This window comes from Archocentrus centrarchus, chromosome 4 (assembly GCF_007364275.1).
Source record: "Archocentrus centrarchus isolate MPI-CPG fArcCen1 chromosome 4, fArcCen1, whole genome shotgun sequence".
In the NCBI taxonomy this organism is placed as follows: Eukaryota; Metazoa; Chordata; class Actinopteri; order Cichliformes; family Cichlidae; genus Archocentrus; species Archocentrus centrarchus.
The window spans coordinates 5,879,675-6,023,853 of NC_044349.1; the positions used below are offsets into that span (position 1 = coordinate 5,879,675).

The window sequence follows — 144,179 nt, forward strand, 5'->3', positions numbered from 1 at the left end:
TACACTCATCATTGGTAAGTAAGAGTTTTTATATCACAACTTTATATCACACTTTTAGTTTAAAAAGTGCGATAAAAATTAGAAATAACATGAAGATCCATGTCAGAATATTTTGTGTGCAACGTGGAGATCCGCAAGCTCAGCCAGAAAAGGATTCTGCTCTTCATGTGCTGTAGTCCTGGAAGCATTGATGCCTGAAAAACTCTTTAAACACAAGGGTCCAGCGCATACCTGTCAGCAGATGAAAAGAATGAAGTGTCATATTGTGCCATGATGTCCTGTTTTGGTCCCCAGTTCACGCATGCACTGGTGACCTAATGATGGCATCTTTACAGTAACTGACTCAATAAAGTCATTGGAGACAAAGAGAATTTTGTAGCTGTATTCTGGTGGGCACTGTTAGGCTGCATAGCGGAGCTCGGGGGGTCTATAAAAGTGTTCACACACTGAATAAAAACACTTCTCAAAAATTGCATTAGACTTGTTGCATTGCTCAGGTGTTCTTGCTATTGTGTCCACTCTATTTACTCTTAAATAGATGTCCATTACCAATTAACAGAAGAAGACTTGCTTTACAAAAAAAAAAAAAAATAGAAGAAGAAGAAACACTGGTACAGTGAGTGCAGAGGAAGTGGACCTGTCACTGTGTTGACATCCTTGCTATTAGAGGAACATTCTCAGGTGCAGTGGCTGGCAGTCTCAAGTGTTTACCGGGGAGCATCATTAGCCTGGCGTCTCACAGCCTTAAAATGTCATATATCCACAGTAATGAACTGTGAGAGCACGCACTATTCCCAGACTTCCCCCTCTACAGCACCCACATTAATCCAAATACTCAAACTCTGCAACTTGAGTCCCTCCACTCATTAACAGTGGCAGATATCAAGATAGGAATAATGAGGAAGTGCCCGCAAGTCAGGACATATATTAAAGAAATAGAAAGTGCAGGAGAGAGAGAAAGACAGAGAGAGAGAGGGAAAAAAAACCCTGTCATAAATGGGAAAATACCCTGGAGAAATGGCTCGGGCTTGGATGATAAACAGCATGCATTCATATTGTTTGGAGATGGTGACAGCATTTTCTTCCAGTGCCAGAAACATAATCATAAGAATGTATACAACCCATGTGTAGTCTAACAAAATGCACAATTTTAACAATGTTCATAACATTCAGCTGTGGGTACACCAGCAGTTCTTGGATTAGTTAGAGAGAAAAAAAGATTTTAGAAAATAGCATTTTCCAGCATGTTGTGGTATAATAATATTGTTTATGCTGTAAATCAAAATTCAGGAATTCAGCTCCACACATACAATAGATTTAGAGTTATTTCACCACTACAGTACTTCTGGTAACATATTTTCTTATGTATTATTATTTAAGATTATTTTTATTTATTCTATATGTTCATTTCTTTTGAAAAAAGTCCTGCGGCTATCGAGGACACAAATACAGTGCAGTGCTGTGTCCCTAGAATGAACCCAGTGCAGAAGAATATTATTTCTAATGTCTAATATTGTAATTAATGAGGTCTATGTGAGAAACTGTAAACATGCCTCAAGCCTATTCCAATGTATGTAAAACCTTTAATGGAAATTGGGGCTTTATTTGTTAAGAACTAATTGTGTTCTGTGCCTCTTTTTAAACTAAGACTCAGTAAATTCTTTAACTTTTACATTTAATGTTCCTAAGATTCCAAAAACTCTTTCCTGATCACTAACTGTTGAAACTTAGGGCCAACTTTAGCTGAATGGAAATACTCTGAGAGTTGAGTTCTATTATCTGCTTTTCTTGAACATGTTATGCCTTCTGATAGAAGATTCTGCTTCTCAGAACTCGGCTGTTTTATTTTCACATCACACATTGTGTTGTATTGCTGTTAAGCTCTACTTCCACTCTAAGTTTCTGTAGGTTTTGTGTTATACCTAATTAACCTTCCAGCACAGTATGTACTCCCCTTAGATCGTCTTTATACAGCTAGTTGAGAACTCCAGCTTTTTCCTTGTTTCTTGTTTATGACTCCTGGTATTTTTTTTTTTTTTTTTTCGACCACAGCTTTTGTTTGTTTGTTTTTTTGACTATATATATAGTCTTTTTGTCTATGACACCTGCATTAAAACAAGTATTTCAGACTTTAATCCTGAGTTCTGTCTGATTCCTGTATCTGAGTCTGGCCTTAGTTCAAGCCTGTTATAAAATTCATAAATATTTATGTATTAAGATGGTTGCATTGTTTTTATCTTGAATCTCTTGTGTATATCTATGTGTCCTCATGGCAAAATGTGATCCTGAAAACACGTAGAGCAGAAAATACTGCAAGGATGCAAATAAGTTTTGACCACTTTGCGTTTGCTTGTTTGTCTGTGGGCACATTTACACCAGTTTACACTCGCGGCACACAGTGTGTGTTTGGTTTTACTTTTAGACATATTTTTTTATCTGGAATATTAACATGTTTTCCATGATGATGTCGTCCAAGAACATCTTAACCCCACTGCAAGAAGTCTCCATGCTTTTGTAACTCTGCACATGATGCATCATCATTTGGTGGACAAACCTGCTTTAAAATATTTACTGATACTATCTGGTGTGGCCCATATTGTTTACCACAACAATTTGTCCTTCTTCATGTTCCAGATATTCCCTTTTGATTCAAGAAAATACTAAAAAAAATATATTTCCATGTTTACTCAGTACCTAGAAACACAGGATTTCTTTCTGTGTACATAAATGAGGCCTTTGAAAATCCTGAACTATTACAGTTCATGGTGATATTTGCTGGAGATCAAGTGGTCAATGAAATGTATGTACAATATATATTTGATAATCATGTATCATGCATAGGTGTATATTTTACTGCTCACTGACACCACTGGGTCTTTAAATTTTTTAATAAGATGGTCATGTGCTATGGCTCCATATACACTGTGGACACACTGAAGAATGAAGCTGGAAGAGGTTATTCGGTGAGCTGGCTGGGGTCTGAGGTTACCAGAGCGGTACGGTGGACAGTGGGCAGGCAGCTGAGTATCCATGAGAGGCTGGCTGTGAGAGGGAAGCTGCAGACTGAAAGTTTACACAGGATTTGGTTGAGATCTTAGAGTTCCACAGAGCGAGACAGGATAGTTCTCCAGGTGAGTAGTTAGTGATGAACAGGCAGGTGACAGAATTGTTGAATGTGGGACTGGGGGCAGAACAAGAGGCAGGAATTACTAGCAGGTCGACACAAAGAACAATGAGCAACAAAGCAAGCTAATTTAGCACCACAAAGGTTGGGACCAGCAGAGAACCACAGTCACAGCCAAGCCTAAGTACACAGCCATCAAACGAGCAGATGAATCACAGGTGTGTAAGGGCAGCCCAGGGAGCATGGCTCCGCCCAAAGGTGGGGATGAAGCATGGCCTGCCCACCAGTTCACCTGAAAGAACTAGAAATAGACAAACTACCCCAGCCAGCCCGCGCCCTGACACAGATGCTGAATTTTAGGTATAATAAAAAACATGTAGATTTCACTACAACAATTTATGCACTTTTTTTTCCCTCCAATCGTCTAAATCTGCTTTAAGGAGTCCAACAGAATCCAGGCGTCCAGTTCAATTACACGTCTGTGTGAATATATTGAATGACTGCATGAGTAATTATCTCTGAATTCCAAAGTGTCATCAGTTCCACAGACTAGTTCTTATTACACATCCATCCATCACAGGAGGAGATCATATCAATATGAAAACTTACCAAACCATTAATATGCAGGTATTGACTGAATATTGTTTTCAGTTTTACAGCATCACAGTATATTGCAGCTCACTACGCCTATCCAACATTTCATGCCGCTCATTGTCTGACAAACACAAAATCCAAATGGCTTTGATTCAAACAGTCTGCTATATGAAAGAAATGTAACTGTGCTGAGTTAAATTTCACTTGTCACTTTGTCGCCTTTTACAGATCTTTCAAATCCAATTTTGACTGAGAAGAATGGTACTTTAAATGGAAGTTTCCTCCACCTAACTGTAGCAGAGTTCTGAGAAGAATAAATATCCTTTTTATAGAATCAGTTAAAGAATTTGAATAGATTAAAAAAGAAATTGCTATGCAGTAAGCCATTTATTGCATATATTCTAATAGATGGAAATTTCAGAATTAATGGCAATATTGATATTACAATACCAATCACACACACACACACACATATAAATATATGAGAAAAAAGGAGAGTACTCTGACTAATTGGCACATATTGGTACATCTAAGCATCTGCATTTACACAACTTGAGGGAACACGACATTTTTGCTCAAGTTGAAAACTTTACAGCACAGGTTTACACGACCATTGTGCCAGCAGTATCTAATCGTCTCCTTCCATTGAAAGCTATTGGTTTTGTACTTACGAAAAAAATTATTTTCTGTTCACAGTCACAAAAGGTCTCCTCCCTTATGCATTTACTTATGTGCAGAGATGAATGCTCTGACATTTTTTCATTTTTCAGTAAAAAAAACATAAACTTGTGTGAAACTTTGATGTTGATGAATTGTGTTGTTTACAGGAAATGAAGTGCAAATTATCTATGATTCAGCAGGAAATGACTGAGCTCCATTCAGGTATTATCAACGCATGAGAGAGCTCAGCGTCGGTGCAGCAACCATAAATATAATACCAGTGAACCCAGTAACTGCAACTTAGTTTGATTAATGTCTACAACTGCTGGTGGTGGTGGTTATTGGAGGCTGGTAAGTCAGGCTGGATTTAGATCACATGGAGGTTTGTCAGAGTGTAAGTCAGAGCAGTCTTTAAATATGTGAGTTTGAGGACTGAGCTGGTACCAATCCAGGTAACTGGCACAATCCTACCCTGGGGCAACATGTATATCTAGGTTCCTTGAAATCAAGTTGGGAGGCTTGCCATCTGCTGGAACAGCTGAACCTTCTTCACTGGATCTTCTCCTATTAAAGTGAAAGACCTGCCCTGCATTTATAAACAGGTTTATAGGCTTCATTTGGCTACAGTATATATTATATTTCATCTTTCTCTTACAGTATGTTGTACCACATTACACTCGATTTTCACATCAAAGCCTGAATGTAAATACCTATTTGGTACTTCAGCTCCATTTAAAAATTCTCTACATTATTGCAAATTATATACTTGGCATATTGACAAAATAAATATGAGACATTAAAATAGATAGCCTATTAATGAAGCAATAAAACACATGTAAGATGTTCTAATTAAAAATTGAGCTTATGCACCTTATTTTTTCAGCAAATGCAAAACTGTTTTTTTCATCCATCCATCCATCCATCTTTTTTATCCTTTTCAGGGTTGTGGGGGGGCTGGAGCCTATCCCAGCTGTTTGATCAGATAACCATAATAATTTGACATTATTTGGCTCTTTTTCGTTTTAAATTTTTTTATTTTATAAAATGCTGCCTCACAAAACAATTAATCACGCACTGTTAAAAAAGTGACTGTAGAATTTACAGTAAACTACTGGCAGCAGGGTTGCCAGCCAGAATGTCAAAATGTCAACTTGCAACTTAATTTACCAAACTCTCAATAAGTGTTATCAATTTTTCTAATTTCAAGCAAATAAAAAAACAATATATTTTAAAACATGACATGCTTTGCAAAGGCAACATTTGCTTTTTACATACAAGTCAAAAAGTATAGAAACCAAAGTGTAAAAATACACTGACATGAATTGACCAAAAAACATTATGAACTGATACATTTATAAATGCATAACCCCCATGGTAATATTACATTATATACAACAAGTTAAATAACCTTTAAAATAAAAGTTCCAAAGGGTCAAAATCTCTAAAAAAACAAAACAAAAAAAAAAAACAAAACTGTCAAACAACCGCATAACAATGTTTTACAAGTTTTTCATGTAAAACCTCCAGTATCACTGGAGTAAATAAAATGCCCTGTCCTCTGGGTGCTGACCTGCCATCTCTTTTTCTTATCATACTAAAGCATCCTTGTGTCTTTTTTGCTCACCAACTTTCCCGCACATAACACAGCTACTGTAGGATATTGGAGAGAGAGCACTTCTAGCAGTAAAGGTGGTTATGGAAGAATGGAGGCACTGGCTAGACAGAGTGAAGCATCCATTCATAGTTTGGACAAACCACAAAATCCTTGCCAAATCCTTCAGTCAGCCAAGCAGTTCAACTTACATTAAGCTCAATGGGTCTTATTCTTCTGAAGATTCAGGCTTACAATTACTTACTGGCCAGAAATCCGAAAATGCAAAACCTGCTTTTTCCCAACAACTCTCTTCCATAGATGCCACCAGCAACCCAGATGCATACTTCCACCTACCTGTATTGTTGGCAGCCTTACTTGGGAGACTGAATCTGCAGTTCATCATGCCCAGCTGGATGAGTCAGATCCAAGAAATTTTCCCCAAATTCACCTTTCATCTGCATTCTTATGTATTAGCACTTTCAGTCTGTGCCCAAAACAAAGCCTCACTCTCTGCTCCCACTGTCCTGTTAAGAACTTTACCCATTCCCAGCCAGCCATGGTCACACATAGCTTTGGACTGCTTCTTACCTACCCATCTTCAGTGGGAATTCAGTCATACTCACCATTTTGGACCCTGTTCTACAGACGGCTGGAATTACAGTATGTTTAATCATTTTCAGCATACTTTTGAGCAATCACTTTTGAGTCCTGAGAAGAATTCAGAATCAGATTATAGACATACTGAAAGAGCTTTGAAATACACAGGCACAGTACTAGTTATTGCACAGTATAATGAATGAGTCAGATACAGTTAAAGCCTTACATTTTGCTTCATTGAGGTATTAGCCCTGTGCTAATAAATATGATGATGATGATGATGATGATGATGATGATGATGATGATGATGATGATGATGATAATGATGATGGTGATGATAATGATACTTTATTGATCCCACAATGGGGAAATTACAGTTAACAGAACATCCATCCAAGAAGACAAACAGAACAAACATGGGGAGATAGGTGAACTGAGGCCATGCTGCCCCCCTTCTGGAGGCGCTGCCATTAAAAAGACAGAAACAATAGTGAAAACATATAGGGATGAGTGAGGAAAAAAAATCATCTTATACTTTGTATACATACACACATACACAGTATAAGGTTACAAAAACCTCTGCGATAGAGCAGAAACATATAGCATGGGAGCACTAGGGTGGGGAGGAATTGAAATATTTGTCAAACAAAACCAGTTTGAATCCTACTCCATACTTTTCGATCTTAATTATGTTTAGCATTATAGGGAGTGAGTGCTTGAGAATACACATAAAAAGGAATTTCTTTGTTTCCCCAATATTAATATAGTAGACAAGACTATTTGTAAGAATGCATGCTTGTGTGCACTATGTAAAGATGTAAGTACGCAATTTAAGTTGAGATATTTACACATATTTATAATGTGTGGTTTGTATCCAGTGTGTGAAACACCATCAAAAGTGATGAAACTAGCAATTAAAAAACAAAAAAAGAAATAAAATAGTTTGAGGTAATAATTCGATACCCAGCTGGGCAATAAAGTTTAACATTAACTATGATTCTTAGTATGACTACGATTCTGACTCCCCATATTGTTAATGTAATACTTTAATAAGCACAGGATATAAATGTGAAGAAAAGTATTCGCTCTAGGGGCTGTTGAGGCACTGCTATAGGAGATAACGATGGGAAATAGGGTGTATTTTATCTTCTCTGATCCTCTGTGGGCAGTGGATAAATACCAAAAGTGCAACATGGCAGATTTTATTTTTTTAACTGCCTAACAATAAAATGTCTTGTTTTGTGTGTCCATACATGATCCTCATCTTACAAGAACTACTCTCTGAGACAGTATTAATTTGTGGAGTGTTTTTCAAAACACCATCGTCCGCATTTTGATTGTAAAGAAAAAATGTGTCAATGTTTGCAGCAATGTGCCGCCGTGATGTTTTCTTAATGATTTTTAGATAACAGTGAAGCAGAGAAATAAGCTAAATTAGACTTTGGACACAGCTAAAAAGATAAATTCATTATTGTTCATTGTCTTTTCATGGGATTTGTTGATAATTATAAAAAATAGCCATTTTTTTAAGTGTGTGTGTGTTTTATCCATATTCATTAGGCTCAGTGTCTGATCATCATTATTGTACCGGAAATGACTGCCAGTCTCAGAATCTGTTTTTGTGAAGTCAGGATTACAGATATTTACAGGATAACAGATATTATTAAAATACAAAGTCAGTGGGATTTGTGGAAGTTAAATCTGAAATGAGCAAAATTTTAATTTGCTTGCCAAAGATAATGATAATTATATTATTCATGCTTTAGCTAGCAAGACCTCTGGTCTCTAATGTGGCTGTCAGGACTGGATGCCATGTTCAACGCCTCAGGTCCACAAGGCTTTTGTAGGGGTGGTGTGTGTGTGTCTGTGTGTGTGTGTGTGGGGGGGGGGACTTTTGGGTCTCTGTTCATGAAGTTGAACTGATTGTAAATGACGTGAGCTACTTATGCAGACCATTTTTGACACACTATCTAGACTCCAATCAGTTTATCTCGCAGCTGTTCCTCACACTGACAACTTGTTCTCTTATCTCCTCAGTACTCAGTCTCCTGTGCCTCATGTGGCTGGAGCAAAAAAGATTAACATTAATTTACATCCAGGACAATGTTGATCAGTTAACTTGTTGTGATCACTGAGCTGGATTATTGTGATTAGCAGGAATAACACATCCCTGAAGTGGATTTTTTTTTTTTTTCAGATTTGCTGACGTGTCTTTGATGCTCTTCCTCTGGATATTTCTGTATATTTGATTTTGTGCAGACAGAAACTGTCTGTCTGAAAATTGGACGCATTGTTGGAATATGCTTTTTTTTTTCTCTCTTAATGTGTGTAAGTTAATCAGTCAGTGCTTAATTAATTTATAAGACCACCTGTCATTAAAACAAGAAAATGCAAATATTTACAAATCTTTCAAAAACTTGTTTTAAACTGAAAAAATGATATTGTTAAATTGTTGAAAATAAACTGAATTAACTTTTTTTTGATACCCAAATTTGAGATGGCACACTGGGCTTCTCTGAGAATTCAGAAATTATTCAAACATAACATTCAACCACTGAAACACATTTTTCTGTTAGGCGTCTTAATCAAAAAAAGATTACTTTGCTTTTTTGTAAAAAAGTAAATCTGAAAATTCATGGATAATAACAATAATTATATTTTAGCATTAAAAGTATTTTAATTAAAGCGCTTGTGCATACTGGTGGATTAATCATTACAGAAACATAAAAAAAATTATTTTGGTAATTACCAATGCTGTTAATTTAGGGCGGCTGAGGCATACACCTTACGTTGGGTGGTGGTTTAATACATTTATTAAGCACTGTATGTCTATGTAGGTTCTGAGTCATCCAGCTCATGGTAGTCTTGAGTGCTTGAGAAGAATGTAAATGGGCATCGTTGTGGTTTATAAAGGTGTTTTGCATCTCATCTAACCAACAGAGAGTTCCAGGTGTTTAACCTTTAGTGGTGGCTGTCCCCTTAGAGGTGGTCCTGAGGGTTGACCCACTATTAATCATGTGAGTAGCCACATGAGCCAAGGTGTGGTTCAAACGCATGGTTCATTACCAACATTGGGGCCAAAGTGTGAAATCTCTGTAAGTCATTGCCCCACTTCACCATCACATGAGCTATTGAGGTCACTTGAGGCAAGGAGTGAGTGGGAGCTGAAACACCTGGAAAGGGATTTTAAGAGTTCATTGTAGGTAACAGCTAGTGTTATAACCCACCACCTCTTGTCCACAGTGGACATGGATGGCCTTCTCTACTCCTCTCTCAAACCATCAGTCTTCTCAGCAAGAGTGTCCTTTCTCCTTTACCTGCAGGAGTATAGAGAACTCTTGTCCTGTTGCAGGGGGCTCTCCTGTGTGCTATGCTATGACATGCTTGTGTTCCAGTGGGTGGTGGGAGTCCAAGAGTAGGTACAGGTCTGTGTGTCGGTGTCTGGCAAAATTTCAGTGTTGAGACTTCTGTCCACCTCAATGAGTAACCTATTTTCCCTGGTATCCTCCCTTATTTCTATCCACTTAGTTGATGTTTTTGCTGAAAGCCTCTACTTTTTGGGTTGGTTTTGACCCAGGTGTTATCTATGAACCTGAGCTAGTGACTCAGTGCTGTCCCTCTAAAAGAGCCTAGAGCTTTACTTCCCATTTAAAGGTCAACAACAGTGGGGGCCACTGGTGAACCAATGACACATCCATGCTTTTGTCTGTATATCCCCATTACATTTGAAATATATGGTGGGAAGGCAGAGCCTGGAAATCTGATCAGGGATGAAGCTGGTTCTGCTGCGTCAGGAGATTCTTCCTCTCATTTTCTGACAGCCTCCATTGCCTCTGTTGTAAGTATTCAAGTTTTAGACACAAGTTTACAGACCTTGTTGGTGATGTCAGAGGAGTTTTTGATGTAATGAGGAGTGTTCCTCACAAGCAGAGTAAAGATAATGACAAGGTGTTTAGCAATTTTCTATTTAGCTGAGTTTAGTCTGCAAACAATGGGTATGAGTGGGACACCTCTGTGGATCTTTGGAAGCCCATATATGTATGGTGTAGCATCCCAGAATATAGGTGGTAGTGTGCAGGGCAGTCAGTGTTTTTTTTTTTTCCCCTTTAAAGTTGTAGTAGGCAGTTAATGACTTTCTTTTGTAACTGGTTCTGGAGTCTCATCTCAAGAGTTCATAAGTGTTACTGTCAGTGTGGTAATTTTGGAGTGATAATCAGTTGAGTTGCCTGGTAGTATGGTGATGCTTTGGGCATTAATCAGGGATGTGATGGCCTTCTTTTCGTGACTGGTGAGATCAGAAGGGAGTATTTTTGCACTTGGCAGGGCCGCTGATAGCTTCATACTGATTTGTTCTACTTTAGACTACTTTTGTTTATTACTCCCTATCATTGTTTCTGTGGCTGTGATGAGGTCCACAATGGGCATGTTGTGAAGATATGGCAAAACTGAACCCTTTAGCTGGAACCTCCCTTTCTGGTTTGGTTAGGTTCCTATCTGATAAGTTTTTCAGTCCTGGAGTGCACCTATAGTGAAACAGATCTGTCTTAGCCATCCACTCGGGAGCTGGTTTTGTGCTTTCCATACAATCTGTTCAGCTCTATGTCCCTTGAATGTGGACCTAAGGTGCAAAGTCTTGGGAACCAGTCCAGACTGTACCTTTGGTTAAAATGGAGGCGGTTCCTATAGTTCCTTAGCTTCCTTCATGCCTTTTCATACTCTCAAATCTATTGATATCTGAGTAGGGTTTCAGTCATCCAGGGCATGAGAGTCTTGAATGCTTGAAAAGAAGATAACTGAAATTCTCTTTGGTTAGTGAAGGTGTTTCACCTCTTTAAGTTGACCATTAGCTACTTTTTATGAGACATTATGGGATTCTTTGAGTTCATGCCATATTTGGAAAATGTACAATGGCAACTAAATAAACAAAAAATAAAAGTGTGTGGCAAAGTATTGAGTCAATTTAACAATTTGTATTTTAACTATTCTCAGTGTGATAATACACCAAACAATTTCATCAGAAAATTCAAAGAATTTGAAGGAATGCATGTGTACAAGATGCAAGGCATAAAACCTCAAACAAGCAGCAGGCAGAAGTGGCAGGCATCACAACAGCATGAATAAGGCTTCCTGTCGTGTTGTTGCCTAGCCACATCAGTAGCAGCAATAGAAGCCGAGAGCTAACAGTGGGTTTTCAAGAAATTGATTCCTCATTAGAAAGCTAGAGGAGTGGGTCTGTCTTAAGTCAGTTTCTCAGCTAAGGGGCTGACTGCTTCGTGGGTTTGATCATTTCATTTTTTTTTCCTGCTTGCTGATTAGTTTTGTTTTCACGCCCTTTTTAGTTTCACTTTCACTGTGTGATTAGTTAGGTTTAGGCACCAAAACTACTTGGTTAGGTTGATGCAGAAAACAGTGCTGACTTCTTAGGGACTGAGCTCATTTAAGATGGTCTGAGGCAAAGTGGATAACGGTCCTGTGGTCTGAGAAATCAAAGAAGCAAGCATGCAATTCAACTTCAAAACGACACTGCTCGGTCTCCTCAGTTCCCAACCACTTCCAGCGAGTTGTTCAAAGAATAAGCGAAGAAACAAAGACAAATGAAACAAAACAAAAACATGCCATGTGGGTGCTATCAAATTAAAAATGAGCATGGTTCTCAAAGCGATAAAATTTCTCAATCTCATTATTGATTAGCTCTTGCTTTTTATTTTGGATAACTGTCTTAATTGAGTTGAATTTTTGCAGTGTAAGAAAATCTAACTTCCAGCTCATTGTCATTTCCTTCTAATCTTTCATCCGAGACAGTGGAGTAATTGAAATTGTGTTTTTCTTTGAGCATTTTGAGCTTCTCAGAGTTAAGCGGTTAGGCGGGGCATCAGCTTTGATTGCTTCTCGGCCTGGAGTGGAGCTGCAGATCCCCACCCAAGCTTGCAGTGGGCAGGTGCAGGAAAAGGCCCTGATAATTGGCTGGCTAGTGTGGCTAGGCCTCCGGTGGGGCTGGGCTGTGACTCCTGAGGAAGACACACAAAATGAGCTACTGCATCAAAAATTGAGGTTGGCAACCTCCATGCACGTCCGGGCGATTTTTCAAATGAACATTTCTCAGCCCCAGAGGAAACCATGGTGCTCCTGCTATCATAAGCAATTTGAATAGAAATGGACACAAAATAATTTTTTTCCTGACATGCATTAGTAGGTTGGGCAAGAGGGCAAGCTGTGATATTCAAAGAGTTGTGGATAAGAGAGCAGGAACAAAAAGAGACATGTTTTATTTTCTAAAGAAATGAGGTTAGCATATTTTCGTGACTGTAGCATCTCTTTTAAGCTTCACGTTTCCCTTTTTCCTCTCCTTTAAAGAATGAAAGGAGATCAGAGAAATAGGCTTTGAGTCCTAATAAGAACTATAAGGGCTGTGTGGAGCATTTTGCTGGCACTGACAGAGCTTTGAAAGCCCAGAGCAGAAATAGCTCAGTTTTCACATCAGAGGTTCTAAACCTCTTATTAAAGTTTGATAAATGTTGCGCTAGACATGTGTGTTTTCAGCTTTCTTTAATCCAAAGCTGCTATAATAACACAAAAGGTTTGCATTGTTTTTCTACAGTTGAATATTTAAAGACAGAGTGAAATGGCAATTTAATAACTGAATACATTTCAGGTGGGATATCATCAAATTCTTCAGAGATCTGATTTAATCCCTCAATAGTGGGTGTGTTTCAGCTGACATGGAGTCTATGGAGAACCACACTTATACCCCACACAGTCATGACACTGGAAAAGCGGGCTGAAGAAGAGAAAGCCACAGTGCTTTATTATCAAGGACAAAATAGTTTTGTAAAAATAAAGTTTTTGCCCTAATTTGAATAAATACTGTGTCCTAGAAATAATGTTTCTGAATAACTAAATAACAAAAGCGAAAACATTTGAAAAAAAAATCATTTTGGTCCACTTAGGGCAACTCAGAAATATATCAATTCTGGATGCATGAGTTTTAAATTCAATTATATATTCCTTCATTCCAGCAAAAATCACTTTCAATACACCAGCCACTTGGAGTGTAGTAAGAACAGAATTAATTCATTCTGACTAAATGATTCTTCAAAACTTTGGGCAGACTGTGGCCTACATTCAAACAAATACCACATTTCCTGACTAAGCCTGATCCCACAGCGTTCCCTAGCATCTAGAACACATCTAGAAAGCTTTCTGTGGTCTGGAGTCCAACTCAATCACCTCTTGCTCGCTTGATGTGACGCTTGATTGATTAAACCAATATCTTTCCCAACAAGTAATCAAATGGGGAAAAACAGGCGGTAGATAATCAGATATGTAATAGTAATACCATCATTAGACTCTGGGTGGAGTTAACACATCAGCTTGATTTGATTGGCTTGTATATTTCTTAAAATTTAACCTGAGGCATCAAAATTACTGCATCCACAGTGATAGGAAAACGAGTTAATTACGCTCAGGCTGCTCAGTGTTGCGTGCTTTCTAGATATTCTCTAGCTGACATGCAAAAGTTGATGAAGCAAAGAAGTCTACTAAGAGTTATAACTAGACACTGGAGGGTGGAATTCATTCCAATGTGTTACTGTAATCATATTAGATTTTTTTGTAATGCAGTAATGTGGGACATTCCAGTGCTACAGTGCAGACTTTTTCACTAGAAAACTCACAGTGACCTGAACCAAGCATCCCAAGCTTGATTTTCAGATAACAAAAGTACAGATGAGCAGTCAGGCTTGTAGCATTGTGGACTCCATTTCTATCTATATCTGTTTCTATGGTAGAATTGCTTTGGCTACAACATTTTCTCTGTGAAGTGCTCTTTGGGCTGGGTCTCAACTTTGCTATCAGCCTTGTGTTGACACTCAAACACTACAAGTAATGTGCAATGCACAAGTATTTGCATTAACAAGCCCAACTGCTGAAGCGTAATTTAAACTTGGAGAGCATATTTTCTTCAGTGAGGCTTTTCCAGTATTAATGTTCTTTTGGACAACAGAGAAAAATCAGTGCATCATGTGAGCTTGTCAAGTTATATAACATGTTGGAATTTTACACGTGGAATAAACACTGAGCAGCATTTATTTTGATTCATTCGGGTTACATAGGATGGATTTTTTTTTTTTTGAATCAGAAGGCAGTAGCCTGAAACAAAGCTAATGATAATGCTGGGAGTAAACCAAACACAATGACTGTTAGATCCCTTTAGGTGATAGTTTTTATTAACTTTATCCTATGCTAATTTTGTACTGGATTTATTTAGTACTAGATTGTTGATATGAAAGTGTGTGTGACAAAACACAACAATACAAATCAATGAGCTAAAAGAGGTTAAAAAAAAAAAAATCCATAGATGAGGTGATTGACAGTCCTCTGTGGGTCCATACAAGCAAAAACTTCCGCACTGATGCAATGTCTATGAGGCAGAACAAATACAACTACAGTTTCTCAAAGCTGAAAATTTAATCTTTCTACCCCATTATCCAAAATATTCTATTCTCCTCCAGGCTACCCTCAAATCTGATGATTTTGAGGAAAAAGTTTGCCTCCGATCCAATTTGCATGTCATGGCTGGACAGAACTTGGCAGAGCTGATTGAGGAACCCATTTGCATTTGGCCGACCAAATCACTATTTTTATAGACCTCTTTCACAATTACATATTCTCTGTGTTAATGTTACTTTCAGAAGGAATTAGTTCTTTATGTGCTTCGATGCTTGTAGTCCATTAATTTAGTTTTATTGCCGCTAAATTAGATTCACTTACTCCCTCTGGCAAGGAAGCGGAATGTGCATAAAAATAACTTATACCCCTAAACATTTGTTCTCAAAATATTCAGCTCAAGTGCGCTGTAGGTAGGCCACCTGCATGTCAATAACCTTCAAAACTCCTTCATGTTTTTGACGTTTATTATATGAACTGAATTACTTTCCTTTTTTTTTTTCTTTTTCATTTGCATCTTTAAAAAAGTCACAGGCTGCCTCTGCCAAGCTAGGACATCATGTCTCACCACCCACTCAACTTTCTGAGGGAATGTTTCCTCTAAGGATCTGGCATCAAGATAATGATAATATTGTCACCTTCACCCGCCACAGTCGGTGCAGATGGTGCTCTTTCCTTTTCATCCTTTAACATTATGCTTTAGTGCCACTATTAAGGCATTATGAGTTTGCAGCAGTGTTTTCTTTCTGCTAGAGAAAGGTCTGTGACTCTCAGGGTCACTTTGGGAATTGTTTCTGATTGCAGTTTGTGTGGTGAACTATGAAGTACATTTTCAAAGAGCAATGCGGATTGTTCTGCAGCCAGAAGTATGCCGAGGAGAAACTACATGACAGTGAACAACAAGCAAAGCAGAACAAGCTGATGAGAACATTCGGAGTCTTGAAATCACAGAACACCTGCCTCCTGAGAAGGGAAATGCTGCTATTTGAAAGCTGTATCAGGCAAAGAACTCATCTGAAACCCTTGAGTATTTAATATGCAACAAACAAAGCTGCGGACCACAGTTTTTGGAAACAAAAGATTATTAGAATCTAAATTACCTGAAGGAATAATAATGACTAATAATATCAGTAATAAGATGTAGCTACTAGCCTACACTAAGGCCAGAAAAGCTTAGGTTAGACTTCATTCTTATACCTCTTTTATCATCTGTGCGTAATCCAAACGCATATGTGCAATACAAATTATGAATAAAATAGATATTTTTCTTTGTCCAAACCTGTACATTAAAGGAAAGCAGTATGTAATGCCATTAAACAGACTATAAATATTGGTGTTCAAGGTTTTTGCCAGAAAAGTTGTTAAGCCAGACGGCTACAAAAACCACCTGCGATAACACAAACTGTGCAGTCCAGATGGAGGAGCAGTATTACGTAGGTGCATCTCTTGTTACTTTTGTGCAGACACAGTGGGTGTAAAAACATAAAGACACTAGGGGCTTCATTTCCTACTTCCACTGGCATGAAGAAAATGTAATGCAGGGTACGTCAGCAAAAGAACACTGAATAACACTTAACATACAGCAATAAGTAATCTAATTAGTGGATTTACATTAAATCTCTGGAGCTTGAAAAAGGCGACTGGACTTCTTTTTGTTTCTTGAAGACGTTTCACCTCTCATCCGAAAGGCTTCTTCAGTTCTCAACCAAAAGGTGGAGAGACCCAGGTATTTAAACCCCTGTGGGCGTAGTCCCCTGGAGGTGGTTATGACCCTCTATTGATCATGTGCGTGAACATGTGCCCAGGTGTGAAGGGGGCACATGAGAGGTGAAACGTCTTCAAGAAACAAAAAGAAGTCCAGTCGCCTTTTTCAAGCTCCAGAGACTACTATGACCTGGATGACTGAGAATCTACACAGACATTTACATTAAATGAACAGCTATTTATACATTAATAAAAACTAAACTAAAACTAAACTGAAAGGACTCCAGTTTTTGCATAAAAACCTAATCTCCAGTGCTAAGGAGCATCAGGCCACTGAGTGTGCAGTGCACTAGCAGAAATCTTTTTTTTTTTTTTTTTTTGAGGAGGAGGGGGGGGGGGGGGGTGTCTTGCAGTATGGTTGTTTTATGGACATAACCAACCACAAACTATCCCCAGCCAGTAAAAAAAAAGAAAAAAAAAAAGCTTGATAGTTAATTTTCTCAAACTAATGTCACTGAACATAGTGTTATCAAATTGGATATAATGGCCTTACTTGGGCGGCTGTGGAGGAGGTAACGTGGGCTCAATCCCTGGCTATTCTAGTCTGCATATTAAAGTATCCTTGGGCAATGTACTGAACTCCGGGGTTGCTGTGTGAGTGTGTATGTGCGCAAATATTTGACAAGGCGCTTAGGTATAAAGAAAAAAAACAAGTGCTTCTGTGAATGTGTGTGTGTGTGATTGGGTGAATGAGGCTTTGAGTGCTGTTATATAAATACCAGGCTACTTAGGGTTTCCTTAGAGGTGCTGTAAAGTTTTCATAACTGGTCAAGCGTTTTGTTTGTGTCTTGAAAGATGCACGAATAATGGTCTAGCAAAGATAAATAAGTGGAAGACTGTTACACATTTAAGCACATTTAACACGCTCTTCACAAAGAAGCATAAATGTAGCTTTTGTTACTTTACATGAAAAAATGATCTAAGTGAACTTTTGCTTGAGCCTTTTTTTAAACTGTTGATCACGAAAATAAAAGCAAAGCAGGCTTCATTAAAAAAAGCTGCTGCCTGCTAATGTCATTTTTTCTTCTGCATATAAGCACCTTTTCCTGACATTTTTAACATCCCCCACATGCAAGTGGTTTTTATGAAACTTTAAACATTCATTAAAAGAATCTTGTGCCCAGCTCATTTCATCCAACCTTCTATTCAAGAAGCTTGTAAAGTTATTTTCTTTGAGGACTTTTAAAATGGAGCTTTCAGGGCTCTTAAGGTGTGAGTTCACTGAAACTGACAAACTGCAGCCTAAATGCTGGAGTTTTTCTTATTGAATACCATTGCGGCTCTGTTAGACTCACATAGTTCAGCTGTGGTGGAGCGTCAACTTATTGCTCTCGGAGCCTGGAGGGGAGAGCACCTGAGAATTTCAAACAACATGGGCATCAGTTTTCTATGAGGTTATATGTGAAAATTTCTTAGTTGATGTCTTATTTTATTGTTAAAAGTTACAATGCAATATTTTTACACAGGTTTCATGTACTACACTTTTCATAGTTGTGAAAAATAGCGAAAAAATATTAAGAATTTTTTCACATCAATGCTTCCTTAATGAGTATTAACTCTGAATGAAATCTCCGTGGATATCAGTGTGTGAGATGACTGTGTGCACTGGCTAAGTGGTTCTGATTCCCGTTTTTGTCTCAAGACCAAGACTCTTGTCAGCACAGACAGAAACCGCGTATCATCATGTCTCAGGTATCAAAGGGCTGCTATCAGTAGTCTCCATCCATCCGTCCATTTGCTCCTGTTTGAATATCTCACGATCAGGTTGGAGAGAGTCCTTATCATCAAAACAGATTAAAAAATTTAATTTGAAAGTTTCTTTTAGTTCTTTGTGGTGCAAAACACATCACAACAAACACTTTATGATAAATGATAAATACACTCTAGTCTAATACTGTATGAGAAATCTGCACACACTCAAAATCAGTTGACCTGCCCTCAGCTCCAAGTTCCTTACAGCTAATCTTTTCCAGTGGTTTTGCCTTTTCTTTCTATTTCCTTGCATCAAGTGGCAGAGAAGGATGCTTAACAGACCTGACTTACCCAAACATATAGAGAGGGCGAGCTGTGAGCATCTGACAGAGCTTCAACAGAATTCTGAGGGAGGGGGGGGGCATGGGCTGCCATTTATTAACAGCGTGTACACACAAGTTTGTGTGCAAATTGTACATTGTTACCTTTCACATACATATACATATACATACATATTTTTGTATCTGAATTTGTTTGTAAAAAAAAAAATAAAAAAATATTAAAAAAAAAAAAATAAATAAATAAAACTTTCATAAAAAAAACTTCTGCCATTTCTGGGTGTCATCACTTACATTATAATTTCTTGGCACTATCTTACAGATGGTGGAGAATCTCTGTTTTATTTTTTCATGTCAACTTTAATCAAAAACTTTCTTCCTTTTTTTTTTTTTTTACTTGAGCCACAGTCAGTCTCTCATCGGAAATGGCATTCAGCACGCCTGCTATTTTTGCATACATTTTTAGGTTATTTATAAGTTATTTATTTTTTATAAAATTGTTGTCACTTCAGTGGAAACACTTTGGAAAGCCGTGCCTTTTCTAGCTTCTTCCTCGCACCTTGGACACTATTATTTAAGTTTCTCCGGTCTGACTTTCTCCTTCTTTGTTGCCTTAGTGGTGCAGGCTTCTCTCTTACAACATTGTCACCACTCTCTCTCCACTTTACCTCCAGGTAAACTTAATTAAGTATATAGAAAAATGGGGGTGTGGCTGTATGCAAAAAAATGACTGGTGATTATGTATCGTAAATCTGAATTTTTTGCACAGGGTAAGAATATTTCCATCCACATGTTAGTAAACATGTAGGTGCTTTATCGTGTAAAGCATGTTGAATGACATTAGTGTTCAAATGGTGCCATATATATATAAATAAACTTGCCTTTGCCTAAATGAGGGCTACTGAGCCCACTCACTCTGAATTCCTTAAAGCTCTGGATATTGTAGGGCTGTTTTGGTTAACACTCCTCTGCAGCATCACATGAAAGCTGGGGAGAGTGCCATTAGATTGGCAGACCGAGGTGGTGGTCCCCCTTTTCAAGAAGGGGGATTGGAGGGTGTGCTCCAATTGCAGAGGGATCACACTCCTCAGTTTCTCCAGGACGGTCTATGTCAGGGTGCTGGTGAGAAGAGTTGGACCTCGAAATCAGGAAGAGCAATGCAGGTTCCATCCTGACTGTGGAACACTGGATCAGCTCTTTAACTTCTCAAGTTTGTGTGATGTTCATGCTCCAATCTGCATGTGTTATGTCGACTTGGAGACATCATTGGACTGCATCCCTTGGGGGTATCCTATGGGGGTGTTTTAGGAGTACGGGGTGACTGTTATGGGTCCCTCAATCTACATACAACCATAGTGAGTTTGCATTGCTGACAGTAAGTCAGACCAGTTCCTGGTAAGAGCTGGACTCTGCCAGGGCTGGCCTTTTTCACTGATTCTGTTTTGGACAGAGGGCGTCAGGTGGGAGGCACCAACTGATTTTTTTCATGGGATGAAACAGGTGTGTTTCAAAAATTGGCAATCAGATCTTAGTTTCTTCAAGTATTTTGAGGGTATCACTATAATAATCACTATAGCTTCTTGAATTATTTGCCAATAAAGAAAGTGCTGCAAAAGTAGGAGGCTGTTGTGAATTTTGGGTGATCAAAGTCAGAGTGGAGCTAAACAGGGCACTAGCCGAAGGTTTTGTCTTCACAGATATGGATATAATCAAAAATAAATAAATAAATAAATTATGAGGTGAGCTTCATGAAGTTAGTGTAAATTATATTTAAACATTTAACCAACAAATTAAACATACATCAATATGTTTCTATTATCAAATAAAACCTCAGCTTTATAGATTGCTCATAAATTGCAGTGCCATCTGCAGCTGCCAATAACATTAATGATGTCGCTGTTTTATTCAAGTGGCCTTTTAAGCAAAGGAAATGAGTCAGCCTACATAAGTGAGTCATATTTTAATGTTCTCAGGCTTTATTTTTTGAACGATTTACTTACATATTAATGTTTTTTTTTTTTATGTTCTTGAGAAAAATTCATTTGGAAATATACTTGCATTTATAAAATGCTTTTCTAGTCTCAAAGACAGTACAAAGCATTTTAGAACACAAACCACTTTAATCATACATTCATACGGTGCTTTATTCTGTACACTTCATGCTCTCTATGGCTAGTTTAGAATCACCGGTTAACCTAAAATGCATGTTCCTGAAATGAGGGAGCAAATCACACGACATTTATGATAAATGCTAAAGGCATAATTCTAAACACTCAAAAGCAGTTCTTTTACTCACCACCTGTCGTCACCTGCTGTTAACACTCAAAGTTCCTTAAACTTAATCCTTTCCACTGGTTTTGACTTTATTTTCCTTTGTCTTGATAGAAGCGTTAAAATGATTGTGTGACGCATGATGAAATTAGATTTATGCTTTCTCATTCATTCATTCCCTGTTGTCACTTAGACCTGCTGTTTTTTAAAAATATATAATTTTTATGTTAAAATAAATAGAAGGGAGCATTACACACAGGGGTTACTTTGATTGTTGTAATGCATGGATAATTTCAAGCCAAATAACTACGCTGAAAAATAATGAAAATACAAAATATAAGACAGTCTGGTGCATGTTGGGGCTTACACTATGTTCTATTAAATGTTGGAAGAGATAAATTCCCTGCTGCTGTCATATAATTGCAGTATTAGTATGTTACAGGAGTTTAGCTCAGATATGAGAAAACAAATGCATGAAGCATTTATGCTTGTGAGATTTCATTTAACTAGCAAATATGTATGCTTTCCATGGAAGTGCTGTTACTGTGTGTTAGTGTTATAACGCAGTGTTTTTGCAAAACTTCCAACTTGATCTATTCTTTATACCTGTGCAGTCCATCACATGAGTATATCAATGCTAAAATCCATATATTGAGTAAATTAGCAAACATAGAGCTAATATTATTGTATTATTTTTAATATTTTAAGCTGCCTTATGCTTAAAAAGCATTTTTAAGTGATGCGAGAGTTTATACACTTTAAAAAATTGTGTCTGAAAATTCTTTCATATTTAGTTCTAATTTTTTTTACTTAGACCATACTTTTGCTGTTTGAGCAGAAAGAAGCAGCTTACAATTTTCTGACACCTCTAGCCTCAAAGCATCACTCCCATCTGCACGTGTGATAGGGAAGATTCAGGCTTTCATCTTATGAAGTAGTTAAACATGAGAGACGCAAGGCAATTGCTGTGTGTGCATGCGTGCGTCTGTGTGTGTGTGTGTGTGTGTGTAGTGGGGTCAGAGCTGCAAACTATACTTAGTACAAAGCACCTAAAGGATCTGGAGTGTGAGGCTTTTATTTCATGGCTTGGAGTAAGCCATAAACCTCTGCAAATTACAACAGACTACAAACCACTGGGAGACACACCTGAGATAACGAGCTTTGATGCTGTGTCTTCCCCACTGCCTCGAACATCAATACATGAGACCAAATCTAAAGCTCAGAAGAGATCTTAAACCCAGAAATTCTCTTATCACTACTGACTGCTGCAGCATTTCTAAAATAAACTAAACAGTAAGGAGTGACTCATGCATACAGATAAAAGAATGCTGGACACTGGCTGCTTTTTCTTTCATTTTTCAGTCCAGTCCTTGTATCTGATGATTTAGTTTTGTTTGTTAAGACACTGACCTATGGCTCATTCAAGCATAAAAAAGACACCTAACTCAAGTGCTTAGTGTTGTGTCTACACTTTATAGAAAACTTACCAATGAACCAATTTTAAATTGTATGTATAATACAGTTTGTCAGGCATGAAAGTTTTTGCATCAGCAAGATGATTCCAAAAGAACCATGAGCTGAAAACTTGCCATATCTTTAAAAAAAAAACTGGAGGAAAGTGAAGGACAAAAGAATAAGTGTCAGGTCTAAAAACTATGTGGATGATGAACATTAACAAATAGGAATAGCTTCATCAGAAATGGTGTCAGAGAGAGAGTGACTGTCAAGAAGTCATTTTTAAAGCGAAAAGGCTGGACTGCACTGAAAATCAGTGGCAACAGGTCTTGTGGAGTGATGAAGTTGTCAGTATGTATGAAGAGGATCAGAACAACAACATCGAGTGTCTACAGCCATCTGTAAACACAGTGGAGGTTCTGTCATGGTTTGAGGCTAAATTTCAACCAGTGGCGTTGAGGATCTTGTCAAAATTATTAGAATTTGGCAGTAGATTCATTTTTCAGCATGCCAATGATCTCAAACAAAATGGAACACTGTCAGTCATGGATTGGCCTCCCCAGAGCCCAGACCCCAATATTACTGAAACAGTGTGAAATCATAGTGACAGAGAATAGAATAAAAAGCAACCAAAATCCAAAGAAGAGCTTTTAATGTCTTCTATAGCCCAAAATAATTCTATTAGAATTCTGAAATAAAGGAGAAATCTGATCTCAATCTAAACACATAAACATAGCTAGTTTCAATTTAAAGATTACAATCAGCTCTTTTAACTGTCCATATAGTTTAAGATTTGCATGTTTCATCATCTATTTCTCATGATCTCGTTCTTATCTCTATCTCATCATCTCTTTTTACTCTTCTTCTTCATCTGCCTCCATCACTACTGCTCTCTTCTCCTTCATTTCCACCTCATCCTCTTCTAACTCACCTTAAACCTCATGTCTTGAACTCAAGACAGGGCTCTAGCACATGAAAACATGCATAAACATGTTTATTTATTCATAATATTGTTGCAGTTACTGATTTTCAGTAGATCAGATTTCTGACCTTCCAGTCTCTCAACAGCTAACAAGAGCCAGCTAAACAACAACAGCTGGTTATAAGCTCACAGTATGCCAGCTAATGTTAGCCTCAAGTATCCTAAAAATCACACTTTCCCTCTGATAAACAGTTTGATTATTCTCACATTGATAGAGATTTTATTCGCTAAGTGTCCAAGTCTGACAATGTTAGATCCACTTTAAAGAAAGTTTCAGTAACACCAGCTAACAGCGGCTAACAGCAGCCAAAACAGCAACGCTTACTGATGGAAAAGTTATGGAAACCCTCAACAACTCCCTCAGTATCACTGTCATCAGAAAGAAGTGAGTTTCATTGGCTCATCAACTCATATCGGACTCCTTTGACAAAGTTTTACAATCTTCTCCAGAGGAAATAGTTGTGCACCCTTCACACCCAGCATTTTGAGATAAAAAGTGATCTGTCAGCCAACACTGACTAGTTGAACGCCTGCTAGAGTGTTTGAGGTGACATTGAGGAAAAACATAAAATATCCCAAAATATATATCCTGTTCTTTTTTTTTTTTCTTTAATTCCAGATTTGTATCGATAATATGTTAGATGTTTTTCAGCCTGGAAGATTTCATGATGCTATCACTTATACTTGTGTAAGCGCTCTGAAATTCTGGAAAAAAAAAATAACACAAATTAACAAGTGCAACATTCTGAACCACAAAATTTGTTGAGGTTTGTAACTTGCCAATAAATAAATAATAATTATTATTTCACTGTGACATTTTGCATGCCTTTATTAAATGTATGTAGGTTGTTGTGGACCAATGCACATCATTCTGAATGGGTCAGGTGGGAGGTGCTGGGTTCCATTCTATATCTATCTGTCTATCTATCTATCTATGGGGTGTGTCCAAATGTTTCAAGTATATTCTGAGAGTATTACTGTACTCTAGATGCTTGTATGTTAATTTGCCAAAAGAAGGGCTGCAGGAGATTGGTATGGATTATGATTGATCAAAGTCTTTATAACTGCACTAGCATTTATAAAATATTATAAAATAAACTTCATAAATTGTGTCGTCAAAATATTCAAGCAAACTAAACTTGTATCATCATGTTTCTACATTTCAAATCAAAAAGTTTGCTATGTTGTTATTGATTGCTCGTAAATTGCAGTCCCAAGAGCAGCTGTCAGTAACATTAATGATGTCCCTGCTCTATTCAGGTGGCCCTTTAACCAAACAAAATGAGTGAACATACATAAAATGAAAAAGTCATATCGTAACATTCTGTGGCTTTATTTTTGAACACCTTATTTACATGTGTGTCTCACTTTGGAATGATTCTTGAAAAAAATTGGAAATTTACTTGCATTTATTTAGCACTTTTCTCGTCTCACTGACCACTCAGACCACTTTAGAACACAAGTCACATTTAACTACAAATTCATACAATGCTTTATTCTATACACTTCCAGCACTTTATCCACCTGACATCCACGGCCACTTTAAAATCACCAGTTAATCTGACCTGCATGTTTTTGGATTGTGTGAGGAAGCCAAAGTACCTGTAGAGAACCCACACAGGCACAGGCAGAACATGCAAAACCCACACAGAGAGACCCAAAAACATTTTTTAAATTATTTAGTGACAGCACAAAATCATTTCTGTATTATACAATCTAGGAAATGCAGTCATTTGTGCCAGAAAAAGATAGAAAGTTTAGTGTTTGCTGTCACCTGTGAATAAACCTGTGCACTTCTAAGTTTGGATACTCGGTTGTTGCTCCAGCAAGTCAAACTCCTTATTTTTTAAGCCAGTGTTGCAGAAGAACCTAAATGTGTCAAAACATCATTAATCAGATTGTTTTCTGACAGTATGACATTTGACATGTCATAACAGAAAAGTATGTTAATAACCCCTTATAAAGGCTTAATAAATGTTATAGACTCATTATAAATGGTACTATATTAGTTATTGCAGTACCACTTAGAAAGCCAAGAAAACATCTATGTACACAACTACACCGTGTATAGACCACACATAAAAATGTATTTTATTTAGTGTATTAACAAATTGTATTATACATTTTATAGACAGTGTTTTTTGTAACTTTTGTTTCACAAACAACAGCATTATAAAAATAAAAGCACATGTAACATATATTGTGACCATGATACATTTTTTTTTTTTGTCAGCAAATCCAGAGTAATACAGCATCTATTTATTCACTTTGTTTATGTCAATGATTCTTTTCTTACAAAAATGTGTAGTAGAGCTTAAAAAATGAGTGATTTTTATCATGATATGAAAGCTAAAAAGAATGAGGTGCCCATCATATTCCAGGCAAAGAGGGAGGACTGTAATATTAAAACAATTACTTATGTTGATTTTTGCACTGGAAAGTAAACGCAGCGTGGAACATGCTGGTGCTGAAATGAAATGTGTGAGATGACTACATTGCTCGGGTAATATTTTATCAGCAAAAGCGTTTGTTTACGGATATGAGCGATTCAGATTTGTGCAATCTACAAACATCAGCACATTGGCAAAATATCAGTGATGGCAGATTTTTAAATTTGTATTAATAACTGTTAAAGTTATTTTTTCATCAGGAGAAAAAGGAAAAAAACAATGAGGCAAGTATGGTGAAATCCTCCTTATTTCTAAGACGTAATACAAATTTATACCAAAAGCTGACATAAGAATCTCAAATACACTCTTGAGATCCGTGACAACAAATAACAAGTCCCTCAAATGTCCCTTACTCTGCTCTAGAATTGCTCTTAACTACCATCAGACTTGTGTGATGACTGCTCTTCCATCTGTGCACCTGGCCACCTGCCCACTTCTTAGCTACATAATTTGGTTGTTTCGTATTCCATCGAGTTTGGCTGCTTGGCACTGAAAGTCTGGAGCGCTGCCTGTATCCTGGCAACGTCTGTAGTGGACAGTTTGAGCCGGTGCCGCAGCAGACAGGAGAAGAGGTCCAGCGGCTGAGCTCCTGGTGGGGAAAGCCTGTTGACCCGATCCCGGATCTCCAGCAGCTGCAGCAGGGCCGAGTCCTGCGATCCCTGAGTATATGGGTAGTCCAGCTGTAAAATCAAGTCCTGGATCGCTTCCGGGTCAAAGTGCATACTATAGCCATATACCTGGATGCTGTTGATCTTCATGTAGCCTAGATTTCGCCCCGGTTCCAGGTACTCCAAGGGTTCATAATAAACAGTTCCATTCCCATTACTTGAGGGGCCCCTGATCCGGCTCCGCAGATAAAAGTGGACTGTCTCAAAAAATGTTTTCCACTTGTTGCCTAAAGTCAAAGTCCAATTATAACAGTCATAGGGAAGGTCTAATTTAGTCCTCTCCCAGTCTGGGTAGTTGTTCTGGTCAATGGGCATGATCCAGCTTTCTGAGTGACTCCCGCCAAATGGATTGATATAAACAGACAGCATGGGGTCCAGAGTGCTGTTCTTGGTAAGGCAGATCTGTAGAGACATCCCCAGGAGCATGTGGACATGGTTTGACTTGTATTTGTTACTTTTCAGTGTCAGCAGCATTCTCTTTCTCCACGACGGGTCAAACCAATTATTCAGCCTGACATCATTGCTTACGAAGATCCCGTGGATACTGATGCGGTTGTCACGTTTCTGGAGAAGATAGCGCAACTCCATGTCCTGTAGGTCAGTCTCAAAGCCTATATAATGGTCAGTGGAATCTGGCACTTCGTTGCGGCACACACCCTGGCTCAGCATGTAACCCTGGTTGCAGGTGGCGCAGCGGGAGCGATTCTCATAGGAGCATGATGCACAGGAGGTGCCCTCCCCAACTGTGCAAGGGATCAAGCCCTGGCAGGGAGGATGCTCATAGGGGCAGGAGCAGCTCCGAGTTTCCTCCAGGTAAGAGCCGATGTGATTGTTTTCGCTGCAGTACATGATGGAAAGGATGTAGTTCAGCCAGTAGCTAAAGGGCCTGCAACAGAAACAGAGCAGTGTGTAAGCTTCATTGTTGATACACAGTAACAGAAGTGAGGATCATATGATGTTAAACTCTAAACTGAACAATAAAAAATAATATTTTCTTGACAAACTCAGTGCTCCTCTGCAACGAGCACACTGGTGTTGTGCAGACTTTTGAAGTCTGAGGATTTCCACTAATACTGATATTCCACTGATACTTAGTTGGATATTGATCATCTGATTTGCTTTTCATCAATGTGAAGTCTCACAGTCACATTTATTTTCTTGCTCACATCGCTTTTCCATTTGGAGCGTTGATGCTGACACAGATTCAAAACTGAGAAAACTATGGTGTTTCCAGGAAATTTTTATAACTATGTTCATGAAGTTAATCAAACTGCTTTGCTGCCCCCCAGTCCACCCAGCAGGTTGGCAACATTAAAAGTGGTTGAGTAGTTAGAAGTCTAAATGATAAAATTTAAGGAACTATATTTTTATTTTCCCTCCTTGTGTTAGCTGTTGTTACATCATAACATCTCTGAGATATAAACATATTAGAAAAACAAAGAAACAAAAAAACATTTGCATATATTTCTGGGGCATTTTTACCTATGAATAACAGAGGCAGTGGATATACGCAGGAAGTGGAAGAAGAAGGATATGGGTATGAAATATAAGTATGGTCATGGATATTGCACTTATGCTTTAGATGCCTTCACAATTAGGCTATTTTATAAAAATCATAGCGTGTAAATGTCAAAATCCCGCTGTCGCCTCCTACTCTAAAATATGATTAGTTAATGACACATCAAAATATTAAATGTAATTTAGAGCAACCAGCTCTCGCACTGTAAACATTAAAATGGAGTAATTATTTTAGCTAACAGATTGAAACTATGGGTTTGATATGCATGGTTAAGTGCTTCTCTGATGGGAGATGGATTGTGAGGGAAGATCAACAATCCTCCCTTGCTCTGTATCGCTTCATAATCTCCAGACACCAGTGCCTGCTAAGCAAGGCCCATGTTTGAGTGATGCATTCAAATCCCTTAACATTTTCATCAAATCCCTGTAGAAATGATTTCCTATCTGCGTATCCAGTCAAAAATGCATCCCCTTACAGAAGCTTATGATGGCTCAAATATAGAAATATGGTCAGTCAAAAATAAATAAGTAATATTCATTTACAAAAGCAGCCATTTGATATTTAGCGCTTAAAAAAATGAGCTAATTGGGTGACTAGCAGAAAAGTCTCCCTTAGTAAAATGAGCTAAGTTGTTTTGTTTGATCAGACCTGGAAATACTAAAAAAAGTTGTTTTTTTTTCCCCCAATTACACTCTTGTTAAAAGCATAAAAAAGAGGAGAAACCAAAAATACAAATACATAAATGTCTCCTGTGAAATAAATACATAGCTTCAACTTTGGCAAAATATACTTTCCTATAAATTTAAATGACGTTTAGTAAGAAGCTGAGAAAGAGCACATTTTGCCAGGTTCTTTAAGGACATACATCATTTAGTATAGAGCAAAGACATAGAGTCTAATCATATGTACGCCTATGTATCTAGAACTATACATATTACATATAATTTGCAAAATGCTTTATTTATTCCAAGCCACAAACTATACCAAAATTCCCGTAATTGTTTCTGAATGAAAGAGCAGATGGACTGTATGACAAGAATATAATGTGGTAAATTAGTCTTTCACTTGCTATGTTCCACATCTGTCAGAATTTTTAATCCACTTTTGTTCTTTAGCAGAGTGGCAATTCCACTGCTGTAGCCGTGCACAGCTGGTAAATTAATTTAAGGGAAACAAAAGTGCACGTATAAGTAATTTACATAAAAAAAAACATATTTTTGAAGGGAAAAATACCATTTGTTCAAACAGTTGTTTGACAAAAGAAGTTAAGCTGCAGTGTTTGTGCCAGGGTGTGTGAGCGTGTGTGTCACTGATAATTTGAAGTAATGATAAACCTTAGATACGAGTCCTTCATAGTCCACAAACTAAGTTTAGTACAGATTTGTGAAGCATATCCCAGCATTTCAAAGTGTCTAGCATATTCACTGGAAAAGTGTTTTATATATTTCTTTAGACAGAAATACTAAGATAGTGATAAAATACAATGAATGGAAATTACATGTAGATGTACCCAGCACAACCTCAAAGGTAGAACCGAAAAATGCAATTTGCACTAAACATATACAATTTTGATGGGCATATTTTTATTTGGGATATTTTGATTTTAAAATAAGCTACAAATACATGCCATATTCTACTGAGTCTATTTTTAAGCCAGCTATCAAAGTGGATACAACTCTTTCTCAACTCAACTTTATGTATAATGTTTAAATCAAAGGTGATTGCCCAAAGTGTAGGAAATGTTTGGCCAATGGCTTCAAAGGACAGCATACGCGGATATTAAAATCACCAATTATTAAAACCCCGGGCATAGTTCGGCCTTATTCCTGCCAAGAAATCAGCAAAATCACCAATAAAGTCTTTGTTATATTTGCGTGGTCTGTGTACAACAGCACACAACAGCGGGAGGGCAGAGCAAAGTTCAAATAAGTTCATTTCAAAACTGGAATAAGATGTTGTCGGTGTGACCTGTGCCTCCTCCGCGTCCTGACGTCCTCAGAGAGTTTAACTGAGTGCAATCGGTGGGAAAAGTTCACTAGACTCACCAACAGTCAGCCGTGTTTCAGTAACACAGAGAAAGTTCAATCCGTGGGATTTATCCTCCAGGATAAAGGTTTCGCTGGCTAGTGATCTAGCTTTTACTAGGGCCAACCTGACAGGAGCCGGAGCATTAACCGTCTGTTGAGCCCGAGCGAGAGGCCACAGATTGTGTAACTTATGCAACATATTTAAATGGACTTCTTTCACATAGTTCTGCGTCTGCAGATTTTAGCTGGACTTGAGCGAAGTGGCGATCAGAGTGAAAATGTCTCCTAGACATACAAAGTAACATACGCGAGGCTGCTGCACAGTATATGAGAAAATTTGGAAACATAACTGAATGAGTTCCTTGATACTCAAATGCTTTTTATTCCAGTTTAATCAAGAAAACATAAAAAAAGAAAGCCAAGGCACCTGTAAAAATAACTAAATATATAAACCTGTGATTGTGTTTTATTTTACTTCATTTTTCTTTTCCAGCATTATATGTTGTTCCCTCCAGTGTACTGTACTTTTACTTATTAAAATGATCATTAGTGAATAAAAATACATGCTTAGGATAATATCTTAAGCATGAAAAAATAATTATCATGCAGATAGAAGGTTTCAATCGAAGGCTTCTGGTGTTTCTTAGTTTCAAGTCCATTTTTTTGTTCTTGTTTTGAAAGTGCTTTGAAGCAGCAAGCCCCTCTAGTGTTCCAGCATCACAGTGAGTGCAGTCAGCGTGATGCTGGAGAGAAAGGAGCAAAAGACTTTTCCCCTTTTCCTCAAAATCAAATTTTAAATCTGGTGACATTTTGTCAAAAGACAGTCGATGTAATGTGATAACAGTCTTAACAGCACCCAGCTTATCTGAAACTCATCAGCGAGAGTCAGTTGTGCATATCTCACCTCCAGAGTGGAGTCTGTGCACAGCACGAGAGAGGAAGCTGTCTCGCCATCATAAGCACATTTTGTCAGCAGGACATGTAAACTGTCACGGAGACGCAGTGTGGAGTATGGGCAAAAGAGAAGCTGGGTGTTCACTTTGCAATCTGTTCATTGTCTGTCAGTTCATTTCACACAGATCAATGCCACACACGAACTTTCTCCTTCTGCCACAGAGTACATTTTGACTAGTGAAGAAAACTTTTTTTTTCCCCCTCCACAGAAGATACACTTCATTTTTTCCATTACAAGCCACATTTATTTACTTGGTGAACCACAGAAAAACAGCCTATCAGCTCTTTTTTTTTTTTTTTGAGCGGCTCCATCACGGCTGCCCTGACACCTCTTGTATTCTCGGAAAAAAAGGGGAAAAAAAAAAAGGCTGTACATATTTCCAAAGACTGCACTAGAAAGTTACAATAGAAACTCCAAAATGGATTCACAGCGTAACAGCCTACATTATTTTTTATGTTTGCTTTGTCTTCCTCTCACAAAGACCATGAAGCTTTGGAACATGAATAATGGCTACAGAGATGTACAAATATTCCATATGAAAAACAAATCCTCCCTGATCTAGGTCGTTATTGTACATGGAGAGATGAGACGCTGATGTGGGGTAGATAAAAGAAAATCTTTGTCTGTTCTTGCTATTGAATTAAAGAAGTGCATTAGTACGTAATATCTGCTCAGGTAGCAACAACACTGATAAAATGTATAAAGAGTGAAAACCACTATTAAAATGAGAAAGTGGATATATTCTTCAGTGCTTGGCTTTGAACACATTGAAATTAACCACTGGATTTTTTTCCTCAGAGCACCAGCAAGATCCAAAACATGCACTTTAACTATTTACTTTCATCGCTCCAATTCAGTCTCATTACTGAATTTAATGCTGCCCAGCTCAGGTTTGGAGACATCTTGCCCATTAGATTCAGTGTACACTGCTCTACAAATGCAGATCAGCCTTGTTTGAAGATTCATCTCAGCTGAAAATACTGCGAGTCGCTTATTTCATCGTTGTAATTTAGCTCTTCGCAAGCTTTTAGACACAGATAGGAACATTTACTGAACCTGTCACCATTTTCCATCAGGGATGAACATTTTGCATCTCTGCAATTTTTTTGCATAGCACAAATATTACTAAGACGATAGCTGTAAATGACCTCAGTTGCACCTAATTTACATAAAGTGCTACTAAGGAATATCTGATTCTGCAGCATTATGATGCTATTTGAGGAAGTACTGCACAGGACTGGAGCTGAAAGCCATTAAAAATCAAGTTAATATGATATGAGGGACCATCTGGAGACAGAAATGTAAAATCATGTGGAAAAGATAACAGCTTGTTGTTGCATTGCTTTTTTTTTTTTGTCATATGATGAGTGCAGAACTGAGAGCTCAACCAAAGAGATTTTGATGCATCTTTTAATCTGCATTTATCGCTCGCATCCACTGCCCTTTAAATATCAGAACTACAGTTTCCTCTGTAGCAGCAGTCAGTTTATGATATATAAGCTTTACCAACTATCAATATATAAGCAAACAAACTTGAGCTTGTAGCAGCTCTGAATTTAACACTACATATACGTACAGTGCTGTGAAAAAGTATTTGCCCTCTTAGTTTTCTTAGTATTTTCATCAAACAAATTTTAACATTAGACAACGATAACCCGAGTAAATACAAAATGCAATTTTTAAATTCATTTGTTAGGGGGAAAAAGCTATCCAAACCTGCCTGGCCCTGTGTGAAAAAGTAACTGCCCCCTAAATCTAATGACCGGTTGTTCCACCCTTGGCAGCAAGAACTGCTTTTGCGATAACGTGCTATGAGTCCTTCACATCACTGTGGAGGAATTCTGGCCCATTTTTCTTTGCAGAATTGTTTTAATTCAGCCACCTTGGAGGGTTTTCGAGCATGAACAGCCTGTTTAAGGTCGTGCCAAAGTTTCTCGATCTGATTTAAGTCCAGACTTTGACTAAGCCACTCCAAAACCTTTATTAGTTTTATTTTTTATCTACTACATAACCCAAGTGCACTTGAGCTTCAGGGCATGAACTGGTCGGACATTCTCCTTCAGGATTTTCTGGTAGAGAGCAGAATTCATGGTTCCATCAATTATGGAAAGTTGTCCAGGTCCTGAAGGAGCAAAGCAACCCCTGACCGTCACACTACCACCACGTTTAACTGTTGGTATGATCTTCTTTTCATGAAATGCTGTGTTAGTAACAGATGCAACTTTGGTCTCATCAGTCCACAGAATATTTTCTCAGAAGTCTTGGGGATCATCAAATGTAAGACGAACCTTTCTGTTCTCTGGTCAGCAGTGGTTTTCTCCTTGGAGCTCTCCCATGTATGCAGTTTTTGCCAAGTCTCTTTCTTATTGTTCAATCCTGAACTCTGACCTTAACTGAGGAAAGTGAGGCCTGCAGTTCTTTAGATGCTGTTCTGGGTTCTTTTGTGACCTCCTGGATGTTTCATTGATGCACTCTTGGAGTAATTTTGATAAGCCGGCCACTCCAGGGAAGGTTCACCACTGTTCCAGGTTTTCTTCTTTTGTGGATAATGGCTTTCACTGTGGCTCACTGAGGTCTCAAAGCCTTAGAAATGGCTTTGTAACCCCTGTCACTGACTTTGTTTCCCAGCTGTTACTTTAGTTTGTGGCATGTTGTGTTACTTTTTGAGATCTTTTAGCCGGCTTCACTTTGACAGACAGTTTCTGTTTAAGTGATTTCTTGATTCAGTATGTGTGGCAGTAATGAAGCCTGGGTGTGGCTAGTGAAATTGAACTCAGCTTTCCAGAAAAATGTGGTTAATAACAGTTACGTAATGATTTAACAAGGTGGGACAATTACATTTTCACACAGAGTTAGGCAGGTTTGGATAGCTTTTTTCCCCTTAATAAATGAAACCATCATTTAAAAACTGCATTTTTGAAATTGTCTTTTTTTTTAATGATGGTTGTTTTTACACAGGCTATCGTTCACTAATTTTAACTTTCTGCTTGATGATCGTAAGCATCTAAATGTGACAAATATGCAAAACTAAGAAATTAGGAAGGGAGGGGGCAAATACTTTTTCACTGCCCTGTATGCCATCATAGATTTTATAGGTGAATAAGTACAGTTTGAATGAACAGAGCTATATTCCCTTATTTTAGAGGAAATGAAGATGGGGATGATTGGAGACTCAAGCTGTAGCTTTAAAAAAGAAATCACACTGCAGAGGATGAATATTTGGTTTCTCACCTGAAATAGCTCCTAAAATAAACCTGGGTGCTTCAGCTGCACTGACATAATCACATTTCTTTTTCATAAGCTTTTGTTGCAGACTATATCACTGAACTTTGTGGAGAAAAACACAGAAATAGATGGAATGATCAACTGAAGATCCACAGCAGATTTTCTTTTGTATATGATTTCACTGCAGTCAAGTTAACCAACAGTAAAAATGGCCCAAACTTTGCATATTCCTTTGAAACACTGCAAACTTTAATTTCACAGGAGGATAGCTTTGATTTCCTGAATGTAAGGAGACTTGGGCTGGGAGTGCAGCCAAGTCATCAGGTGTGACACTATAGCTCACTTCAGTGAGACCTCAGTTGAATATCAAAGTGCTAATGTATTGTGTGTATTATTAGCATAATGCCTAGTTCAGGGGATAATAAAGCACCGTGCACTGAGGGGGCTGAAGAAAATAAATGAGCACTGCCGTTCACAATGTGCTTGAAAGGAATTGTGATGTGGCTGCAGGCTTTGGAATTTTTTTTGCTTATTTTCTCACACTCCTGCACACAAACACACAACTAACACATCTGTAGCCACAAAAAGGTCAGCAGGAATACTCATATTTCTCACCTCTCTCTCAGCATAATAATTTTGGGCTGAGTTTGACACCTTTTGCTGAGGGTGAAGAGCTTGTTGATGATGCGCCGTGCTTTGCTCAGAAGCTGCTGGGTGCTGAGCTCCAGCAGTTTGTAGCGCTGGAGAATGGTCGGCTCCATCTTCCAGAAATACTGAATGGCCGATGTGTTCAGGGCATAAAATGTAGGAAGCCTTCGAACAAAGTTCTGGAACTCTTCTGAAAGACAGGGGAATGGACAAAGTCAGAGAGGAACCGTGCACTTCTTCTCAAACACAGGCTAAACTAACTCTCTTACTTCCTTAAAACTATATGAGAAAATCAGTTTGGGCTGAAGAGCTGCAGGGCAAAACTGGAGTGATATTGTTTGAAGCTTATGCTAATAGAAAAAGGCAGAGCTGAATACAATGATGGGGTAAGATTCACAAATGATTTTCCACAGCAAGTCTGTCAGCGAGAGAACAGGATGGACGTGGAGCACAGAGGATAACATCTGTCAGCCCTTCAGAACTGCTGTTTGCCTCGTGTGCAAACAAATTACATTTCAATAACAATATCATCACAATCAAGATTGGTTGCATGGAAAATCGAAAACATACTCACTTCCGATTAGAAAATGACCGTGCTTGTTTTGCTTGATAATAAAGGATCAATTTAGGAAACCAATTAAGCCTCAATGCCATCGCTAGTGATTATGCAAGATGCGAGACATCTTCCTGTGAAGTTAATAAGTTGATTAAACAAGTTAACAAAATATATTAAGGGGTATAAGAGGGGCCTTTCTATTACCTACATTTTTAAAATTGCAGGTTGTTCCAAAGAGAAGAGAAATCACACGGTGCAACCTCCACTTTTTTTTCATGTAATCACACATTTTTAGCAGATTTATCTCATTATCTAAAATTAGTTAAAAAGATAAGCCCATTATTGGTGTCCAATGAGATCCCATAATCCAAAAATCAGTCTGTCTTTTAAAACATCCGATGTTTGTCTTCATCGTAATCAACATCAAATGAGATTTACATTCTGAACAATGATGGAAGTCTGACTCAAAGATGAATACGATATATCCAGCCATGGATACATGCACTTGAGGTGACTGTTTGCTGTGATTTGGTGATATATAGATAAAACTGAATTGAATGTACAGCTATCATTTTCTTTATGCGCTTGAGTTATTGAAACATCAGAGCTCTTGACGTGCATTAAAAAAAAAGAAAAAAAGAAAGAGGAAAAGCTCAGTAGATATATGCAAATCTGACAAACCCAAGCATGTATTAGTGACGCTGTCTGTTAAAGGAAACATATAAAATGCAAATGCGTTATACATTTTTGTACATTAAACAAAATGCATAAAACTGGCTAATATCAGCAAAAAGAAATAGGATATTAGATCATAGTGCAGCTAAAGAAGATAAGAAATCAATAACAGTGGTATAACAAAATGCTTTTAATTGACAAGAATGTTTTTTATTTCATATTTCAGTATGTGTGAAATCTATATAAGATTAATATAGACTGACTGTGCGCACACTGTACAGAATGATTTCGGAGGACTTTGTGAATGCAATCTGTGAATCTAATTTAAATTGCACCTAAGATAGTTAATGAGCAGATGGAATACAGAAAATTGGAACAATCTACCCAGAAAATATTTCAGTATCAACTGAAACCACAGCATCATTTATTTTTTTTCAATAAATCTAACCTTTCCTGAAAAAAGTAAAGTTTAAGCAATATCATTTATTATTATTTATTGCTGATGGACGACAGTTATATTTTCATGTCATGAGTAATTTTAATAGCCACATGTTTAGGGTACTTATGCCTCTAGCATCGAGTGGCTGCACCTTTGCTGCATCTTTTTCAGCGTGACTCTTTCTGCTGTGTAATAAAATGCCCCAAAATGATGAAAAAAGGAGCAGTAAATTGCTGCTCTTTCAAGGGTTACTCTCCACTCACCACATTATCAACATTATGGCTGTGGACAATGCAGCAGGAGCTGGAAAATTCCTGTGATTTGTCCCTACCAGCCAACCAAAGTCTTGCCCTTCCAACAGAGTTAATATTACTCACTTTTATAAGGACTTAGCCTTTTCTTCTTCTTCTTTTTTTCTTTTTTTTAACCTGTGTTGTAGTAGCAAAATTTTGAAAAGGAAAATTGTAAGGATACAGTCCAGACTAATCAATACTTAATGACAATCATGCTTTTATTTTCTGTCAGGGTGGATGGATTGATATCTGCCCATTACTTTTTGAACTGACTTCAACATTTTATTCCTCTAGATCAGGGGTGTCCAAACTTGCGGCCCGCGGGCCACATCCGGCCACGCCCACTTCCGGTCCGCGAATTGATGTCAAAAATAACATACAACTTGGCCCTTTAAGTTACTTTTTTGACATTTTGCTTAACCCTCTTAATTGGAGGGGAAGGCGAAATGTCAAAAATGTAACTTAAAGGGCCAAATTGTATGTTATTTTTGACATCAATTCGCGGACCGGAAGTGGGCGTGGCCGGATGTGGCCCGCGGGCCGCAAGTTTGGACACCCCTGCTCTAGATTATACAGATATGCAAACAACCCCCTATGTTTGCTCATAGGGGGTCGTTTTGACTGTTGAGTTTTCTCTGTATAATTGTGGGGTTTTTAGCTACAATTTAAAGCTCCTTAACCTGTTAACTGGCAAGGGCCCGCCCCCGGGCCCTCTGTAGCGATTTCCGACTTTGAAGCCTCATAGCGTCACAGTAACGCTGCCGTTCGCCCTCACGATGCTTTTATATGACAGACTAGACCCTCAGAATTCGATTGACACCTCATTTAGCCAATCATGTTATGAAATGGATTTTCCAGAGCCAATAATATCCAGAGAGCGTCATGTGACATTTAAGGACATGCCCCCAAATGTTCTCCAATCGTTCTTATTGGTCAACTCTAACCTGAAATCTAAAACCACAGATGGATAGCCAATAAAATTCCCGACACGTGGGTATATGGCACTATGGGGTGTGTTTTCACATGAAGGCATAAACTCCCTGCGTATTCAGTGCGTATTTGCTGCGTCCTCCATGCGTAAACCAAACAGGAAGTAGGAGTCTATGCGCTGACGTGCATAAACAGTATTTACAATGTTTTCTCTCGGCAATGGATTGTCAGAATGCATCAAAAACAGACTACATTTATTCAACGAATAAGGTGGATTATTTTGTATTAGAGAATGTCGTCGCTGATTTGACCAGTTTTATCGCTGCAAATGAACACCTGTTACTCAGAAGGCAGAAGGTAAGTTTTTATTCTCAGCTCGTCCTCGTATTATATGCCGTTCTGATGTAAATATGTATGTAATTCTGAGCTTGGCATGCACCATTACACAGAAAATATAACCGTGCGCCGCTGTGGCGCCACTTATATTGTGTGTTTGCGTGGGCGCTGTATAGTGGTGTGATTTACGTATTGAAATGTGCCAGGTGTTTGGGGGTAGGGAAAGGTGTACTGTAAGTATCGATTGGGGGTTTCGCGGGCTTCTCTATTACGTCAGCATCACCCGATAAAAGGGCAAGGTGAGGTGGACAACGTCTCAGAGCTTCATTTGAGATTCGTCGTGATCGCATCGTTGTTTTGGAGTTTTGCGAAATGGCACAGCGGGCCGCCGGCAAGACCAAGTTCAGCGCTCAGGAGGTTGTGGAATTGCTCACACGGAGAGAGAGCGACATTTCAGCATCAGACTTTTTGGGTTCAACTGATGATCCAACATCAGAAGAAGATTTGTTTTCCGATGGAGATGACCAGTAAGTGTCTAAAGTTTTACAAGTTGGGGGTGGGGGTTATTGTATGGGAGGAGGTTGTACATTTTGTATCAGACAAGGACTACTGGGAGGATTGTGTGGTTTTTATTTATGTGTGTATGCACTGTCTGCATTTACTGTAACTTTTTTTGATATACAATGTATTTATTTGTGTGTGTAAGGGAATCACTGAAAAATGACTGGGTTTTTGGTGCATGAAGGCCTGACATTTTCCTTCTTTTACAAATTAGGGGAACCTCTGATCATGAGTGGCAGCCAGCCAAAGAGAAGATGGTGGAAGAGGCTTCTTCATCTGATGAAGAGGATCTAATGCCTGTTACAGCACAGGCCAGAAGGGCCAGTGCACCACATGTGACAAGCCATTGTGCTTTGTCCCAAACAGAGACTGCTATAACCAGTGGCACATTGAAAATTCCATGTGAGGGGGGGTGGGGGTAGAGCAGAATAATTGTAAATAGTTGCAGTTTGCTGTGCTGTGTTTTTTTTTTTACATTACTCTGAAAAATAAAATAGCATTTACAGAAATGGTGATTTGTTTTGTGACTATTTCTTTTTTTTACAATGTACAATAGTGTCATTCATATTTTATTGGATTAATATGGCTTTATTTATGATTTATTCAGTAATTTTGTGTGTAGTACAGGATTCCTCAGGACAGTATCTTTGATTAGAGCCCTCATTGATGACTGTATGTTGAAGCATTGAGGAGTTACAGCCCTTTAAAATTTGCATGTCAAAGGGGGCTTAGATGCGGCACTTGGACTATCCAAATGGCACATGAGAGAGCACGCCAGGGCATCAATGCACAAAAACCTTTACAAAACAATAGGCTTTTGTGCTATCTTGATGAAATTCGAAATGCACGACAAAAAGACTTCATTCTACAGCTCCAATGTATTTTCCAGTCGTTACCTTCTATATTCAGTGTGTAGTTACTTGATAACAATCAGGAAAAATCTAGGCGAGGCAAAAATTGTCTACTTTTTCTGTGTTCCAAACTTAATAGCTACAAACTCATTACAGTTACAGTGCTTTTGACTACATAAATGAAAAATATAGGTTGTCTGCTTCGCAAAGACACTAAACTTTTGTGTGTACTCCAAAGAGTTCAGGAACAGCAGCTGATTTAATTTGGGTATGCTTTTTCAGGCGTTTTTTGTTTTTTTTAGCCGCCAGTTAAGTGGTTAAGGTAACTGTTTGCTATGATTTGACACTATATAAATAAAATTGAATTGAAAAGTATTGAGCCACTCCTCATTTCTTTACATCTGGCTAGGAAAATGGGAAGTAGGTGCAGCGATTTATTGAAACAGTCATGAATTAACTGTGATTAACCACACCCAGGCCTGATTACTGCCAGACATGCTGAATCAAGAAACCACTTAAATAGAATCTACAGTAACTGACAAGGTGAGGTAGGTTAAAAGATCTCCAAAAGCAACACAGCATGCCACAATCAGGTGAGAAGTCACTGACATCTATCTGGAAAGGGTTATAAAATAATTTCTAAGGCATTTGGGGTGCCAGTAAACCCCAGTGAGAGCCATTATCCACAAATGAAGAAAACTTGGAACCGTCCCAGGATTGGCCAGCTACCAAAATTACTCCGAGGGCGCATCGATGTTTCATCCAGGAGATCACAAAAGAGTCTAGAACAACATCCAAAGAACTGCAGGCCTCACTTGACTCAGATCTCATGAATCAACAACAAGAAAGCAACTGAGCAAAAGTGGCATCCATGGGAGAGTTCCAAGGTGAAAACCACTGCTGCCCCCCCCCAAAAAAAAGAACATAAAGGCACTTCTCATATTTGCCAAAAAACATCTTGATGCTCAAAAAGACTTTTGGGAAAATATTCTGTGGACTGACGAGACAAAAGTCAAACTTTCTGGTGTAACATCTGGAGTAAAACTAACACAGCATTTCATTGAACATGGTGGCACTGTGATAGTCTGGGGCTGCTTTGCTGACAAGACAACTGAGCATTTGCTATTCTGGCTCCTCGGTTGTGGAATGACCTGGCTGAGGAAATCTAGCTGGCTTCATCAGTGTATTCTTTTAAATCACTGTTAAAGACAAACGTACGTTGTAATGGTGGTTTTTGAACATTTTAATATAGTTTTTATAGCTTTGACATTATCAGCTTACTTCCACCTTATTACTTCAACATTTATATTTTTCCATTAATTTGTATTTATTCTTTACAGTGGAATCCCACTGTATTATTTTCTTATTGTGACATTGCACTTGAGTCTTGCATGGCCTATTTTAATTGATATGGAAGTTGTTTTTATGACTTCTTTCTAGTTTGTTTGTTTACTCCGTTTATAGGAAGAGAGGCAGACTAGGTTCATGCTGAAAAATGGGCAAAAAACAATAACTGGCACAGCCAGTCATTATTATTAACAATTTTATACTGTCATTAAAAAAAATGTTACTGATTAATTAAATATAGTTAGCAACATATTGAAATCACAATGTTAAATACCCTGAAAAAGGTGGGAACGGCAAGTCACTGCTCAACTACACCATTATTTTATCACCAAGACAACATTACCTCATCCCTGGAAACTTGCTCTCTAATGACCATTATTATCTTGTCAGCTGCTAAACCCAGGAAGGTAACAGCATTTTCCTTTTGTACAATTTTAATAATAGAAGACACTGTCAGATTTTCAGGAACACAAGTACAGACGCAGTGTGGGTCTTATTAAAAGCAACATAAGAAGAATGGAGGGTAATGATGCGTATAAGGAGGAGTATTTGAGAGAGTTTTCTTAAATTACTTAATTATGAGGTTAGAATTAATAAGTTATGTGTCTTAGTAGCCTGGTAACTTTAAGTATGTATTTGACTTACTGCAGCACATTGCAAATTTTGATGACGGCTACTTGGATCTCTCTTGGATATGAAGTGTACTCTCTTATTTATGCTCCTTTGAGTCTAGTTTTTCATACTCTTTCATTATACTGCTACAACTATTGTTTGGCTTAGTCAAACTGAGATAGGATACTGATCCAGGTATAAAAGATATGATGTCTTAATTATTAAATAGTTACCACTCAGTGGGTGGTGGGAGTTAAAACACATCATGTCCACCATCCTCTGTAGGGTAGAAACCTCATTTAACAATAAGAGTTATGATTATTAATCTCTCTGCTACTGGTGCGAGTTGTCCTCTATTAGATTGACTATACAAGTAGATCCTCAGGGGTTTCAAGGAAACTTATTTTTCATTATTTAATACAGCAGTGTAACTGCAGTTCTCTGGGCACCTTGCTGCTTAAGTCATTGCCAACTGTGCACTAATCAAGTTGCCCTTAGTACAGGCGCATGTAGCTGGTAATAACACTCAACCAGCAAGGTGCACCGAAAACAGCTTAAGGCAGGAGCTGGAAATGAGTGAAACAGCAAGATGCCCTCAGACCCTGCGGATGCAGCTCAGTTTTAATAATGATAGGGGAACGCAGAAGCAGAGCTATGCTGGAATATATAGTAAAATTCATGACTGAGGTAGCTGCATTTGACATAATAATCAACAGGTACATCAGTCTTTCAAAAAAAAACATGCAAAAAAGCTAGAAATTGCTGAAGTGAACATTGTTACTGTTTTAATAAGGTTAAATTTAATCAGGCTAATAAAATGCCAACCTCATTGCTAATAATAACACACAGCTCAGCTATTCAAATATATGCTGCTAACAGATTACAGCAGATTTCAGCGGTATGACAGCCTCTACCAAAGTCAAAAGCTTTATTTGGAATGAATCACTGTTGACCCAGTGAAACTGCTGTAATCGCTCCTCTTTCATGTACTGGACGTTGTAAATCATCCATGCCTTTTTGACAGGTTGCAAATGCAGAACAGAGGTATTTAATTGGATGCTCGGAAAGAGGTGCGGATGTTTTGTTAATCTTCACCAGAAAATTTTTATTTATTTATTTATTTTGCTATTTCTACTATGTCAGCTACTCATTTAGCATCTCTGGCTCTATTAGGCCGCTAAGGGAAGTGTTGCCAATCAATAAGCAGTGCTGCTTTATGGCAGGATTTGATTTGCAGGATGTTTGCATCAGTGTGATGAAGTACCTTAATTTGTTAAGCATTTAATTTAGCTGATATTTATAGATAAAATGTTTGCCCTAAAAATATTTCCAGACAGTTTAAGAATACCTGATTACAGCATCATGTTTTATAGGAACCAAAAATCTTTTTCAAGGGTTGTTAAGAATATTAATGATCTTCATACTTTATAAGATACCAAAAATATTTGTGCATGTCACAGAAAATTGAACATAGCATTAAATCATGCAGGCCATGAAGTCAAGCTCATCTGTAATCCAGGAAGATCAGCTGTTCTCAAGGGTAGTCCACATCAGATGATGGATTAGCTGATACCCTTTTACATCCGTCTGGCAAATGTAGAGATTGCCATTTTTGTGCCCATGTTTGTGCACAGAAGAGCAGGGAGGTCCCAGCCATGCTGCTAGATAAATATTCCTGGGCATGGAAATAATCTTCTTTTGACTATAGGGGTCCCTACTGAACATAAAATAAAGCCAATCAATGTAAATCATTGCATGCAAGGATGTTATTATAGTTTATACTCTAGCTCTCTTCCATCAAAAAGCTAAAAACAATGACATTTAGATAGGTATAACATGTCCTTATATCAAATATATTTGTAGTTCAGAAACAGATATTACATGTGCACAACTGTGAGAAAATCCATCAAGTCATTCGAATGAATAGGGCTTCTCAGTTGTTTTGATAGTATGGATTCATTCATAATCATGTATGCTTGCTCTAAAAAAAATGTTCTGCTCTGTAGTGTCGAATTCCATTACACAGGTTGGATGTAATAGTCCATTTTTCACAGTCAGTTTGTTCTTTCTATCAGCACCTCCAACACTAGGGTGTTTTTTTGCAGTGAGTGGGTGGGTCACTTAAAATGGAAAAAAAAAAAAAAAAAGAAAGAAAGAAAGAAAGAAAAGAACGTACTGACCTGACCCCTCAAATTCTTGGTTAGCCACATTCCAGGAATCTCGGATTTGCAGCAAACTAGCTTCCATAGCCCTCAGATCCACCTCAGGGCAATTACACTGTGGATAGTCGACAGCACACTGGCACCAGCAGTCGTTGTCTCGGCACACAAACTGGCCCTCCTCATTACAGCCAATGTAGCTAAGAGCTGCCTGCACAAACCTGGCCCTCAGATACTCTGGCAGAATGGCCTGGAGGCCTAAGGCAAGGACAAAAACAGGGCACAAACATGTCACATGGATGAATGAAGTGGGAGCTGTAAGTACTTCAGGTAGTGCACAAACTGTGTTTCAATAACTTTTCTATGGTCGATCTTTAAATCACAGAAAGCTGGCTCTCATTTTCTTTTTCTTTTTTTTTTTTTTTTCCCATGCTTGACATATACTTGGCATCAAATACAATATGCTAAGATTCACTTTAAGTTTTATTTTTACTATGTAATTCTGCTGCTTTTGTTCTGAATCATTACTGCCCGGGATTCACTTCAGAACTCTGAAAGCAATGCATGGAGAAAAAAAAAAGAAGCAAAAGAGTGATTGAAGCTAAATTCATTCTGACACTCTCGTGCTGCAGTTTTAGGCCTGCCAGAGAACAGACACTGTGACAATTCCATCAGAAATTGGGGGAGTTCAATTATGGATGGCCAACCTTGCAAATGAATCTTGTTTTCAGGGCTCTGAACCAAAACGGAGCTGACAGAGTCGAGGTTGTCATAGTTACTGCATCCAAGAGGACCTGTCCTTGTTTCGGTCACCTAAAGGGAGGAAAACAGAGGGGCATAACAACAATCCACACTGTGAAAGTAAGTCTCTAATGGCATTAAATATACAGAGAAACACATAAAGAGAGTGATCCACGACAAAGGAAACTGGAAGCAAACACGTGACTAAATGTCATCCAGAATAAGATTACCAGTCATTCCCCCTACATCTCCTCTTCTGAGAAGCACTAAATATATTACAGATTATTTAGACTTCTCCATTGAGCAAATCATATTTAGGATAATGACTTTGTGAGCTAGTGAGCTGGAAATTGAGTTGTGATCAGGGTCCACTGCGTAAAGCGTAATGAGTAAGTTGTGGTGTCATCTGTCAAATTCATCTCTACATTGTGTTTACCCATTATAATACCCACTGACACCAATAACATGCTAAAATGCATTGTAAGCCTGTGTAAGCATGTCATCTTCAATTATACACCTGAGGATTCTTGTAATTGCTTGGTTCAAACTTCTACGTGTGGCACGCAATGCTGTTACAAGACCATGTAGGTTGAAATATGATGAGAGGATTGGAAACATACTCATCACAGCAAACAAGGGAGTCGTTCTTCAGACTTTGATGATGAGAGATGTTAATATTTCACTACAAAATGAGGGCTACAAATAAACATTAGCTCAGAAGCAGTTGGAGGAATGATTTGGCAATCCTATAAATCCTCATAACAGTTCTATTTTTAACAAGGCTAACAGCCACAGGCTCTGTGCATCTGTAGGCACAGCAGTGCTTTGAACTGGATGCAAATATCATGCCGATATTCGGCGTGTTTGTGCTAACATGCTAGGCAGGCCTAATGTTTACCTTTTTCAGTTTTAGTATGCTAATAGTTGCTAATCAGCACTAAGTACAAAAGATCATTAGCTTTGCAGATATTTGCTCATAGTGTGAAAATGGTGCTAAATGAAAACACATCTGGAATCAAAATGTTTGTTTTTTTTAATGTGCATTTCATCATGTACATGAACATTTTTATCTGGTATTTTAAAGAACCAAGTGGCAGAATGTCTGAAATTAGAATACTTAAAGCCCTCCATTCATAGCTAAAAATAATGACACATGACAAAATGATGAGGCAATTAGAGCTAAGAGTAAGTGTTTGTAAATGAATATACAATACGCAAGTTTTCAATGTGCAATTTAAAGCTCTGCTGGCTCTGACTTCTCCATTCATTTTACACCGGCTCTGATGAACAATCACCAGCTACAGCTTACTATAATCTAAGTTATGTTCTATATGAATAATTTTCATTATGTCCCAGTAGGTGAGAGAATCATAGTTCTAAACAAATTTAAGTCAATAATCCTATTTGTGACATACACATCGGTGACATTTTAAAGGTAAAACTAAGTATCTCAATAAGGAGCTGGGCAACTGTGTGCTGGGAAAAAAGCTTCAGCCTGCCTTAGCATTGGATTTGCACGACTTTGGAAATCTATCAGAGGTGGGAACCATCATCTTTCCCAAAGATATTTCTGCTTGCTGTGTTTGCCAGGGTGTATTTCAGTTTTTTCATTAATTCTGGCATTTTCCTGTATCTAAAATGTTATCTGTGATTACCACTAGCTTTTGAGCTGCATGGTGCTTATAAATGCGACAGTTTTTTTTTTCTAATAGTGGCCAAAATAGTTTAAAAAGTGTAAAAAGAGGCAAGCAGATAACTTAAAGAAGAAACAGAAATGCGAAAAATATATTTAACTCAGACATCACATAAGCTAGTTTTCTGTTTCTTTTAAAATCATTTTTCTGTTTCTTTTAAAATCAGTGACACGCACAACGACACTCTGTCAAAAGTGCATAATGTGAGATTAAAATGGTCTAACAAGCTGATTTCTTTAGTAACTTTTAGTACACCTGCAGAGGCGCTGAAAACACAACTATAATTTTGTCAGTGGGTGTGTTTGATTCAGTCATGACCAATCAAGAACCCCTTTTTTTCATTCTCTTGAAACAAGCGCAGTTGGCTGTGATGGTAGAGAAGAGAGTGGGGCAGGTTTCTCAACAACCAAAGAAAAGAAAAAAGAAAAACAGTTTACCCAGAGGAAATTGATGTGGCTGTGTGGGAGGTGTAAAGTCTTGATGAAAGAATAAATTACAACTCGAGCAGGCTACTGACAGTTTGAGGAGATTACATTACTGCAGCTTGAGGGGAGTAACAGACTTGGTTAGCACAAGTTCCTCTTTCCCTGAGGGAACTCTTAGATAAGTCATGGAAACAGTTCAGTGACATGAAGCGAGATGCCAAACAAGTTGGCAGAAGTTGTTGGTTTGGCAGTGACAGCAGGTCATTTACCAGTTAGTCTATGGAGGAAATGGTGGCCCTACCCACATGCCGTGCTTCATTATGTTATTTCTGTATATCTAGCAATCTGTTATGTTATTTTTGTATATCTGACAATGTCGCACAACCACAATTATTACTAAAAACTTCCCAATGTGAGAAATCCTACTTAAGTTCATATTAAAGAGCTATAGCAGACCAGCATCATTGGAAACAAGACATGTTCATGAATTGTGTGGAGTGTAGGAAGCACCAGCTGGAAGAGTTTGTTTTACACACCTGTTCCAAGTCAGGTTAATTGACTCAACAGAACAGGTTCAAGCATGTGGGAGTAGGAAAGAAAAATATATCACAAGTGACGCACATGGAGACAGTTGTGTGCATCCTTGTCCTGGAGAATTGAATGTTTATTTGGGGAAAGATGTGTACATATGAAAAAAAAAATGTGCAATGTTAAGCAGTGAGTCCTGTGTTCAAGGATCGTCCAGATTGTCAGAAATCTTCTGCCTGAATAAATAATCTGTGTCATAATCATCGCTGCACCCTTTAGTCTGTGGAGCGACCTTGCGGTTTGCTCCGTAAATTCATGAAAACGACACCTGTTATTTGTGCTCTGTGCTTTTCGCTGCACTCACGCCAAAATCAGCAGTATAGAAAAAAGAAAAAAAAAAAAAAGCTAAGCTGATTTTATAACAGATGTGAAACTGATGAACTTGCGACGCTAATGCAGCATTTAGGAAAATAAGAACCAAGAAATAAATGACAGCAAATTTAGCCGAGTGTAGAAGATTAGATAATGTTTCTTGTGCTGCATCTGTTGCTTGCTTGTATGAACGAGTTGAGCGAACCTGTCGTTGCCCTATTTTTTCTTTTTTTTTTCCATTAATCTCCTCCTGTGTGTCAGGAGGAAATGATTCTCTGGGACAAATGAAGCTTTTGAAGTCATTTAGGCAGATAACTGATCCACAGCTCCACTCGAGCTGAATGTGTTTATTTCTATTACCGTTTGGGTGATCTATTAAAGCTCACTGCTTATTCGCTGCTTTACAACAAACTCTGCATTTCTTTTTACTCTAAATTAAAATGTTGTAATTTAATTAACGCATCACTGAATTTCATAAGAAAAAGAAAGCACAAGAAAAGGTGAACAATTTTTACAGAGACTGCTTCAAGTTTGTAGCACCATTCGGCCATTCCATGCTGTTAATCATAAGCTGATGCATTAAGGTGCATTGCAGAGAAACTGATTTTTAAAACACAGCAACTGAGTGCAAGAATGTGTGGCAGACTGATTATACTAATAGTATTCCTTTTTGTGCACTGAACAGGGTGACCCTCTAGCCAAACATTTTGAGCTAGTGAAGTCTCAAAATGGAGTCGCTATTCGTTATCCGGGATAATGTTTTAATGACATTTGGGTTTAAAAACTTTGCTGTCCATTGGGAAAAAAAAGGTTATTTTAAAAAATTGTTTTGACTCAGTTATTCACTCGATTTGTAACAAACCATTCCACAGTTGGAAAGTAAAACATTTCATAGGCTCATTTCTTATGCACTCAGTCCACTCAGGCTTGCCCACTCACAGCAGTGCGTGAGTGCACCTAATATCTCAATATAAGAACATGAAAACATTCATAAGAGAAAAAGTAGGAGAGAAAGGGCTTTTTTTTTTTTTTTAAAGCTGATGCTGCAGGTTTTTATTATACCCAGGTGTACTCAGAAGAGCTTTTAGTTGAAAACTGCAACACAAATTGTTAAAAACAGAGACAAGCTGCTACTGCTAATGCAAAAGTATAAAAAGCAAGAAAATGGTATAGGACAACATGCAGGTAAAGCAAACTTGCATGACTTACAACAAGTCACTTAAATTAAGCACAAAATTGGCTGTCTGAGGAACTTTAGAGGTCTTAAAATTCAAAGATTTTTTACACATAATGTGGAATTGTGCATAAATAGAACACCACTTTTGGCAAATATCAAAGCATTTAAATTTTTTTGGGATGTCATTTAACGCCATAAAATGAGACACGGAAAGGTTAGGCTTCAGTGTCACGGCTGGGGCGTCATTCTTGGCATGAAATGACAAAATCAAAAAAAGGGCAGTAAAAATATACAAAACAGCTTGAAGTGTTATTCATAACTCTAGGTTGTGTCGTGATCAGGGCGTGCTGAACTAAATAAACATTCTTTCAGAATACATTTTTATGGAGTGCCTGTTAAATCCTTGAAGAAGTTAAAAAATTTGGAAGTAAGACAAGTCGGGGAAAGGGATAATCACCGTTGATAGGGACATCTAAAAAAAAAAAAAGATCTCACATCTTTTCCAATTAGTCCTTAAACATGCAAACTACATCCAAGCCCCACCAAAACACCGCTTTGTGCTGACAAAACAGTCACGCAGAGAACATGGTAGCATTTCTCCTGTCCTTTTGAGCTTGTAGTTTGGGAGCAATCTCAGCTCAATCATTGTTGACAAAAGCTTGTTTTAGCGCATGTGTGCATGAATGCAGGATCCACAGGCAGCAAAGATAAGCCGAGAACCTGAAGGGAAATCCATCTACATCGCTGTCACTTGCGAATTATTGCCAAAAACCATGACGCTGTCTTCTTTTAATAATTTCCCACAGGTCCAATAAAAGTAACCCCATCTCCTTGCCAGATTAATGACAGCAACCATGGTATTCAGCCAGGAGGAAAAGGAAGACTTTTGCCGCTGTGGGCAGAAAAGTTGTCTCTTTTGACATCTGCTTTTGACAACTACAAGGTCAATGAAGAACAGAGAGTGCAGAGAGAGGCGCACAGAGGAATAATAGCTGAGAGCTCTGTATCTACTGTGTACATATAGACTTTGTATCGATAAAAACCCATAAAATAAAAAGGCTACACGTCTAGTGCATATAAAAAAAATATATATAATTTTCCCAGGGCAGGGAGACAGCAGTAAAGCATTGGAGAGAGGGAGAGATGGACTTCCATTCTTCTTTTTTGTTATGGATGCCTTAACACAATTAATTAAAATCCAAGCAGCCTTCATAGGGACATACAAATTAATTTCTAACACAGACAGATGTCCAACTAAAAGTGGAAAATTGACCAAATGCAAATCTAAAGATGGCTTTTCTATGCATAGCAATGAGGCCATCTGCAAAAGGAACCCAGTGGAGCAGAGCATGTGTGCACAGTCAGCTTTCCCTATTAGAAAGCGACCCAAAAATGAGGGAAGAAAAAAATAAAAGTTTTTCCTAAAAGAGAAAAGACTTTCTTTTCTTTGTTCATTTTAAAACTGTGATCTGTAAATGCCACGGATCAGTTGGCGGGGGAATTATTAATGCACCATAATTGTATACAAGATAATTGTGCTGACTGTGTTTGAATAACTAACAGCTGCATTTAATGGAACATTTAATTGCACTTAAAAGCTTTTGTAGAATAAGCACTTTGTGATGCTCATACATGCTGTGGACGTGACAAATTTCACTATGCCCTCAAGGCTTGCCTTTTGATTTCTTAACAAGCTAGCACATTAAACCTGAAAACATTCTAAAAAATTATCTGTTCCCTCACTATTTGTCATCACAATTTAAAAATCACAATCTAAAAAGAAGAAGGAAAAAAGGAAGCAAAATCATAACAAAATCCCACAGAATTCAGATGAAAATTTGAAATTAAACCAAGCCCTGGTGAGAGAAGTGAATAATACCATCCATCCATCCATCCATCCATTTTCTTCATCTTATCCAATTCAGATTCATGTGGGGGCTGGAGCCGATCTCAGCTGCCATAGAGGATGAGGCAGGGTACACCATGGAGAGGTCACCAGTCTGTCACGGGGCTAACACAGAGGGACAGACAACCATTCACACCTACGGGCAATTTAGAATCACCAATTAACCTAACCTCACTACGTGCATGTCTTTGGTCAATGTGAGGAAGCCGGAGTACCCGGAAAGAACTCCACACAGAAAGACCTTGACCAGAGAGTGGATTCAAACCCAGGAACTAATCACTGGACCACTGTGGATAATACACGTATAATAATTTATAAACAAACAAAAGAAATAGTGGCTGAATGAGCCCTGCACAATCACACTATTGTCGCAGAAAATGTGGTACAGTACATCACTGGATGCTGATGATGCACTGATGAAAATATTTCACAGTAGCCTGGTAATACAAAAGCTAAATCCTGTTCCAATGATTGTTACATCCCTTTGTCTACAGCTTTGCACATAATCCATGAACTATCAACCTTTTTTTAGCTGGTCAGTGAAAAACACTGGGCCAATTAGTGCTAAATACAAATCTACAAACAGGCTACAGTATAAAAGCTAGGGAGACCGATAACCTCAGCATAATTCACAGCAAAGTATTAATTGACCATAGCATGAGGGCACAGTGTCAAGCTCAATCTCTGCACTGAGATCCTGGCAGATCTCAGTGCCAGCCCACATCATCATGGGTCAGCCAATTTCCTTCTGGGTTAACCTATAGGCAAATATCAGTGGGCCAGTTAAAGTGCTTTAACCAGCATATACTTACTCTTGCCTCTACAAGCCACTTTGCAACCCTCTTCCAGCATGTCTCCTTTCCTTTATGTTAGGGATGTGCACTCTCCCAAACTTAGGCTACATGAGGATGTGCATGGAAGGGCTGGCAGGTCCCAGAACAGAACCATTCTGCCAAATATAAATTACTAAAGCTGGAATAACTATCCCATTTTGACTAAAGTAGCCCACCATAAGCTGCTACCAGGGGTGGCATTTATACAGAGCTGCTCTGATTTTCTCCCACAGTCCAGAGACATGCATGTTAGGTTAATTAGTGCTTCTAATGTGGCCTTAGGTATGGATTTGAGAATTAATGGTTTTCTGTCTTTCTGAGTTGGTCATGTGATAGACTCCTGTCTAATGCTGAAACTTAGCTGGACAGCTGATTGAGAAAACAGACGGATGGATGGAAGCTGCTACCACAAATTCAGTGCTCTGGAGTCTACTAAAAGAGTGAATACCATTCTTCCCAAAGATAATCTCTTAGTTAGTGCATCTACAATCTCCCACAGATCTGCAAATGCTGTTTATGGCTGATTTTATTTTCATCACGCAGTGCGTCCCCCCCCCCCCCCCCCCCCCCCACATTTGTTGTGGTTCCTCACTTGTTTGTTCATGTTTTTCCTTTAATTTGTCTGTATAGTCAAGCAAGTAAGCATTCCCCGGTGACCCCTGAAGGAATCCTCCTCTGCTTCTTCTTACACTCTTGTCTGTAAAATATGTAGGTCTTCTGCTGCCACACACATTAGTTCAGGGGAAACACTGCTGCTCTGAGATGGCACAGGGGCCCGACACACAAGTGAGCCATTTTAACTTTTGGAGCAGGTGAGAGCCAGAGCCAGTATTTGGCATCGTAACTGGACTAAGCACAGCACAGCTGCTTGTTTTTCCTCAGTTTCCACAGTGGAAGAAGATATACGGTTGAGCTCAGTTTCCCCCATCGGAGAGGTTGTGCACACACAGAGTAAAGGACACCTCAGTTTCTCCCTTTAGTTCAAACATGTTGTATTTGGCACAGCAACAGTAAAGTTGTTTCACTGCAACCAGATAAACATGACCATAGAAAAGAAGAGGAAACTAGAGCAAATGTTGATTATTCAATAAGAAGCAGCGCCATTCCACAGGAAATCAAGCAAATCTGAAAAAAAGCCCCCGACCCCCTCAAAATCAGCTGATTTTTTTTAACATAAAACAAATTTACTATAATCAAGGAAAGCACTCAAAATTTTACCTTCAAACAATCAATATGAACTTTGCAGCCATCTAGTGTGAAAAAATGAAGTGGTTTGATATGCTGTGTGATAGTTGTGTGATATGTCCAAAGTGTTATCCAGAACATGTGAACACCAATATTGTTTCTCCATTTTCACAGTCATTCCTGAGTGTTAAGAGCCTGGCACCAAAATGCACTTTTTGAGGTTTTCTCCAGCAAATTACCAGAAAACTGATACAACAGCAGAGTACCAGAGCTTGTTTCTGTTACTCTACATTGTAGACATTAAATCGATACAGTTTGCTATATTAAATATGATATATCTTGTGATAAAGATCCTCAAAATTGTTTATAGAAAAAAAAGACTTTGGTTTTAGACTGCGACACTTGGAGTGGATTTACATTTTTAGCTGCAGTTTTTTTTTTTTCTTGCAGAGCTTAAACGAGTTTAACCTTTGAAATTTCATATAGCTGTTTCCTGTACTTACGAGGGCTCAGAAATGATGAAAAAATACATTTTGACCCAGCTGTATGTACTTACAGGGCTTGTAACAAGAAACGTGTTCATGGTACAAAGACAAACATTTGCGTGCCTTCAGTAAATACTCTAAACTTGTTAACTTTGGGTGGGATCAGGTGGGAGCCACTTGATTTTTCATGGAATGACTAAGAAATATTTTCTTACTATACATACAGTTTTGTCTGATTTAATTGTAAAGCTGGAACTGAATATTTCAAACTAAAAAATTAAATTAATCAGGCTTGATAAAATGTAATTATGCTATAATTTGTCTCTTTAAACACCTGTCTTCTCTAAATCTGATGTCTTGCAGAGCAAGTGGATGGTTGATAGCCTCTGTGTTATTGGTATGAACCCTTCGCAGGGCAGGACAGCAGTTAGCCCCTTAACATGTTCCACAGATACAAATGACTCTGAGGCACATCCATTATTTAAAAATGTGGCTTTAATATTATTACAATACCAGTTAGGAGCATTTTACTGATGAACATTCATCACTGCTGCAAATCTCGCATATGAATAATTCCACAAAACAGCATAAAATGTCACTTAGTGAGCTTGTGTTGTCAGATGTTTGAGCAACAATGGACTTTAAATGGCTGCACTTTCTCCTTGCTGCAGAAAAAAGTACAAGATGGCATTAATGTTTCATGTTAAAAAAAAAGGAAAAAGAAGTCATCGCTCATCTCAAAATTGCCTCATTCTCTGCACCTTCAAGAATTGCTGTTCGCTTAATCACCACGGCGCAGTCGATGTGCAAATCCACATTTGCATCTGAGATACGTTTCCGCCTGTTTATTCAGTCTTTGAGGATTTCCGCGCATGTTTAAGACCACTTTGTTGCACTGGCTTACACTCTTATGTCAACCAAAAAGGGGGGGATAAGCTTATAAAGTCTAAGCAAGAAAAAAAAGAGGAAGAGGAAGCAAATAGCATCAGAATGTGATTATTGTGTGTCTTTTGGAAAGAAAAAAAAGCCACGGGGGAACAGAAGGGGACTTCTGGTAGAAGAAAGTGCAATTTAATACTGAATGTGCTGCTATGTTCACTAAGGGAAGCTAAGCTATGCCATTTTACTGCAAGTACTGGAAGAGGGGCCAAGGGAGCAAATTTGATTCTGTGTTGTTTTAGCTCCTCGGGCCTCACCTCTTTTAACCTGCTGCGTGTGAAAAAGAAAGAGCTGGAAGAAGAGGAATCCTTCTCTCTTGACATCTAAAGCCAGTTTTCAGATTCATCATCAAGCCGTGCCATCATCAGAGGCTTCTTCCTCTACAACATATCAAGGAAGGGAACTTATGTTAAAATTTTAAAGGGTGGAAAACATGGTGAAGAGACAAAAAGAACATTTATCTTCCTTTCTGAATAATGAACATGGAAAAAAAAAAATCTGTCCATAATGAATTATTCATCTGCGCTCATGATAACAGCAACACAGTACTTTTGTCTTTTTTCGTTTGGTTTTGTTTATCATCACGTCAAAAACTGCCCTAAACTTTGAGAGCCCTGCTCTCCGCAACTGTTGCTCAGCAGGATTTATCTGAACTCTGATGCTCGAGCTTTACTCGTGCTCTCTTTAACTTGGACAAACCGAGAGTAACCCCCGCATGGCTGAACAGTTAAGGCAGGTACAGCAGGCTGGGTCAAGCCTTCCTTATCACTTCTCCCGGTCGGTGATATTCTCCCCTCAAGTTTAGTTTAATGAATCTTCAACGCAGAAGAGCCGATGCAGCAAATAAAAAGCTAAGTAGGATGACTCGTGCGGCTTTTTCTGTGTACCTGCTGCACTTAGATCCTAGGCTAAAAAGCCTTCTAAATAAGGCTTTTCAGTCCTCGTCTCATCTTTTTCTGTTCACCCGCATATGACACCTTAACTCATAGCACAAAATGTTTGACAAATGACGGGGGCTCTCAAAGGAAATTACTGAAATGGAAGGGCTGATTCATCACACTATGTAGCAGCAGAGCCATTTTTTTTTCTGCACTCCTATCTCATTTTTCCCGTCTTTGATTATTTTCCAGTGCTGCTTCGCTCAGTCCTACAGCCCTCCAGGCCAAGCATTTCTACCATTTAAATATGTTATCTCTTAAAACCAGGGGACCAATGCTCTTCTTAAAGGCAGCTTTGTTTTGGCATTCGTCTTCATTTGGGTGAGGTAAAAATCCATGTTTGAAATTAAAGGCTGGTGATGCTGTGAATATTTTACATCAGTCACCTGAAAATGCCCCACAAACAAATGTACCCTAGAGGGCTTTTTCTCTATTCATCTCAATCAGAGGGGTTTTTAGCAGCACTTTGGTGCAGTTGTGGCTGCCAAATAAGCTCAACGTCCGCTTGCCAATTCACTTTAGAGAATGTACAGTTTTATCTCTGATGGACTGCGTAGTGGGGCATCACTAAGGACAAGTCAATGAAAAATAAGCTGCATCTGAGGGAAAAGGCAAGCAGGTTAGGTTTATTTCTTTTCTATTTTTTTTTTAACTGCAGCTCCACAGTCAGAATGAGGGAACTAGAAAGTCATGTTTTTTTCCAAATTGAACAGATTTTGCCTGTGTTTGCTTCACGAGCCTCAACAACTGCTTAATGTTTGTTAGGGCTGTGTCCAGATTTTTCAACTACTTGCCCATTTGCACATTTGTGAATTGCACAGGGAATTGTTTTTTTAAATATGAAAAATATCTACAATTTCAGCCAGGGCACAATACATCTCGCTCACTTTCAGCAGTGATCATTACACTTCCGTTCACCTCACTGTTGCTAATTAGCAACTTTGTCATCGAGACTAATCTCTTTCATATGCAGAGAAAATCTATGGATGATGTAGCTCCTGCTTCCATTGCTTCCCGGGTGCTCTCTCACTCTCTTCACAGCAGCTGCACCCACACAGAGGGTGCGCATTGTTCAAGAGAACAAAGTAACAGAATATTTTTGCTTCTAAGTTTCTTTAAATGTAAAGACACAACACACTCATTAACATTTGTGTATGGAGATTTCTGTAATGTCACAATATTTCATCTCTGTTTATCCACTTGACATCCCTCTCAGAAGAGTGATTGGTACAAACATCATTGCTAGAATCAGCAACTTATGTGTATGACTTTGCCCGGTGAGTTTAAGGTTATAAAATCTACCCCCAGCGCCCAAGACCAACATTTAGTTGATACCATAAACTACCATAAACTGTTGACAAAATGTGTGTAGATTGCAATGTAGTTTTGGGCCATTCATGGTGTTTCTTGCTTCTTCCAAAATCTGTGCTGTGTTGTCCATTGTAGATTATTTCAGTAGGTATAGTCACGTGATTAAGCGGGCTGTAATGACTCGGAACAGCACCTTCAGTTAAGTAACCACACAGCCCCACCTGCACCTGTCCATACTGTAGATGTCAATAAAGTTGTGGTCACTGAACTTCAGGATCTAGCTACTGTAGCTCTACTGAAGTGGACTGAGCACACTTTCTAAGTGGTGGGAAATTTCAAATACAATGTATCAAACAGGTCGACAAAAATCACCATACACACAAACTGCTTCTGTGGAGTTTGGCACACAATGTGTCTGCTAGCTAAAGGTAGAGTAGCTGTTTTTCCCCACGGAGGAAAAAGTGTTAAATACCTCCACTCTCAGAGATTGTGAAAGATGTAAACTTAAGTTCTGGTGTAGTGGAACTGCTAAATCCCACTTCAATATACCAGGCAGAAAACACCATATTAGAGGAAAAAATTATTATTCTAGTCCACCAATTGCTGATTTAGAAAGAAGATTCTAATGATCATTATCCAACACAATCAAGTCATTATCGAACAAAATGCCAGTGTAAGGGGGGGGGCTTGTTTTTTCAGACAGCAGTTACAAAGACAATTTGAATACATCAGCCTGGGCTCTGCACCCCATAGTTACTAGAACAAAAAGTTTTGCTTCAGTTTAATTTAAAAAAGTACAATGTTACTGTCATAATGCTGCTCTAATATATCAGAATAATGGTGATGCATTTTTTGTAAAACTGGTAGTTTTTCAATATGTTTCTTATGCTCTCTTAGAGCTCCAGTTACCAATAAAGATAATTTTGTAAAGTTAACTTGGAATTGTTTCCACTGTTTATTTCAATTAACAGATTTTTACTGGGTACTAATTCTCATGCCTCATCTGTGTTTGGTTATCTAATCTGATCTCATTTTAAATAACCTCAGGAAATTTTACATTATCTCCTCATTTTCAGTTCAACACATCTTCAAAACATTTAAAACATCCTCTCACATCAACCTCCACTCTCACTCGGTGGCGCTGCAGGAAAACAGGCCCCCTCGAAGCTCTATAAGCAGCAAACACTGATTCGTTAGTCCGGTCCGGTGGCTCTGTTTTTAGCATGTCCACTTTCAAAACTATCACTGCACAAACAGGTGTAATCACATGACAAATAGAGCGAAGAAGCCGAGTTGTTATTGTTACCCACATTCTGAGATGTTAAATCTGTGGTTTACCAAAAGCATGTGTAAACACACTAAAGCCAAGTGAAGTAACAGATTCCTCTGAAAACAGAGTGAATTTTAAGTGAAGGACAAACCCAGCCTATTCAATTCATTCTGCTTGATAACAACTGACAGAGTGATGTATGAACACACCCTGGAGGTATAAAGCTGTAAAAGATGCAGACTGATATTTATATAAGCAGCTCTTAATATGCATAGATTGCTGCCGTATATGTAAGCTTGTGAATAGACACATTAAAGTGACTAGGGAAGTAAACAGTGCTGCTCGCTTCATGTCTTTTCTTGGTCTCTCACTGAATGCGGATGTTTACTCAAATGTCACATCAAAGCAACACAAAGTGGGTACAATGCAATATTTCCAAAGAAATTGATATTTTTTTTTATTCACTCAGCGAAATAATGTCAAGATTATTCAGTTCATTAGCTTCAAGACATGATGTTTCTTTTACTAAAAAAATATTGTCTTTGATTTTTCAGATTTACTTTTTCTTTCTACAAGCAGCTATTTTAATACCATAGACTTTATATGAAAGATGACAAAGCCATCGTGACAACGACCCTCTCTTTTGAAAGCCTTGATCTCAGCGTTTTTGGCTGCTGCAGGTGTAATCACAGAACAAACATAACGAGGAAGCCATCTTAGCTTAGTTGAGCCAACCGTGACAAGCTTGCATGAGAAGGTGAAGTGCTAAGTTATCAGCTAAGACTATGTAGCTTGGTTAGCAAGCTACATATAGGGCCTATAGGTTTGGCTAATTAGCAAAGTTACTTACTTGCTAATTACTGATAATATGTAAGATGAATAAAATACTAGAATTTCACTCACAAAAACTGGATTACAGTCTTCTTGGACATTAAGAGACAAAACCCTTTTTTTTTTGTACCAGCCTGTAGACGTGTTTATTTCTCTTGTAAAGTTGCCCATTTTAATATGGAAGTCTGTGGGGACTGACTCATTTTTGAAAGCAGCCTCACGGGAACATTTGAGGAATTACAGCTTTTGTTACTTTGTAATGGCTTCACTTTTCAGCCCAGTTTGTTGCTTATCTCTTTTTCCCCCATCAATTTTAACAATTCATTCAAGGTTCAACATTTATTATCATTATGTGACACAAGATTACACTAAAATATGCACTAAGATATGCTATTAATTAAAAAAAAAATTAAGAAAATATGCAACACTGTACCTTTTTTACAGAAAGAAAATAACTATATATATAATACATTCAACCAATTACAATACGTCCATTCTTATGTCTGTATACTGATTATTAAATGTATGAACCCTGATGAAGCTTATCTTAGAATGAAGACGGAAAAATTGATAAAATTAATTCTGTAAAATAAAGAAAAACGTGGCAACCGCTGTTGTAGTACATATTTTACCCAACAGTTTTATAAGTAAAGCTATTAAGTAATAAAGAGGTTGCCTCACTAATGGCTGCCACTGGATTTTGGCTAGAACATTAGGTAAGGTCTTAAGTGCATATACTCCTAATGGTTCATTAATTAAAAATGGTAAGAAAAAGTAGCTGTCGTTTAACACTCCACACAAAGGTTCTGTCCTCACATAGTTCTAATTCCCTCAACCAAGGGCTTAAAAATATGTTTTAATATTCCTATTTTTCATTTGAAGCAGGTCAGAGTTGCTCATCAAGGGCCTGTTCACGGGCTGTAAACTGCATGAGGTAATTGGTGGTAAGCGGTAAGTACTTGGCAAGTACTGACCACTGAGTGGAGTTTTCTTAATTTGTTCCAAAGGAAGAGCAAGACCGATTACCATTTCAAAATCATTAGTCCATACACGGCCACGTCAATGACTCGATTAATAGGAAAGTAAAATTTCCAAACTACAACTACATGTTTTATTATTATTAAATAAAATATGTAGATGCTACAGCATTTAATGGGGTTGTAGGACTGCCTCAGTTCACCTATGTGAATAAATAAATAATGGTAACAATCCCAAAATGACCTCCTCTTATCAAACTGTGCACTATACAAACAATGGAACCTTGTGAGTCAGTATATTTAATATGCAAGTACAAATATAGTTGCTGAATGGGGTATATATTAAATAAATCTGGAGGCAAAATCCAAAAATGATAAAAACAAACCATTGACTGTGATTGTTGACACGAGCTCCACTTGTTAAAATTAGCCAAATCGTTTGATTGTACGGTAAGCATTGAAATACACCATACTGGCTGTGATTTAATTAATTCTTTAGTGAGGGAGCTAATCAAGACCACTTTGCCATGTTTCGAAAAATACAATAATTATATTTATCCAGTGAAGCAACATCCAATCCAATTGGAACAATGACTTAATGAAATGGCTGTGCTCATAGATGGAATACTATAACAATGGGGGTGATTTAAATCATTGGCAAATAATGCAAATCTGTTATTATGTGTGACAGAGGCCCAAAGAGAAGCAGACTTTACCTTGATGGCAGTGGAGGCGATCTGGATGTGGTGCAGCTTGTGCAGGGTGCTCTCCCTGTCGATGAAGTAGGAGGCAGCCAGCTGGTGCAGAGCTTCCAGCGTCACAGCTGTGCCATTTGATTCGCTCACTTCTGATGTTCGACTCAACTTTCGCTTGTCCACAAATATCATTAATGACTCTTCCCCTGCAAATGCAGACACAGTGACATACGCAGATTTATTATAAACGAGAAGCAGTGCAAGAGTTCAAACCTCCACCAAGGCAGCTCACTTGCTGGGCAGCATCTCCTTTTAAAGGAATAGTATTTTATTTTGTATATTTTCATTTTGTTTTCTTTATTCTTCTGATAAGAGTAGCATGGCAGATTTTTACTTTGATTACACAAACATTATGTAGGAGGTAGGAGTATGTAATGGATAAAAGGTATTGAAGTCTAAATAACTGGACATGAATAACTTGAGCTTATTATTTAATATTATACTGCAGTATATTTCTAACAACTAAAATAAAATATTTGAATATGTAAACCATATACCTGTATCATTCCCTAAATGTTGCCAATACAGTAGAATTTAAAGCAGAATTTTAAAGATAAAAATCATTTTATGAAAGTTCAACCTTATTTGACCTTGAAGAAGAGGTCAGGGGTCCAAAGTAATGATATATTTAGAATCCCCATACACCATTCCCTACATGCCTGTATGCTGTCAGTACAAACAATGGCATCAAGTTGACCTTCAGATCAACCGATTGACCTTGAAAAAGAGGTCAAAGGTCAAATCTGACATATTTTATCTGTATGTTGACAATACACCCCACACTTGTAAGAATCACAGTTTCTAAGTTCTGAGGCTTTTCCTCAGTTTTCAACCAATAAATCGTTAAGCTGACCTCTAAGACCTCGGTGGATGTAAGCCAAATTTTAATGGATCGTTAACATGACCCCACTCTGCACCCCTATAAAGGTTTAGCAGAATCCATTCAGACCTCTGAGCCATCATGTTTACAAACAAACGTAAACGCTATCAAAAACATAACCTCACTGGCGGAGATATTGAGCGGTCTGTGTGAACGTGAACATCATGTGCTCAGTTGTGTGGCTGTAAATGTTAACCCAAGAACACCTGTCAGCACTCAATTATGACATTACGTGAAGTGGGATTTATGAAGGTGGAAAGCTGCTTAAAAAAAACACTAACAGTGATCGTTACTACACACCAATTTGGTGATGACTCTACTACCACACTGCACAAATTGAGATGCTTTGTAGAAGTCTTTCGATAAAAAAAAAGCTTTCAGAGAAGAGTATACAGGCACTAGAGTAAAGACTAAAGGCAAATCCTTTCTGTATTATTTTGCCCATTTCTCAGATTAAAGCTACATAAATATTCCATAAAGGCACCCTGTAAGCACAGGTGCACAAGGTGATCCTGCCAAAAATTCCTCCCTATTCCACTGATCTAAAGGTGGTGGTAATGTGCCAGGAAACAAACCAACAAAGGCAATGAAGAAGACTGTGATGCAATAAAAAACGTATATAGGCACTGAATGATTTAATGCACAGCTCAAAAAAACAGTTCTGCAAATGTTTTATGAGTAAGGAAAATCATTCAGCGTGTTGGAGGTTGCAAAAATACACAATGCGTTTGCTTTTCACAGAGCACCACTAACACAGGCTAAAGGTATTACCGTGTTATCTTAGGCATGCAGCTGTATTTTCTTTCTTTTTGTTTGCAACCAATAATGTGCAAGATTGTCTCTCCCATCTATTTGAATACTGTTGGTATTCAGAGTTTATGCACAAGAGACAAAAGAAGAAAAGAGCCAAACAGAGCAGCTGGGAGGTGATTGAACACGAGATATCTGGGGGCTTTGCTGCACATTACAGCACTCTGGCTAACTTAGATCTATTGTTTTGGAAGCAGATGATCCACTGACAATTACAAAGTCAGATTTTACACGTTGAGTTGGAGAATATGAGCTTAAAAACATACAAACAATCCAACATTCACAGCTGAAATGAAGTTAGGCAGAACAAGGCAGAACGCTTCTGAGCATCAAATATGTTTAACTGACAGTCTACCTGCTGCTAGAGCTTTACTCTTATTTTAAAGGTTACCTTTGATGCCAGTTTACCCATTTCATAGGCCACAGTCAAAAGCAACAATAGGCAAACAGAGGCACCTGCGCTTGTCTCCTTTCAACAGGACAGCTGTTGGAACAGTTACAGGAATAAAACTCTGAAACTAAATAAAAATAATAAAAGTCCCTTTAGCATCTTTTATTTGGTTTTTGAAGAAGAGGAGAGAAATTCAAAGATGAAAGGGAGCTGAAAATGCTCCAAAGTCTCCAGAGTCAAGCAAAACATGATGCTTTTTTTTATACTCACTATGGAATTGACTCTGGTTGTTAACTTGAAATACTGGTAAATTTTCTAAGGTCTTAAAGGAGTTTCTTTAACCTTCTGTGGTCTAAGGGTTAGGGTTAGGGGAGGGCCAGGGTTAGGATTGCCACCTATGATGATTTAGATGTCAGAGTTTTAGGATTCCTAGTTTTGGAAAAATGAAAATGCTCATCCAGGGTCTAGGTCTCCTAGCTTCCTAAAACTTGACCTTGTTTTTCACACATTTTAATAAGCAAAGAAAACCACAAGCTGTGTGCTTTATTTACCTCCCAGTGTAGCAGAGAGCAGGAAGTGGGTCCCGTATTTCCTGATAATGTTGTCTGTGATGGCGCTAACACTGGGCCTCCTGCCCAGCTGCCTAATGGTCTGGAGGAACTCAGGGTCCAGAGGCAAGGAAAAGCCATTGTTCTCTTGTCTCTCCAGGGCCAAGCTGTTCACCTTCCAACGGCCAAACTCCCTGCAATGTCACACAAACACATGCTCGCTGTAAACAAAGGGAAAAAAACAACATGAATGTGGCATTCAGGCTCAGTCACATGTTATATGGACTCCTCCATAATAAAGTCTTCATTAATCTTTCCTGTCAATATGTGACAAGGATCTGGGAGCTGCTTTGAGATGTTTTCATTACACACACAATGCAAGGCTAAATCCGCCGCATTGATCTGAACAGTAGTTTTCTGCTGCTTGCAAAGAAATGAAAATAGGGTCCCTTGTCGTTTTAAAGCAGGCAGGACACAGCTTACCCCTCACAATGTGGCCCATATTCAAACCCCTTCCTTGCTGGGCATAAAACTGCGATGTATTCATAACCTCTAAGTGAATCATGTGTGCCACTCTTTAAAAGATGAATGATCTCATGCTGTTTCTACCTCTTGCTCACAGAATTGCTTTGCACCATGGTGTAAAAAAATATTGTGTTTTTCCACCAATTTTAAATAATAGAGCAATCTTTTCACATCTCTAGTCACTGTTTGAGGAGCTGTGGCTGGACAGTCTGTAATCATGTGTGGAGTCTTGCTGCTTTTAGGACCTATTTTGGAGGGAACAGGCTTCATCTGTAGTCGATTGATATTCAGCCTTGCCTTGGAGTATGCCAGCTGCCTTTATCTACCAAGTGCAGACCGAGTGCTGCTGCTTGATGCATAGATTAGCGCTATTCAAATGCAGCTGGTTATAAATAAGGTTCTTCCCCCAAACTAGCAGGGTAGAAATCTCAGACCTTTCAGTCATATTGGGTAGTTGATGTGCCTTTTGGGAAAATTTGCTCTAGGTGTTAAAATAAAACCTGTTATGTCAAAGAGTGGCTGCAACACAAGCAATATTATGTCTTTTCAAAGATGTAATGCAAAATGACCTTTAACCTTTTGAGGTCTGAAGTCATCATTGGTTACAATCAACCCACAGAGAAATGAGCATCTAGGATGTAAACAGTCAACAGTTATTACCAGAGATACCACAATGAGAAAAATATAATTATTTACTTTGATTTGTTGCTGTTATTCAGAAGAGAATGCCGAGGATGAACAGAGAGAAAAACATCTCTACAGTATTTAATTGCCTCCGCCATTATCTGTTTTTTTAGCTGACCATGAAACAGGACAGTCTCAAAGATGCTACAAGGCAGCATCTCCTATCAGTTCTTTTGCATTTTGGATATAATTTTATATGACAACATTTACAAAACCTTAACCTCTGATATAGCGTCCGCTGTGTCCACCAGCGTCCACGTTTTGAGCATCCTCCCTAGTGGGGACCTTTGTTGCTGTTTCTTCCTCGTAAAATAAAAGATAGTAAATATTGTCTTGATCAATATAATATCCAAGCCTTACTAAGCATCTGCTGAAGCTGTAATAACCTGACTGATGTACCCACATAATTACTCTCAGACACATGCTTTGCTAAAAAACACTCCAAAAGATTTTTAATTTAAATAAATAAATATGTGCATACAGGCACTTTGTAAAGTCTGCCAGTGGTAACCTCACTTGTTCAGCTTCATGATGTCGCATACAGAGATGCAGAAGCTGTCTTTATAATCCACCATATTAAAGCCAAGATTTGGATGTAGGTCATCTGTTGTAGTCTTTGTTTTAGTAGCTGTTTGTTTTGTTCTAGATTCATAATGTACTTTAGATTTACCTGACAGTCATTTTACATGCTTGTCCATGCTTTGGTTTGTGTATTGATTAGATGTTTGGTGATTTACAATTCCAATATATATTGAATGATACATCTTTTTTTTTCCTTTCAGACACACAAAACATAAACAGATTTCTCCAACATTTGTTATGTGTAATTTATTTACCCGTTTCCTCTCTGCCTGACTCTGCTCGGATCAGCTGTTTGCTGTCTTTCCAAAAACGTGTTGCTGGCTTTCCAAACACGTATGTTACCAACAGGGAAGTTGCAGAGTGCCCTCTGATGGACAAACTATGCAACACCCATCTCTTTCTTATTGTTTTAAAATTTTAATTTCCCAGCATTCATAAATGCCGATACCGATAGAATGGCAAATAGCTAATATTGGCCGATAATATCGGGCCGCTGATAAATTGGTCGGGCTCTAGTATTGATTATTTGTAGGTCAGTTATTAAAGGCTGAATAGTGTTCTGTTGTTACACATTGATTTGGTAGGTATTTCATCCAAAAAAATATTGTCTATCTTGTAGGTGTAGCATGCAGTATCTTTTAAAGAGTGCAGGATTGCACAAAGAAATACGTAGTTTTTGCACTATGCAAGAGAATAACACTGACAACTACCACATGCCTGACCTATCAGCTTATATGGTTAGAAACCATATAATATATATAAGAAGTAATCTGTCAAACTTTCAAACACCTACTTTTGATGTACATTACTTCACAGCTTGAAACATCCTTACAAAGAACCTAATGAAAACTGTGATTTATCGTCTCTCTGTAACATATTCCCTACATTCTACAGACACACAACAACTCCCTCGTGCACAGACGAATGCACATGCATTCGCACACCCTGCAGCTTCAAACATCCGAACAAAGCTGCCCTTGCTGCAACAACTTTGCTATCGCCCAGAACATCGCAGAGCCCCCTTGGGTGCGGGCCTGCTGCCAATCAATTTCCCACCAATAACAATGACCCCCTGAGAAAAATACAAAACAGAAAACAGCTCATTAAGTCCCGTTTCATGTCGGTGTTTCTCTATAACGAGCGGCCATTAGTGTTTCTTTCCATCCGCTGGGGCCATCTGAGGAAGGGAGCAGTGGGGAGAAAGAGGGAGAGCTTTACTTTGAGTGGCACACTGCCTCGCTATCCTGCTCACTGATGGACATTTTCAAATGGTGTCACAGCTAAGCTGCAGAATACAGTGCCTGCACGCACATGCACACATTTGTTGATGAAGACTGCAATTCAATCTCACCGTTGTGCAGGTACACGCACAAAGAAATCTTGCATTTCATGGAGTACTGTAGGTTTTTTTCACCTTTTACTCTTCTCACTGACATAACTGCAATACTCTATCTCTCTCACACACACACACACACACACACAGGCAGGTTATTTCACCCACAGCTCTGTGCAGCAGGGTGCTTCCTGTGCGTCTACCTGTCAACCCCCCTCGGAGCAAACCAGAGAACTGTGTGAACCAATAGGTGAAGAGTGACACAGGCCGTGATCAGAGCATGGGATTTGTACTCCACTACCTGTCCATCAGGTGCCTCAGGTGCATCACAGAGTACGGACTGCCTGAGGGTGCATCTCAGTGTCCAACATAACAAATCATGGAATCAACCCAGTGAATAACCTGCTGATGCAATTGAAACACACCAGCGAGTACAGCAACGCACACTTCGGTTCAGTATGTCACTGAGCACGCTAAGGGAGTGTTTGCTTCTTCTGATCTTCCTCCAAGGTACATCAATGTGGGAATAATTGTAAGAAAATTGAATATTTTAAAACATTTGTATAAAAATTGTACAGTTTAAACACAACAGAGGCTAATTGGTTGGGAAATAGTTCATAATCGGAGAAGCAAAAAGGGGATTTTAAAGGTTTGTTTGTTAATCTCTTCATGTCTCTGTTTTCATTGAATCTGAGGAGTACTGGACCTCAACGTAGCTATCTGTTTACCCTTAATATATGTTCCCTAACTAGAAAAGAGTATTATATAAATAATCACATCACATCATTCTAAGCTGCAGTATCAGGAGACAGTCTTGGTTTAGGTAAATAAAAAATCAGTTTGAAAAATCTAAATTTTACTCTTAGATTTTAAAGTTGTATAATTTCTTTTTAGTTAAATGAAATTTATTTAATACATTCTGGCAAGTTTCATTCTTTAGCTGTCATCTAGCTCAGCAGCAGGGCGGTGCAGTGGTTAGCACTGTCACCGCCTGTGCCAGGTAAAGCTGTGAGATAAGTAAAGCTCTGAGTAGTCAGTAGACTACAGAAGAGCTATAATGAATGCCAGTTAATGGATAGCCAATTCTGCACCTTTTTTAATTTTTTTTTTTTTTTGTCACCAGAGATTCAGACTCGTCTTTGTACGAACAAGTTCACCCTGTTAAAGGTATAACGGCAGTAAACAGTGCTGCCCTGGTGACAAGCCACTGCAGCCCTAAAGGTACAACAGAGTCCATCAGGGATTCAGGCTGCAAGTCCAAATCCTCACATGTGTTTGATTTTCTTTTTTAAAGCACATCAGCTACTTTATACTATGATAATGACATATTTGTTAAAATTTGCTCAGTAATCTTACATAACCAAATTAGATTAATTAGATGAATTTTAAATGGATCTGCACATCAGTCAAGTTTGATCAATTAGCCTGAACAACTCTGTGGCTCATTTACAAACTGCACACAAGTCATATTTGACTGAGATTGTGTGAGTATATCATGCAATTGATGAATAGCACAAACCTCTGCCCTCGCTCCGTATAGAAAACTGAGACTAATGACACTTGATTTTGAACCTCTGCCATTTACACACGTGCACATTTTGCAAAACAGGTGGCAGATTTATTATACGGGGTTTTTGTTTGGTCGTTTGTTTTTTATAATATAATTTATTTAAAATTATTCCGCGTCTGTAAGTTAGGTTGGCATGAATAATCCTCATAGCTTCCGCGGGTCTGTGGCTCTTGCGGTGTATCTTTCAAGTTAATTCTAGCGAGCTACAGAGCATTTTCATTTCCACCCACCAGAAGAACAATTATATGTCACAAAGAAAGAAAAATAAGCTTGACTTGTCTTTGCAGGTGTTCTGCTTGTGTTCATACAGTCTTTCCGGCTGCGAGGCAATTACTGTTAAAGACAGTTTTCCGCCATCTCTCATTTCTTTGCTGTTTTACTCAGACACTGTATAATGACTTCATAGCAGTTAGGTCCACATCATTGCACCACAAACTGTGATTCAGGAAGAATGAAAAAGTGCCAATATTTACACACTGGAGAAGACTGTGGATTATATAATAATTAATGCACACTTTGAATCAGTGGCATAAGGGGGATGACATTAATTAAATACCTTTCTTTTCTGACTGCTTCAGAAAAGTCTCATTTCACCTCTGACTTTGTGCAGTATTGTACCTTTTTTAATGACACACTTGCCTTTCTTCTCACATATAATTTTTCTCTCATATACTCCCTACAGCCTATGTTTACATGTTTTAAATTATTTTTGTGCCAGTGTGAAATCTAATTGCCGGTTAGATCCTGTTCACACTGGTAATTAGAGCCTATCGCGGTGTATTTCTTTGTAGAAATCGAAAACAAGAATTACTCAATCTCTTGCAATTGGTTAAGTTTTGTAAAATATTTCAGGCACCTGCTTAAGGCCACTCTTGCCAAACTTAGCAAACTGCTCTGAGAAACAAATCTGAAAGTCTTAATTGATGAAGCAAATCTTGATGGACACGTGTTTTTGATTCATTATGGAGAGCTTGTGTTTGCTCTCAATATTTCATGGATAAACACAAGAATTTTATTGGAATTTTCACTTCACTAGTTAGATCTGTGCACCATTACATTTTCTTTACAATGTAAAGTACTGTGCAAAAGTCACAAGCCTTTATATTTTGCTTCCAAGGAGTCAGACTTGTATAACGTGCTCTTGAGCAGTTAGTTCTCCAGGCTTTCAGAGGAATCTTTCTTTGTTTATTGAGCCACTTAACACACATGACCTAAGAGATGAGCCGGTGTTGTGGTCACACCTAAACACACAGCTTAGGAAAGAACTACAGTGGCTTGCAAAAGTATTCATACCCCTTGAACTTTTCACTATTTTGTCACATTACAACCACAACATAAATATATTTCACTGGAATTTAATGTGAAAGACCAACACAAAGTGGTATACAATTGTGAAGTGGAAAGAAAATTATACATGATTCAAAACATTTTTACAAATAAAAAACTGAAAAGTGCGGTGTGCAAAAGTATTCAGCCCCCTTTTCTCTGAGTGCAACCAATTGCATTCAGAAGTTGCCTGATGACTGCTAATGAGTAAAAAGAGTCCACCTGTGTGTAATCTAATCTCAGTACAAATACAGCTGCTCCGTGACGGCCTCAGAGGTTGGTTAAGAGAATATTGGGGAGTAAACAGCATCATGAAGTCCAAAGAACACACCAGACAGGTCAGGAATAAGGTTGTGGAGAAGTTTAAAGCAGGCTTAGGCTATAACATCTCACGGAGCACTGTTCAATCCATTATCCGGAAATGGAAAGAGTATGGCACAACTGTAAACCTACCAAGACAAGGCATCCACCTAAACTTACAGGCCGAACAAGGAGAGCACTGATCAGACATGCAGCCAAGAGGCCCACGGTGACTCTGGACAAAATGCAGCGATCCACAGCTCAGGTGGGGGAATCTGTCCACAGGACAACTATTAGTTGTGCACTGCACAAATGTGGTCTTTATGCAAGAGTGGCAAGAAGAAAGCCGTTGTTTGCCAGAAGCCATGTTGGGGACACAGCAAACATGTGGAACAAGGTGCTTTGGTCAGATGAGACCAAAACTGAACTTTTTGGCCAAAATGCAAAACGCTATGTGTGGCAGAGAGTTAACACTGCACATCACTCTGAACACACCATCCCCACTGTCAAAAATGGTGGTGGCAGCATCATGCTCTGGGGCTGCTTCTCTTCAGCAGGGACAGGGAAGTTGGTCAGAGTTGATGGGAAGATGGATGGAGCCAAATACAGGGCAATGCTGGAAGAAAACCTGTTGGAGTCTGCAAAAGACTTGAGACTGGGGCGGAGGTTCACCTTCCAGCAGGACAACGACCCTAAACATAAAGCCAGGGCTACAATGGAATGGTTTCAAACCAAACATATTCATGTGTTAGAACGGCCCAGTCAAAGTCCAGACCTAAACCCAATCGAGAATTTGTGGCAACATCTGAAAACTGCTGCTCACAAATGCTCTCCATCTAATCTGACTGAGCTTGAGCTGTTCTGCAAAGAAGAATGGGCAAAAATTTCAGTCACTAGATGTGCAAAGCTGGTGGAGACACACCCTAAAAGACTTGCAGCTGTAATTGCAGCAAAAGGTGGTTCCACAAAGTATTGACTCAGGGGGCTGAATACTTTTGCACACCACACTTTTCAGTTTTTTATTTGTAAAAAATGTTTTGAATCATGTATAATTTTTTTCCACTTCACAATTGTAACCACTTTGTGTTGGTCTTTCACATTAAATTCCAGTGAAATATATTTATGTTTGTGGTTGTAATGTGACAAAATATGGAAAAGTTCAAGGGGTATGAATACTTTTGCAAGCCACTATATTTATCTTTAAATTGTTATCTTTAGGCACTTTGTTACTAGCAGCCTTTCACAAAAACACATAATTTGTTCCCATTTCTTTAATTGACTCTACACAAAGCCAAAGATGACACAGTTTGACAGTCATAAAATAGCACACCAGCGTCATCCCAAAAGCGCTGTTAGCCACTTGGCATATCTCAACATGGTGTGCAGTGTGTCCTTTAAAAAAAAAAAAACTGATGAAACTGGGCAAGTGGGGGAGAAAAGAAGAAGAGGCGGTCTTAAAAACTGGTTTACAGCAGATGAACAATATCTGGAAGTCAAGTGCTTAAGAAATAGTGAAAACTCCAGCAAAGACCTGACACGAGACATGAGAGAGGCATCAGACTCTTCAGCTGAGCTGAGTGTTCACTGAAACTTCATCAGCAGTGGTCTCAGTGGAAGGGTGGCTGTCAAGAGGTATTCTCCCTGTTTCCCCTTAGGGAAGGGAAACAGGGAGAAAGGGCTGAGGTGTGCCAGAATCCTTTAAGAAGCCTTGAGAACTATTCCTGGAGGCTACTCAAAGAAATTAATGAAAGCTTTGCAAAGCGAGTTCAGGCTGTGTTGAAGAATAAAGGTGGTCTTGCTAAATATTGACTTTCAAGCTCGTTAGAAATGTACAAACTCAGTGTTTGCCTTATGTACTGTATTTCCATGTACAGGATGTTTGCAAATTTCAGTAATTAGCTGTGCCATTTTCCCAGCAAAATATTTAAAAAAATGAGGGGTGACTCAAGACTTTTGCACAGTTTTTGTGACTTAGAAAATAGCTATGGCAACATTAATATGGATTTTTGAAAAAGGACCTAAATAATCTTTAATTAACAGTGATCAAAGCTCTGATAGTACTGCATTAGATTCAAAGAAAAGAGGGCAAGAAAAAAAATACTTATAACTGGTAATAAATTTTCATTTCACTATTCAGTTTCAAGCATTAATTAAAGAAGAACCAAAAGCTTGCTAGCAACACTTTGCATATCATGATAAAGTAATTATGATAAACCCATGCTTCTCATCAATAAGGGCTAAGTAAGAACATATTGTTGTGTTTTGTAGCTGGGTTACCCCAGATACCAAAATAACCCACTGTGCAAAACAGTTGCTTGATGTAGACTCAAAGTTATTTCAAGGACCTCCCTGAAGAGAATAGAGCAAAATGAGAGAAATGCCCTTCATGCTCCATTCAGTAAGATAAACCAAATGTACATGTATTTAGGAAACCTTGTGAGCAAACCACGGACGCTCTGCTGCTTCTGACGTTAAATTTCCCTTCGCTTTGCTGCAGTTTCTCCCTCCTCGTTTAATCTGATGTGACATTGATCCTTCTCAATATGCATGCATCATTAGCAACAGGGAAATGGTTTTAGAAATTAAGAATTACAAACAAAGAGGCTTTTCTTTTGAGTGACATCAAAAGAAATCCTACTCATGCCAGTTGCATAATGAGCATATCCCAGAAAGACACCTTCATAGTGGCTCACATCAACTTTGTTAATTGAGCTACTTATGATCCTGTCTTTAAAAAATGAACTGGAGAGTGAAATGAGAGTGGGAGTAAGATGGGAGAGAAGAAGACAGACTCTCACCCTCTCTGTTTCTTTTAAGTCGTTGACGCACCAGAGAGACAAACTGGGGAAGAAAGGAAGATCAAGTCGGGGAAAGCGGGCGTAATGATGTAGTTAATAGCTGCTGGTTGTGAGCGCTTTGCAGAATTGCCACCAACAGTTTGCCCAACAACATCAAACAAACATTAGACCATTAATTTGTGAGGATCCTATTAAACCCGCTGAGAGGTCCTATAAACAAGGCAGCACACTGCCTCCTGTTCATTTGGATTTCTCACGCCTTTGATACCACCAAGTGATACTCGAGCACACATTTCAAACACTTGACTACCACCTAAGAGTGTGACCAGTGTCAGTGACATCCTAAAAGTCCTGCAGGGCACACAGATGATTGGATGAGGGATGCAAAATCATGCAGTTTTATGTATGTCTAAATGATACGGTATAGATAGACTTAAGAGCCTTTCAGTTAGAATAAAGAAGACTTAATATGCTTATTATTAATCTTCATTCAAGTTTATACATAGCAATAGCACACTACATAATTTTCTATACACAAACACAAAATACTAAAAAAAAAACAAATAAAATTATGACCACCTTAATAAGATTTAAGAAAAAATAAATGAAAAAACAATGAAATTATTCCCCCTATTAATTCTCTCCACGTCTCTCTCAGTTGTAATTGTCTAAAAAAGGCAAAATGCCCAACCAATAATAAAAAAGGAGCTGTCTTGCTGATGTATATCATTATTGTGTTATTAAAATTATTGCTAGTGACAGTGCAGCAGCTGCTGGATTCTGGTAGGGACATTCCCCTATATTATGCAACCTTGAAATCAGGAGTTAATATTATGCAGCCTTTTAAGTCATTAGTTGTGTAATTTATTCAAAACATGGATTTAAATATATTACCAAACAACTGTTACACCAGTTTTGCTGAATAGGTTGTATGGACGTTTTTTTCCAGGACCATCAACAATGCATCAAGTGAGGACACAGAATGAACCTTTCAGCTGACTGGGTGCAGATTTTTTAATTCTTCACTGAGTTAACTCATTTTCTGTCATGACATGAAACATTTTCTTGGTTATAAAAAAAAAAAAAAAAAAAAAAAAAGCAACCGGACCAATGAGGAGGACAAATGATTACACAGTCTGTGTCTCAGAACTGACAAGAGCACAGAGCAGAAGGAGAAAAGAAGTCCCTCACAAAAATCACGCAATCTGAAGACGAGAGCAATGAGTTGACAGTCAGTTCTGATTTCAGGCACATTCTACACCAAAATGTGCAGAATCCATGCAAACAGTGCAATGACGTCGTTATGCAGGCACGTGGCAGCCCAGCTCGTTACAAAGAGGCTTTCTGTTGTTATTTCCTGTAATTTGACACTTGCCTGTAATTTCTCTTTACTTCTCAGAGACAGCTGTCACTTTTAGCACGCAAACAAGCAGAAAAGCAGAACTGTAACCTACACTGACGAGCCTCATTTTCACCGTCTTTATCAGAAAACAAACAATTGGTGCCTTTTTTGTATTAAGTTTTCTTCCAAAAGAATGTGTTATGGCCCTAGTGCCGCACGTTGTGTTTTTGTTTCGCTCTTTCTGTCTCCCGTGTCTCAGGTACCGCCTTTCCCCCCGTGGAGCAGGTAATTGCGCACGGCTGTCTCCATTCAGCCATCAGGGACAGAGTACAAAGGCTGGGAGAAAAGGTGCAGCATGGTGCCTGTGGGCCCATTCTGTGGTTGTGTGTGGAGCTGCATGTGTAGCTGCATGTGTTGGTTACTCCTTTGTGTTGAAAGCAGGATCTTTAGCTTACCCTTTTGTTGAACGTTTATCCCAGTTCATGGGTGGTTTTGGTAGGAGCCACTTTTGCATTTCAACATTAGTGACTTGTGATGATTTGTGGTTAATTTGTTCACTTATGCTCATGGTTCCATCTCCCTGATTGTCTATCTCCAGAAAACTTTTAAAGTAATTCTCCTCTAGCCAAAGATTGGTCAGAAAATGAAAGTAATATTTGTATTTGGCTTAAAACAGTAGCTTACCTTTTTTTAAAAAAATAAATCATTTAATAATAGCGGTAATCGAGCACTGTGTGAGCATTGTTTGGGCAGCGCATAAAAAAAAAAATTGCATTATCTTTGGTTCATTTTAAAGCATCACAACAAGCACCTGAACAGTAACAACCAACAGTGGATCCCACTCCGGGCGGCCGCATCCTGATTGCACCCACTCAAGCAAAAGTGCTCGTCATTCCAGTGCAGCATGTTTCAGACGAATCCCACAAGATGATAAAAAATTATGCCCTGAGTCTATTTTTGAAGGAAGTCGTGTGAAGCTGCACGGAGCTTGTGAGGAGGTCAGGAAGTCAAGCTTGGAAACGGGATAAAGCATCCGATCAAATTCCAGAATAACAGAAGCTGAGTGGAATAAATGTTCCACTTCTTAAAGGCTGTTAGCTTGATTTGAAGCCGTGTAGGACAGAAAAGACACAGTGACACAGATATGCACGTTGTGTACTTCTGGAATTACTAATACATTTATGCCATGCCAGTTTGGATTTGCAGCCCACAAAGGTGTGTGTGTGTGTGTGTGTGTGTGTGTGTGTGTTCTTGTTGCTCAGATTCCCTGAGAAGTCCCTAAAAGAGCGGAGAAAATATTTTAACAAATGGTCACATCCTTGACATAAATGTATCTGACTAAACTTATTACTTGCTTTTATTCCCAAATAAAAACCATTTTTACAGCACTACACAATTTTAAATGAACAATCTGTATGAAATACGGACTGTCAGTTTCATTTTTCATGTTCCCTTTTTAGCAAAGCTTTAACAGTTCTTGGAAGAAAAGGGAAACATTCATTTGAACTTCAAATTGTTTTAAGACCAATTTTGTGAATTTGCAAAATGCTGCACACAGTAAGGAGCAAAAACATTCCTAAGTAAGCAGCTGCATTAATGATTTGTGGCTTCCTTGAATATCACTCCACCTCTGATGATAGAAAGCAAGGGCAACGCAAGAGAGCAAGATCATGGCTGGCAGGAGGGTTTGTTGACATGGATGCTGCTTATCCCTTTTGTACTGCAGTTTGTCATAACATTGTCGACAAGGGACGTCATGTCACACACACACACACACACACACACGCAGTGTGGAATCACACAGGAATACCTGGAATCACACTAGCTACACAATGAGCACATACTGTTAATAGGCCAACACACTGTGTATACACACTTAACCTCACAAATCCATACACAAATAAATCAAAGAGATCACTGAAGAGCGACCGGCTACAGTAAATCTTCCTCCTTGTGACAGTTTCTGTCAACAGCGTGCATGCAGTGGCTTCTGCAAAGTATAACATACTGTAGTTCTGTACAATGCATCCTCACAACAGCAAATTCAAAGAAAAACAAGTTGTGCGTTCTGTTTTCTGGTTTGTTCTTTAGTGTTTAAATTAAACAGCCAAGCTGGAAGCAATCGAAACTGGAAACTGCCAACAATTAAAAATTAAAACAACTTTAAATGTATTATAAAAGTCCTTGTAGAAGCAAGTTTTGCCACATGGCAGTGTCACCCAAGCAGTTATTTTTAGGTTTCCACAACAATTGTCTAGATTGGTCGGCCCAGAGCAGAACTCTGGTGTTAAAAACCAATGTCGGGATTTGCTAACGAGGCAAAGTGACAAGTTGGCAACAGAAAGGCACGGACGGTTATTTTTTTCCTAACATTTCCCTTTCAGAGTGCAAACTTTGGCGAGAAGAGTATTTAAATGAATCATGCAAACGTGATTTACCGAGGTTTGCAGTTTACTGCAAATTGTGGCATTATTTAATGCCAAAAAAATCATATCTTATGTAGTACCTGATGTGGCTGTGATAGATGCCGTTAGGAGTGTTAATTTATTTGGAATGCCAGGCGAAGATGTTGAGCATGTATGCGGCTCATGCGTACTGCTCAAAGATGAGCACACGGTGTCAAAAGTTTGCATCCGTCCCGGAGCTCCAAACTGAGGGCTCAGCCTGAATGATTAGAGGCGAGTCCTGCATATTTCTGCTACTGGTGTTACTGGCATTTTAATGTAATGGAGACAAACTTAATGTGGCGTCTTGGACGGACGGGGAGAACAGCTGCCTAATCCAACATTGAGAGGACTGAAGAGAGTGCACACGGAGCTCTGCAAATTCACAAAAGAACATGTATATTGTTTTGGTTTTGTATTCCGGTCTCTGATCTTTGTAACTTTCACAAAGTCAAAGTACAGTTATTAATGTCACTCACTGCAGATAGAAAGCTTGTTTGATCAATATCTGAATCTTACAATACAGTGCAGAGAAAAAAAGTATTTGCTCCCGTCCCGAATTTGTATTTCGCGTATTTTTCGCACTTACATGTTTCAAACAAAACAGCAAACACATTTTAACATTAGACAAAGATAACACAACAACATCAACAACATGTTGATTTCATTTAATAAGAGAAAAGTGCTGGATGGTACACCAAGATGTTGGAAAACTTCTTCCAGTCTGTGGTAGCGGTGGGGGGAGGGGGGTCAGTATCAGTGCCAGATTTGCCAGCAGGATCAACAAACTGGCTGGAACCATTCTGGGCCAGAATCTGGAGGCAGTGAGGGACAGGAGGTCACTGAACAAACTGCTCTCCATCATGACCAATCCATCGCACCTGCTCCATTCCACACTGCAGGGGCAGCAGGGTTCATTCTCCCTCTGACTTATTCAACCAGTTGCCATAAAGAATGCTTCAGGAAATCATTCCTACCATTTTCTATGAAACTATAAAACCTCCCTCCTTTTGTGACAGGGGAGCACACCTGCCAAGGCGTAAGCTTCCAGACATTTCTGTGTCAGACCTGTTTCTTATTTATTTATAGTGTACATATGATTTATTAATACTATTTGCACTGCTATTTGCTAGAATTCTGTTTTGCACAATCTCAGTCTTAATCTTTAAAACACTTGGTTAACTTATTTATTTATTTTTTGGCATTTTATTGCATCTTTGCCATGTATAACACTTTGCACTACCTCATATTAGAAGGCCTTTACTACAGCCACGTGGCACATTTACTTTTAACAATGTTGTTTTTAATTGTAAATTATGCCATTTTTATTCTTTATGCTGCTGCACACAGTCATTTCCCTCGCAAATTAAAAAAGTATCTATGTACGTATCTGTGCAACTTGGCATTCAGACATGCCAACATGGATGGTGTCTGCATGGCAACAGCAACTTATCTGTATTCTGCTATACGTGGATTTCATGTGTATACAGTGGCCTTTATTCTGTGCTCTTTGCAGATTACATGGTTAAAATTAATTTACTTATTAGCACATTAATCACAAAACAGTAATTTAGCCTGCTTCCAAATTTAAAAAAAAAAAAAAAAAGGTTTAGGTTTTGTTAACTAAAACTAAACTTTAAAACTAAAACTAGGAGTTCAAAACATTTTTGTTAACTGGAATGAAAAAAAAAAAGCTCTAACTGAAACAGTATTGTGGAGTCTCAGATCTACCTACAATAAAATCAAATCAAAATAAATGCACAGCTATAATAACATTATGTCTTCATTCATTTCAAATTCTGGGTACATCTTACAGTAACCACATCTCTGTCAACATGTGGTTTGCTCCTGTTAAAAGGGAGTTTTTCCTTCCCGCTGTCACCAAGTGCTGCTCATAGGGGGTTGTTTTGACTGTTGGGTTTTCTCTGTGTTATTGTAGGGTCTTTACCTACAATACAAAGCACCTTGAGGCGACTGTTTGTTGTGATTTGGCGCTATATAAATAAAATTGAATTGAATTGAATTGGTTGAAATGGTAAACCCGACCTGTTTGCTCATATCGGCGTAGCAGCACGATTGGCTAACAATTCCCTTCTGAGCAAGTACCGTAGAGCTGTACGACCTTTCTGACCTTTCTGATAAGACATCACCTTTCTGTGATGTCTTATTTGTGTCTTTTTAAAGAGCTCAAACACAAAAGAAGATGTTATTGGTGATACTTCCTGATGCTGAATTCTTAACAGCTCGTTTTGGAGAAAGTTAGGCTCATTTTGACTAAATTCTTCTTTATTACAGGGTCAATCTACAGTTTAACTGCATTTTTGTTTTTCTTTTTGTTGTTCCCTGTTGGGGGGGCTACAGTATGTTCACACAGGTTTACAATCCTAAACTAATTGTCAAAGCAGTCCATCCATTTTATACTCAAATACTAATGCAGAGGTCATTTCATAAAAGTTGTTTCCATAGACTTCTGACTCACAGACTTCTGTTCTGGTCTTTTGTCAGAAGCCATAAGCCCCACCTGGATGAACTTGTCACTGCTGTTGGTGCCGGTGATGAAGACGAGGCTGCTCTGCCTCTTTCCTCAGGACACATTCAACCTCTGAATGAAAGACAATGAACTTACTTGTCACCAGATTCATGAATTGGGGGTGGGGGGGTGAAGAACATGAACACTTGTGCTCCCTTTGGATATGCTCTGCAACGTGTTTCCCCAAAAAGAGATAATAATAATAATCATCATCATCATCATCCATTTTCTTCTGCTTATCCACCCCTACGACCCTGAATCGGATCATTGGAAGGAAATGGATGGATAATAGCAGTTAGCTAATTAATCAGTTAATTAATTAACTCACTACTCCATACTGTAATATATTGATTATAAACAAACAAGACCCTTGCAGTTAGGAGCAGTAGCCTCTGCGTGCAAATGCATTCTAAACTGAGCAGCACAAGGTCAGATTTGATTTGACTGCATCTGTCAGGAAAGTGGAGAGGCAGAAGGGAAGCGCAGGAATGTGTTCTGAATTTAAAGAAATGGCAACAATAAACGAAGCGTGAAATGAACCAACTGTATTCACTAAGCTTGTTTGGGTTTTTTTTTTTTTTGTAAGTATAAGACATAACAGGAAAAGCCTGGATTTTTAATTTCCTCAAATTGCTCCAAATGATCTCTCTCTGCGATTTCGTGCCATAGAACGTCTTTGTTAGTAAAGTACAATGATATAATATTGATTTGGCTGTATGAAACACATTAGCTCAGACCTGGTTGGTTCTAATTCTGGTTGGTTCTGCAATCTGAAGGACAAAATCAGTTATGAAAAATGAACCGTTTGAGCACTTTCTCACCTCACACCAATTTTAAACAGGATTTTACAAGAACTGATAATTTGACCTTTTTTCTGATCAGCCACTTATATATTTTTTGATTAAAAAGGGGATCAGGGTCATGGTGTTAAGCAGTGCTGATAGGAAGCAAAATCCCACCTCCACGTCAAGGTTATCATTTTGCATGGCTTATAAGGGTCGCGTACACGGAAAGTAAGGTTATTTTTGGGATTTAAACGCAAGATGAAAAATAAACCTTTTTTTTTTTTTTTTTTTTTTTGCTTGGAATATGCAAAATATGCAATTGCATATTCAGTATAAGCAATTTGAAACAGTTTTCTGCAGCTTTGTGTTCTGCCTCTAAAAGAGTGTTCTGAGGGAAGAGGGACACAATGCCAAGTCATTGCAGCAATGTACTCAGTGGCTGAGGGAGAGAAAAATTATATTGCCACATAAACTTACTCAATGTTCTCCAATTTGTATAAAAGACAATTGTTATATTGCCCTGAGCAGAATCAGTAACTAAGTACTGAACATTCTTACATCTGTCAGAGCTGTTTATTTTCCACACAGTGACTTTCAGGAACATTTCGTTGGTATATGGTAAGTTTCAATAATGTGTATATACAACTGAAAAAGTGTGAAAATAAACAAATCCATAATGACCAAATCATGAATACTCTCTGAAATACAAATGCAAGGAAATATCCTTAAATGTGAAAATGATTACATGGCATTGGTAAACAACGTGATTTGGCTAGAGAGGCGCAGGGGGTCGTCTACCAGTCGGAAGGTCGGTGGCTCAGTTCCCTTGCCCCTGCTGCATCCATCAGTGTGTAAGTGTTAGACAACTTGCTTATGTATAAAAAAAATTTGATTATATGAATGTGTGTGTGACTGGGCGAATGAGGCTTGCAGTAAAAAGCGCTGTGAGTGCTCAGTTAGAGTAAAAAAGCACTATATAAGTACCAGTCCATTTAATTTGACTATTCTTTCACCAAGAATGAGTTTTATGTGGTTATTGCAATTAAGTCATGGCCTGCAAGTTGAAGCAACACATTTATGAATTACACGCTAACCAGTTGTGTTCATGACTCTCCAGATTCTGCTGTGCCGAGCGTGAATTGTGGAAAAGAAAACAGAAGGGGACACTTCAGCCTCGTTGATGTCAGAGGTCAGGGAAGCTGCAACTCAAATAACAACTCATTACAACAAACATATGCAGAAGATTTAACACATCCAACCTTGAAGCAGATGGGGTAGAGCAGCAGAAGACCACACTGGGTGTCACTCTTGTCAGGTAAGAACAGGAAACTGACTTCATACGTACTCACTAAAATTGTACAATAGAAGACTGGAAAATCATTGCTGGGTCTGATGAGTCTCCATTTCTGCTGCGACAGTGGAACGTGTGTGCATAGAAATGTAAGTTACTAGAAAAATAATTGCTTTATTTATGATCACAAGGTATTTAGTGCTAAGGATGAGTCATTAGCCACTGTTAATATTTCTGGTTGAATAACATACAGATTGATAGATCAAGTGAACGGAGCAAATATGATTAAAAGACAAAGTGCTTAGATGTGGACTGTTGGAATATATGAGCCCAAGAAAGCAGCAATAATTGTTCGATTTATAAGAGTCCTTTTGTCCTCTAAGAGTTTCTATTTTTTTCTCGTCTTTTTGCAGATGTCCCCGTTAGACACCAGCGTTTCAGAGGAAGGGAAACAGTTTATGTTTGTGAATGTTCCTTTTAATTCTTAAGGTCGAACTGCCCCTAGATGATGGCTTAAAAATGAGTTTTGTTAAAGTGGGCATTATGGAGAGTCCCTTAACATGAGGCTCCAACATCACACATCCCACTTATTCATATTTTTCTAGTTCTGATGTATGGAGTGCCACTTGATTACCCTAATCCACATTTTGATACCTTTATAATGAAGGTGCGAGCTGTGATGCAACTTTAAAGGTACACGTGTCACTGTTTTGACAATTGATTTGTTTTTAACTTTCAAAACGAATCCAGTGTCACATCTGGTGTTTCTATAAGGTCTAAAGTGTAAAGGCCTGTGTGAGGGATGATCAAAGGGTGCTCTGGAGCTGGCTGTCTCCCTTTTGGCTGTTATTTGCATGTTCAGTGTTGCTGATTTGATCCTACATAAATCATATTACACCTGGTCTATATTTCTTCCAGAGCAGAGTGTGCTGTGTGCAGAGTTGTGTGTGTGTATATGTGGGTAAAAATGTCTTAACTTTTTAATCCACTGGCATTAAATGATCAATTAAGTTGGGAAATCACTTTTGATAAATGGGTGGCATTTATTTACATTTGCTCGATACCTTGCAATAAATCATATTAGGATCGTTACCGAGAGTGTCTGAAAACATTTTCAACAGTCACAACTGCCATTAACAGACTTACTCATTTCTTTAAGTCTTAAACCTAGTTGGGTAAATGGATCAGCTTGGCCTATAAATACAGTAAGAACACTGCACTGTTCCCCAACAAAACTGTGCAGGCAACCATCTAGACTTTTTGTGTGTCTCCATTCGGAAGCTTAATTTAGTGCACTTGCGTGTTTGTACACCGACACGACCAAGTTGTGCACTTTGATATTTGCAGTGTCTGCCTGTGACTGTGATTCTAGCTGCTGCATTTTGTGAACTACAGTCTAACTCAGGCAAACAGTAAACAACACCAGAATATTTGCAATGTCTGATTTTCCCTGAAATAGTTGAAAAAAATCTGACTGTTAGCAAGATAGCTAGCAAGCTACAAAGTTGCTTTTACTGGCAGAAGATTTTTTTGCTGGTCCCTTCTTTTCCATTACAGAGCCAAAAGGGCGACCGCTGAGGGTTAGAAGCGTACAGTGTTTCACATTTAAGCTTTTCATTGCCTTCTGGGTACTCGCAGCAGACTACAATTAGCTATATTGATCGTGCGAACACACTTATGTACTCAAAACAGCATGGGTAATCATGGAGGTACACGACAGTATCTGTCGTGTACCTCCATCTTTTTATATAGTTAATGTATTATATCTGAGTGCAGATATAATGAATTGTCAGTTGGACCTACCAAATAGAACTCTAATCATCTAGCACGTCCTCACATTGCATGCAATCAAGATTTTCATGGTCAAAAGTGAGTATGTTTCACCTTTATTAAAAGCGTTAAGAGATTTATATCTGACTTTAGAATATCAGATAATCATTTCCAGGTGCACTGATAATTGTATTGTTTACTATAGTGTTAGGTTGCATTGCAGTGTAATATTACATTACGTTTCCCTCGCTTTTCTCTTTTCTCCTTTTGTTCTCTTCTCTTCGTTGCTTTTTCATTGCAGTTGTAAACCCATTTATTCCATCCCATTTCATAATCTCTTTTAAATGTGCTTCCCCATCTAAAGCATTCAAAACACAATAGCAAAGTCGTAAACACGACAATAGGCTAAACCAAATGACAGGTATTGTGAACATCATGCCTTGGCAGCCTATCCTCTCCACAAACATGCCCGCGTATAATTGAAACACTAATCACTCCATAATTACAAGAGACGACTCCTTATATCAAATGAAGTCAATGTAATAGCTAGCAGGCTGACAGGAGAAAAGAGAGGAGAAAACACGGGAGATGAGGCGTGATATAAAAGTTATGGCCCATGAAGAAGAAGAAGGGAGGAGGTGACATTTTGACTAATATGCTACTGTCTGTGGATATGGCTCAACTACACGCTAGAAATCATGGAGTAAGAGCTTTTTCACATCTGCAGAGATGATTTCTCAACACCAAGAGAAATAATCTCAATAATTCATTTGAAACACACTTTTGTTAATTTTACACTCCCTTCCAGCACTGACACACACACATGCAGGCAGCAACTGCACAAAAAAATATCTTGAATTCGATCTTGTGCTATCGGTGTAAACGCGCAGTCAAAAGAAATATTGCTAATTGCGTCACTTGCTTTTCAATAAACCAAGGTACACAAGCTGGACAAGGGAAGCTGGGATCATCTGACTGCCATCAGTGTAAAATAAAAGCCACAAAGCCGCTGCGAGATTTGTGACCCACACTGGGAGATGCGAAATAATGAGCAAATAAATGGGCATTTTAAAACCCCCATTGTGCCTGACATAACAGGTGCATTTTTTTTTCTCCAGTTTCAGTGGAAGTAATATCGTTAAGTGGCTCTATGCCTGTTTTTCACTGCTTTTGAATCCGCTGAAGCCATTATATTATTGCGTTTGATCAGACCTTGAAAAGAGAGAACTTCTTTCACTCAGAGGATTTGCAGTCTGAAAATCACATTTGTTACAATGCGTCATATTTACACTGCTGTGACATAAAGCTGTGAATCTCTAAGCTTTTTAATCTGCTTTTTAATGCAGTTCAGACAGGAGTTGGAAAAAAATTAGAAACTTTACAACTTCTACTCTGAATAATACAGAATTAAATTGTTAATTCTGGGGAAAGAAAAAGAAGAAGGATATAATAATTGGAAAAGGCTACAAGCTGTTCTGGTGCAATGACCAGCCAGCAGGGGGGGGTAAAGCTGTGCTTCCTCTCTACTCTCTCTCTCTCTCTCTATTTCCTTTTGTACTCCATCCCCTACAGCTCTCTCCCTCGTTCCCTGACTCCCTCTCCCCTGCCCCCTGACGGGAAAGGCCAACTGAGCTCTGGAGAATATTTATGAGCAAGGGAGAGCAATTGGTTTGAGATCATTCGACAAGGGAGGAAGAAAAGGTGTAAGGGAGGTAGGGAGAGGGGCAGGAAAAAAAAAGAACCTGACATAGACATAGAGATAAAGGAAGAGACAGGGTTTACATTTTAATGTTTAAATTTAACCTCCTTCATACCTGGTGAATACTGAGACTAAGTTCTTATTGCTATGACTTGTCTGTCTTTTAGGTGCACGTGATTGTGTTGCACATCTACTTTATACTTAGGAGGCTGCCTGAATTGGCTGCTTCTAACTTCTACGCAAGGCCAGTTTCAGGTCTGGACTTGAATCCCGACATATACTGGTAATGATTCAAGAGGCACTAAAGGGATTTTTACTGACCCATAAAGGGCTGCAAAGTGTCTGCAAGAAGCCGAACAGTGCTGTTGGTCAATACAAATGACTCAAAGATTATTTTGCCAAGGTTTTTTTTTTAATCTATTTTTTTGTACTTTTGGTGAAGGTGGGTGGCAGGGAGGATTTAAAATTCATAAGTCTTTTATGGACCAAAAAAAAAAGCACATCCCATTGCAGTTTGAAGGCACTTCTGATCTCTTCATTTCTCAGCATCCTCAACTGCTCAGTGAAGGATGACAGTGCCAGAAGAGCAAGATATTTAAAGCTTAGAAAGAGTCATGCTTTTTTTTATTTCTTTTTTTTTTCAGCACAAGGAAACCAAATGACAATGCAGGAACTCTATTCAACATGATGATATTTCACCTTTTCACTTGAGTTGCTATTGGATTTCTGCTCTAATTAGCTATCATACTGTTTTAGAGCAAACTGAAAAGGCCACTGTAGCCCAAGGGGAAACAATGGCTATAGACTTGTCAAGCTTGCATTTTCAGATATTTACCAATGTCAATAAAAGTCATACTGTAGGTAAGAGAATCTAAAGAAATCAGAGCTACAATTTTCTAAGTTTAAAGGGTGAAAAAAATCTGAGCATGTTTTAACCGTCAGTTCTGTGTATGCAAGTGTTAGATTTGCAGAACTTGGGTGGGGTGCAGAAAGGGCAGGAGGACCCAAAAACAAGAAAGGAGAAAAGGAGATATGAAGACATCCTGAGAAATGGGGAGAAGATGCCAGCAGAGAGGCAATGAAGGAGGAAATGATGGATGTGGGGAAGCCAACAGCGCTACATTCTCTGTCTTTGCCTGGCATTGTCACCCCTGTCAGCTGCTAAATGCCAGTGTCAGTCAAACCTCTGTTCAGCTGGCAACAGCCCCTCTGCTGCACGGCTGAGGACACCCCGGCATTACTCTCATCTCAGAGTATCAAAGCACTTACCTGGCACACACAGGCGCAAATACAGACACTAAAGTGTGTACACCTAGTTGTGCTCTGACATACTGTGTAGAATCTCTCATTGTTGTTGGCTGCACACAGTCTGTCAGTTTTTTGCAAAAAACAAACAAACAAACAAAACCCCTCACAAGCATGTGATTTCTGTTTGTAAATTAAAAAAAAAAAAAAAAACATTTTTAAGGATTTTTTTTTTAAAGTTCAAGTAGACAATTTCCAACCTCCAGTGGACGTTCACACCCTGAAGTCACAACAGGGACATACATAAGATGATCCAGCCACCAAACAAACATTCACCAGGCTTTCCCCTTCCAGCCTGTGCTAGTCACGCTGCCTTAAACAAATACTGAACCACAGCCGAAAAGAATTTTATCAGTCTCGGTTTCGGTGCACACTTTGAATGCTTGAGACGTTTCTATTCTGAGGAGAGCCAAACTTGGGGAAATATGACAGCACATACGCACACTTCTAAATATAAACTAACAAAACTGCTAACAAATGAAGCTTGTTCATCTTAACTCTGGTGGCTGTGGCAAAATCACCATCCTTTCTTTACAAATGCAAGCCGTAGAAATGGAAAAACACGCATACACCATTTTATGTCATACATCCACACTGAGAGGCAGCTGAATAACATTTTAAGCTTTCATGTTGAAATACTCAATGTTTTCTACTCCTGACAGGGAAAAAAGAAAAATTACATCACAGCAAGCTTTCAAACAATACCCTGCTGCTTCGAAGGCACACACCCACTATACTTCACACCGCACACTTTTTTGAATCCATCCTGTCACACATCAGCAGGCTCAGTCAGATATCTCTTATGTCCCACTGCTTTGCCCAAACCCTCCTGCAGTATCTCCTCTTCGAGTTTCCACTGATATGCAGCATTTTGAGAGTTTGTATCAAACTCAAACCATATGTCTCTGCCACCCACAAAAAGAAAAGGCAAGCAGTCGCACACAGAGATGCTTGCATCTATACAGATTGCACGCAGAGCTTTCATTTGTATGAAAAATCTTCTCAATACATCATCCCACAGTTCACACCTACTAAATCTGCATCTTTTAAAGAATAAAGAAAAGCATACCCTAATCTCTGCTTGTGCTTTTCTAGAAAAAAACAAAACAAAAAAAAACGAGGGGGTGGTGGTGGGGACTCCAAGCAAGACCACAAAAATCAGAACAAGAATTTTCAGCTCCTCCCTGCATTTAGTCTATTTGGGTTCAAATACAGACTTCACAAACAACCTTGCTTTCAGGTATGTCAGTTCTGCAGTAGTCAGCTGACATGGCTGCGCACTGTCTCTCACCTGTATATCTTGTACTTGGTGGTGAATCCCTGCTGGTAGCGCTCTGTGAAATCAACAAACTCCTGCGAGTTGTGAAAAGGACCCTTGTCCGAAAGGAGCCACCCCAGGGGCCCAGTGGAGCCGCTGAAGCCAGACCCGGCAGAGTCCGCGGCACTGGCCCCTACTGCCAACCAGCTCTGGAGCAGGCTTAGTGTTAACCACTTCCATAGAAACATGAGGGCCGTCAGTCTAATGGAGATGCACGGGCCACTCATGCTGTTTCCCCCGGCCCCGGTGACTCCTCATTCTCCCTGCACTGCTGATGAGTCCTGCTGGAAGGAAGAAAAAGAGGCAGACAGAGAGCAACTGAGACAATGTGGACACAGAGGGATTAATTAGTAATTTTAGTTTGGAGATGAGGGGAATAAAGGTGAAATGAAAGGGCTCATTTCTTCAGCAGTCCTTGGTCAGAGCAAATATTTTAAAGGCTGCGTTATCTACATAAAGCTAATAAAATGTGAAAATTATGACTTTAGATTGTTTTGGATGCTATCAAAAAAAATCTAAATGTTGTATTTTGATGTATTAGCTAAATTATTAGTAACACGTTTAATGTTGTGCTTTTTACCTTATTCTGCAAGTACTGTAGTCCGTGACCGGTTGGAATTAGTCTCCGCAAAATCCCCTGACAGGACTGTAAAGTTGGGTTCGGCTGGGTGTGCAGACGGGGCGGCATTGGAAAATGACTTTTGTTCTGGAGAAATTATCGGTACAAATTCAAACACACGTGCAATCTGAGGAGCAAAACAGAAGATGACATCCAGCCTCCTCAGAGAGCGCTCCTCTTTCTCAAAGTGGTATTTCCAGCGGTGCGCGGTCCGTACTGTAGGTCCACTCCGGCGACCGCAACGCTTTCAGGGGGTCAAAATCTTCCAGGCAGACTGGTTATTTTAACGCACTGTTTGGAATTTGGTGAATGCGCAGGGGAGAAGCGTGGCGAGCCGCTGTCCTCTAACTCATTTCTGCTCTCTATTAGAGGGGCGCGCTCGGGGCGCATGCAGGGCGCAGGAAAAGCTGCTGATGATGCTGACGGTGCCTGGACTCCCAGCGCACGGAATGTGTGAATGGCATTAGGGGTGCTCTCTCCCTCCCTCCTGTACCATACCGCAATTTAATTTATTCCAGCAACGAGCACACACCCGGTTGGTTGGGACGTAACTGGAGGAAGTGAAAGAGGAGGTGTTCAGGAGGGGGGCGGGTGGGTAGTATGGCAGGCTGGATAAGGGGATGGTCAGAGAAGGCTAGTGTGTTTGAGACAGATGCCTCATTTGAGAAAACCGATAGAAGTCACCTGCAGTTCGGATCAATACAAATTAGAGTTAAGACGACAAAAACAAAACGGAGGGAAATCCGGATAAAATATCAGCTTTAATGAGTCGCGTGGCGTCATATTTATTGTATTATTCTTCTTGTGTGATTTTGGGTGATAAATGGCAGCGGCGATTTTCCAATCAAAACTGCGAAAATAAACCCTCTATGCGAAGGAAATTGCGTTTAGATTCAGAATATGTTTGGGAAAGTTGGGTTTCGAAAGGAGAATTAGTTCAACTGAACTAGGTTTCCTTAATGTTCTAGAGTAAAGTAGAGTCAATATACGAGATGTAAATTATTCAAATAGGTATTATCTTAGTGCAAATGAGTCCCGAAAATATCTGAATGATTTGAATAATGACTTTAATGATGGTTTTGGTGTCGATCATCATCGTGACAAAGGAAGGGGGGGTGAAGAGGAAGAAGTGCAGGGGAGGGTGTATTCAGCCCCCCCCAACACACACACACACACACACACACCACCACCACCCCCCTCCCAGCAGTTATTCTCGTTATCTTCTCTGCCCTCTTCCTCCCTCTCCCTTTTTTCCTGCAGAATAATCATCACTTTCACCATCAGCAAACTTAATTAGATCTGCTCTATCCCCGCTCTATCCAAGCGCTTGTGCGTCGGACACTGAGCGTGGATCAGAGAGCAGGCGAAAGGAGGGAGGGATATGTGCTGGCTTTCAGATTTTCTGTAGACGTTCAAAGGGAGGTTTTATGCAGGGATTGGATTAGAGAAATGAACACCATTGAGTCGCGAGATTCGCTGGCTCCTAAACTCAAAGGGAAACCGAAATCCCGTGGCACAGCGACTTGCAGAATCTGGAGTGGAAGAATGAGTTGATTTGTCACAGTTTCATCATCATGTCTTGGGATTGGGCGCCTTTTCTTCTGACCCTGCCTCGCAGCCACGAAGACTTGTGAAGGACAACTACCTAATAAGAACAGACAGTCTTTTTGGTCTATAGTGGTGTTTCTGGAAAGAGGCTTTTTCTGCTTGCCTGTTTTAAGCTGACCATTTAAAGTTTGTCTGCAAGCACAGATTAAACTTTTTTTTGTCTTGTTTTTTGAAGTTTTGAATAAAAGATGATCTTTTTTTTTTTTTTTTTTTTTTTTTTTTTTTTTGTTGGTGGAGAATATCATGGCTTATTACCTTCATTGGTTCAAACAGTATTTTAAGTTGTTTTTGGAACCCTTGTTTTAGTGCCCCCAAAACTCATATGAGCAGAGTGGAAGCAAATCTCCACAGCTCACATTTACAATTTCAAATAAATCATTCATTAATTTGAGCGTGTTTCTGTTCAAGAGTAGATGGAGCATGTTTACAACAGTGGTGTGAACACAAGCAAATGTGCTTGTTTGTTTCTCTTTAGAAGACATGGGTAAAAAAACAGAATTGATTGCCAATTGATGCAGTGTAAGGAGGTCCATGTGGACCAGATCTAAACCAGGCGCACCAAGGGTGAAAGAAAAATCAAAGACAATGTCACAGAAAAGTGCTCATTAAAGCTAAAGAAAGATACATCAAATGTGTAGGTCACAGAGGCAGAGCACTGACCTGTAAGGAGAAGTCATCCTTATGCTTTTCAAGGCTACAGTAACCAAAAATTTTAAAAGCAGAACTCTGGCAACTGCATACAGCCAGACATCCTCAAGTAGTTTGGAAATGTGAAAATCATGATAAAATTATTTGAAAATCTTCTGAAATTTTGTTTTAGCCAAAGTGATGCAAATAAACTGCATCCAGAGATGGCATGAAAAGAACAGCATAAACATGCATTTTAATTATGTCAAAAATGCCCAGGGTGGAGAGTAACCATTTGCTCAAATATACTTGAAGATAATGTTTTTTAAATAAATAAACAGCATCCAATATAATTAAATATTGTCAGTAAGGTCACTATTAGTGATGAACCCAGAAAGAATTATCGCAAACCTCAGCTCTGCTGAGTATTTTGATCTCTTACAGCTCATTAATTTGGTTTAACAGCACACAACCTGACTGAGATATTTCCCTGAGGAGCTGATGGAGACCAGACCCCAAACAGTTTCACAGCAGCTCCTAAAACAATGATGTACTGTGGCGCTTATTTTATGCTACAGCAAGTGTAATGAACCAAAAAGTAATTTGCCCCAACATGACATGCAAATTTTTGAATCTTCACTTTGCTGCCCCATGAGTTCACTATTTTAATCAACATGAAGTAGAAGCTTTAAATCAGAGCATGCCACTTTCAAGGAAATTTTTGCCTATGATTTTAATCCATTCAAGTGTCATTTTTTTGTCATTTTGTTTCAGTTGTAAACAAATACTCTGCAACACTAATATGATTAATGCATTTAGCTTTCAGTGGAAGACTTGTCCCCATTTGCAGGACTGGCGACTCAGTCTCTGCTTTGGAAGTGATGCAGGTCTTGCCCACTTTGGGCCAGTATGAGCCAATCAAATTTACCTTTTAATTTATTCATTCATTTTTTCCTCTTTTTTTTAAACTATTTATCAATTTGTGGTTTAAAGTTATTATTTTACTTGTTTCGTTACATTAGTTCACAGATAAGTCACATTTGTGATGATTTAGTAAGGGTAGCTTAAAGATGTTTGATAATTGGCCAGAAACTGAATTCCTGATGAATGCTACGTATTTGTGTGTAGCTTCTTCCACGTTGGCTCAGACATGTTTTGGGGAGCCATAGAGGTCAGAGTAAAATAGGTGAAGTTTAAGCAGGACATCAACAAAATATTCTGTACTAATACTGTAACTCTTTTAATCAGTGCCTCAACTAAGTAACTTTAATAGATCTGTAAAAATATTGAGGGCAACACATAATAAAGTTATGTTTTCACATGTTGCCAACCTAAACTTACAAGAAGCTAGATAACTGGTATAGTCAGCAAGTGGTACACTTTTTTTCTTTTTTTTTTTTGGTGAAAAAGAGTACATCCACTGGTCGGCATTGAAGCAATTCTGGCAAACCATCAGATGACTCAGGAGGGGGAAGTGGCTTCCTGTGGACACTGCATATAGTGAGGAGGGGACTCTCGTGACCTCAACTGAGGAAATGGGGGGGTGGAAGGAATATGTTGAGGATCTTGTCAATCCCATTGACACACTTTCTGTAGTGGAAGCAGAGTCTGAGAATGAAGGGGATAATTCATCCATCACTGGGGGCAAGGTCACCGAGGTAGTTAATCAACTCCTTAGTGGCCGGGCTCCTGGGGAGAATGACTTTCTCAAGACTCTATATGTTGTGAGGCTGTTGTGGCTGACACCTCTGCAACACTGTGGAAGGCAGGGGCAGTGGCTCTGGATTGGCAGGGTGGTGGTTCCTCTCTTCAAGAAGATTAGACCAGAGAGTTTATTCCAACTTTAGGGGGATCATTCTTCTCAGGCTCCCTGGGAAGGTCTATGCCAGGGTATTGGAGAGGAGGGTCCATCTATTAGTTGAACCTCCGATTTTTGGAAGAACAGTTTGATTTTCGGCCTGGACCACCTCTTTATCCTCTTGATGATACTTGAGGGTGCGTGGGAGTTTGCCCAACTAGATGCAGCAAAGAGGTGGCGGGTGCCCTCAGGATTTTGTCTCTGCTTTTTCAAGATATTGTGGTTTTGTTTCATTGAGCAATGACCTCCATCTCCCTGGAGGTCATTGCTCTGGGGCAACGGGGGCAGTTGGCAGACGAGTGTGAAGCTACTGGGATGAGAATTAGCATCTCAAAATCCAAGGCTACGGTCCTTAGTTGGAAAACAGTGGAGTCCTCGGGAGATTGACAGATGATTGGTGCAATGTCAGCAGTGATGCGGACTCTGTACCGGTCTGTTGTAGAGAAGAGAGAAAGAAAGAAGAAAGAAACAGCCTTTATTGTCCCACAGAGGGGAAATTTGGGTGTAACAGCAGCCGCAGTTATTATAAATATAAATAAAAATATAATAATTTACACTATTAAGAAAAAGAATATATATATATATATAAAATCAACAAACAAGATTAACCTTAATACTACTAATAATAACACTATATACAATGTACATGATGTGCCTGTGTGTTGAACCTTAACAGGCCGGACTATTTACAGTATATTATATATTATCCTACATTGTGTAGGCTATTGTGGTTTTTGTTGGGAGCAGTGATGGTTATAAAGTCTTACAGCTGCTGGGAGGAAGGATCTGCGGTAACGCTCCTTTGTGCATTTAGGATGCAGCAGTCTGTCACTGAAGGAGCTCTCCAGCTCAGCAACAGTTTCATGCATGGGATGGGAGACCTTGTCCATCAGTGATGTTATTTTGGTCAGAGTCCTTCTTTCTCCCACCACCTGCACTGAGTCGAGAGGACATCCTAGGACAGAGCTGGCTTTCCTGATGAGCTTGTCTATCCTCTTCCTCTCAGCTGTAGACAAGCTGCTGCTCCAACATACTGCTGCATAGAAGATGGCTGATGCCACTACAGAGTCTTAGAAGGTCTTCAGGAGTGTCCCCTGCACTCCAAAAGACCTCAGCCTTCTCAGCAGGTAGAGTCTGCTCTGACCCTTCCTGTAGAGCGCATCAGTGTTATGAGTCCAGTCCAGTTTATTGTTCAGGTGAACACCCAGGTACTTATAAGAGTCTACTATCTCAATGTCCACTCCCTGGATGTTCACCGGTGTCCGTGTGGTGGGTCTGCGCCTGCGGAAATCCACCACCAGCTCCTTGGTTTTAGCGGCGTTGATCAGGAGGTGGTTCCGCTGGCACCAGTCCACAAAGTCCTGAGTCCACTGTCTGTACTCTGAGTCATCCTCACCTGTGATGAGGCCAACTATGGCAGAGTCGTCAGAGAACTTCTGCAGATGGCAGCGTGGGGAGTTGATGGAGAAGTCTGCAGTGTAGAGGGTGAAGAGGAACGGTGCCAGCACAGTTCCCTGTGGGGCCCCCGTACTGCAGACCAGCCTGTCAGAGACACAGCCCTGTGTCCTCACGTACTGTGGGCGGTCAGTGAGGTAGTCCAGTATCCACTCGGAGATGTGGTGGTCCACTCCTGACAGTTCCAGCTTGTCTCTCAGAAGTCCTGGCTGGATGGTGTTAAAAGCACTGGAGAAATCAAAGAACATGATCCTCACAGTGCTTCCAGGCTTCTCCAGGTGGGTCAGAGCTCGGTGCAGGAGGTAGATGATGGCGTCATCCACCCCGATGCCAGGCCGGTAGGCGAACTGCAGCGGGTCCAACGAAGACGACACCATGAGGCGTAGATGGTTGAGGACCAGCCTCTCGAGGGTCTTCATTAGATGCGATGTCAGGGCTACCGGCCTGTAGCTGCTAAGATCCTTTGGATGTTTGGTCTTTGGTACCGGTACCACACAGGAGGTCTTCCACAGTTGTGGTACTTTCCCCAGCTTCAAGCTCAGGTTGAACATGTATCCCATGATGCCACACAGCTGATCTGCGCAGCACCTCAGGAGCCTGGAGCTGATGCCGTCTGGACCAGCAGCCTTTCGCACCTTGATTTTACGTAGCTCCTTCCTCACATGATGAGTTGAGAGGGACAAGATGGAGGTGGGGGATGGGGGTTGTGAGATGGAGTCCTCAGAAGTGAAGGGGGTGGGTGATGGCTGAGAGCTGAGAGGTGTGAGGTCCCAAGAAGAAGAAAGGTTGGCAGTCATTAAAGATGGTGGGGCTGACAGCAGGGGGGACTGGGCTGGGGGAGGGGTGGGTGGCTGGTCAAACCTGTTAAAGAACTGGTTCAGCTTGTTCACCCACTCTAAGTCTCCCACAACCCTAGGGCTTGGTTTGTGGCCTGAAATTGAGTTCAAACTCCTCCAAACCCCACTGATGTTGCTCTGCTGTAGCTGGTCCTCCATCTTCTTCCTGTAGATGTTTTTTCCATCCCTGATTTTCCTTCTCAGATCCTTCTGCACGGCTCTCAGCTCCTCCTTATTTCCTGATCTAAAGGCTCTCTTCTTCTCCTTCAGGAGAGCCTTTATTTCAGAGTTGATCCAGGGTTTGTTGTTTGAAAAACACCGTACCCTCCTGGTGGGCACAGTGTTTTCCACGCAGAAATTGATGTAATCAGTGATGCAGTCCGTGATGCTGTCGATGTCCTCCCCATGAGGGGCACAAAGCTCTTCCCACACAGTGGAGCTAAAGCAGTCTCTCAGAGCTTCTTCAGTCTCCTCAGACCATTTCTTCACTGTGTGTGTCACAACTGGTTCTCTGTGTACCAAGGGTTTGTACACAGGCTGGAGATGAACCAGGTTGTGGTCTGAGCCCCCCAGGGGAGGCAGAGGTGATGAGCTGTATGCCTCCTTGATGTTGGCATACAGTAGATCCAGTGTGTTGGTATTCCTGGTGTGGCAGGTGACATACTGGGTGAAGGTGGGGAGAGTGGAGGACAGGGAGACGTGGTTAAAGTCCCCTGAGATCAGAAAGAGGGCCTGTGGGTGCTGTGTTTGGAGTCTGCTGGTAGTAGCATGGACTGAGTATGAGAGAGCTGAGTATGAAAGCAAAGCTGTTTATTTTCCAGTTGATCTACACTCCCCCTGCAGTCTTAAGCTCTGGGTAGTGATTGAAAGAATGAAACTGCAGATACAAGCAGAAGAAATAAGCTTCTTCTCAAGCATTTCTGCCTGGTCTAGTGGCGATATTGTTTCGAGATAGAGTGAGGTTATTGGCCATTCTGGAGGGATTCAGAGTAGAGCCACTCCTCCTCCACATCGAAAAGAGCCAGTAGAAGTAGTTTAGGCATCTGACCAGGATGCCTCCTGGGCACCTCCTAAGTGAGGTGTTTGGGTGTTTCCCTCTTGAGGTAGGTTGCAGGGCAGACTCAGGACATGCTGGAGAGATTGGCTGGTCAGGTCTAGGCAGTCTCTGCTTAGACTCCTACCCCCACAAACCAGTCCCGGCTAAGCGGCAGAAAATTGAGGGTTGGACCTTTCATTGTAACTGGGTACTTGTTTCAAATTTTCAACAACAAATACACTGCTATGTCTGACTAATCATTTCACAGGTACAGTAAACCATTTTAAAATTATATTTTGGGTGCATGTAGCTTGTTGAAGCATGGCTTGAGGCAGCAGACAAGAAAAGACCCAGAACGGGTCAACCACAGAGCAAAAGACAGAGCTTTTACATTCTCACAGTCTTGTAGTTCAGATTCCTCCATCCACCTGAATTGATTTTTTTGTTTTTAAGTTGTAAATAACATGCAGCTCAAAATAGACAAAGGACAGATGTGAAGCCCTAATATATTTCTTCCTTGCAATAAGTAACAAGGTGCTACTGAGCATTCACGGTGTCCGGCAATCATCACACACAGCAAAATAATGATAACCTACAAATAGTCCTGTGTCATCAGACAGCTGGTACACAAACCTGGAGATGAGGGCTCATCACTGCATGACTCAGTGTAACCCCAACAAGAACTGAGGCAGCCGCATTTACTCAGCACTGAGACAGATAGTCATTAGGGGAGGTAAACATTCACTTAAGCCTAAGCGTGCTCATTGATGCCACTCAAGGGTCTTTGTGAGGAGTGATCAGGGAACAGAGTGAAACTGAGGTTTTAATTAGCCTGAGAACCTGACAGCTTTTGTCAGTGCTTTGTCTGAGCACTGCTGGCTTTAGCTCAGTTTTCATGGTGGGTCATACAGGCACATGTTTAGACTTTGCATAGAATACACTGCAAACACTGTAGTCCACGTGTTTATGCTTCAGAAAATAGCTCTTCCGTGCCTCTATGTCTCTAGTAGGTGTAAATTGTCACCAGTCTCTTGTAAAGAAAGAAAATTCTCCTTACTTGGTGTTGTTAACAAAACATAACTCAGCTGGGTCACAGGCTCACACAAATGTAGTGATTAAAGAAGTCAATAGCCTGACAAAGCTTTAATCAGAATCTGGATTACTTATTGCTCATTTGACTCTTGAAACTCACCATTAATCAACTTAAGAAAACCTCCCCCAGTCTGCTGCCTATATCGTCGTTATCATGGTTTTGTTACTCTGGAGTTTTCAAGCTTGACTGCAGTATTCAAGTTTTTTTTTTTTCTTTTTTTTTTTTTTTTGCTTGAGTGCAATAAATACCCTGTTTCTAATTAAGCCCTGGTTCACAGTGAGGTCTTGTGGTATTCTCTCACTGTGTGAGAAACATTATGCCATTGTGTACAAAGAGGAGAGTCAGTACGAGACAGTGGAAGTAGATAGGAGCCATTGCTTTTGTCCATTTTTTTCATATAATTCATAAACTTTTCTTTTCTGAACTAGTTGAAAAAACTTTTATATATTAGCATTTTCAAACCCAATCTTGTGATCCATTTAATATTTTAGTACTTGTCCTTTTTATTCACTTAGTTTTTTTTTAAGACTTTTTGTTTTCAAATTATTTTAGTGTTTGGCCAAGTTGTTTCTTCGAGGCATGCTTCTCTGATGTACCTCATTATCTGTAAGAACAGAAACTTGCAGAAAAAAAAAATTCTATCAGTTAAATTGTTAAGAAGACGCTACTTCCTGCTGTGAAAAAATACATGAAAATATCAGCAGATCCCATCCTCACCTGTCACCAGCACCAATAGAAACCAGCTGTTTAATGAGACTCTGCAAACCCACTGTGGAGTTTACAACTGTACGACAGGTATGAATGAATCTACAGTCACATTACACATTGCATATGAGGTGTTTTTGCATACATATATGCATGATTGTGTGATTCATTTCCAACATGCAGGCAGATTTTATATTATTAAAACTGTGTTTTGCTTTACTACATATGTCTGTACTGTATATCGACCATTTTACACCATCTTCAGCATATGGGTGCTGTGAGGTGTCAATACAAATGAGTTCTACATAATGACACCATTTAGACAGCCATTGCTCAGAGAGAAAGCATATCTAATATTAGCTCTGTAGATTCTAAAAAGCATGTAAGAGTATCGAGTATTTATAGAAATCTTTAATACAATCATCAATCAATACAATTTTACACATGTTTACACTGAAAATTTTCACGCTTGCAGATTTAATATGTTATGTTGAAGTATCATGTATTCTTTTTTTTTATTTTCAGTTATATCATTTGCTTCATTAAATTGACATTAGATTCATGCAGATCATTTTTCTTTTTGTTTTAGTAGCAAGTGAGGCAGAAAAAAAAAAACAGAGAGAGAAATAATAAAGTGTGTCAGTCTTTCCAGCGAAGGAGAAGCTCTTACCTCTCCTTACAGCCTCCCCAGATGCTCAGCATCTCCCTGTTGTTGCTTCTCTCATTGAACGATTCTGACATTCACATATTCAGTCATGAGTGCAGTGACAGGCGGTGTGTTTATGTGTGCTTGTGCTAGAGTGTGTATAAGATATGATAAGGAGCCTGTGCGAAATCATTCCCCACTGTCAAGGCTGGTAGACTTTTCACCTCATCAGGGAGTTGAGTTCATTTGCAGGAGCAAAACTGTTATTTGCAAATGTGGCCACTTCACTTGAAAAACCATTAACTCGAGAGATTGAAATATATACTGCGTTGAATAGTAAAGAGTAAACATTATTGTATTTTTATTGAGTGGCAAAACACGAGCTTAACAAGCAGATGGAGAACTCCAGTACATCTAGCCTTCAAGATGTTGTGCTCCCAGCAATTATACCATATTTTTGCTTTATTGTTAGTGAAACTGGCTGTAATGGAGACACATGTACATACAAAGTAAGCCCAATTTTTCAAATTATGTTCTGTCACCTGCTACCAACATACAAAGGAAAGGTGATATAGCGGTGTCCACTGTGAGCATGACACAATAAATATAGCATACATACCAACATCAACTTATAGTATGGTTAGCAAGTTCACATATATATATATATATATAAAAAAAAAAAAAATCCCAGCTCGCCCCTACGGGCAGTCTATTTTGCCCTCCAAGCTCGGGTCCTCTACCAGAGGCCTGGGAGCTTAAGGGTCCTGCGCAGTATCTTAGCTGTTCCCAGTATTGCGCTCTTCTGGACAGAGATCTCGGATGTGGTTCCAGGAATCTGCTGGAGCCATTCTCCCAGTTTGGGGGTTACTGCCAGAGTGTTCCGATGACCACGGGGACCACTGTTACCTTCATCTTCTGCATCCTTTCCAGCTGCTCTCTGGGCCCTTGGTATTTGTCGAGCTTCTCGTGTTCCTTCTTCCTGATGTTCCCATCACTTGGTATTGCAACGTCTGTCACCACAACTTTCCTCCTTTGTTTGTCCACCACTATGATGTCCGGTTGGTTAGCCACCACAAGTTTGTCTGTCTATATCTGGAAGTCCCACAGGATCTTAGCTCTGTTGTTCTCAACCACCCTTGGGGGCGTGTCCCATTTTGACCTCAGGACTTCCATGTCATACTCAGCACAGATGTTCCTGTATACTATGCCGGCCACTTGGTTATGGTGTTCCATGTATGCCCTGCCTGCTAGCATCTTGCACCCTGTTGTTATGTGCTGGATTGTCTCAGGTGCATCTCTGCACAGCCTGCACCTGGGGTCTTGCCTTGTGTGGTAGACCCCAGCCTCTATCAATCTTGTGCTCAGAGTTTGTTTCTGTGCTGCCATGATTAGTGCCTCTGTGCTGTCTGTCAGTCCAGCTTTGTCCAGCCATTGGTAGGATTTTTCGATATCAGCCACTTCTTCGATCTGCCGGTGGTACATGCCGTGCAGAGGCCTGTCCTTCTGTGATGGTTCCTGTTCTTCCTCCTCTTCTTTTTCGGGTATCTGCTGACTGAGGTACTCACTAAGCACATGATCATTTGTGGCCATTTTCCTGATGTATTCATAGATCTTTGATGTTTCATCTAAGATAGTGGTTCTGACACTCACTAGTCCTCGACCTCCTTCCTTCCGCTTAGTGTACAGTCTCAGGGTGCTGGATTTGGTGTGAAACCGTCTATCCGTCCGTCCATCTAGCTACTGTATGTGCAAAAATTTAGTCACTTGAAATTTTGAGTGAAAATTTACATTTCTGATTTTTCATGTCTGCTACGGCTAAAGCAGAAATGCAAGTGACTTTAATTTTCTGCACATGCACTTTTTAGAGTGTAAAGCCTCAAAACAGTGAGATGTGCATCTAATTACTAATGCTTCTTTGCAGGAATGAAGAAAATTCAAAAACAACAAAAAATTTTCCTTAATTCTTCTTATCACAGACTGCAAGATTAGATAGCAGCAAGTGACTGACTGACCAAAATACTGTTTAATACAATTTGTTGGTTGTTAATAACTCTATAGAATTTCTTTATGTCTTGCCTTTAATATATCTTTTTATGATAGAACTGAATCTTGTCATGGATACTCAATGACCATGAAGAATTTCAACTGAAATTATATTTAGTGATGGTCTAATTATTGCCATGGGAATTATGATTCAAATTATTACATTCAGATGGGGGCAGGTGGTGCAGTGGAAGGTGCTTACATAACTACAATCCACAAAAGGGGAAGGAATCATCAGATATCCACCCATTCACATTGTGTATATACATATTTATCAGTATATCCATACACAGTATACATCTTCCAAACAGGCACATTAGCTCTTCCTAACAACCATTTTCATTTCTGTTCAGATAGCTTTAATGTGGTTAAGGATCTCATAAAGCAAGAATGCTTATCTGACCAAACAGATTCCTTGGCGTGCACTACCCGTTGTATAAACCTGGTTAGCATTATGTTTTCCTCTTTCTGTTTTTACGTCTTCAGAGTTATTTCTCCTTGGTGCTGGTCTGAATTTGCAGGAGGGCCAAGGACAATTCATTCCCTCCAGGGAAAGAAAAGCAAACAATTCAGCAGTGATAGACTTTTTTTTTTGTGGAATAAAACCCAGCGTTAGTAGGACATTGTCTCAGTTTATAGTGAACATAGGTCAGGGATAGAAAGTGCCCAGCCTCTGCTTGCAGTGGCTGGGTGCTGATAAATGACCTCAGCTAACAGTCCTCTGGCTGCAGCGTCCAAGCTGAAATGCCCAAGAGCACAGCTATAATCATGCAGTTCACATTTATAAAAGAAGCTGATTTCTTACACTTTGTTTGTAATTGTAATCACAATATGCAAATCCCCCAAATAATTAGTACTATGAATCTTTCAACTTACTAAATGAGACTAAATAACACAGTGTAAATACAATGACAAAGGTTTATACATAAGACAACAAAATTATTTTCCATTGGTTGCCAGTTTGATTAATGACTTGCAACTTCCGTAACCAGTTATTTTCACTTGTAAGTCATCTGTCAAATAAAGCAAGACAACTAGGATTGTACAGCAAGGCTCGCACAGTGCACCGGGAACCAGAATATATTTGGACTCTTTTGTTAGGGTTAGGGTTAGGGTTAGGAATCTCTACAACAATCCATTCATTCCAAATGATGCTATGATACTTTTCCTCTAACCTCATCATCAGGGCAACAGTTTTTTTTTGTTTTATGGCTAAATACCAGCTAAAACAATGAAATGAGAAGGGGCTCACTGATCAGTAATGACACTTTTTTATTATGTTGTTTTTTTTTTTTAATATTTACTAAATGTTGTTTATATTTACAATAGAGTAAATTCTGTAAAATTTTATTTTGCAGAATTTACTTATTTACTTATTTTACAGTATTTTATAAGCAATACTGTACACTTGCTCGTTCAGCAGATAAAATGCAAACAAGCCAGTTCCATAATCAGACTCTCTTTAAGTGCATTAGCTGGCCGGGCAGAACTTAAAGCCTCAGAGAAAATGCACATCACTCCGGTTATCAACCATCTTTGTTGGCCCAGGCTTTCTGCTTAGAGTATGGGTGAGCTTACATAAGGGAAGCACCTGACCCCATGATTTGGGGACACTTCCAATCAAATGTATTATGTGTCAACATTTGAATCCAGAGGAAAAATGGAGAAAAATGAAGACTATGAAACAATTATTATGGCAAAAAGTAACAGTGGCGCTCGAAATAAAGCAAGAGAAGAAAACTGTCACAAAGCTGTAAGTAAGCAATCTAGTCAGTTTATGACTTTAACATCTTCAATGCCTGTAGTTCATTTGCAACATGACAGCTGCACATGAGAGCTGGGAAACCTTATGTCCCATGATGATGAATTTGTCAAAATAACTGGCCAAATTAATGTGAGCGAATTTTATTGATTAACTACAGTATTTTCTGTGGTTTAAAGAATCAAATTTCCAATCTGTGTTGTGTTAGCTGTAATACCAGCAGTGGCTGAGCTGTTTTTGCCTTAGGGTTTCATTATTCCATAACACGTATTTTGTGTTTATCTCCCTAAAATTTTGGAAATATATGCCTAAAAAGAAGGGATTAAGGCAGCAGCAGCAGTACTTTTCACATGTGCTGCAGGGCCACACGAGCACGGTGAGTGCAGAAGATCTACGATATAATTAGGTAAATATTGGACTTTTGAATAGTTGGATTGTGCAGCACGAGATGTTTGCAGTAATTTTATGGTCATTGTTTGCCCACTCTAGATCTCAAATAACCTCGTTAAGGGTTGCCACTATTTTGTGGGAGAAAAGGCGCCAGCAAACTTGTTAGGTTATAATGATTTGCAGACTTCTTCTGTGTTGAGGAGAGGATTTTTATTTGTGGATGAACTAATAACTTCTCTTCTCTTCTCTTCTCTTCTCTTCTCTTCTCTTCTCTCAATAGCGTAGATAAATTAAATAATAACATGAAATAATAATTTAAAAATTCCAGAGACTATTAACTTAACAAATTGTGGGTATAGCTCAGCCATTTGCTGCGGGCTATATTTGAGATAATATGGTAGCTGAAGTAGGGAATCCATTAGCATCTTTACAGAATGGAAGCTTGGTCTTAAAAGCTGAGTACTGCACAAAAATCTCATCACAAATCTTACGTTCTGCTCCAGCTTGTCTCAGGCAGTGCTAATCATTTACAGTCCTGTATATTTCACTGTTTTCATGTTGGGTGTATCTCTTTAGAAAGACAAATTCCTCACTGAGTGATATTTATGAATTGATCTGGATTCTCCCTCTCGCATGGCACAACATAATATAATTTTTATCAGAGACCATATGTCTCTGCAATACTGAAATTACACGGCAGTGGGATTTTAAGCAGCAGACAACAGACTGCAGTGAAATTTAATGGAATGACTGCAGATGGATGAAGAGTTAGAGCTCATGCTGCAGTGTGAAGAACTGAACTAGTTAAATATAGTATGTACGGCGTGCACGTGCATGCGGCGTTTTGTGTGACAGACTGTGAGTGTGTGTGTTTGGCTGTGAGGCACGGCCAGATGCTGTTTTGGGACATGATCTCAGGAGAATAAAAGGCTTGGCTCTCTAAGACCTCATCAGCTGCCATCAACACTGGGACAGTGGAGAGAAAACCAAATTACATGTGATCACAAACACTTACCGAATAAATGGAATGTTGTGATCTGAGGGTGTTTCTGGAAAATGACTGACATGCGAGGGGGGACTGCAGGGACCAGAGCTGTCACAACTAAGGCCTGGGAGACATACAAAAAGAAAGAGAGAGAGAGAGGCAAGGAATATGAGAAGTTAGAAAAAGGCTTTGGTTATTTGGAAGAGCACTCACACTGTGATTTAGAGGATTATGAATGCACCTAAAGCCATTTTGTGAAATGGAATCTAATTTAAGGTTAATTCAAAGTATTCATCATTTTAAATGGTATCATGTTGACGTGCAAAGGGTATTTTGAGAAGAAAAGCAATGGTTTTCTTAAAGTGGAATGCTATTGCTCACTGTTGTTTGTTTACCTTATGATATTCACTGACTCAAGGTCAGAATTTCTACACTTTTTTTTATTTTATTCTGCATCATTACCCAGAGAGCAAGCACTGGCCATATCCTTGCACTGCGTGATTAGTCATGTTTTAAAAAGCATAACAAATGAGCACTTTAAACATTTGGGTTTTAACCACATTCACCTTCCCAGCATTAGGCTTTATTGCAGTAAGAAATTTTATTTATGAATACTAAAAGTGCCCTAATCTCTTATTAATATCATTAAAAATTTCTTTACTTTTCCTTTATATGAATATCTGAATGCCCTTCTTTGACCCACATTAATCAATAATCGAAAAGGGCAATTAATGCATGCATCAGCATTAGAGATTCAGCTCTTGTTCCTCAAGGACGAAACATGTTTTGATCACTGAGCTGACAAATAAACTGAAAGTAGAAAAACGGTAAATGTACCACTGCTAGAAGCCCATAAACTAACATTTTCCATTTTTGAATATTAGTGGATATTGCTCTGAAGTGTAACGAGCAGATGTTTTAACACCCTTCAAACTGCTTCCTCTGCCTTCATATTTCCACAAGGGTCCTCTCCTGGTTTTATTTTTAACTGTCATGAATAAATTAATTACTTCAGAAGGAGCAACAAATGAAGCTCTTCTGTAAAAAAAAAAAAAAAAAAAAAAAAATGGCATCACACACACTGTACTACTTTGCCCCAGCGCAGTGCGCGCACACACACACACACACACACACACACACACCTGCTCATGAATCTCTCTCCCAGATGGACCTACTGTTTCTAATTGCGGTCATGTAACTTGTGTGTAGCTATGTTGCGTAGCCTGAAAATCATCTTTGGAAATCATACAACAATGTAACAATAATTAAAGTAACATCTACTACTTTAACGTTAAGAAGTTATTTTAAGGGCCAGCCCATTACTGCAGCAGCTGTTTAAGGTGCTGTTGATTTTAAATACTTCATACTCTGTTTGAACTACAGTAATGCATTATATTCTACAAAATATTTTTTGTAGTGGCTGTGCTGTGAGGTCCACTAAATAAACAGCTGTTAATGAGCTCAGAAAAGGTGGTGTGTTGGCAAAATGGCTGGTTAGACTTCAGTCATTCAGAATTCAGTCAGCTAAGTTTTTCTTATACATGCTAATCTGAAAGTGCAGGTTGAGCCTGCACCTGTTCAACTTGCCTGTTTTATTAAACTGCACATCGTATAAGTTCTCCTATCCATCATCAAAGTTTTCCTTGCTTACGTGCTGAAGCAGTTATTAAAAGTTTCTTTAATCACACATTTTTTCCAAGGTGGTTAGTAAGAGGAAACCTATCTGAGAAATCACAGAAGCCTGTTTACTTGCTAATGCTGGCTCCATTTCCACGCAGAGTGCAGATGGTAACTGATCTCAGAGCAGTGAAAGCGGCAGCTTGTCTGATGTGAGACTGATGGGAGATTAGCTTGTTAAAGGCCGCAGGTTTCTCTACAACGCACATGTGAAAACAACCAGAAAAGCGGCTTGCCTCTCAGCTTGAAAAGTTCAAGCCAGTGTTAATGGGATACAGACATGCCCATGAAATCGAGATGCGCTACAGATTTCAGCAGAGTTAAACCTGCTTCCAGAGACAGTGCCCACGGGATGCAGGCAAGAAACTGTATGACAGAATGCAGATGAAAGGAGAGAGCTCACTTTCACTACTCTGTATTTTAACAGATGACTAGTTTTAGATTTTACTAGACAAGCACTGCTTGCCCTGATGGAACACCACTGGTTAGGTGATTTCTCTAGGTTTAGCTTTTGCTATAGCTTTAGAATTTCATCAGCATGTACATATGCATCTATACTACTGCATGCAAGCTGCTTTTTCATTTTTTTTTCAGCCCTAGCTGTTTTATCCTTATGGGTGCTCTCTGGTCCCATCATATTTCCCCATGTTTCTGTACAGTACTTATTGGTCCTATTTCAAATGCATAGTACTGACAGTTGCTGCTGATTTCTAAATAGATCCTTGGTGCTTGGCATCTGTGTGGCAATCAGCTACTCCCAATATTTTGTCACCATCGGTTATTTACGCTTTCCCAGCTACCAATCTGTTATATTTATTGTAGCAGAAAACATTTGTAAATACTTTACCTCTGAGGTTACTCTGAAATTATGCATCAGCCATTTTCTCTGTCTCATTTCTAAACAACAATGAAATACAATTCACACCAAGCTGCTCCAACATTTATCTGTTCTCTGATCAGTTCAGCTGCTGAATGATTTGTTTAGGTGAGAAAATATTTCCATGTATGGGTGGCATGAGTTAGTGCAAAGAAAACCTTTTGTCTTTCAGAAATGCAGTTCATTCATGTCTTTGTATTAGCTCCATAGACTGTACTGTATCGCTGTTTTTATACAGGACTCTCTGACTTCAGTGCATTCAATGTTAAGAATGAGAATATTGTTGGTAATTCTCCAGAAGAAAAGTGCCACATAAAGAGAGAAAGGGCAACTTCGGATAAACAAGGCCTTCCAAACGAGGTCAACAGAAGGTATTACTGGAAATAAGTTGATGCTGCTTTATTAAGAATCCGTTTATTTGGAGTCAAGCATTTGTTTAATGCCAGCATCGGGTGGCTTTTGGAGATGTAGCAGCACAGCTATTTTATTTGGATAATTGCTGCCAAAGCAATGCAGTTCAACTGCAACATGGATGAAATACACAAGTTAAGCCTTTTCTATTTTTTTTTTTTGACCTCCCTAAATATTTAGGGGGGGTGATTAGCAACATCTTTTGGACTACAAAGGCATGACACGTTCAGTTCAATTCAGTTTTATTTATATAACACTAAATCACAGCAAACATGCGCCTTAAGGTGCTTTATATTATAAGGTAAAGACCCTACAATAATTACAGAGAAAATCAAAACAGCCCCCTACGAGCAAGCACTTGGCAACAGTGGGAAGGAAAAACACCCTTTTAACAGGTAGAACCCTCCAGCAGAACCAGGCTCACGTAACCTAGAAAATGTAATGTGCCGTGATCAGCGATGCATATGGCTTTTTAAATTGAAACAAACCCATTTCAAAATAGAGTTGCAGCTTCAAGCTTGTTTAGATTTTCTTTTCCAAAAATGGCGTTACTCAGGAATGTGTTTTTTTCCTTTTAAGTATTTTTTAAAACTCACTTTTGTACTCAATATTGCTATACTTTCTTGTGGCATTTGGTGTGTTTTTTGTTGTACTGTGTTTATCTGTTGATGTGACAGTATTTTCACAGTGTTAATAGTGTTTCAGTAGATTTGGCCTGTTTTCTCTTGTACAATACATTTTAACCTCAAGTACACTTTGAGAAATGAAAATAAAATGTAGGGCAGAAAGTAAAAGTACAACAGGATTTTATATCATTCTTGTATCAGAAGTTCTGATGAAGTCTGAATTGGATGAAGTATGAACTAAGCACTTCAGGCTACTTTTTTAAAGGATACACAGTGCAAGGCTTGAAGCTACAGCTACAGGTAATGCGTTGAAGCAAGATAAGATATGCCTCTGTCAGCACCATCTTTTACAGTGCAAAAACACTTTCAAGCAGATTTGATTGTGTTTCATTATTAAGGAGTGCATTACGAATTCATCCTCTATCACTCAAAGGCACTTAGTCACCCTTGACATAAAAATCTAAGACACAGTCCATTCACTGAAGGATTGTTCAGTAAATTAACCAAATCCCCTACTGCAAAAGTGTCAGGTAATGATTTCCCTAATTATACTTTAATTCAATTTTGTACTATATTGACACCCTTCAGTGCATCTCTGATTCTTAGCCTGTCTCCCAGCATTGCTCACTACTCCCTAAAGAGGCAGGAAGCAGCTCAGTACTGATGCCTTCCATTCATGCTTGCTTTGTGGCTGCTGCAGTCAGATTCAGTTTTGAATGCAGACTCCCTTAAAGGAATTGATTTTTGAAACACTGTTTGATTGTATGCAGCAGCCGTGTCCCAGTTCGATTTGTTTCTTTAGTGCTCCACCGTAACATCGTAAAAACATTTATTACCTCAGCTTCTACCTTTGTTTCAGGCCAGGGGCTTATATGGGTTTCATAGTTTGTTAATGCTGATTCTTTTTATTTTTTTTGTCATCACTTGTTTTAACAGAGTAACTTATTGTTTGACATCTGTTGGCAGTGGCTGAAGTTACAGGCATACAAATTTTCAAAGTCTAATTGAAAATGTCAAACTTGCTTTTTACACGGAATGCGATTTAACACAGCCTGGCTGTTACATGAATGTAATCATAACAACGTAGCGTAAGTGATTAATGTGTCCTACACTCGTCTTCCTCGGCAACTGCCTTATCTGAGGGAAATTTCTCAGATACCTGAAGGCTGATATTTATTGCCCTTTTCTTAAGAATTTATACCAAAAAAATCCCGAAAATGACAAGTACAACTCAGAAGCTATTTTTTATTTTTATTTTTTTGAAAGGGCAGAAGTGTAGATCTCAATGTGATGTCAAGATAGTCTGTACGCACTGAAAGATGGCAGAGCAGAGAACATGTGAAACCAGACAGTAATCAACTTCAGTTGTTTATATGTAGGACTTTTTTAAAATCGATTTTTCTTTTGATATATAAAAAGCTTTATTTCCCCCCTCTGAAACCAAACAAATTTCAGTTTGGACCCATTTAATATTCAGGTGTTTATACAATATGGTGTTTATATATGGAACACCTCAATATCAATCAGGGGGACTTATATGAAAAAGTAATTGCCCCCCTTAAACCTAATTACCGGTTGTGCCACCCTTGGCAGCAAGAACTGCAATCAAGCATTTGTGATAACTGGCAATGTGTCTTTCACATCACTGTGGAGGAATTCAGCCACATTGGAGGGTTTTCAAAGATGAACAGCCAGTTTAAGGTCATGACAAAGCATCTCAATTAGATTTAAGTGCATACTAGGCCACTCCAAAATGTGCTTTATTTCATTATTTCTGAGCCTTTTAGAGGTGGACTTGCTCGTGTGTTTTGGATCATTGTCCTGCTGCATAAATCAAGTGTGCTTGAGCTTCGGGGCACAAACGGATGGCCAGATGTTCTCCTTCAGGATTTTCTGGTAGACAACAGAATTCATGGTTCCAGCAATTATGGCAAATTGTCCAGGTCCTGAAGCTGCAAAGCCACCCCAGACATCACACTACCACCACCATGTTGGACTGTTGTATGAGATTCTTTTTATGAAAAGATGTGCCAGATGTAATGGGATACAAACCTTCCAAAAAGTTAAACTTTTGTCATTTTTGCCTCATCAGGCCACAGAATTTTTCCCCAGAAGTGGGGATCATCAAAATGTTTTTTTAGGCAAATGTCAGGCGAGCCTTAGTATTCCTTTTGGTTGACAGTAGCTTTTGCTTTGAATGCCATTTTTGCCCAGTCTCTTTCTTATTGTTGAATCATGAACTCTGACCTTAACTGAGGCAAGTGAAGCCTGCAGGTCTTTAGATGTTGTTCTGGGTTTGCTCCTGGAGTAAGTTTGGTAGTCCGGCCACTCCTCTGGACTTGCCACTGTGGGGAGGTTTACCACTTTTCCAGGTTTTCGCCATTTGTGAAAACTGACTCTCACCATGGTTCCCCAAAGCCTTAGAAATGGCTTTGTAACCTGCCCAAGACTGATAGATGCCAAGGACTTTGTTTTTCATCTGTTTTTTGATTTCTTTATAGCGTGGCATGATATGTTGCTTTTTGAGATCTTTTAGCCTACTTCACTTTGTCAAACAGGTTCTATTTAAGTGTTTTCGTGATTCAACAGGTCTGGCAGTAATCAGGCCTGGGTGTGGTGAAATTGAACTCACATTTTTTCCAAAACATGTGGTTTTTAACTACCAGGTAGGTACCAGGTACCGGGTAGGTTAAAATATCTCCAGGTTGGAGATATTTTTCTTTTCCTTCATAAATAGAATAATTTACAACTGCATTTTTGCAAAATATAGCAGAGGATGACTTTAACTTGTTAAAAATGAACCTATTACCTCTCTGGAACAAGCTTCCTACAGTCAATTATAACTTTACTTTACTTTATTGCATTTAGCCGACGCCTTTATCCAAAGCGACTTACAATGATGATACAGTAATACAAAAAGCCAAAACATTAAAATAAAAACATTAAAAGAGTTAAACATTAAAGAACAATGCAACATTAAAAATGTATGTCTATACACATCAGAAGTACTTGTCCTAGTTAGTGCAGGTGTTCTCTAAAAAGCTCAGTCTTTAGGAGTTTTTTAAAAACGGCGAGGGACTCCGCTGCTCTGGTGGAGGTGGGCAGCTTGTTCCACCATCTGGGAACTATGGAGCAGAACAGTCTGGATTGCTTCGGGTAGATGTTGGGTAAAGCAAGGCGACATTCAGTGGAGGAACGCAAAGGCCGAGACGGAACATAGGCCTTTAGGAGCAAGTGCAAGTAGTAGGGCGCTTGTTCTGTCATCACCTTATAGGCAATCGTGCAGACTTTGTATTTGATGCGAGCAGCAGCCAGAAGCCAATGAAGCTCAATGAGCAGTGGGGTGACATGTGCCCGTTTTGGAAGATTAAAGACCAGACGTGCTGCTGCGTTCTGGATCATCTGTAATGGTTTAATAGCACAGGCTGGAAGGCCCGTTAGCACTGCATTACAATAATCAAGGTGCAAGATGACCACAGCCTGCACCAAGAGCTGAGCAGCATGTTGCGTTAGAAACGGTCTAATTTGTCTGATGTTATATAGCGCAAAGCGACAGGATCGAGCAACAGAGGCCACTTGGTGTGTAAATGATAACTGGTCGTCAAACATGAGTCCCAGATTCCTAGCAACCTTTGCCGGAGAAAGTGAGAGAGAATCGAGTGTTAAGGTGAAATTGTGTTGAACTGACTGTTTTGCAGGAAACACCAGCAGTTCAGTCTTAGATAAAGATTAAGTTGAAGATGGTGTGACTTCATCCATGAGGATATATCTGAGAGACAATGAGATATCTGTTCTGAGATCGTAGAGTCATCCGGCGGGAATGATAAGTAGAGCTGAGAATCATCGGCAAAGCAATGGTAGGAGAACCCATGAGAGGAAATAACTGGGCCCAAAGAGGTGGTATAACTGTGTCTACATTCAAAAACAAACCTTTATGTTTGCATGCTTGCATGCATGTGTATGTTAACTTGTATTTTGTCTCTTTGTAAAGAGATAAAATACAAGTTGTATTTTTTTTTTTTTTGCTTTAAAACATTGTAGACCTACATAGGTTTTTATGTTTTTTTATCGTTTATGGTCACCACACTGAGTTTATGTGTAATGAAACATGCTATAAAAATGTCCTCACAAAAATCCTGTGTTAGCTGGCAAATAGCTTTACATTGCCTGGTTTTGGTAATGTTACTTCAGGTGCTATTGAAGCATGATCCAGGAAGTCCAGTTGAAGTAAGTATAGCAGAGATATGATTAAAAGCTTATCCATTGTGTTTACACCACACACACATACACACGCGCGCGCGTGCGTCTTTGTTGTTTATATGTTTCATGGATTATTTACTTAATATCATCAAATGAAAGCATTTATCAACTCTGTTAGGCTTTTGGCACATACTTATCGGTATGCATTGCACTTAGGAAAAATTAAATTGCTCAGTTTCAGCTGATATATACAGTGTGTGTGTGTGTGTGTGTGTGTGTGTGTGTGTGTGTGTGTGTGTAAATATATACAACAACAGAGAGGGAGAAGAGGGGATTATGTTAGAGTATTTATTATTAATTACTTCTGTCAATGTTACATTAATAGAATAATTATATAATAATAAGTAAAGAATACTGGCATGTATTTTTTAATTAAATAAATATGCACAGCATTTTCAGTCTCATATTTCAGACACAGGTGATCCAGTTAATTGCAACAATACAAATGTTGCATTTGTACTGTATTGTTGTTAGTCAACAAACCAGCACCATATGAGCAGCCGTGCCATTTAACTTCAATCTTTGATATGAAATTACGTCCAATTTTAAGAAAACAAACTGTTGTGCATTAAAGAAATATAAAATATTTTGCCACGAGTCCTGCACAGAAAACAGTCCTGTTTTGATGTTGGACTTTTTCTGATGGCTGCAGATTATCATTTGAAGCATGCTGCCTTCTTTCACCCACATCTCAATATTTCTCAACAGGGATGGAGGCAACTCTGTTAGATTTACTGAGAATAGCAGCAAACTTCTGGTTGGAGAGCTAATAAATATGCAAAAATGACTCCAGTCTGTAACATGTTTCAGTAGATTCCAACTTGTGAACATCATTCAGTGAATGATGGTCAGATTTAGGATGATCTTTCTACACAGGATTGTGGCTGCTTCTCCTTATCTGCCCATCACAGCAGCGGCATCATCACTTGCAAAGCCAAAAAGAAACGCGCCTAATTTGTTCAGAGACGCCCTTCACAGTGAGAGTTTCTAACTGCAGGATGTTGCAGATAGCAGCCCTTATGCATAGCTGCAAGAAGGTGTATATCTCACTGTATATATATATACATATATACATATATATATATATATACAGAAATCCCTGAATACACCAAGAAGATGGCCACAAAGGATCATGTGCTTAGTGAGTACCTCAGGCAGCAGAAACCCGAGAAGGAAGAGGAGGAAGAACAAGAACCGTCATGGAAGGAAAGGCCTCTGCACGGCATGTACCACCGGCAGATCGAAGAAGTGGCTGATATCGAAAAATCCTACAAATGGCTGGACAAAGCTGGACTGACAGACAGCACAGAGGCACTAATCATGGCAGCACAGGAACAAGCTCTGAGCACAAGATCGATAGAGGCTGGGGTGGAGCACGCAAGGCAAGACCCCAGGTGCAGGCTGTGCAGAGATGCCCCTGAGACAATCCAGCACATAACAGCAGGGTGCAAATTGCTAACAAGCAGGGCATACATGGAACGCCATGACCAAGTGGCTGGCATAGTATACAGAAACATCTGTGTCGAGTATGACCTGGAAGCCCCGAGGTCAAAATGGGATACGCCCCCATGGGTAGTGGAGAAAAACAGAGCTAAGATCCTGTGGGACTTCCAGATACAAACAAACAAACTTGTGATGGCTAACCAACCAGACATAGTAGTGGTGGACAAGAAGACAAAGAAAGTCGCAGTGATAGATATTGCAATACCAAGTGATGGCAACATCAAGAAGAAGGAACATGAGAATCTTGATAAATACCAGGGGCTCAGAGAGGTAATCAGAATCCCATGGTAATCAGAACACTGGGGGCAGTGACCCCCAAACTGGGGGTCTAGCAGATTCCAGGAACAATAACGAGCTCTCTCTCACAGAGTACCCAAGCTTGAAGGACAAACAAAGACTGTCCACAGGAGTGAATATATATATATATATATATATATATATATATATATATATATATACACGCATATTATATATATATATATATATATATATATACACGCATATTATATATATATATATATATATATATATATATATATATATATATATATATATATATATATATATATATATATATATATATATAATATGAGTGTGTGTGTGTGTGTGTCTGGAAGCACTAGTAGTATGGTCTCCAAATAATGGTCCATCATATGAGCCCTAATACACTATAACTTAAGTGATTTTGGACTACCATGCAGAACACATTTACATAGAGAATGGGAAGAAGAGGCACACATTCTAACATATGCATGCCCACACAAGCGTACGCATTGTGTTGTGTACACACATTTCCACCATAACAGGCAATATGTTTTCCTCTCCCACACTATTGTTGGGGAAATTAGCATAGCTCCCACAGTAAGTTTCCACTGGATTTTCCTGAGATACACAGAGACAGAGAAAAGAAACAAACAGAAAAAAAAGAAAAAGCAGCATGTTGGGCAGAGAGACGGATGGAACAGGTGCAAATATTGCACACAAAGAGGCCAAACAGAGAAGCCAGTGTCAAGCACATGGAGGCGCTTGTGCGAGAGCAGAAATATTTAGAAGGATAAAAACAGTGGTGGCACTTAGACTCCACATCCATCACAGAGGAGACTGCTGTGTTTGTCCAAAGGAGAAGGCTTTGAGGGTGTGAGCAGACTGCAAAGTTAGCTGACTAGGTGGCTGGCCAGGAGACGAAAATCTTCTGGATTTTACACACACACACACACACACACACAGACGCACGCACGCACGCGCACGCATGCACGCACGCACACACACGCACACACACACAATTGCATTAGGCTTTTCAGTATTGTTTCTAAAACTAAACAGTCAGCCAGAAATGTCTCAAACTACTGATGGTTTGAGACATTTTAAATTAATTACAAAAACTGCAGAGGCTGTTACAATAAAAGCAGGAGAGTAGTCATCTGGTGTGAATGAATCAGTGATAGTTCACAAACCTAGTTAGTCAGCCCAGTGAATGTAAACTGTCATCTCTAGTTTATATCAGTTTATTTAACTGATATGTATTTACTACACATTTACAGCATTTGCAACAACAAATACGCTGGCCAGATTACAATTTTTACACCAAATCACAGCTACATTTGCCAAGATGCAAAATGTTTACAGTGACTCCTTGTCTCCATTAAACAGGACTGACATTTTTATGGCTTTTTTTTTTTCAGGTGACTCAGAAATAAAGAACATTTATAGACTTCTATAAAAAAATTAAACTTCACAGATTCTATTTATAACATTATTATTAACTACATTTAAGAACTGGGTGACAGAAAGAGTTTCAATATTTGCTTCAGATCGTCTTACCATGTGCCCATTTATGTGGTACTTTGCGCTGTCACAATCATTTTTTCTACCTGAGAGCTGCCCAAAAAATGTTACCAGTTGAGTGCTCTTTGATTTTTATTATCCTGTGCTCCTGTGTATTGTGCTATACACTTATGGTCATGAAGGAATTCTGTTTTAAGTGCAGGCCGAACCTGCTGGTTCAATTCATAGGTCTCTGAAATGTCATTGCCTTCTGTGTTGAATGGCTGCTCTGATTTTTTTTTCTTTTCTGCAAGATCATTTGTTAAGCCACCACAGTGCACCCGCAAAGGTTTCTGCTTCTCTGGATCTTTTCCAAATTACCAATTCTAACAGAAAAAGCCAAAAGCTTTTCCACCTGCTGGTTGATACCCACAGGAGATTTCAAACCCTGCAGGACTGACAGAGTGAGCAAGCTCTTGCATCTCTTTTGTACCTTTTACCCTTGTTGATCAGAATTGGTGAAAGATTTCATTTTCTATGCTTTTGCATCTATATTCATTAAAGGACAAGTGTTCTGCTCATTCATGTGTTTATTCTTAGACTCCAATGGAATAGTTTTAAAACAATCCTCAATCATTACTTACCTTATAACGGGTAATGTCTGCTGTCCTTCCGCCAACTTTTTTCTACTCGGCTGATACTATGAAACATAATATTTGAAAAGGCAGGTGGGTGGGGCTTTAGGGATAACCACTTACATTGGCATCATACTGAACCAATAGCAGAAGAATACTGAAATTGCATCTCTCATGTTTGAGATTTTGGCTCACAGGGATTCCTTATGTGAAACCTCAGCCATGGTTAATATAAGCATCTACCAGCATAGTAGTGTATATTTTATATATATATATATATATATATATATATATATATAATAGGACCCCTTTAAATATCTTTTTAACATTATGACACATACCAAAAGCAGAAGGTTTGGGTGGGTGTAAAACCAATAGTTGAAGCACTAGTTCAGTAAATGATTACTTTTAAAAGTGCTGTGGTAACGTTTAAAAAAGTCCGTTCTAAAAATTCTGCTACTGAAAGACTGAGAAAGATGTGACTAACTTCTGAAACATTTGTTTTTTGTTTTTTTTTAATCAAAAAGTTTTAAAACCACTCTTTAGCATTTTTTCAGTGCTACAAAATATTCATAACATTTTATTTTGATGGCATACTGTAAATCATTACAAATTTATGTGCTTAGGTGTCCCCTGGTTAGTATGGAAAGAGACTCTTAAATTTCCCCATGCTGTTATAAATGAATAATGAAATAAATTAGTCATCAAACTAGAAATGCAAGTCAATATTTCTCATTTTAAATCTTTTTTTTTCTTGTAGAATTTGGCATTAGACGTAGCCGTAGATTAAAAATCTCCCTCTATACCTCACTCTTCTGCTTAATGCTGCATTGGTTCTGACATGTTCAGAGTAATGTTTATGTTTTTTTTTTTTTTTTAAAGTGTCGATGTGACCATAAATGAATGAAAAATGCTTTGACCGAGAATTGCTGGATCTCATTTGTTATATTTGCCCCCTTTCACTGTTTAGACATGAATAATGTCATTGGATAATGTTTGTGTATTAATTCTATAATTTCATTGAAGAAAAATTCCCTTAAATCCTCCTCATCACCTTCTGTCTACACCTCAAATTTATTTTTAATCCAGATTTGCCTGCACAGAGACATTTGCATCAACTGTAATGTCATTACCTTTAACTGTGTTTTTGCTAAAATCCATGGGAGTGAGAGTGACTCATTGTCACTGAGCTCCCAGGATCCGTTAAGTAAGGAACGGAGACAATATCCCTTCTTGAATAATCTACTCTCCCTGAACAGGGCGTCTTTGCTAGATAACAAAATGCCACCCATGTCAGATTGGTGAGAAAATGACTGCCCAGCAGAGCCCAACAGGCTAACAGCCAACACCACCACAAGCTTTCTATCAGCTTTCCCATATAAAGGCTGAGGAACTGTGTGCCAACACTTCTGTTGTCTTCGAAGGCTCTTGGAGAGCAGAGGAAGGATGAGAAACTGTGAGCCTCATATCACGATGGCGTTAAAGCCTTGCATTATTTTAAATCATTTTCAAAGCATATGCTACAGAAAATTTCAACTGTCTTATGTGAAGACTAGACTAGACTAGATATAAAGTGAATGCATGCATGGGAGTTTTGCAAGCCCTGTCTCTTGGCAAAATATGTAATAGTACCTAAAAATAAGCCAGCTATGCATAAGCCAACACAGCTTTGAAATGAATGTATTTCAGTGAGAAAAACAGTGCTGTGCAAAAGTCTTGAGCCACCCCTTATTTCTTTATATCTTAAATGGGAAATAGATGCAGTGATATATTGAAATGTGAAAACATACATGGAAATACAGTATATAAGGCAAAAAAAAAAAGTTTGTACAGCTTGTTTATACATGCTTAAGCATCTCCAACCACAGGCTGAGGCATTGCTCACAGAGGAACAAGCAGGGTTCCGCAAAGGTTGTTCAACAGTTGAACAGATCTTTAGCCTAAGGCTGATCTGTGAGAAGTTCATTGACTTGGGCAAGCCAACCTACCACAGCTTTGTTGATTATAAAGAATGTGATGACAGAGTTTGGCACAAAGGTCTCTGAGCAATCACGAGAAGGCTCAACATCAGCAGACGCATAATCAGTGTTGCAGAGGTACTGTACGAGTAATGGTAATGGTTGGCAAAGACTTCAGCAAGTGTTTCCTGACTACAGTCGATGTGCATCACAGTTGTCTTCTCTCTCCTACATTCTGCAGCATATTCTTGGAACACATCATGTCTGAAGCATTGCTAGAAAGCACTTCCCCTGTTAAACTGGGAGGACACAGACCTCATCAATGGTTCTACCAATGATCAGTCAAGGCAAGCAAGGAACCTAGACTCTGCTAGTCAATGCTGTGCTGGCTGCTAGTAACAATGTTACTAAAGATAATATTTTTATTAAAATTGGTTCCTTAGTAAGTTGTCTGTGGTGTGTAGACACAACACTGTTTCATGGTTCATGCTTGAGGTCAGTGTTATGTGGCTTAACAAACAAAAAAATTCCTTTTAAACCAATTAGGTGCAAGGACTGGACTGAAACTTAATGAAAAGGAGCCAATGTCCAAAGAAACCTCCAGAAAGCCAGGAGAGCTATTGTTCAAGACCACTTTAAAAATTACAAATCTGACTCGTTGGAAGCAAAATATAAAGAAATAAAGGGGTTGCTCAAGACCTGCACAATACTGTATATTGTCCATACTTCTCAAAGAAAACTGAGCTTTCAAACTAACTGGTAGTTCTTGTGCTTTAACACAAACAATTGTCTTTTTCTATACCTAAATGAGTAGTTTTATAATAACAATTAATAACATACTAATAATAATAATGATGACATAAAAAAAGAAAAGAAAAGAAAACCTCTCATGCAAAAGTATATTTAAAAGATTGTGAAACACAAACTATGATCTCTGGTGTTTCATTCCACTGCCAACTCCCCCTGGCTTCAAATGTGACTTTTTGGGGCCTTTAAGGGTTGAAAATATTCATTTTGTGTAGATGGACACAAATCGGTACACCTGAAATCAGCCTCATAGAAATTCCCCAAAACAAATAAGGGGTACAGTATGTAATTTGTTTCCAGGAACATGAAATGGAAATTTTTTTGTTTAGAAAAATATTATCAATTGATTGAAATTCACTGATATTTTAATAACATCTATGTTGTTTATGTACTGATGGAAAGATTTTAGTTGGTTCATTCATGTAGTATTTCCATCTGTTATCAGTGTTTGTGTGTTTCTTTTCTTTTCTTTTCTTTTCATGTGCATTTTGTGCCTGAAAGCTACATAATATAACTACAAGCTACTTCATATAAAAAAATGTATTAAAATAAGTATTTGGTTGGAGGCTTGACTGAGTTCCATCTGGCAATTCCAGCTCTATACCAAGTTAAATTTAAATTTATAAGGCAAAAGTACCTTAGAGAGACACAAAAGGAGAAACAAGACCTTTCTTGTGACAATAAATAAATAGGTTCCTGTTCTTTCTGTGCCTCATCACCTTGATATGTTTTTCCCTGGTAGTTTTAGCATTCGTTTTGACATGGTGCATTTTAGAAACAACTATCCAGGGAAGGGGGCTTAACGAGCTCTTTGTCTTACTCAATTTTCAACTCATATAGATTGCCTTTTTCCCCCCATAAGTTTCTTATTTGTTGCATTGTAAAGTGGTTCTGCTTTTTAACTCGCTATTTCTACAAATAAACAAATAAATGCTGCACAATCCCCTCAGGAAAATGAGGTGTGTTTGTTTTCTAAATAGAGCATAGTCATTATTTATTCTGTTATTTATTTGTTCTATGCTGTTATCGCTTGATACTGGTGGCATAGTAGTAAATAAAAATGGGTGACTAATGACCATCACAAAGGAAAGAAACAAACTTAAACTTAACTCTGCAAAGTTTTAACCATTTTCTTCAGGTAACTTTTTTCCCTCAATGACGCATTTTCATGTGCCTCAAAAAAAAAAATAAGGTTGTACCTCAGTAACAAAGCCAGATTTCCAGTGTTACCATCAGATATGTGGCATGCACATTTATTCATTCTGACCTTATCATCTTAATATTCACTATTACAAAAATAAATAAATAAAAAAACAAACATCATCAATTGGTAATTTTATTATCAGATTGTGTTCCATTGGCTCCAAAAAATTTTAAGAAAATTCAGTATCAATGGAAACAAACAGCTTGAAGGACAATGGGCATGCTCTGTTAGCCCAAGAATCTGGAAGTCTTGGCAAGCAGAAAAAAAAGAAAAATTCAAATGGAAAAACAAACAAACAAACAAACCTTTAGATAAGAGGAAGGTTCACTGTTGTCAGTTTATTTGTGTGGTGTGAATGCATCATCGTTGCTGTGTCACACTGGAAAGTGGTTTAGTAATTATTTTTTACCTCCGCTGAAGCTCAGTTTGAGCTGCAGCTGCCTTGATTGTTAAATGGGTGCTAAGAGAAAAGTTGTTTGTGTTGCTCTAAGAAATGAGAACTGTTCAGTGCAGTGAAACTGTTATGATAAAGTAAGACATTTCAGTGTCAACATTCCCAGGAGCTGGAATAATCTATGTACAGTGTAGCTTTTTTAAAACCAAGTTCTTTAATTCATTTTTAAGCTGTCTTAAAAATACAATTTTTAACAACAACAGATTCTGTCTGTGGATATATATATATATATATATATATATATATATATACTTTTAACTGACTGAAGAAGAAGAGGAAGATGCATCACTTTTGGCTGCGCTCTTTTTCACAAGGGGTCACAGCAGCGGATAGCTTTGTATATTTGATTTAGTAGCGTTTTCCACTTAATGCCCTTCCTGATGCAACCCTCAAGGGATTTGTGTCTCCTCAGAGGACTGAACTGGGATTTGGACTTGTTAGGTGAGGTTTACAAGTTCGTCTATGGAGTGTATGACCGTGTAGGTTCTCAGTCATCCAGGTCATAGTAGTCTCTGGAGCTTCAAAAAGGGTGTTTCTTGAAAACATTTCACCTCTAATCCAAAAGGCTTCTTCAGTTCACAAACCAAAAGGTGGAGAGACCCGGGTATTTAAACCCCAGTGGGTGTGGTCCCCTGGAGGTGGTTGTGGCCCACTATTGTTCATGTGCATAATCACATACGCCAAGGAGGCGTGGGTCATTACAATCGGTTTTGGGTGAAACCAATTTGAGACTTTGCCCCATTCTATGACCTATTGAGGTGGACATAGATGGAGATAGATGCTAAAGAAGCCATCTATGCCCACTGTGAACAACCATCATTGAACAGAGGAAGTGGATTATGTCACCAACTTTCCCCCGTCTACAGTACTGTCCTAAGCTTCCCTCCCCAGGCTCCTCAACCCCCATTCACACCTTTGTTCAGGTGACCTCAGTTGCCTGACTGTTGAAATCATAATTTCAGACAACGATGAGCTCTGCAGCTTCTTTTTTCAACTTGTTGAATTGCAGATATGCACCTGGGCTGATGTCTGTGACATCCTGCATGAATGAAGGACATCTTCATAACTTCAGGATCACTATGGTTCATCAATTATTTTCATGGAAAAAAGAAACTAAAACAAAAGTTTCCACAAATCATACCCTGCCTACCCTGTCTATATCAATCTTCTTTCCTCAAACGACTTAATGATTGTGTAACATAGCAACTACAGTTTTTCTTGCTGTTGACTTTTACTTCAAATTGCTTCGGGCTGTGGTCTGATTTTAAGATGCTGCCCTCTTGGCTGGTAGGATCTTAAGGATTTATGGTGTTGTATTGGTAAGGTGCAAATTTCACAGAAACAACATAAATTGTTCTTCTTTCCTCTTTGCTCTCACTATGTGTATATGGGGGGAGAAAGGCATTAAAGACGGTCTACAGCAATGAGGAGTGTCGGTGGGGAGGTGGGCAATATGTGTGTTAGAAATTTTAGTTCTGCTGGTGCCACTGATTTTAGCCACTTAAAGCAAACCAAATTCACATTGTTAAATGGCTTGTATATATATTTTGAACCTAAGAATGTATTACTCCTTCAGCTGCCATGGAAGGCGCTGTTCTGCCTTTGGGAGTAACTTTGAGTTTGGCGTCTTGTTCTGCACATTTTGGCAGTGTGAGGGCCAAACCTGTGATTAGTGACTAAAACCACTTTCCTGGTTTTGTTTGTATATTCACAGTGATTGTGTGTTGAGCCCTAATTGCCTTCACAGAGGAGGTTACGATCGGCTCAGGCGGTCCTTTTCTGTATAGCGTCTGCTGCTGCTCTGCCAATGCGTTTTTCACACTCTGTGTACAACGCTGTAGACACAATTTGAGAGGTTGATTTAAAATCCCAAAGATGTGTTGCATTGCAGTGCAGTTTTGTTGGTAAATTCTTCACCGCATCACCACATGACGTGCCGACCTCATGTGCCTCCAACACACACCAAGCTCCAGCTTAATGCCTACCGCCTCTGACACATTACCCTCCAGGGGTTTGGCATCTTCCACACTAGACCTATATAAAACTGCAGAAATAGATAGGTCGGCAGACTTTGTCCTTTTTCTCAGCACGCACTGTGTTCACTGCTTCCTGATACCTTGGTGTTATGAAATACAGATACTCATTTCTATTATATATACAGTATCTTATGAAGTGCAGCTTGAAGAAACAGTAATCTTCTTTACTGAACGTTCAATGAAATTATATGCTGTTACAGATGGAGCAGGATAGTTTTTTCCTTCTTTTTTATTGCATTTTTCTCCACCATCAAATAATGCATTTTATTTGGCTTCCTCGAGTGCTTCCCTTTGCTGTCGTTTCTCTTCATATTAAATGAAATCAAAACGTCATGTCTTTGCCGCAGTCATTACTTTGTAAACTATTTGGTCTTCTAAAGTAAATAAAAGTATCTCTCCGCTGCATTTATATGTCTCCTATTCTTTTCTTTTCTTTTTCACTTTTACAAGCAGTTCTCTTGGATTAATGCCCCGCTGGGAAAAAGAAAAAAAACAAAACAGCTTTTTCTGTTTCTGTTTGTTTCAAAGTGCATTTTCAATAGTTAAAGACACATGTATTCAACTTACGTAAGACAGAATCATGTCATAGTAGAAATTTAAAGCATGTGTCACAGAGTGTACAGACTGCAGTGAACACAGCGTTTCATGCCCAGGCACGTCCTCAGAAAATCTGAAAAGGGACAGCTCGACTTGACACTGAGAGCCTTTGAAAAGATAGATGTAACATTTAACAGTGTAAGACTGTTGTTGTCTTAGAGTAAGATTTTCTTTATGATGGTAACTGGACAACTTTCTACTGTAAATAGGAGGAACTAACAGTAAAAATCCAGATTTTTCTAATACTAAACTACTGTTTAGTTTTTGATTATGTTTATTAATCTAGTTGACTTTTGTGTGTGCATGTTACACCATCAGTCTCTATGCCAGCGTCACCGGGCCTGCTGGACACCTGTTACAAGTTACAGTCACATTCTGTATATCTGCTTCCCAACTCCAGCCTAGTAGAGATGTTTAAATGTTTCATGAGCCCCGCCCCGTCCAGCCAAATCCATTTCATCTTCTCTGCAAGCTCAGTTACAGACAGATAGATCCTTTCATCCCCCAAAGAGGTGCCCTGCGCTTCAGTGTAACAGCGACAGACAAAAGCTTGGGGGGATGCCCGTGGCCAGCCCCCAGTCTCATCTCCTATCCATAATTTTGCCTGCCTCTGCCATTGCAGATTACCTCCATGGCAATCAGTGGTGCTTGGCTGTGCTGGTGAGCTGCTGGCAGCAATGGCATGAGCATATGTAATGCCACTGTCTGTCTCATAGTGACAGAAAAAGATAAACATTGTCCTCTGTGTAGCCACATGCGTGACAAACATGTCGGTATGTCACCCAGAGTTTTTTATGTCTGGGGAATCATGACGTTGGAAATGAAAGATTATCGCATTTCCATATGGAGGAAAACTTGACTCCACCGTACGTGGACGTAATCCGCTCTTCTAAAGAGAAAGGGATTAGTGGAGATGAAAGGATTCTGAACACAAGATTTTGAAAGGGCTATTAATGCCACCCTATGCACAGAAGTGTGCACAGGCACGCACACAATCACACACAAAAAAGAATTTAATGATACAGTTGCTTTACACTTTAGCTTTAACGTGTCACAGCAAGTGTCTACAACACTGCGAGAACTGTTGGTCCTCCATCTTCTTTGTCTTCTGATTCCCCATTCCTGCTCCTACTGGCTCCTCTTCTCCTCATCACCTCATTGTTTCCTTCTCGTACTTAATTACTTCTCTCTCCTCAATCCCACTTCCTCCTTCTACTTTTCCTTGTCCTGCTTTGTCCTCTTACAGTAGTTTGTCCTCCACCCTCTCTAACTCCTCCGTCATTCCCTGGCCATCCTTTCCATCATTTGTCCTTCTGAGTGTTCTTTCCTCTCTTCTTTTGTCTTCTTTATCCTCTTTTCCTTTTATCTTCTTTTTGCTTTTTCTATAGCTTTTTCATTTCCTCCTCCTCATCTCCTCTTTAGCTTGTTTCCTTCTTTTCTCGTTTGTCTCTTCCCTTTCTTAACATTGCTTCCTCTCCTTTTCTATTTTCTCCCCTTTTTGTATCTATTGTTTCCTTCCCCTCCTTTACTCCCTATGATTCCTACTGACAAAGAATGTTTATAGAAAAAAATGAATTTAATGTAGCAGGGATAGCAATTGCTGAATTTTTCCTGTTTTTATATTTAAATACTAAAATACTACAAATATAATAAACAACAGTAATGAATATTCACACAGGATCAGCTTTTGGCAAATTCTTCCTATGTCTCCATTCCACAATTAGATGTGACAATATCATGTAATAAATACCAACAGAGACAGTGTTTACTTCAAATAATATTAAAGTGTCAATCAGGTTTATGTAGCAATAACAGATGCACTAACAGTGAAACCTATACTATCATAATGCAGGAATGCTGATTAAATAACCAGGCGATGACACTTCTACAGTCTGTTTGCTCATTTATTTTTAGCGGTCCCTGCAGTGTTGAACACACTGAAGCAATAATCCTAGGGAAGTGTGCGCTTTATAAATCATAGCCCTGAAATGCCATGGAAAATATTGCAGTTTTTCATATGTATGGTTGGGAGTATGTTCTTCAAAATTAATAATTCACAAAATGAATATGTTGTGCTGGTTCACTGTGTATCCCTCTGCAAGAGAATAAATCTTTCTAATGCACCGCTATGATTCATGCACTCATTGTGTTTTCCATGTGGTTGATTTAGTCAGGAGTTACGGGTCATCGAGGAGGGCAACTACTGTAAGTTTTGGAATGACGGTATATGAAAAAAGACCAGCCTGATAAGACTGACAAACTACTTCCCAAGCAGTGTTTGTTATTAATGAACAGCTAACAAGACAAATGCACAGCAGGGGTGAAAATGTATATCTTGATAGTCAGGATTTCCCCCCCACATCTCCTTATACTCGAAATCGTCTCAGCATCCCTCATTCACTAGGTAGTTTATTGACATAGGGGGATATTTATTTTGTAAGCTGTAAACCGAGGCTGGCTATGATAATGCACCATGTCTTCCCGTGAAAAACACCCTTTAGCAAAACCAATCCTTTAGCAAGAATGATCTCAGAAAGGCTTCTGGAAAAAAAAAAAAAGCTGAAATGCAGAGTCTGTTGGGTACAGAATGCTAGTGCAAGAAGTAAGCAGGATAGTGATGTGTGGCAGCATAAAATAGCTCTTGTGCTTTAATTTCTCCTTAGTTGTGCGTGTAGCTACTTGTTTATCGTGGGGTTCAGAATGGACCTGACATTTTCTTGCAGAGTTTTTCTTTCTGAAGTATATCATAAAGCTTCTAAAGAGCACCTTTTTTTTTTTTTTTTTTTTTTTTTTTTTAGCCTGTCATTTTTGGATTGGATTGTCATTCTTTATGTAACAGGCTTGTCAGAGAAGCTCAGAAGAATTTTCTCCAAGCTTGACATCCCAGTATCCTTCAAACCAAGTCACACTCTAAGGCAAAAACTGGTTCATCCCAAAGACAAACCCCCCAAACACAAGATCAACGATGTAGAGTCTGCTGTCCAGTGCTCGGACCTCTAGATTTGAGAAACCAAACAGCCTCTTCACAAATGAATGGCAAAACATAGAAGAGCCACCTCGACTAGACTCAGCTGTACATGTGCATCTGATGGAGAAAGGGCTGTTTTGAGGATGCCAGTGTTCACATTTTGGACACCGAAGACAGATGGTTTGAAAGAGGAGTAAAAGAAGCATCTATGTCCACTGTGAACAACCATCATTGAACAGAAGAGGTGGATTACATCACCAACTTTACCCCACTTACTGTACAGTGCTGTCCTGAGCTCTTTTCCCAGACATCTGAACCCTCATTCACACCTTTGTTCCAGTGACCTCAATAGGTCACATGAAACAATGGAGCAAAGTCCTAAATTGGTTTCATCTGAAACCACTGATTGAAATGACCCACACTTCCTTTCACACCTTGGCACATGTGATTATGTACATGAACAACACAGGATTATAACCACCTCCAGGGGACTACGCCCACTGGGGTTTAAATACCTGGGTCTCTCCACCATTTGGTTTGAGAACTGTAGAAGCCTTTCAGATGAGAGGTGAGACGTCTTCAAAAAACAAAAAGAAGTCCAGTCGCCTTTTTTCAAGCTCAGGAGACCACAAACGGGAAATGCACTGATGGGTACATTTATATTTAGAAGGTGTAATCAATCAGTTTTGAGAGTCCATTATAATAAATACATGGCTAATAATATATGTGTCTTCATTTTAGCTCTGATCCACATCATGCCTTGTGTAGTGCTACACCACTTTCTGTGTTGCTGCATTTTTTTCTTTTTTAAAATCACTTCAGTTATGACCAGCTAAGCATGGACCTCAAACTTGCACAAACAGTATAACTGTGTCAAACTGACCATAAGTTCATGTTGAGTATTATCTCTGGTGATGAGATTTATGACTCTAGGTCTCTGGTTCCCTGTCAAAGCCAAAGCATAAGTGAGTTTAGGAGTCTAGCTGAACAAGTACTGTTAACATAATTATAGAAAGGCAAATATTTCAAGACCAGGCTAGTAACCAATCTCTGGAAATTCACACATGCAGCCTCTATATTTAAGCTGGTCAACTGTAATCATAACCAGGTTGAGATTCAAATAGAACTGTAAAATTGAAACAGTGCTCAATGCTCAGGGTAGTGCTGCAGCAGCATTATCACTCGCTCTGTTGGAAAGCAGTACAAAGTGATCCTGCCGGTGATCGTGTGTACACTGCCTGAGGCTGTCTGTGTGTGTTTGTGTGTGTGTTGTGTCTGAGGTTGTATAAGAAAGGGAGCGGGAGGGGAGTGTGGGTAATTTTAGCACTGGTAGCTTTATCAATGTGAAATTTAATCAAAGAATAGATGAGAGCATAACCTGCAAATAATGTTTTTCCAAAACTATACAGTATTTAACATGGGACCTGTTTTATCACCATCCTAGATCTTATTTTTCCACCTGATGTGCATTGCATTTTGGGACAATAAGTCCATCAATAGCAAACCTAAAAAATTAGAAATAATTATTCATTTTACTTTTATTTTATTTTATTTTATAGAGCACACAAGAGCACTGGAATAAAGCATTCAAGTCATAAAATAAATCAGTTTACAAACCACAGTAAAAGTTACAGACATTCTAAGGCAGTTGAAAGGAAATTAATACTTTCCCATAAAAGTATATCTTAAGACGTGACTTAAAAGAAGTTACTGATTCAGTTCCTCTGATTTCCTCGGGCAGAGGAAATCAGACCCTTGGTGTGCTCTGTCGCCTTTCATTTTTAGCTGAGGCTCTGGAACAAATACGTGATCTCTGACCAAGATCTCAAAATACCTCTGGCACATAATACTAAGAGGAAAAACATGTAGCTCAGAGTAAACCCACATAGGACCTTAAAAGTTATCAATAAATTACTATAATCTTTTCTAAAACATGCTTCTTAGTAAGCACTGTGAAATACTATATGAGTACAACAATGTTTATATGTGTTTAATTTCACAAAAATAAATACAGTCCATTACATTCATGCATAGTTAGTCTGCAGTGGGGACATTCTTTTTTTTGTACAGACTTTGGAAGCTGAGGGCAGAAATAAGGTTATGCTTTAATAACATTACTTACTCTCATTGACTCTGAAGCTTTAACAATGAACTGTTTCATTCACCTGCTGCACACACACTACACCCGACACATACCTGGGGCCAAAATCCACCACCAAATTTCACTCACACCTGGCCATTATCTTGTGTCCTGAAGGGAGGAAGGCCTAATTAGAAAGAGTACAGGAGTCCTTATGAAGTCCAGAAAGGTTGCAGTGGTGTGCTTTGTAATCACACAGATCCAGAGGGTACATGCTCTCAGGGATATGCCTTAATATCAAACCAATTTTTAAATGATTTACCTGCAAGGGAAGTAAACAATTTAGTACGGCTTTTATTGACTGGGCAAAAATTGCTTATTGTGCAAGAAGAATTGTAACTTGAGTAAACTCCATTAAAAATAATGTGGAGCAGGCATCTCCCCATATCACGTCCAATCTATTGTTATCATTGTTCCATATTCTTCTATATTCTTCGTGCCTGATATTACCAATAAAAATTCAGACAAGAGAATCCATATTGCTGTGTAGCTATTATTAAAAAGCTGGATTACATTGTGGCATTTCACTGCAATTCCTCTTTCTCTGTTTGTTTCTGTCTCTGAAATCAATTGTTAGTAATCATAGCAACAAGAAAGATGGTTGTCTCATCTTTCTGACCCTCCCTGTGTCTGACACACTTGCAGACACAACTCCGGGTCTCTATTGGCTCTCACCACTGAATGGTGGAATTGCAACAGAAGAGACTGACCTTTTAATCCAAGTCTCTGTGTGTAGTGTGACATTGGCTTGCGGCAATAAAGCTCTTTTTCCGTGATCTAACAGAAAATGTAGTAGCCATCTGAAAGAACAACCTCAAGCGCAAGGTGTACTTTTATTACAGATACAGAAGCTTTAACTGATTACAGAACTGAATTTTACAGTTTCCTTCTACTCAGTATTAATAATACGAGGTAAGAGGTAGAGGTGTTTTTAGTTATGTATTTATTTATATCTGACTATGCCAACAACAATGGTTAGGAATTCAAACTCACTTAGTATTTTTAATATGTACTTTACCTGCAGACTTTGGGAAGTTTGGGCTGACAATCAATCAAAAAGACAACAGCAGCTTTTGCAATCATGCTAGCGCTGGAAAAAACTACAATATGCTGTGGGCACAAAACTTTATCTACCTATCACGTAGGGTGAGTTTCAGAAATAAAACTCCATTTAAACTATGTGAGAAATGTACGGTATGTGGAATATTAACCACTGTGTGAAAATGTTGAAAGAAAGAATTGGGAAAAATGAATTTAAAAAATTAAAAGATCTGATTCTAAACCAGCTGCTTTATGGTTAAGATTATGACAATATTAACCCCTTAACTGGCAGCAAAAAAATCACCTGACAAAAACTACATTACACCCTCTGGTTATTATTGGCTCTGAACAACCCATTTCATAGCCTATTAACTGGCTGCGTCTGGTCCGCCGGCCGAATGAAGTGCATTTATATGGCAGGCTAGACCCGCCCATTTTGACTGACACCTCATTCGGCCAATCATGTTAAGAAATGGGTTTCCCAGAGCCAATAATACTCAGAGGGCGTCACGTAGCTTTGTCAGGTGATTTGGTGCAGCCAGTTACATGATTGGCCGAATGACGTGTCAATAAAAATGGGAGGGTCTAGCCTGCCATATAAAAGGGACTACAAACGGCCCGTCACCGGGCCCTTGCCAGTTAAGGGGCTACAGTCAGAGTTATGAAATAGGAAAAATGTCATTACATTTCTAAAGTTAGTATTAAAAAACTATTGATTTTAACTCAATTAAGATCTAACTGAATGCAGAATTTGGAATTTAAAGGGGTTCATCATTTTTATAGACAACCCTCAGCTTTCAGTGACTCAGCAGTAATTGGACAATTGACTGACAACCAGTTTCATTGTCAGGTGAGCTCTGTTTCTCTCTCTACGACAGCTTAAGTAGATAAAAGATCTAGAGGTGATTCCAAGTGTTCAACTTGCATTTGGTTGCTTTTCACAGAAACTCTTAATATAAGGAACAAAGTGAGTGAGGCTATCATTAGACTGAAAACCAAAATCAACCAGAGACACAGCACAAACTTTAGGAGTGGGCAAATAACCAATCTGGTACATTCATTAAAAGAAGGAATGCACTGACCAGCTCAGCTGGAAGACAATGGGGAAAAAAAAGTCAATGTGAATGATCGCACAACTCTTTTCTTGGTTAAGGAAAAACACTCCATAACATCTTGCCAAGTCAAGAACACTCCCATGGAGGTAGGCACATCATTGTCAGATTCTGCAATCAAGAGACACCTTCATTAATGGAAACACAGACTGTTTAAAATAAGGTGCAAATCATGTGTTACACTCAAGAACAAGAAGGCCACATCGACTTTGCCAGAAAACATCTAAAAGAATATGTACGGTTCTGGAAACTTTTCTTTGGACAGCCAAAGAATTGAAACCAAGATGAACTTGTACCAGAATGATGGCAAAAGTATGGAGATGGAAAAGAACCCCTCATGATTTGAATCATATCACATCACCAGTTAAACACAGTGGAGGCAGTGGTATGCCATGTGTATTTATGGGGGTCAATAGAACCAGGTCCACTGAAAAAAACTGAAAGTCTCCACTTCAATCACATCTTGATTGTTTGATTTAAAATCCACTGTGTTGTTGTGTAGAGGCAAAATTACAAATATTGTGTTGTCTACCAAATGCAGCACTTATGGACCTAACTCTCGCTGTGTGTGTGTGTGTGTGTGTGTGTGTGCGTGCCAGAGGCTATATGTTATGCTCATCAAGTGCTAGGCCACACTGTTTACAGACCACTACTGTTGTGCTTGATCTCCAAGTATCTTGATGTGAAGGTGATGTATGTGCCAAAGCTACATGCCCTTATATGCTAGGACCCAAGGTTTTTCAGCAGAATATTGCACTGTATAAAACTGCTGCAGCCAATTCATGGCTGGAGTTGCTTCCTCTACCCAAGGCAGGTGAGTTTAAGGGCTAGATTTCTTAACAGGTTGCTCCAGTGCAATGCCCCCTTTTGGTATTAAAAAGTTACTGTCTGTATTTACTAGAGGTGCTGTGTCAGTTTTTAACTGAAAGATATGGACAGTTATTTGTGCTACTGCTCTTATTGGCTATGAGTTTATAGGTGTTTCACCTACAGATGACCCTTATGACATAAAGATCAAGGGAACAGTTTACCATGCCTGGGATTGGGTAACTGCGGTACCCTGGAGCCAGGCATGTGGAGGGTGCTCGAGGGAGAATATAGTACCTGGTGGTCGGGCCTTGGCCTGTAGGTGCAACCTGAAGAGGAGTAATGGGCCCACCCTCCTATAAGCCCACCACCCACAGGAGATGTTGTAGCGGTCGGGTGCAATGTGTGTTGGGTGGCAAAATATAGTGAGGGTGCACTGGGAACACGTGACAGAAGCCGCAGTCCACAAGATCTTCAACTCCCACGTCCAGCAGAATTTCAAGATCATTTTGAGGGAGGTTGAGGACATTGAGCTTGAATGGACTCAATTCCAGTAGTTGCTGAACTCCACCAGGACCAAGTGGTGGAAGGATTCCACTTTGGTAGCCTCAGAATCTCATCTCTGCTTTTTGCGGATGATGCGGTCCTGTTGGCTTCATCAGGTGGTGGCCTTGAGCTCGCACTGGAGTGGTTTGCAGCCGAGTGTGAAGTGGCAGGTATGAGAATTAGCATCTCTAAGTCTGAGGCCATGGTCCTCTCCTGTAAAAAGGTGGAGTGCTCACTCCGGGTCCGGGACAAGCTGTTGTCCCAAGTGTAGGAGTTTGAGTATCTTGGGGGTCTTGTTCACAAGTGAGGGGAGGAGGAGAGGAGAGCCAGAGATTCACAGAGGGCTTGGGGCTGCATCTGCCATGTTGCAGACTCTGCACCGGTCTTTCATGGTGAAGAGAAAGCTGAGAGTAAAAGTTATGCTGTAACTTTCCTGGTTCTCTGCTTAGCCTGCTGCCTTTGTGACCCGGCCGAAGAAAATGGATGGATGGATATCTTTTTTTCACCTGATGTGGCAGTGTTGATTTTTTTTCTGAATCTCTACAGAATCTCAACACTGTGACAAAACTTTGGCTCTGTGACACTTTCAGTCAGTCCTGGGTTAGAGCTAAGCCCCACACACTTCTGTTCTGCCCTATTAGTAGTATTTTGAGTTAATCAAATTGAATGTTGAGCTTCGGACGGAGGGGAGGAATTCTAGTACAAATCTCAAGACCAATACAAGGATGCATTGTGCATTGGTTATTACAGTCAGCCAAGTTCCTTTTTTACAGTGAATGATTGGTTTATATTTTCAGGCTTTCAGTTGTTTCTACACAATGATCTTTTCATGCTGCAAGTCTTTTGTTTTTTCAGCCAGACAGATGTGAAGTGTGTTGGATTAATGTCTGAATTCTGCAACTGTAGCAAGAGTTTAAATAAATAACTGCAGCCTCAAATGCTCTTCAGAGAAAACAAAGAGAGATATGTACAGTTATCCAAAATAGCACAGCAACAGTAACTACATTAACAGCATTATAAGTATTAAGGTAAATAATAATTATTTAATAATAATTTTGTAATCATGTCTGCATTTAATACAGGGCAGCTTTTGCACACAAATTTTAAGTTTATTAAGTGGAATAGAGTGTAATAATGCAGCCTTCCTCTGTATAAATCCTGTGCTCCTCCTAAGCTGTCGGATTTTTCCAGAAATCACACAAATTTATTCAACACAGTCTCCAACAATTCCTAACAGAAGACTTTGCCTTTTTTAAAAAACATATTCATTCTCCTTCCACTGCCTCTCATTGATTTGAATTGCTATGTCTTTTTTTTTTTTTAGAAATAAACCCACACAGAAAACATTCCTGTTTTCTGCATGACTATTTAATTTTACTCATTCTCTCATCTATTTCGTTTGTTTTTGACCTCCTATATAATCCCAATCATTACTGAAATCAATGCACATTTATAAATTGGCGCATTGTTAGTAGATCGCCTGCAGATCTTTCTACTCTCATTGGCATATTTTTGCAAATTCAATTTCATGTTACCTTGCCCTGTTTGGTAAATGTTTCCCTACGACTTCTGGGCTTTATGTTATTTGTTCCTTGGACTGCACTTTTACAGACAGAGACCTTGGATGATAAGTCTTGAATCTGTTGGAGACACTCTCCGGGTTTGGGACTCACAGCCTGAATGCTCACTTTACAACTGGGACCACTCTGGGCCTCATTTGTTTCTATTTTTCATGTTCCTTGTTTCTGATGTTGCTGTCAGCTGCAGTTGCCACCTCTATTACAACTGCTGTCTTCTGGTCCTTACCGATCACCAGTGACTGGTCTGTTAGCTAGCCAGTGGTTGTCTGGAACATGAAATCCCACAGGATCTTAGCTATGTTGTTCTAAACCACTTGCAGAGGGGTACCCCATTGGGACTTGGGAACTTGTAATCCATACACCCCACAGATATTGCTGACTACATTGCACTGACCACTTTGTTATGTCTTTCAGTGTACAATGTCCCAGTTTGCATGTTATATTCTCCTGCTACATGCTGGACTTTTTCACGTCCTGTCTCCTGTGGTAGGGGTCTAAAGGTCTTTCTGCTTGTACTTCTTGTGGAACCCAAATATTGATTGTTTTTTAGAAATGCTGTTTTCTATGTTTTGTTTCCATGAAACAATTCTGTTAAGCTAATAAGCTGTTGCATATATAGACCATTTAGACAAATCTGCATACACTGTAAAATTTGACAAGTTGACCTTACTTAAGAAAATCTTGGAAACCGATTGCCCTGAAAAATGTAAGTAAGTATAACTATTAAGTCTTATGTTTGTTTACTTAACATATACTTGTTCAGTGTACTTAAGACCTTGTTGTGTCAACTTAATCGTGTTAAGTTAAATTAACTTAGTTTAGTGAAGTTGTTTCAACTCAGAAATAGCAAGTAAATTGACCTGTTCTTAACTTAGCTACATCAAGTTAGTCCAACTTACATGAACAGTACAGTTTACTTAGTAGACTCTAGGAAACCGATTGCCTTAAATGAATGAAGTAACTACAACAAAACATGATAAGTTCACAAGGTTCAATGTTTTATTAACAAAATACTATCCTTAGCTTCTTAACAAAAGGCCAATGTGGCCACACATGCACAAATACAAAACTAATCACGTTTTTACCTTCCACAGGGCTCAATAACAGTAATACCAGAAAGATGCTTAAGTAAGCTTACAGGCTGAATGAGCAGCAACTGAAACAGTTTATTTTGAACTGTAACAAGTAGGCACTCTAGCACTGTAACATTTTTTAAAAAAGTGATTTAAGTAGTTATATATGGAGGACAGATTCTGACATACTTGGCAATAAACAGAAATAAATAAATAGCTTGATGAAGTAATTCATGTGCCAAACATTGCATCCAACAAATAAAAAATAAGAACTTTACCAACTTATTTGATAATACAGTGCGAAAAAAAAAAATCTAATTAAAATATGATAGTAAGTTAAAAAAAATATATTAAATGAATACACAATATGAAAAAACATAGAAATACAAGTAATGGCATAAAAAAAGAAACCAGACTGTGCATCAGTCTCTGAATGAAGTCAAAGGTGCTTTTTAGGACTGTCAGGATGGAGGGCATAGATCAGTCCAAATATGAAGTGCATAGATCAGCCCAAATATGAGACAAACAGCTTGATGGTGGCGTTCAGTGTCAACCATGACAATTGTACCTTCCAGAATGATAACATGCTGGATGGTTCAAGGTGAAGAGCATTCGGACCTGGTTGCTGACTGACTTCAGGAATAACAGGCAATAATCCCACAGGAACCTGGGTGAAGTCTGCCACGGCATCTGAATCGTGTGGATATTAAGAAAAAAAAAAAAAAAAAAAAAGAATGGGGTGAAAATCTTGATTTCGAAGTGCAGAACCTCTAACAAACCAAACTGCAATAAGTACAAAAGAGGCATTGTAGCAGTCTCTTTCATCACCCCCGAAGAAAACCGAGAGACATCGCAGGACAGCAGTCCTCATGGCAACAACATCATTGGTCTACAAGAAGGGAAAAACAATAAAAGAAAGCAAAAGCATCTTCTGAAGAAAATGAATCACATTCTTCACAATAAGTGATACAAAATAATTGTTCAGCTCGTTGAGAGCACTTATTTAGTGGAATGCATTGTATTTTTTTCTTCCATGCTTCCATGTCCAGAGCATTATAAGCAAGTAAAGTCGTAAAAAAAACAAAGAACGGCTCTCACTGGCCGCTTTTCCACCGACGGGGTTCTGGTGCCAGTATTTGAACCTTTCAGCAGTTTTTCCACTCGAGGCTTGTTCCTGAACGTCACATTACCCTCCATGACCAAGTGAAATTAAGGCTACACGAATGTTAGCAGGCCTGGTTTACGCTTACAAACATGCTAACGTGCTGCATTTGAAATACAGGTAATTAATGTAAGGAGCTCTTATCATGGACAAAACATTAAAGGCTCTCAAGTAAAATACAGTACATGGCAGTTTTACCTAATATTGGCCCCATAAGCCCATGCTAACATTAACATTAGCATTAGTCTGCAAATACGTTTATGCATCATCATGCAAAACTAGCCTGTAACAATACATTGAATAATAAAGTCATACATGACACATAAAAATATAATGAAGATGAACAGCTCACCTTTAGAGAAGATCAGCTTCTTCCAATGTGTAAGTCCACAGGGTTTCTGGAAGCTTCCCGCACTTCTGTACTGCGCATGTGCACTGCTGAACTCACCCCAGCATTCACTCCAGTAACAAAAATATTCAAGTCCAGTTTACACACTAGAACTTAGTCTTGTACCTTTCTCAGGCTAAACGTGTACATTACTCACATTGCTTGAGTTAACTCAACAGTATAGTGAGACTTAAGTAAAGCACACAAACGTAATTTAAGTAAGAATAGGTATTACCTTTTAGAGTGTAGCTTAGGGATGCACAATTAATCAAATTTTAAGCTGGATCACAATTTTAGATTCCCACAACTACATGATCAAGCGATACTGAAAAAAATGCACTCGACCTACAGAATGCAAAGCAAAGACATGAAGTGCTCCCTAAATCACGGTTGACATTCCTGCATATGCCAATCACAGCTGTTCCATGCACTGCGCAGCTCGAAGTTTTCTGGAGTAGCATTACTTTAAAAGACAGATGTAAGATTTTTATAAAATCTTAGGTTAACAAACAGTATAAAATTTTATTATTCCCTGAGTGATGTGTATCCATGTGTACCCATATTGCCCAGCATACACAGCAAGCCATCATTCAGAACTGAATCCATATTGAATGCCAGTTCTTTGTGTTTGTAACATTGCATAAATGACAAATAGGCAAAGGTCACAAAACAGCAGCCTATAAATGGAGGTAAGACAGAGACAGACGAAGAGATTTTCTGGGTTAGACAGATAAACAAAGAAGCACTATAAGCTAGTACATAAGTTTAAAGTTAATCTTGTTTGCTGATATCAAACTTTTAGAGTTAGAATTAATATTTATTTTAGCCATTAAAGACATATTGTAATTTAAGCGGTCTGAAGGGAAACTAGACTTCTGCACCTTTTCTAGATTGTGGTGGAAGACTTTGGCCATTCACAGTTCTTTTCTGACTGGAGTAGGAAAGTAGTACAAACAAGTAGAAAAGTCAGTGTAGCAAGGTGTGGCTGTGCAATGGATTAAGCAGAGGAATTCTGTGATCAGTGAGTGCTGGGTTCCAAAAGTCAGCATGGAAGTATTTTTATAACAGAGTGTAGAACAGAGAGGGGCAACCTAGAGGAGGTGGTTATTCTCAAATTCTGACCTTTTTGTTTTTAATATTTTGTTTGCATATAATTTGTTTGGAATTCTTTGCAGACTGTCTAAAGCTTTGAACCCATGGACAAAAATGTGTTTCTTTCTTTGTGATGATTTTTTGGGGCCTTACTGTAGATGCTCCAGCTGTTGTATGCAAAATATATGCCGTACATGTGTTCATACACATATACACTGAACATATAGTTGTGCCTGCCATGCTTATCATAATTCATGCTGTATTTGTGATTCACCCTGTAATGCGGGCGGTGACATTTCAGTCTTCTAGATGTCCTCAACACATGTGAATTTAGTGACCCGTACAAGGGTTAGAACAGTAATGTCCACACTATTGGTAGGATTCCTCCTATATTAGCTCATAATGGCACAGATAATGCAGTGTATGTAGGCCTAACCCCTAACACTTGTCAGGCAGGTTAGACTATCTCTGTGTGTGTAATGATGTGTGAGCTTCTGAGGTTTTCTCGTGGCAGAATGGAGATTCGCCCAACAAGAAGGAAAGCAATAAATTACTCTGGCAAGATTTTAGTTCTGCTTAAGTCAGGAGAAGTCACCACGAGGGAAACAGATTGTAGATTGTTTGGTGTGCAAAGAGGGAATGGGGGGGAGGTTGGTTGTGGCATTTAGATTAATGTGTCTGCTCGCTTTACAAAATGCTTTTGAATTTGCAAGTGCAATGTAAGCTATCATGTAAATGAGAGATACATTACTTCAGTACTGGATGCATGGCTTTGGGATTAAGAGGTGATTTGCCTGTTTTGTCATTAGATGGAACTATTGCTAACCATATGATGTTCAGGGAGGGCAGAGGTGAGCTCTTTGACTCTGATGTGACACACAGGCAGCTGTTTATGATTAATGTGATTACGCTGCACAATGGTGGAAGTGCCTTGTGGCTCCAGCCAGCATTTGCAAGAAAATGGAGGTAAATAATAAGTAAATAAAAAGTGTGACTTCACTAAACCACAAAACAAATGAAACACATTCTATAATTTCTATACATTATATAATTATATAACATTATATAATTTCTATATCCACATCAAATGCAACACCGCATTGTGTTTTATTCGACACATCAGCTAAGACCTTTCTGCTCTAGCTTACTGAAATTCAACGTGTTTAACATCCATCTATACTGCATCACATCCAGTGGAAATACTCATACATTAATATCATAAATAACTGATTTAGCTGCAGAAAGTTTTATAACAATGAAAATATAATATAGCACTATCCTTGCTCTTGAGTCTTTTGGAGATCAAAAAAAATATAAAACCAATTTACACATTGCCGTGCGTACATGTTGTAGGTATTTTTTTTTTTTCCTGTTCCATTTAAAAGTGTTTTGTTCTCCTTAAAGTTAACCTAAATCCAAGCAATACCCCAGGAAAGACATTCAAAAATGTTAACTACTCAAATAGTTGACCTTCTTATATTGTTATTCAGGGTTTCAGTTTGAGTAAAGGCGCCGTGGATTCTGAAGAGCAAAGGGATTTTGCATGCAGATCTGAGACCTGAGAATATAATGATTATGGAGCATTTACAGCAGCCATTGAGGGTAAAACTAATTGACTTTGGCTTAGCCTGTGAAGTCTCTGAAGCACAGAGGACCTCACACATTCAGGCCAGGTGGTGCAGGCTGGTAACTGCCAACATGACAGAGCTCTGGAAACAACTTTAATGGAACCCTTCAATAGAATTTTTATTGCATATGTCCTGGACAGACAGTTTGATCCAGTGATAAAGAGGACGAGATATAAAAGAGGTGAAATCACCCAATTTTAATGTAATCAGCCCACTGAATGGCTGTTATCAACTGATATCACTTGCATAGATATTGCCAGTAGGTGGCAGGCAGTTGGACTGTTATGGCCTCATTTGCGAATAGAAGTAACATTGAATAGAATAGAATAGAATCTTTATTGTCATTGTACACTCAAGTTGCACAATGAGAAGTGTTCCCAACTATGCTAAAGACATAAATTTACCAACCATCTTTTGGTTCCAAAATTGCTTGTTTAGAAAAAGGTGGTGGTAAGCTTTCACACAACATTAGACATCTCCATCCATCAGGGTCTGGTATAAGAGACATAACTTTTCCTCAGAAAATCTGCCCCAGGGACTCACGGTTGGAAGTGCAAGTTTCATGCATTTAGGAGACCTCCAGGAGCCATCCTGGTCAGATGCAAGAACTATTTCAACTGACTTCCTTCAATGTGGATGAGAGGTGTGAGGTGTGTAAGGTGTGCCACTCCTGAATGACCAAACTTCTCACACTGTCTCGAAGGATGAGCCCAGACACTCTTGGTAAGTAGGTCCCTTGCCCATTTGTGCCCCTTGTATATGCAGACATGTTTTTTTTTGGGGGGGGGGGGGGGCATTACCTACACCTAGTGGCAGTAGGTGAGTGTAAGAATGTAGACTGACTAGTAAATCACCAGCTTCACCACTGAGTTCTCTTTTTACCTCAAAAGGGTGGTACAGCATCTGCATTACTGCAGACAGTGCACCAATCCATCTCTCACTGTCCCACTCAATTCTTCCCTCACTTGTGAATACAACTCCAGGATACTTCCACTAGCTCCTGCTAGTGGGGACACCTCAAGAGGATTGAACAAAAAATGGATCCTAGAAAGCTATAGTCCCAAATACCAGAAAGGCCTGAGACTGCTAGAAGTGTCTGCCAGATCAGGTGAAGGACACGGATTGTTTAAGTTAAATACATTGTCATTTCATTTGACTGTTTCGAGCTTCAACGTTTATGCTGCCCAGTGTACTAAGTCGATGTGTTAAGGCAGTCTCTCTTTTGTTAGGTCAATTCAAGTTTGCTTTCATTCGTCATGTTATTTTGTTTTTTAGCTCTTTTTTTCTCCAAAATTATCTCACTCTTTTGCACCATCATTCACATATATACACTGTGGGAGTGAATCATCCTGTTCTCATCCCCAGGGCATTGATTAGTGCCATTTTGTTACAGCCTCTGCATGTGCAGGTAATGTGTCCTTTGATATCGGGATCCTGATGAATTGGACTATGGGATTAGTCTATCATTACCAGCTCATCATTTTGTGAAGGGCCACTATCATTAGTTTCCTCCAAACCTCTTTTTCCCCCCTTTTTCAGTGCTGAAAAAGTACAGAGAGTACATGAAACTAAATCGCATACATTAAATAAACTGATGAACTGTGAAGCTCAACTTTTTACTTACTCTTTTATTTATTCTTTTTAGATAAATAAACTGGTTAGTGGTAAAGAGGTGCTGAAAATTATTCAAAAGTTGATGAAGGCCATTTTTGAAGGCCAGCTGCTTGTTCTACACTCCACAACACTGTGTGGAGTGTAGAACTTTCAAGCAATAGAACTCAATAAAGATCAAGTACTACAGTAAAGATACGCAGTTTTTCTTTGTTACACTTTTTATAATGGTTTTGTTCTTGAATAGTACTTAAAGTTTTATCTCCCTGGAAGTTGTCAGAACATTTATTTCTCCCTATAAACAGTCTACAACAGGGAATAATAATTGTAAATTCCAGTTACGTAGCCTACAGACATGATTGATACATCATTTGGCATCCAATATTACTTAACATCAAAGCAGTGACCTGAGTTCACCTCAGGTCTATGTTTGCAGTGCTGAAGCTCTCAAATGAAATGTGGGCCTAATTACATTTTATCTGATGCCCCACAGCAGGCCCTGCCCTCTGAGAAATTAATATCTCAGTGTCCACTGCACCCAGTCTCAATTACATTTCTTTTCAAATGCATCAGCTGCCATCCCTCTTGTTAATGTGCAATGCGGGAATGAAAGTGTATACAGTTCTGAATTATTCGCCATGCCCCAAAGACAGAGAGAGCTGCTCAGCTGCATGTGTTTGCATTTGAAAATGCCCCCCCCCCCCCAAACAAACAAACAGAGTCCTCATTTTACTTTTACCTTTACTTTCAGTGTTGATGTATATGAAACTGGTAGAAAAACACTGAAAGTTAACTTTTCCTGTTGTGAGTGGTTCAACTTGAGTTTGTCTCCACAGCTACAGTAGATTTCTAAAATGAATGCTGAGTTGTTGCCCACCCCACCCCTCTGCGACTGTGTTACATATGTGCTTAACTGCCTCTATCTCGTAAATACGGGTTATCTGCCGAGGATAGTATTTATGAAAGTGCAGCTGCATGCCAGAAATACAGCTATTAGAAGGGGGACTACAATGAGTCACAGAATTGTCAGTGATGACCCAGGGTTGCTGCCACGTCCATGAGTGTGCAGCTAATGAGCATTACACCTTTGTAGTCATCTAAAACATTGTTTGTGAGACTGAAAGACTGGCTCATTATGTGAGTAGGGCTGAAAAAAAGCATTTCCATTAATACATTGTGAAGTAAATTAGAAATGCATGATATGCATATGCATTTTTCCTCTTTGCAACTGTGTGTACGTCATGCATTAGTGTAAATACGAAGTACTGATGCACTCTACACTGTTTAAAAAAAGGCTCAGCATTGAAAGTGAAAAACTGAAATCTTGTATTACTTGTAGTACAAATAGCTTTCCTAACAAGCTGGGCTGCTTTGTAAATAAAAATTGAAAGCAGTTAATTGCAAATCATTTAAATAATTTATTCAAAATGGTATGAAGACAATATACTAAACGCTCAGACTTTGAATTTGAAGCTAAAAATGTCACAGGTTTTAAATCTTTTTGAATCTCCCTCTTCTCTTTATCCCAGAGGCCTAAGAGAAGAGAGGGTACAACTTCTGTGATTTTCAAAGAATTCAGAATTCTGGCTGGACCACAGGGCAGTTTTCCTTTTGGCATTAATCCATGTTTAATTAGTTGGGGCCCAGAGAAGGTGGTGGTGTTTCTCAATTTTGTTTTCCTTTTCGTTCCTTTTGTTTTGCTATTCACGCAGACTTTCGACTCATTTTTGTGGAAGCGGCAAATGAACTGTGTTCACTGACAAGGATTTTTTGGAAGTGCCTCTTAGCTCTTGTAGTGAGTTTCATTATGGAATTGTGTCTGATTTTAAAGCAGTGCTGTCTGAAGGCCCAAGAATCATGGCCATTCAGTATTGATTTTCAGCCCTGCCCCTTGAGCAGAAGTTTCCAGAAGATTCTCTGAATCCATAATGTGAGCCACAGATGATGAAATTTGGGGAAAGAATCCACAATTTTTGAGAAATTTTACATAGAAACTGTCAAGTGTCAAGTATTTGTCCATACAGTGTTTCACAGAGTATAGCAACAGCCTCCCATCTCAGCACATTCTCTCTTGCAATTCATTATACAGTGACACTGAGACACTGGCAACCCCTTCTTGTCATATTATATTTAGCCCCTAAACATAATTTTCTCATGCATCCAGTTACACCTTTATTATTAGACATTCCGGGTACTGCTGTAGCACCATTTTGTCCTGTGAGGAAGAGCAGCAGCCAATAAATGTCTAATCACACAACCTGTAATCAGGAGACAGGAATTCTGGTCTTGTGTTTGACTTCTGTTTTTCTGCTGTTGTCATTTGCTTAATTAGGCAAATAATTATTTTTATGAAAAAAAAAATTGTTAAGAGTTAAAGTACACCCCTTTACACATGTTAAACACATATTATAAACTCTACCAACCGCAACGAGCTTCTCTGTGATGTTATGTTGTTACCGCTGACTGTCCAGCAAAAGTGACGGTACCAGAAAAGTTCTTTTTTCGGTCTCATTGTGCCGTTATTCAAACAGTAAGGCATGTCTGCTGAACTCAGGCAAACCAAACCTTTGAAAAATGATGCCAAAGGTGCACACGGTATGTCACAACAAACCTCTGTGGGACTGTTTTATCCCACAACAATAATGCAAATGTGGCAATAATGCAAATATGATGTGCTCTGTGATGGAGGATTGGAATAATTCAATCAAGTTTAAACAGTCTGGTAATGGATATTGATGCATTATGTAATTGAATAGAACCCAATAGTTAAAACTTTTGGTAAAATCCATCCAAAAGTTGTAGAAGAACAGCTGCAATTTCTGATGTGATCTTCCTCAGACTGAGCTGGCAAATCCATCAAATATGCTAAGCTGCTGATGTAAATAACAGTGTTCGATGTGAGGAATAAATATATATTTTAAGGATTAATTAAGCTGCACACACTCTGTTGGTCAGCAGAACTGCGTGTCACAACTTTTATGTTATGAATTCAAATCACTTTTCTGCCAGACTGCACAGCAAGAACACTCTCTAGCATTACACTGCTGACCATGATAACTTAGCAATGGAAAAAAGAAAAAAAATTATATATATATATTAGGGGTGGGACTCGATTAAAAAAATTAATCGAATTAATTACAAGCTTTGTAATTAATTAATCGAAATTAATCACATTTTAATCGCATTTCAATATTTGACATGAGAAATATTAATTTAAGTTTGGTTGATGAATGAATCAATATACATAAGCTTAAACTTCAAAATTTTGTTTATTTTCCCACCAGTCTACTACACAGACCATCGAAGGGTGGAAGTGCTCCTGTGATAAGCAAACTCCTGAAATTAAAGTTAAGCATCATAACTGGATAGTTTTATTCAACATTAATGTCTCACTTAATATAGTTGAAAATTAATCATTCTCTCAGCTGTATTCCTTGATGTTGAAATGTGTCATGCTTGTTTTAACAGCTTATTTTGAATAAAATAATTAAAATTAAACCACAAAAAGGAGAAAAAGTTCATTCTCCGTTTAACCAGCTGCTTTTACACAGCTGGGCTTCACACTCACGGTTGCTAGGCGACATGAGCTACAGGTGAGGACAGGTGACGCTGATATGAAGGCTAGCCGCTCACGTCCTCCCTTTGCGGTCTTCGTGGGCTCTGAAGGACGTGGGCCGGGTCCTTCGCAGGATGCAGCCCCTGAATTTGGACATTGTGCGTCGATATAATCTGTATGCCGGGAACTCGTGCACTGAGAAACGTTCCACGGTGCAAAGTGCGTTCAAATGCGTTAAAATTTTTAATTCGTTAATTTCCCCGTAATTAATTAATCGAAATTAACACGTTAAAGTCCCAGCCCTAATATATATATATATATATATATATATATATATATATATGTGTGTGTGTGTGTGTGTGTGTGTTGTATTTTCTTTATAAAAGTGAAGGTAGAATGTATAATGTGATGACTCAGACAACTGCAGGATTCAGCTGAGACCTACAAATTGTGTTTCCTAACCGGTAATGGTGACTGACAAAAGTGTTTGACCCTGAAGTCACTGGCTATTAAGCAGTACCTTTAATTTTCCACAAAATGCATGAATCAGTCAGCCTTAAAGATATAAATCAAAACAATCATAGGTGGTGTTTCACCAAATGAATACTTGCTCTTATGAACATATCCAGGTTTGTTCCTATTCCATAAAAAGCTGGCACAACAAGCCAAACATGACGTGTGTTTATATTAAAACCCTCTGCAATAACAATACGAAACAACAAACTGAAAAAGGAGACTTACATTTCTGGCCATGTCTACTGCTGTGAAATAACAACCGCAGTACAAAAAGTACGCGGTCTGAACAGCTTGTACCGGTGTTTACGTGGTGGTGAAGGACAGCAAGAGTAGTAGCAAATTGCAAGGATTAAAGAAATACCCTGTACAATCTCTGGGACACTGCTTAATCTGCTCAAGTAAATACCTGACACTCAATTTCCACCAAGGCCTCCAGAGCTGCTATGACGGCTGTTGTTAACACCGTGGGTTAACTCCATCCCTGAAGGACGTGCAAGGGTGACAAGGAGGTGGACTCTTTGGTGTCCTTCACCTGCTGACCAGAGCTTCATGCTGCTCATGGAATGCTACAGATAAAAGATGAAGGCTGTAAATACTGTTGAAATCCACAAGAGTGTCATTACTTTCAATACTGAGATGATGTATACATCACAATGCATCATTTACCCTTTAACAGTATGAATTGTTATTTATAAACAGAAAGAAGGAAGCAACAAAAGCAAATAAGGTAATTTAAAAACATCTTGTGCTTGAATTTGTTTATTTGTAATATCTGGTCACCACTCATTGTCTGCTGTGGCACAGTTCCCCTTAATTACTTGTCAAAGCTTGAGGCACTGTAAGTGTTTCTCTCTCTCATTTATTACACAGCAATCACAACTTCACACTCCTTCTGTGCTATTTCAAAGCACAATTCGCATGCATTCAGAGATGAAAAAAAAGAAGGAATCTAAAAGGGTAGAAAATATCTTGAGTGGAAGCTTATAGCATGACATAAAAACACTTCTTACTCACCCACTGTGCTCCTCCAGAGACTTTTAAATCCCGCATTCAAACAGAGAAGCATAGCCACAAGCTTGGGGGTGGGGTGGGGGGGTGGGGGGTGGGGGTGGGGGGTGGGGAGCTTTATAAACTCAGGGTGCAGGAGCAATGCAGGCACGTATTACTCTTCACAGTTGCTGCATTTATCCTCTAATTCCTGATTATTCTGCAGTGAGCTGCTAGGTGTGCTCAATTTACAACAGAATAGAAGACAGATTTCATCCCCCGGGGTTCAGCAGCTGAATGCATTTCTTCTTCTTCTTTTCTGTTTTTTAATTAGCGCTTAAAAGTTTAACCGTAACTGCTTCACCATTTGGGGCAGTCGTGGTTATTATCATGGGCAGAGTACTTTAATAACAGATCATTTAGCATTTTTAGTTGCAGAATCCTATTAAAAGGATATAAATACTTGTGCTTTTAGAGGAATACCGCTCGACCAAAGCAGCTGTTTAAATGGTAATACAGTTATTCAGAGGCCTTGCATAGTCTCAAATGGCTAAACTTATTTAATAGTGAATCTGTTATATTTACATTTTTTTATGTAAATAATATGCAATTTGCTTTGCAGCTCTTTAGTTAATGTGTGGTTAATGTCATGCAAGTGAGCGGTGTAAGCATGTTGCGTTTAGGTTTTGATAAATTCCTCCATGATAAGTCTGACTTTCAAATATCTTAGAACTTTAATTTTTGATAAAAAATGACAGTATCATCAACAATTATTCACTGTTGCTGTGACTATAATAGAATAAAGTGCAAGAGAAAGTTTCCCTTTAAAACTGTTTTACGTCAAGTTCTCTTTTGACTTTTGGACAATAAAAAGCTGTTCATGATACCAAAGTTCTACATTTTACCTTCAGGAATTCATATTTTTCTTCTGAGGAGTTTTTATCACTTGCAGCACAAAGCACAAAGCAAGTCCTCATTACAAGAGCGTCTGGTTTTTGGTTTGATAAACGTGAAAAAGAACAACGGATAGAGGGACGGATGGGTGGGACGGTGCAGACAATATGTTAGGTTTTATTGGCAAGGGCTAATTCGTCATTCCTCTAACAGAGGAAGTACGGGTAGATCAGTAGGCTTC

At 39.0% G+C, this 144,179-nt stretch overlaps 1 protein-coding gene across 2 annotated transcripts; it reads right to left on the reverse strand.

Moving 5' to 3' along the window:
- Positions 1-24,956: 24,956 nt before the first annotated feature.
- On the reverse strand, positions 24,957-87,379 carry LOC115778498 (BMP/retinoic acid-inducible neural-specific protein 3-like). 2 transcript variants are annotated; one of them, XM_030726543.1, is made up of 8 exons: positions 86,946-87,379; positions 86,339-86,646; positions 62,767-62,957; positions 60,096-60,280; positions 44,475-44,580; positions 43,789-44,025; positions 34,976-35,198; positions 24,957-27,520 (listed from the first exon to the last, which is right to left on the reverse strand). In XM_030726543.1, the coding sequence occupies exons 2-8, from the start codon at positions 86,590-86,592 to the stop codon at positions 26,404-26,406; spliced, it is 2,313 nt and encodes a 770-aa protein (XP_030582403.1). In that variant the 5' UTR covers positions 86,593-86,646; positions 86,946-87,379; the 3' UTR covers positions 24,957-26,403. The 2 variants fall into 2 exon arrangements, with proteins under 2 accessions (XP_030582403.1, XP_030582402.1); XM_030726542.1 differs by having other exon boundaries at positions 86,339-86,649.
- Positions 87,380-144,179: the final 56,800 nt, after the last annotated feature.

Coding starts and splice junctions, on each gene's coding strand:
- LOC115778498 (XM_030726543.1), bottom strand. CDS start 86,592: ATGAGTGGCCCGTGCATCTCCATTAGACTGACGGCCCTCATGTTTCTA. Junction 44,581..60,095: donor TCGCCTCCACTGCCATCAAG/GTAAAGTCTGCT, acceptor TCCTCCCTTTAG/GTGACCGAAACAAGGACAGG. Junction 27,521..34,975: donor ATTATTATGCTGAGAGAGAG/GTGAGAAATATG, acceptor TTTCTGTTGCAG/GCCCTTTAGCTACTGGCTGA.